We start from the raw sequence: 110,334 nt of genomic DNA, 5'->3' as shown, positions 1-110,334 counted from the left end.
AAAATGCTGGGATTACAGGCATGAGCTACCGCGCCTGGCCAGGACTTTAGTATTTCTGATGGCTGAATAAGACTCCAGGCAGGGCACCGTGGCTCACATCTGTAACCCCAGCACTTTGGGAGGCCAAGGCAGGTGGATTGCTTGAGGTCAGGGGTTCAAGACCAGCCCGGGCAACATGGTGAAAGCCCCATCTCTACTCAAAATACAAAAAGTAGCTGGGCATGGTGTCAGGTGTCTGTAATCCCAGCTATTCGGGAAACTGAGGCAGGAGAATCACTTGAACCTGGGAGGTAGAGGTTGCAGTGAGCCAAGATCCTGCCACTGCACTCCAGCCTGGGTGACAGAGCGAGACTCCGTCTCAAAAAAAAAAAAAAAAAAGACTCAAGATTCCACTGATGGACCACATGTTGTTTATCCATTCATCCACTGGACATTTGGGTGGGTTAGCTCCACCCAAACAGCTGAAAAGAGCATTGTGAATCATGCTATGAACTTGCCTATGCAAGCATTTGTTTGAACACCTGTTTTCAGTTCCTTTGGGTAGATACCTAAAAGGGCAATGGCGGGATCATAGGGTCATTCTAGTCCGTATTTGAACCCAGGCCCTCCACCACCAGAATTCACTCTATTGCATCCAGTGAACCCCAGAATCACCCGGTTTAAAAGGACTGGGGGCTCAGGTGTCTGCATGTCTTACACATGGGAAAAGGGTGGGAGCGTTCAGTTACCTAGGTGAGTGGGGCGGGGCTAGAACTCACATCCTTCCAGCACCCTCAATTCTGGAGAGCCAGCACCTGGTGGAGGACGGGATGGGCAGGGACCCTGTCACAGGAAGGTACTTTTTTTTTTTTTTTTGAGATGGAATCTTGCTCTGTCGCGCAGGCTGGAGTGTAGTGGTGCGATCTCTGCTCACTGCAACCTCCGCCTCCCAGGTTCAAGCGATTCTCCTGCCTCAGCCTCCTGAGCAGCTAGGATTACAGGCGCCCGCCACCACACCTGGCTAGGTTTTTTTTTTGTCCTTTTGTTTTTTATGAGACGGAGTCTCGCTCTATCTCCCAGACTGGAGTATAGTGGCATGATCTCTGCTCACTGCAACCTCTACCTCCCAGGTTCAAGTGATTCTCCTGCCTCAGCCTCCCCAGTAGCTAGGATTACACGTGCCCACCAGTAAGCCTGGCTAATTTTTGTATGTTTTAGTAGAGAAAGGGTTTCGTCATGTTGGCCAGGCTGGTCTTGAACTCCTGACCTCAGGTGACCCACCCACTTTGGCCTTGGCAGGTGCTGTGATTACCAGCATGATCTGCCCACCTCAGCCTTCCAAAATACTGGGATTACAAGGGTGAGGCACCCCGCCCAGGCAGCACGGGACTTTTGGTTCCGGCTCCGTTCCGGCTCCTTCCCGGCCAACAACTCCCTTCCTGGGGCCCATGACTTGGAGAACCCAGGGGCCCAATAGGCTGAGCATAGAGTCTGAATCAAAGTCCGAGGATTTATCACAGTAAGAGAGTGTGTGCACCTGGTACCACTGAGAACAGTAGTGCCACATTTGACACTATGACATTTCCGGTAATTGCCTTCCATACAGTTTTAATCATGCATTTGCTCTGAGGGTTCACTCCCCAGACCTCTCCCATCTAGAGGACCCAGGAGCTATTTCTTACATTTTATAGGTGAGGAAACTGAGGCACAGCCAGGCCACGTATACATCTCGGCTTCCTCCTCGGGAAGAAACAGGGATTAAGGAGAAAGGAGGGTCTTCCTCAAACCATAGCCCAGCTCACACACCTGGACTTCCCCAACCCCAGAGCTCCCAACGCGGGCTCCAGGCTAGAATATTCTAGAGATTCAGAGGCAGCATAGGGCAGGGTTTGAATCCTAGCCAACCCCAAACCTAAATATCTACAAATCTGAGGCCAGATGCAGTGGCTCACGTCTATAATTCAGCACTTTGGGGATCTGAGGCAGGCGGGTCACTTGAGGCCCACAGTTAAGACCAGCCTGGGCAATATGTCAAAACCCCATATCTAGAAAAATGACAAAAATTAGCCAGGCATGCTGGCCGGTGCCTGTAGTCCCAGCTACTCAGGAGGCTGAGGTAGGAGGATCGCTTGAACTGGGGAGGTCGACATTGTAGCGAGCCGAGATCACACCATTGCACTCTAGCCTGGGTGAAAAAACGAGATCCTATCTCTCAAAAAAAGAAAAAAAGAAAAGACTACAAATCTGTCTGATTTTCGACTTCCAGAACCTTTCCAAATGCCAGGGATGTCTGGGGGCACATCGTAGGTTTTTGGGTCCTGGAATTATTTAAAATATAGAGATGGAATCTCACTATGTTGCCCAGGCTGGTCTCAAACTCCTGGGTTCAAGCGATCCGCCCACCTCGGTCTCCCAAAGTACAGGAGTGAGCCACCGCGCCCCGCCCTGGGTTCAGGAATCTTTTTTTTTGGAGGGGGGGTTCAGGAATCTTTGAACCCCCTGCAGAGAGCAGAGGCGCCACAAGGTTTAACCTGCCTCCCTCCCTCCCCCACGGCCTTATCCAATCATTTCTTCACCGAACACACGTGGGCCATCGCCGACCGGGCTCTGTGCCAGGAACCCGCAAGGCGTTGCTTGTTCATCTCCAGCCACGGGGAGCTCATTCCTCAGGTTCCCTAGCAGCGGACACCCAGGGTGGGGTCGTGCGCCCCGAGAGGGGCGAGGGTGGCAAGAGGGGGATGGCAGAGGTGGGGGCCGCGCCCAGGGAGGGGAAGGGGCGTGGCCGGGGAGGGAGGAGCCGGCGGGGAACTCGCCTGGGCCACCAGGAAACTCAGCTCAGCTGGAAGAGGGGGCCTGGCAGGAGGCGAGGGCGGAGGGAGGCGGGAAGGCGTGAAGTCCGGTGGGAGGGAGGAATCGGGGGAGGGGCGGGAGCTCTGGCTCAGGTGAAAACTCTTCGGCTGGCGAGCGGAGAGGAGCAGGTAGAGGGGCAGAGGCGTGACTGTTGTCTGGGGGTGAGTGTCGGCAGCCCCCGGAGGATCTGGCGGACCCCAGTGGTGGGGATTTGGGGTTGGGGAAGTTGGGGCTCTGGAAGAGCCCCTGCCGGTCTCCACTGTGTATACCCTGCAGATGTGGGAACATTCAGGAGCCCCGAGTCTCAGGAACCCAGTTGCCCTCACCCATCCGTAATTGTCTCCGGCGTTCCCAAGGCCAGCTCGGACCTAGGTCGGGGAGGAAGCCTCTCCCACGGCTGGCGACCCGGGACCCCGGCGCCCCTCCCAGATTGGGTGGGATCATACCTCCGAGGCAGATGCCGCACAGTCAGCTTTGGCTGTTACTATTACTGTTGCCTGCGTTGTTGAGATTGTTGGCCCCTTGGGAGTAGCTGGGCAAGCCAGCACTGGGGTCCCCGGTTGGGTTTAGGAACTGCAGGTGACCCCCAGTCTCTCCCTGCGGCTCCGGTGCTGCAGGCCCTGCCAGGTGCTGGGCGGCATTCCAGGGGCTCTGGCTGTGTGGCATGGACACACTGCTCTTGTTCTCTGAACCGGTCTCAGTTTCCCCTCCGTGAGGTGGAACAGTGACTCAGCTGGGATGAGGATGCCCGAAGCGTTCAGTCAAAGTTTTTGTGAGGAGGTGTACTGCTGGCCACTGGGGCCCTTGCGTGAGTGGCGTTAGGTCTCTGAGCCTCAGTTTCCCTGTGTGTCAAGGGGGGGGGTCTCATAGCATGGGACCTTGGCGACGATGAGTTGAGTGGATAAGAGCTGTGGCCACTCAGTGGGTGCCCAGGGACAGTCAGCTGTCATCATAATTATGTTAATAATAATTATGTCTGTAGCCACTGTTCAGATTCATTCCTGTTCCAAGGATCCTACCTTTTCCTCTGGGTCAGATTTAAACTTTGTTTGTTTGTTTGTTTTATTTGTAGAGGTTGGGGGGTCTCACTTTGTCACCCAGGCTGGAGAGCAGTGGCTCCATCATAGCTCACTGCAGCCTCAACCTCCTGGGCTCAAGTGATCCACCTCAGCCTCCCCAGCAGCTGGGACCACAGGTGCACACCACACGCAGCTAATTTTAAAATTTTTGTGTGTGTGGAGACAGGGTCTCACTATGTTGTCCAGGCTGGTCTCAAACTCCTGGACCCAAGCAGTCCTCCTGCCTTGGCATCCCAAAGTGCTGAGATTTCAGGCATGAGCCACCATGCCTAGCCTTGATTTTTTTAAATGGACACTTCTCAAGAGGAAACTGAGGTCCCCCCTCAACTTGGGCCGGGGCCTCCTGCAGTCCAGATCTGGGATTCAGGACCCAGGGGCAGCCACCTGGCTGTCTAGGTCTGGCCAGCCCTGGGGGCCATCACTTCCTCCCACTGCCCTGTTCTCAAGGTGACACCAGGCAGGGCTGGTATCAGGGCCTGGAGTCAGGAGGAATTAGGTGTGGCCAGGTCAGGCAGCTGGGCCCCCACCTGGCCTAGGTTATCAGTTGGCTGTTTGCCCAGCCCAGTCTGGACACCTTCCCTGACCCTCACCCCTAGGGTGTGGCAGTTCCTGGCAGGTGCTCTGGGTGTGGGGGAACCAAAAGGGGGCCTTGGTGCTTCTGTGTTCCAGGCCAGAGTTCAGGGAATCCAGACAAGCCAGGTCGGCCCAGGAGGAGCAAGTAAGGGCTCACTGAGTGACATTTCCTCCTGCCACCAGCCTCTGAGGCCCAGAGCAAGGCAGGAATTTGCTCACTCCCCCAACCCCATGAGCCAAGGAGGATGCCTATTGTGGACCCTCTTCCTGGTGGGAATCTGGCTTGGCTTGATTGCTCCTCGTGATGGTGAGCTCACTAACAACATGGCAAACTAAGGGAAGTCTCATCAGCTGGGAGTTAAAGACAGGAACTAGGCTCCCACCCAACCTTTCTTAGATAGATTTCCAGACCTCTCTGTGCCTCAATTTTCCTATCCATAAACATGGGGCAAATACAGCCCTACTTCTCAGCACAGATATGGAGTTTAGATGGACAGATGGTGGCCAGGCTGCACACAGGACCTGGCATATTGATTCTAGCCCTGATTATGCAGCTCATTATGTTCTCATTTATAACATGTATCTTTGCACAACAGAAATAATATCATGAATATTTCTGGGCTCTAAGCACAAGACTTGGAGAAGAGCCCTGATCGGCCTGAGGGCATGGGGGTCCAGGAAGTCCCCAGAGGAGGGGCCCATGATACCTCAGTTCCCCCATCACTCATGGACTATGGGAAGGGCCTGAGGTTGAACTGCAATGCATGGCCTGGCTTCCCAGCCTCAGTTTCCCCATCTATGGAGTGATCCCAGAGATGTCCTTTAAGACTCCACTGGGCCAGGTCTGGGGTTTATTCGGCTCCTTTCCAGTCTCACACAGGTGCCCCAGGCAGTTCCTGCAACGGGGTAGGGCTGGCATGGGTGATGTACAATGAGTCATCCATGACAGAGCCTCGGGACCTAGAAACCCAGGACACCAAGGTCTAAAGTGCGTGTGTCATCTGTTATCCTGCCCCGCCCCACCCCTTTTTCCACATCCAGGCGTTCTCCGGTGTGCATATTGAGTGTATATTGATAGAACTCACTAGCACACATGGTTTCACTAAAGCAGGGTCCGGCCATTGTGAACCTAAAGAATCTACTGGGCTATTTCTTCTTCTTTTCTTCCCCTTCTGTTTGCAAAAGCAACTCCTGCTCCTTGTAAAAAGCGACCAGCCCATCATTATTGGGAAACCCAAACTGGTAAGAACAGGTGAGAAACCACCCTCAGGTCAGGGTTCAAATCCCACCAACCCGCCCTGGTGTCAGTCGGCTGTGTGATCTTGGACAGAGGTGCACCCTCTGCACAGATCGCCCACCCGGACCCTAGGCTCCCCTCTGGAAGGCTCGGTGAGACTCCTCGGGTTCCTCCACAGGCCAGGGGCTCACATCTTCTCCTGCAAGCATCCCCAACTTCCACCCTGGAGTTTCTTCACCCCCAGAGGTTGCACTCCTCTGGAAAATTGTCCTGTTTGCCACTTCTCTGTCCCCTGTTAGTGTATCAGCATCCTGTGCACACGAGTGTTTCTCTCCATCATCTTGGCTGTGTTCTTGGAACCTAGACCCAGATGTGGCACACACTAGGTGCTCAGCACTTGCTCAGAGCAGTAACAGTCACAACTATGCGAGTGATAAGGGTGGTGGCAGTTGCTATTAAATCTCACTGTGGCTGGGCGCAGTGGCTCACACCTGTATTCCAAGCACTTTGGGAGACCAAGGTGGGCAGATCACCTGAGGTCAGGAGTTTGAGACCAGCCTGGGCGATGTGGTGAAACCCCATCTCTACCAAAAATACAAAAATTAGCTGGGCATGGTAATGCACACCTGTAATCCCAGCTACTCTGGAGGCTGAGACAGGAGAATCTCTTGAACCCTGGAGGCAGAGGTTGTAGTGAGCCAAGATAGCACCACTGCACTCCAGCCTGAGCGACAGAGACTCTGTCTCAAAAAAAAAAAAAAAAAAAAAATCGTGACTGGGTGTGGTGGCTCACACCTGTAATCCCAGCACTTTGGGAGGCCAAGGTGGGAGGATCACTTGAACCCAGGAGTTGGAGACCATTCTGGGCAACATAGCGAGACCCATCTCTACAAAAATGAAATTAGGCCGGGCTCGGTGGCTCAAGCCTGTAATCCCAGCACTTTGGGAGGCCGAGACGGGCGGATCACGAGGTCAAGAGATCGAGACCATCCTGGATAATACGGTGAAACCCCGTCTCTACTAAAAAATACAAAAAAAACCTAGCCGGGCAAGGTGGCGGGCGCCTGTAGTCCCAGCTACTTGGGAGGCTGAGGCTGGAGAATGGCGTAAGCCCGGGAGGCGGAGCTTGCAGTGAGCTGAGATCTGGCCACTGCACTCCAGCCTGGGCTACAGAGCGAGACTCCATCTCAAAAAAAAAAAAAAAACAAAAAAACAAAAATGAAATTAGCCAGTGGTGGTGATACACGCCTGTGGTCCCAGCTACTCAGGAGGCTTAGGCAGGAGGATCAGTTGAGCCCTGGAGTTGGAGGCTGCAGTGAGCTATGATCGTTGCCACTGCACCACTCCAGCCTGGGTGACCCTGTCTCAAAAAGAAAAAAACCTCATTGTTGGCGCTTCACATATGTGCCACTTGGAGAAAAGGCCACTGCTTGGATCTGCCACTTGACCCTCTAGCCTTTCCCAGGACTCAAGTCCTTATGTGTTCAAACAGGATTCTTCCAGAAGCTTCTCTCACCCTCCACTCCTTGCCTTGCCTTTTGGTGGCCTCAGAATGTTCCACACCTCCATCCAAATCCCAATTTAGCATTGGTGAGAATTGGAGAAACAGCGGCCACAACAATGCTGATTGTCAGTTGGTGGCTCTGCCACCATCCCAGCTTTTTTTTTTTTTGAGACGGAGTCTCACTCTGTCACCCCGGCTGGAATGCAGTGGCGCGATCTCGGCTCACTGCAACCTCCGACCTCCTGGGTTCAAGCGATTCTCCTGCCTCAGCCTCCCAAGTAGCTGGGACTATAGGCACCTGCCAACACGCCCGGCCAATTTTTTTTATTTTTAGTAGATATGGAGTTTCATCATGTTGGCCAGGCTGGTCTCAAACTCCTGACCTCATGATTTGCCTGCCTCTGCCTCCCAAAGTGCCGGGATTACAGGTATGAGCCACCACACCCAGCTGACCATCCCAGCTTTGCAGAGGAGGATGCTAAGGTCTGGGTGGCCCCACCTACTCGGCCCACGTCCCATGGATGGTCAGTAGCTGGGTCAGAAGGTCCTTCCTCAAGGGCTGTCGGGGGTCCCCATGGCTGCTTCAAAGGCATCAGCTCACAGACCAGTCCTCCCAGCTGCAGGCAAGGCGGAGACCGAGAGCCAGCGACCGGGCCGATTAGGGGTATCCCCCTGTGCCACTCCCCGTCATCCGTGGTCTCCAAACAGTCCTGGGAGTGAGGGGGACAGATCTAGCCCTGGGTGGTACCAGCCGGGTCCTCGATGACTTTCACATGCCCCACATCTCTTAGATACAGTGACAAGAACAGGGTTGAGACTGGGCACAATGGCTCATGCCTATAATCCCAGCACTTTGGGAGGCCGAGGCGGACAGATCACTTGAAGTCAGGAGTTTGAGACCAGCTTGGCCAACATGATGAAACGCTGTCTCTACTAAACATACAAAAATTAGCCGGGTGTGGTGGTGCACACTTGTAATCTCAGCTGCTTGGGAGGCTGAGGCAGGAGGATCGCTTGAAACCAGGAGGCGGAAGTTGCAGTGAGCTAAGATCGTACCACTGCACTTCAGCCTGGGGAACAGAGTGAGCAAGACTGTCTCCAGAATTTAAAAAAAAAAAAAAAAAAAAAAAAAAAAAAAACAGGGCTGAGGATGACAGAGGTGCCTGGAGCCACTTGCATCTGGGGCAGGGGCCCAGGCTTGACTGCCTCCAGAGAGTGGCAGAGGACATGGGGCCAGGGTGCAGCCACCAATGCCCACGATTCTGCTGGGCAGACAACCCTTCTGCATATTTAGTGGTCGTTAATTTTCAATGAGTCATTAATACTTAGTATCATCTGTGCATTGAAGCATGAATATTCAGTGACCATGAATATGTGGTATCTGAAGACTGTTTATGGCTTGTTAATTCCTCATGATGCTATTAGGCTGGGTGCGGTAGCTCCCGCCTATAATCCCAGCACTTTGGGAGGCCAAGGCGGGTGGATCACCTGAGATCAGGAGTTCAAGACCAGCCTAGCCAACATGGCGAAACTCCGTCTCTACTAAAAATACAAAAATTAGCCGGGTGTGATGGTACATGCCTGTAATCCCTGCTACTTGGGAGGCTGAGGCAGGAGAATCAGTTGAACCCAGGAGGCGGAGGTTGCAGTGAGCTGAGATCCCGCCACTGCACTCCAGCCTGGGCGACAGAGGCTCTGTCTGAAAAAATATATATATATTCCTCATGATACTATTAATATTAATGTATCATGTATGTGAGTTGCAACTTTAAAAAAAATTCAGAATGTATATTTGGACACAACTTACAACTTTTAATTGTTGCTTTGCAACTATTTTGTATGTTACAAATACTAGGCACCTCCTCTATAGTTAATAGATTGTTAATATTCAGTACTTCACTAACACATAGCACTTTTTTTTTTTTTTTTTTTTAAGACAGGGTCTTGCTCTGTTCCTCAGGCTGGAGTACTGTGGCGAGATCATGGCTCACTGCAGCTTGACCTCCCGGGCTCAAACGATCCTCCTACCTCAGCCTCCTAAGTAGCTGGGACTACAGGCGCACACCACCATGCCTGGCTAATTTTTGTACTTTTTGTAGAGATGGGGGTTTTGCCATGTTGCCCAAACTCTTGGGCTCAGGTAATCCTTCCATCTCAGCCTCCCAAACTGCTGGGATTACAGGTGTGAGCCACCACACCCAGCTGTTTTTTTTGTTTGTTTGTTTTGAGACAGGGTCTTGCTCTGTTGCCCAGGTTGGAGAGCAGTGGTGCTATCATAGCTCACTGCAGCCTCGAACTCCTGGGCTCAAGTGATTCTCCTGCCTCAGCTTCCCAAGTAGCTGGGACTACAGGTGCATGCCACCACACCTGGCTAATTTTTAAATTTTTAGTAGAGACAGGGTTGTACCATGTTGCCCGGGCAGGTCTTGAACTCTTGGGCTCAAGTGATCCTCCCAACTCAGCCTCCTGAGTAGCTGGGACTACAGGCACTCACCACCACACCAGGCTAATTTAAAAAAGGTTTTTTTGGCCGGGCATGGTGGCTCACGCCTGTAATCCCAGCACTTTGGGAGGCCGAGGTGGGCGGATCACTTGAGGTCAGGAGTTCGAGACCAGCCTGCCCAACATGGTAAAACCCCGTCTCTACTAAAAATATCAAAATTAGCGAGGCATGGTGGCACGTGCCTGTAGTCCCAGCTATTCGGGAGGCTGAGGCAGGAGAATCACTTGAACCCGGGAAGCAGAGGTTGTAGTGAGTCGAGATCATGCCATTGCACTCCAGCCTGGGTGACCTAGCAAGACTCTGTCTCCAAAAAAAAAAAAAAAATTGTAGAGACAGGGTCTTGCTATGTTACCCACGCTGGTCTTGAGAACCTAAGCTCAAGTGATCCTCCTGCCTCAGCCTCGGCCTCCTAAAGCACTGGGATTACAGGTGACTTATCTCGACTGAATCATGGGTGACCAAGGCTTACTGGTCTCCCAAGCGATAAATCTGTTTGTCTTCTGAGGCAGAACCTGTGTGGCAGGGGACTGCGGCTGCTGCCTTGTGGAGTGGGGGCGAGGTTGCAGTGAGATAGGAGGTGATGGCTGTCATCTTCTTTGCCTTCTGCAACAAACTAGATAGCGTCCTGTGGGAGCACAGTTGCAGGAGGTAAGATGTGCAGCCCTTTGGGAGGCCGAGACGGGTGGATCACGAGGTCAGGAGATCGAGACCATCCTGGCTAACACGGTGAAACCCCGTCTCTACTAAAAAATACAAAAAACTAGCCGGGCGAGGTGGCGGCGCCTGTAGTCCCAGCTACTCGGGAGGCTGAGGCAGGAGAATGGCGGGAACCCGGGAGGCGGAGCTTGCAGTGAGCTGAGATCCGGCCACTGCACTCCAGCCCGGGCGACAGAGCGAGACTCCGTCTCAAAAAAAAAAAAAAAAAAAAAAAAAAAGATGTGCAGCCCTGGGGCTTCAGGCTGGCTGAGAGAAGCGAAGAGATTTCCCGTGTCTGATGGTGGTGAATGCTACAGACATCAGCAGTGCTAGGGCTAGATGTTTTAGCTGGGAGGTTGAAGCCTCTCAGAGGTGACATTTCAGGAGAAGCCTAAATATGAAGACTGTCGAAAGAGCTGGAAGGAAGGGGGTCTTAGGTGGAGGCAGTGACTGGTGCAAGGGCCCTCAGACAGGGCTGAGCTTGGATAGTTTTTGTTTGTTTTGAGACAGAGTCTCGCTTTCTCGCCAGGCTGGGGGTGCCGTCGCAGCTCCCTGCGGCCTTCACTTCCAGGGCTCAAGTGATCCTCCCACCTCAGCCTCCTGAGTAGCTGGGACTACAGGCATACACCACCACACTCAGCTAATTTTTTTCTTTTTCTTTTCTTTTTTATTTTTAGCACATACAGAGTCTCCCTTTGTTGCTCAGGCTGGTCTTGAACTCTTGGGCTCAAGCAATCCTCCTGCCTCAGCCTCCCAAAGTGCAAGGATTATAGGCATGAGCTACTGCATCCCGCCTGAGCCTGGGTGTTAAAGGATTTTTTTTTTTTTTTTGAGACAGAGTCTGGCTATGTTGCCCAGGCTGGAGTACAGTGGCACGATCTCAACTCACTGCAACCTCCACCTCCTGGATTCGAATGATTCTCCTGCCTCAGCCTCCTGAGTAGCTGGGATTACAGATGCATGCTACCATGCCTGGCTAATTTTTGTATTTATAGTAGAGACAGGATTTCACCATGTTGGGCAGGCTGGTCTCGAACTCCTGACCTCAGGTGATCTGCCCCCCTCGACCTCCCAAAGTGCCAGGATTACAGACATGAGCCACTGCGCCGGGCCATGTTTAAGGGGCTGGTACAGCTGGAGCAGATGAGTGAGGGCAGAGATTGTGCGGGAAAGATGGTAGCAGAGAGGACCCACATCCTGCAGCCACACCCCAGGCGGAGGCTTCTGGGTCTTGGCAGAGGAAATAAGTGGCTTTTCTGTGTGCATTTGAGGAAGTGTGTTGTGGAGAATGACAAAATCACCCTGGCACATGAAGGGCAAATAGCTCCAGGCAGGACCGACTGGTCTGGCAGCGGGCGGTCAGGCGAGGGTCCCCAGGAATCAGCCTGGACATCACTGCTGGACACTGGTGGCACCACGCCTGGCTTGGGGTGAAGTTTCTTCACCCACCTTGAACAAGAGTGCAGGAGAGGCACTGTTACCTGCAGGGAACATCTGATGTGCTCCTCCATCAATCACCTGTTGGCACCAGGGGTGGTGACTGGTGCCTGTGGTCCCAGCTGCTTGGGAGGATAAGGCAGGAGGATCACTTGAGCCCAGGAGCTGGAGGCTGCAGTGAGCTATATTGTCACTGCACTCCAGCCTGGGCAACAGAGCAAGTGAGATCCTATCGCTAAAAAAAAAGAAAAAAAATTAAAAAATTAGCTGGCAAGGTGGCTCATGTCTATAATCCCAGCACTTTGGGAAGCCAAGGCAAGAGGATCGTTTGAGGCCAGGAATTCAAGACCAGCCTGGACAACATAGTGAGACCCCATCTCTTAAAACACAGCACACACAATCAATACCTGTTGGGCCTTCTTGGCTTATAGGCCATCATGTGCCAATAGCTCTCACCTGGATACCAGACTGAGTCTCCCACCGCCCAGATGTTCCTCACATTCTGTTCCTTCTGGTCCTTCTTTTTCCACCCCCTTAACATCTCCTAACATCTGGGCTGTAATCAAAACATTGATGAGTTTCTTCATCTTATTTTTTCTCTCTCTTTTTTTTTTTTTTTTTTTTTGAGATAGAGTCTTGTTCTATTGCCCAGGCTGGAGTACAATGGCGGGATCTTGGCTCACTGCAACCTCCACCTCCCAGATTCAAGTGATTCTACTGTCTCAGCCTCCTGAGTAGCTGGGATTACAGACACCCACCACCACACCCGGATAATTTTTGTATTTTTAGTAGAGACTGGGTTTTGCTGTGTTGGTCAGGCTGATCTCGAACTCCTGAGCTCAAGTGATCCACCTTGGCCACCCCAAGTGCTGAGATTACACACGTGAGCCACTGCCTCCAACCTTTTTTTTTTTTTTTTTGGAGACATAGTCTTGCTCTGTCACCCAGGCTGGAGTGCAGTGGTGTGATCTTAGCTCACTGCAACCTCCGCCTCCTGGGTTCAAGCGATTCTCCTGCCTCAGCCTCCGGAGTAGCTGGGATTACAGTCATGAGCCACCATGCCCCGCTAATTTTTGTATCTAATTTTTTGTATTTAGTAGAGACAGAGGTTTCGCCATGTTGGCCAGACTGGTCTTGAACTCCTGACCTCAGATGATCCACCCACCTTGGCCTCCCAAAGTGCTGGTATGACAGCTGTGAGCCAATGAGCCTGCCCTTCACCTTATTTTCTAAACCTGCCTACTCTCCTATACCTCAGCAGCCAGCCTCTGTCTAGACCACCAAACTCTTCCATCTAGATGTTACCCAATCTCCCCCCACCTCAGCCTCCCGAGTAGCTGGGACTACAGGTGTACACCACCACACTCAGCTAATTTTGTTTCATTTTTTACTTTTAGCAGAGACAGGGTCTCCCTTTGTTGCCCTACCCGGATTGAAATATTCCTAATCCCTTAGTGACCACAGGGAACCTTTTTTTTTTTTTTTTTTTTTTTTTGAAATGACAGTCTCTCTCTGCTGCCCAGGCTGGAGTGGTGTGATTATAGCTCACTGCAGCCTCTAACTCATGGGATCATCCTCCCACCTGAACCTCCTGAATAGCTGGGACTACAAGCATGCATCACCACGCTGGCTAACTTTTGTACTTTGGGTAGAGACAGGGTTTCACCATGTTACGCAGGCTGGTCTCGAACTCCTAAACTCAAGTGATCCTCCCACTTCAGCCTCCCAGAGTGCTAGGATTATAGGCCTGAGCCACCTTGCCTAGCCCACAAGGGACTTCTTAAAGGCATAAGTCAATCTGATCCCTCCCCTGCTCACAGACCCTCCATGGCTCCCCATTGCTTCTCACCGGAAACGAGACTTTCTTCCTGGCCTGCCCATTCTATTCTGGTGCCCCAGCAGGGTCCCATAATTCCATCATCACCTCCTTTCTCTCCCCCTGTCCCAACCACATCAGCCTCCTTGCTCTGCCACCAACACCCTAAATTTATCTCCATCTCAATGCCTTTGCACGTGCTCCGCTCTGTCTGGAATGCCCTTCCCCACAGTCTGCCCAAGGGAATTCCCATCATCCTTTAGGACCTCCGTGATCCTGTGTTGCTCAGGTCCCCTGTGGACCTGCCTCAGTAGCAATTAATATGGCTGTCACTAATTGTTCATATCATTTACAATTTTTTTTTTTTTTTTTTTTTGAGACAATGTCTTGCTCTGTTGCCCAGGCTGGAGTGCAGTGGTGTGATCATAGCTCACTGTAGCCATGAAGTCCTGGGCTCAGGTAATCCTCCCACCTCAGCCTCCCGAGTAACTGAGACCACAAGCGCATGCTACCACAGCCTGCTCATTTTTTGTTTTGTTTTGAGACAGAGTCTTGCTCTGTCATCCAGGCTGGAGTGGAGTGGCGTGATCATAGCTCACTGCAGCCTCCACCTCCTGGGTTCAAGTGATTTTCCTGCCTCAGCCTCCTGAGTAGTTGGGACTACAGGCGCCCACCATACCTGGCTAATTTTTTTTTTTTTTGTAGAGAGTGAGTTTCCCCATGTTGGCCAGGCTGGTCTCGAACTCCTGACCTCAGGTAATCCACCTGCCTTGGCTTCCTAAAGTGCTGGGATTCTGGGTGTGAGCCACTGCGCCCAGCCTAATTTTTGTGTTTTTTGTACAGACGGGGTTTCACCATGTGCCTAAGGTGTTCTACTTGTTATAGTGAGGGCAGGGCTGGCTTGGTCACGGCTGCCTCCCCAGCATCTAGCGTACAGTAGGTGCTCAGTTAACACTCTAGGGCTGCTGAGTCACTGTGACAGTTAACAGGATTGGACTCATGCATATTCACAGATATTCACCTGTCTGTGCCCCACGTGGCTGAGAGTTGGCCAGGTTCTCTTTGAGGGATGTTTGGTGCCATCCATGACGCAGTCCCTTGTGATAGATTCTGGGAGGCCCTGAGGTCTGGGAAGGGAGTCTCCCAGTGACCCCGAGTTGAGGGACGTGTGAGGTGGGCGTACTGTACCTGTCAAAGTTCTGGGTTCTGGCCAGGCACGGTGGCTCATGCCTGTAATCCCAGCACTTTGGAAGGCTAAGGTGGGCAGATCATGAGATCAGGATATCGAGACCATCTTGGCCAACATGGTGAAACTTCATCTCTAAAAAATTAACCGGGTGTGGTGGCACGTGCCTGTGGTCCCAGCTACTCTGGAGGATGAGGCAGGAGAATCACTCGAACCAGGAGGCGGAGGTTGCAGTGAGCCGAGATTGCGCCACTGTACTCCAGCCTGGGCAACTCCATCTCAAAAAAAAAAAAAAAAAAAAAAGTCCTGGCCGGGCGCGGTGGCTCACGCCTGTAATCCCAGCACTTTGGGAGACCAGGGCCGGTGGATCACGAGGTCAGGAGATCGAGACCATCCTGGCTAACACGGTGAAACGCCATCTCTACTAAAAATGCAAAAACTTAGCCACGAGTGGCAGTGGGCGCCTGTAGTCCCAGCTACTTGGGAGGCTGAGGCAGGAGAATGGCGTGAACCTGGGAGGCGGAGCTTGCAGTGAGCTGAGATTGTGCTACTGCACTCCAGCCTGGGCGACTGAGCGAGACTCAGTCTCAAAAAAAAAAAAAAAAAAAAAAAGTCCTGGATTCTGATACTGCTCCATGCTGAGCCTCAATGTCTCTGTCTGTAAGTGGGGAATAGCTGGGGAATTAAGGTAGCCAGGGTGGTGGACTGACAGTCACTGAGGCGGTCACCACACAGCTAATATGTGTCAAGCCCTTTTTGCAGTCAGGGAGCAGTGGCCCCATTGTATGTGTGTGTGTGTGTACTGGAGCAGGGGATCTCCGCACCCCCATGTCCTAATAAGAAAACTAAGACTTCACATGGAAAGGCAGGGTACGGTGGCTCATGCCTGTCATCGCAGCCCTTCGGGAGGCCAAGGCAGGTGGATCACTTGAGGCCAGGAGTTCAAGACCAGCCTGGCCAACATGGTGACACCTCATCTCTACTAAAAATACAAAAAAATTAACCAGGCACGGTGGCACACACCTGTAATCCCAGCTACCCAGGAGGCTGAGGCAGGAGGATCGCTTGAACCCATGAGGTGGAGTCTGCAGTAAGCTGAAATTAAGACACTGCACTCCAGCCTGGGCAACAGAACGAGAGAGAGATGCTGTCTCAAAAAAAAAAAAAAAAAATTAATTCCCAGCAGGGAGGGCCAGGGCACCTGTCAGAGTCAACAGGGGTTGGAATGCCTTGAAGTGGATCTTGTAAGGGGTGGAGGAATTAAGTGGGGGGTGAATTTCAATATTTTGCCAACCTGAGCAACTGTACAGGTACAACCAGGTGTTGGGGGTCACAGGAAAAGCACTTTGCTCAAGGTGAGTGTTCAGTGAGTTTTGTTTTCCACAGGAGCCGCCCGGGGGGCTCCTCAGGCTGACCCCAAACCCTGGCTAGCCAGGATGAGGTATCTCCGGCACCTGCGGCGCAATGCCACCCTCATTCTGGCCATCGTCGCTTTGACTCTCCTCCTCCTCTTCAGTCTGCAACTGTCACCACCCACCCGCAAGGTCCAGGAGCAGCCACCGGCGACCCCCGAGGCCCTGGCCTGGCCCACTCCACCCACCCACCCAGCCCGGGCCCCGTGCCAGGCCAACACCTCTATGGCCAACCACTCGGACTTCGCCAAGCAGCCGAAGAATGTCCAGGACTTCCTGCTGTACAAACACTGCCGCGACTTTCCCCTGCTGCAGGATGTGCCCCCTTCTAAGTGCTCGCAGCCGGTTTTCCTGCTGCTGGTGATCAAGTCCTCCCCCACCAACTATGAGCGCCGCCAGCTGCTGCGGCGCACGTGGGGCCGCGAGCGCAAGGTGCAGGGTTTGCAGCTGCGCCTCCTCTTCCTGGTGGGCACAGCCTCCAACCCACACCAGGCCCGCAAGGTCAACCGGCTGCTGCAGCTGGAGGCACAGACTCACGGAGACATCCTGCAGTGGGACTTCCACGACTCCTTCTTCAACCTCACGCTCAAGCAGGTGCGCTGGGTTGGGGTCACCTGATCAGGGCCACCTATCCTTCTTGTCCAAATTGCCACCCACTCCTGAGGGACCCAGGGGACCAGAAGCCCTCATCAGTCCATCACAGCCCATTCTGCCCCTCCGCTGTCCTCACTAGCCTCGTGGTGACCCCAAATCGTCTTCTTCCCAGGGAGGCTGGGGGGAAGGGTAGAGGAGCTACGTTACTAGCACAGAGCTCAAGCCTGATGATGCGGGTTCGAATCCAAGTTCTGCCTCTTACTTGTTGTTCGACCTTGGAGGAGTCCATTCACCTCTCTGTGCCTCAGTTTTCTCACCTGGAAAATGGGATGTGAATGAGTCCCACCCACCTCTGAGGGCTGCTGTGAGGTTTACGGGAGATGGCATTTATAAGGCACCCAGACCAGTGCTGGATGTCCAGCTCATCTTGGCAATGACAGAGACACATCTCCTTGTTTATTTTTATGTTTATTTATTTATTTTTTTAATGGAGTCTTGCTCTGTTGCCCAGGCTGGAGTGCAGTGGTGTGATCTGGGTGCACTGCAACCTCCGCCTCCTGGTTTCAAACAATCCTCCTGCCTCAGCCTCCCAAGTAGCTGGGATTACAGGCACTCGCCACCACGCCCAGCTAATTTTTGTATTTTTAGTAGACTGGGTTTCACCATGTTGGCCAGGGTAATCTCGAACTTCTGACCTCAAGCGATCTTCCCACCTCAGCCTCCCGAAGTCCTGGGATTACAGGCGTGAGCCACTGCGCCCAGCCAACATCTCCTTGTTTATTTGTTCTGGTTCTGTCTCCCAATGAGGCTGGGGGCTGTGTCTGTTTCACTCACTGCTGTGTCCCTAGTGCCTAGAATAGATTCAGGTGAACAACAGGTGCTCAGTCGAGACCTTTTTGATGGACAAGAACCCATGAGAGGTAGCTGGGCATGGTGGCTCACGCCTGTAATCCCAGCACTGTCGGAGGCTGAGGAGGGAGGATTGCTTGAGCCCAAGAGTTTCAGGCCAGCCTGAGCTACATAGCAAGACTTCGTCTTTTTTTTTTTTAATTTTAATTAATTAATTTTTATGTTTTTAAATTAATTAATTATTATTTTTTTTTTTTGAGATGGAGTCTGGCTCTGTTGCCCAGGCTGGAGTGCAGTGGTGCGATCTCGGCTCACTGCAACCTCCACCTCCCAGGTTCAAGTGATTCTCCTGCCTCAGCCTCCTGAGTAGCTGGGATTACAGGTGCATGCCACTATGTCCAGCTAATTTTTTTGTACTTTTTAGCAGAGACGAGGTTTCATCATGTTGGCCAGGCTGGTCTGAAACTCCTGACCTAAGCTCATCCACACTGCATTGGCCTCCCAAAGTGCTGGGATTACAGGCATGACCCACCGTGCACAGCCTCGTCTCTTTCTTAATAAAAGAACCCAGGAGAGGTGAGAAAATCCCGCCCATCTGCAGATGAGGAAATGGAGGGACTCCAAGGACCCCTCCTAGGTCCTCGAGTAGAGCAAGACAAGTAGAGAAAACATTTGCAAGGAGGAACAGGGAACTCTGCAGGTTCCTGCTCGTAGGAGGTACAGGCAGGCCTGGGTTCAAGGCCTCTGGTAGCCGTTTCTCTGCGGGTGACCTTACTGTAGTTTTCTCTGGAGAGCCTCTGTTCCCTCGTCTGTAAATAAGATTGAGGACCACTTCTGCCTCCTAACGGTGAATTCAGGATTCAAGGTAGGTAAGCACTAAGCACAGCGCCCAGCAACAAGCAGATACCCAGCCCATGTAGGTTACCATAGGGGAAACTGAGGCTGAGGTGGGTAGGGGCCACAGCCTCTCAACGTGCTGTGTTCTGAAAACACAAAAGTGGCCGGGCACAGTGGCTCATGCCTATAATCCCAGTACTTTGGGAGGCCGAGGTGGGCGGATCACTTGAGGCCAGGAGTTCGAAACCAGCTTCTCGGGAGGCTGAGGCAGGAGGATTGCTTGAACCCTGGAGGCGGAGTTTGCAGTGAGCCAACATCCTACCACAGCACTCCAGCCTGGTTGACAGAGTGAGACTCTGTCTCAAAAAAACAACCCGCAAAAGTCTGTGATAAACGTCAACTTGACAAATATGAACCTAGCACCCGTGAAGCGCTGGCACTATGCTGGGTGCTGAGGGAGATGGCATGAATAGAAAGAAAGAGACACAGACCCAAGTAGGGAAGCGCAGTGTTTGCTGGGAGAGGTGGATGTTAACAATCACACGGGCAGGGCACGGTGGCTCACGCCTATAATCCCAGCACTTTGGGAGGCCAAGGCAGGTGGATCACCTGAGGTCAGGAGTTCAAGACCAGCCTGACCAACATGGTGAAACCCCATCTCTACTAAATACAAAAAGTCGGCCAGGCATGGTGGCGCATGCCTGTAATCCCAGCTGCTTGGGAGGCTGAGGCAAGAAAATTGCTTGAACCCAGAGGGTGGAGGTTGCGGTGAGCCGAGATTGTACCACTGCACTCCAGCCTGGGCAACAAGAGCGAAAACTCCATCTAAAAAAAAATAATAATAATAAATTAATTACACAAGGATGGTGGATCATGCTTGTAATCTCAGCACTTTGGGAGGCTGAAGTGGGAGGATCCTTTGAGGCCTGGAGTGTAAGATCAGCCTGGGCAGCATAGCAAGATCCCATCTCTAAAAAAATATATATTTTTTAATTAGCCAGGAGTAGTGGCATGTGTCTGTAGTCCCAGTTACTTGGGAGGCTGAGGTGGGAGGATCACTTCAGCCTAGAAATTCAAGGCTGCAATGAACTATGATCGTACCACTACACTCTAACCTGGGCAATAGAGTAAGACCCTGTCTCAGAAACAAACAAACAAAATTCACACAAATGATGATTTAACAACAGGGCTTGGCCAGGCAGAGTTGGAAGGAATAGCAATAAATGTAAATGTAACAGTTTTCCAGCATTTCTTGGTGCTTCATGGAGCATGGTCTCCACGGATTCCCCAACACTCCTAGAGGCACATGATAAGGCCTGTTTAGAGAGTTGGAAACTAAGGCACAGAGAGGGTTTCCCAAGTAACCCCACAGGGCAGGGCTTCAAACCCAGGCCAGATTGTGGACACTCTCTTTCCTGGGCTCACTGGACTGGAGTGGCCAACAGAGACCCAAGGCCAATTTCTCCAGCCCTCAAGCAAGCATGCCCTGCCCACCCTGCCTGCAGGTGCTGTTCTTACAGTGGCAGGAGACAAGGTGCACCAACGCCAGCTTCATGCTCAACGGGGATGATGACGTCTTTGCACACACAGACAACATGGTCTCCTACCTGCAGGACCATGACCCTGGCCGCCACCTCTTTGTGGGGCAACTGATCCAAAACGTGGGCCCCATCCGGGCTTTGTGGAGCAAGTACTATGTGCCGAAGGTGGTAACTCAGAATGAGTGGTACCCACCCTACTGTGCCGGTGGTGGCTTCCTGCTGTCCCGCTTCACTGCCGCTGCCGTGCGCCGTGCCGCTTCTGTCTTGGACCTCTTCCCTATTGATGATGTCTTCCTGGGTATGTGTCTGGAGCTCGAGGGACTGAAGCCTACCTCCCACAGCGGCATCCGCACGGTTGGTGTGCGTGCCCCATCGCAACACCTGTCCTCCTTTGACCCCTGCTTCTACCGAGACCTGCTGCTGGTGCACCGCTTCCTGCCTTATGAGATGCTGCTCATGTGGGATGCGCTGAACCAGCCCAACCTCACCTGCAGCAAACAGACACGGATCTACTGAGTCAGCATCAGGGTCCCCAGCCTCTGGGCTCCTATTTCCATAGGAAGGGGTGACACTTTCCTCCCAGGAAGCTGAGACCTTTGTGGTCTGAGCATAGGTGAGTGCCAGGGAATGTTTGATGAGTGAATATTCTGGCTGGTGAACTCCTATACATCCTTCAAAACCCACCTGGTACTGTTCAGCATCCTCTCTGGATGGCTGGAGGGACTCCAGAAAATATCCGTCTTCTTTTTATGGCAGCTAATGGCAGAATTGCCTCTGCTAGGGTTCCAACTGTGGATGCATCCATCCCATTTGAGTCAGAGTCCTACTTCCCTGCTCTGACCTAGTCACAGATGGGATGCTAAGCAGTGTACCTGCAGTGGTTTAATGGTGGATAAGCTCCATCTACAGTTCCAGGCCAGCCATAAACTCCTGTGTCCACATAGAGCTGATGTGAGAAATATCTTTCAGCCCAGGAGAGAGGGGTCCTGATCTCAACCCTTTCCTGGGTCTCAGACAACTCAGAAGATTTGGGGGATGCCAGAGAGGTGCTGAAATAGGACCACCCCCTGCTTACTTGTGGGATCAAATGCTGTAATGGTGGAGGTGTGGGCAGAGGAGGGAGGCAAGTGTCCTTTGAAGGTTTTGGGAGCTCAGAGTTTCTGGGGTCCCCATTGGGAGCCCCCATCCCTGTGTTCTCCAAGAATTCAGAGAAAAGCACTGGGGCTGGAAGGATCTTTAATGGGCCCAAGGCCAACAGGCACATGCCCCACTACTGCCTGGAGAATGGAGAGATTCAGGTCCTCCAGCGGCCCCCCTGCCCAGTATGTTTTACAGATTACAGGGGACGAGTGAGCCAGTGACCCCCTGGAGCCCCCAGCTTCAGGCCTCAGTGTCTGCCACTCAAGCTTCACAGGCATTGCGATGGAGCATCCTTGGGGAATTGTCGGGAAAAGAAAGAGAGATCAGACTGTTACTGTGTCTATATAGAAAGAAGTAGGCATAAGAGACTCCATCTTGTTCTGTATTTGAGATGCTATTAATCTGTGACCCTACCCCCAACCTTGTCCTTGCAAGAGACGTGCTGTGGTGACTCAAGGTTTAACGGATTTGGGGCTGTGCAGGGTGTGCTTTGTTAAACAAGTGCCTGAAGGCAGTATGCTTGTGAAAAGTCATCACCATTCTGTTAATCTCAAGTACCCAGGGACACATACACTGCAGAAGGTCGCAGGGACCTCTGCCTGGGAAAGCTAGGTATTGTCCAAGGTTTCTTCCCATGTGATAGTCTGAAATTGGCCTCGTGGGAAGGGAAAGACCTAATCGTCCCCCAGCCTGACACCCGTGAAGGGTCTGTGCTGAGGAGCACTAGTATAAGAGGAAAGAAGGCCTCTTGGCAGTTGAGATAGAGAAAAGCATCTGTCTCCTGCCCGTCCCTAGGCAATGGAACATCTCGGTGTAAAACCCAATTGTATGTTCTGTTTACTGAGAAAGGAGAAAACTGCCTTAGGGCAATGCTGCTCTTTATGCACTAAAAAGGTTTATGGAGATGTTTGCATATGCATATCAAGGCACAGCACTTTTCCTTAAACTTATTCATATGACAGAGATCTTTATTCACATGTCTTTTTTTTTTTTTTTGAGACGGAGTCTTGCTCTGTCGCCTAGGCTGGAGTGTAGTGGCCGGATCTCAGCTCACTGCAAGCTCCGCCTCCCGGGTTTACGCCATTCTCCTGCCTCAGCCTCCCGAGTAGCTGGGACTACAGGCGTCTGCCACCTTGCCCGGCTAGTTTTTTGTATTTTTTAGTAGAGACGGGGTTTCACTGGGTTAGCCAGGATGGTCTCGATCTCCTGACCTTGTGATCCGCCCGTCTCGGCCCCCCAAAGTGCTGGGATTACAGGCTTGAGCCACCGTGCCCGGCCATTCACATGTCTTACTGCTGACCTTCTCCCTACAATGATCCTATTATCCTGCCACTTCCCTTTTTCTAAGATGGTAAAGATAATGATCAATAAATACTGAGGGAACTCAGAGACCGGTGCCGGCGCGGGTCCCCTGGGCCCACTTTTTCTTTCTCTATACTTTGTCTCTGTGTCTCATTTCTTTTCTCAAGTCTCTTGTTCCACCTAATGAGAAACGCCCACAGGTGTGGAGGGGTAGGCCACCCCTTCAGGAAATAAAAAGTTTTGTGAAGACTTGGAGATTTTTTTTTTAAAGCAAATTTATAAGTTTCAACAGACAAGTCCACATTCATCCCTAAAAGTCTCGTTTTCCAGTGGAAAATATACACTGGTAAAAAACAGGGCATGGGGCTGTGGTTCAGGGCTGTAATTCTAGCACATTGGGAGACCAAAGTGGGAGGATCACTTGAGCCCAGGAGTTCCGGATCCTGTCTCTGCACAAAATAAAAAATTACTCGGGCGTGGTGGTGCTCACATGCCTGTAGTCCCAGCTATACTTGGGAGGCTCAGGTGAGAGGATCGCTTGAGCCCAGGAGTTGGAGGCTGCGGTGAGCCATGATTGCGCCCCTGTATTCCAACCTGGACAGCAACAAGAAAACAAAAACATAAAATGGGACGTGGGTGAGGCAAAAGCTGCAGCAATTTCTGTCAGGCAGATCTGACCTTATCCTACCCACCCCCTGCTCAGATACCCTTCATAGCTCCCTATTGCTTTCAACTCATATCCCCAAAGACAGATTCTTTTTTTTTTAATTTAAGATGGATTCTCGTTCTGTTGCCCAGGCTGGAGTGTAGTGGTATGATAGCTCACTGCAACCTCCGCCTCCCAGATTCAAGCAATTCTCCTGCCTCAGCCTCCCAAGTAGCTGAGATTACAGGTTACAGGCATATGCCACCATGCCCAGCTAATTTTTGTATTTTTGATAGAGATGGGGTTTCACCATGTTGCCCAGGCTGGTCTCAAACTCCTGACCTCAAGTGATCCACCTGCCTTGGCCTCCCAAAGGTGCTGGGATTACGGGCGTGAGCCACAGTGCCTGGCCAGCCAAAGATAGATTCTTGCTTCCAGCTTGTCAGCAGACTCAGGAGTGGGAGGTACAGGGAGAGCTGTTCTTAGCTGGATTGGACACTGGGTCCACCTTGGCCTCCCACTTCCAGCAAGGTCCCCTCTGAATCCCATCCCAGCCACCAGCAGTCTCCCTCTCCTTACCAGGCTTGCCTTCCCTGGTTGGAACCTCGGATCTACTGCCCTCTCTAGCTCATCCTTTCCTCCCCTCAAGTATTGATTGTGCACCTACTGTGTGCCACATGCCTTGCCCTGTACTCCTCCTCCCTCCTGTGGGAAGGGTCAGTGGACACAGACTCACCTTATAGCGAGGAAACAAACCTGAAAATGATCAAATGGGAAGTTCCTGGGAGCAATAAAAGCTTTGAGCAGAATATTTTTAAAATTTTACTTTTATTTTATTTTATTTTATTTTATTTATTTTTGAGACTGAATCTCGCTCTGTTGCCCAGGCTGGAGTGTAGCGGTGCAATCTCAGCTCACTGCAACCTCCGCCTCCTGAGTTCAAGCGATTCTCATGCCTCAGCCTCCCAAGTTGCTGGGATTACAAGCATGCACCACCACGCCTGGCTAATTTTTGTATTTGTAGTACAGACAGGGTTTCACCATGTTGTCCAAGCTGGTCTCGAACTCCTGGCCTCAAGGGATCCACCTGCCTCGGCCTCCCAAAGTGTTGGGATTACAGGCATAAGCCACTATACACCAGCCTGAGCAGAATTTAAATGGGGTGATAGGGCCAAACACAGTGACTCATGCCTATAATTCCAGGGCTTTGGGAGGCCGAGGTGGGAGGATCACCTGGGAGCCCAGGAGTTTGAGACCAGCCTGGGCAACATAGCAAGACCCTGTCTCTACAGAAAAAATTAGCCCAGTGTGGTAGTGCCCACCTATGGTCCCAGCTACTCGGAAAGCTGAGGTGGGAGGATCACTTGAGCCTGGGAGGTTGAGGTTGCAGTGAGCCAGGACCATGCCACTGCACTCCAGCCTGGGTGGGAGGGAGACCTTGTTTCAAAAATAAAATGAGGCTGGGCATGGTGGCTCACGCCTGTAATACCAGCAGTTTGGGAGGCTGAGGTGGGCGGGTCATCTGAAGTCAGGAGTTCAAGACCAGCCTAGACAACATAGCGAAACCCTGCCTCGACTAAAAATACAAAAATTAGCAGGGTGTGGTGGCTCATGCCTGTGATCCCAGCTACTTGAGAGGCTGAGGCAGGAGAATCGCTTGAACCTGGAAGACGGAGTTTTCAGTGAGCTGAGATTGAGCCACTACACTCCAGCCTGGGTGACAGAGTGAGACTCAATCTCAAAAAAATTAATAAGTAGGCTGGCCATGGTGGCTCACACCTGTAACCCCAGCACTTTGGGGGGCTAAGGCGGGTAGATCACGAGATCAAGAGATAGAGACCTTTCTGGCCAACATGGTGAAACCTCGTCTCTACTAAAACTAGGAAAATTAGCCGGGCGTAGTGGTGTGTGCTTATAGTCCCAGCTACTCAGGAGGCTGAAGGCAAAAGAATCACTTGAACCTGGGAGGCGGAGGTTGCAGTGAGCCAAGATCGTGCCACTGCACTCCAGCCTGGGTGACTGAGTTAGACTCAGTCTCAAAAAAAAAAAAAAAAAAAAAAAAAGATGGTTAAAAATGGCTGCTGTGGGGACTGGAGGGAATTGGAAGGCTGAGACATCATCCAAGCAGGACAATCAGGCCTGGATGAGATGGGGCTGCAGGTCTTTCTAACAGGCACATCTGACCTCATTCTGTCCCTGCTCAGACACCCTCTGTGGCTCCCTATTGCCCTCGGGGGAGAGTCCCAGCTCCTCTGCTCCACGGGATTGAGTAGTGTCTGGCAAGAATTCACGTCCACCCAGAACCTCAGAATATGGGCTTACTTGGAAATAGAGTCTTTGTAGACAGAGATGAGGTTATCATGGATTAGGGTGGACCCTGAATCCAATGACTGGGCCAGGTGCAGTGGCTCACGCCTGTAATCTCAACGCTTTGGGAGGCCGAGGTGGGTGGATCACCTGAGTTCAGGAGTTCAAGACCAGTCTGGCCAACATGGTGAGACCCCGTCTCTACTACAAATGCAAAAATTAGCCGGGTGTGGTGATGGGCGCCTGTAATCCCAGCTACCTTGGAGGCTGAAGTGGATCACTTGAGCCCAGGAGTTGGAGGCTTCAGTGAGCTATGATTGTGCCACTGCACTCCAACCTGGGCAACATAGTGAGACCCTGTCTGAAAAAAAAAAGACCAGTGTGTTTTGTGATGATCATTTTCAGACATTTGTTTTGTGTCTAATGTCTGCCATTCTAAGTCCTCAATGCTAAGGACTCCCATGGGCCTTGGTGGAGACCTCGGCTCAAGTCCTGCACCTAACCCTTCCCTCCCTGGGTGACCTTGGCAAGCAGCCCTCACCCTGGGCCTCAGTTTCCCCACTTTGCGTCGCAATGCCTCTCTAGTTATTAAGCTCCTGGAAGTGCCGGTGGGTCTGTGGCTGCTGGGGGACAAGCCCACACAGGGACTGACTGAGGCTTGTCCCTTTTTCTAGAGAAAATGCAGGAAGCTGCTTTGGGTGGTTTATTTACTAGGAGACAGCAAGAAGGGGTGTTACACATGCAGGGAGCGGAGCGTCTGGGGTGCCTCTGGAGTAAAGACATTTGGCTCTCAGCGTCCAGCATCTGTGAAAGTGGGGATCCTCCAAGCCCGGGCTAGGGTGTGATTTATTCTGTAGTTGACTCCACAGGCTGCAGGTGGCATTGGTCTGGGGTAGAGAGTGAGCACCCCATCCCAGGAGGTAATCAAAGGCTTGCAGACACGAGACTTTATGGTGCTGTGTGGCCTCAGGAGCTCACCAGACTAGACCCTCTGGGCCTCAGGCCACTCTGAGGCTGCACCCAAGGAGGAATCAGTAGGGACAGAGGGTCAGCAGGTCTTGTTGGGTACACCCACTGAGGCAACAGTAGCGTGCAGGGTTGGTGGCAGCTGCACGGTGGTGGCGGTGATGGTGAGAAGTCTGGGGCAGGGGCTGCAGGCCAGGTCCCAGCACAGGGTTACTGTCGGTCACCAGCCCATGGAGCAGATGTCGTCTCTCCAGCCACTGCAGCAACTCACCTGGGGACAGAGTGAAACTCAACTGGAACAGAAACGACAGAGGACACGCCACCCCGTGCTGCATGTGCACGAATGCACACATCCCACTGAGTGACCCACCAAACGTGCATCATGCATGCAAATAAAAAGTGAGTATTGGCCGGGCGCAGTGGTTTACACCTGTAATCCCAGCACTTTGGGAGGCCAAGGTGGGTGGATCACAAGGTCAGGAGTTCAAGACCATCCTGGCTAACATGGTAAAACCCCATCTCTACAAAAAAAAAAAAATACAAAAACTTAGCTGGTCGTGGTGGCAGGCGCCTGTAGTCCCAGCTACTCGGGAGGCTGAGGCAGGAGAATGGCATGAACCCAGGAGGAGGAGCTTGCAGTGAGCTGAGATCCCGCCACTGTACTCCAGCCTGGGCAACAGAGCGAGACTCCGTCTCAAAAAAAAAAAAAAAAAAGTGAGCACTGGCCGGGCGCAGTGGCTCACGCCTGTAATCCCAACACTTTGGGAGGCCGAGGTAGGCAGATCACTTGAAGTCAGGAGTTTGAGATCAGCCTGGCCAACATGGTGAAAACCTGTCTCTACTAAAAAATACAAAAATTAGTCAGGTGTGGTGGCGGGCGCCTGTAATCCCAGCTACTTGGGAGGCTGAGGTGGGAGAATCACTTGAACCCAGGAGGTGGAGGTTGCAGGGAGCTGGGATCGTGCCATTGCACTCCAGCCTAAGCGACAAGAATGAAACTCTGTCTCAAAAAAAAAAAGCACTTATTAAGCACCTACTGTACACCAGGCACCTGGTTAATCCTCTCATCCACTCAACTCATGTCCACACTCACATACCCAGCTGCGTGCGTCCCCATATGCCACCTGAGTGCTCCAAGCCCTGCCCAGGGAGTGTCGGGGGTCTTGGAGCTACAGATGGTGTCAGTTTCCCCAACAGGTCCGAGGGTCCATGAGGCACCCAGAGCAGGTCAGAGACCCACCCACAGACTCCTCATGGCACAGAGACGTGCAGGGGTGTGCATGTGTCTGTGGGTCCACCTCCTGGTCACCCACGCATGTGTGGTGGACCCACAGACACACACACACCCCTACGTGGACACACCCTTGCAGACCCCCTCTCCTGGATCCCTAACGCCCCAAGTGGAGTGGCACACAGAGGTATGTGGACACACGTTAACACATCTGCACAAACTCGTCTTCTATACCGGCACCAGGGCCAGGACTAGGGTACGGAGAGGGAAGCATGAAGCCATCAGGATATTTTTTTGAGGCCAGGCACCGTGGCTCACACCTGTCATCCCAGCATTTTGGGAAGCCTAGGTGGGTGCGTTGCTTGAGCCCAGGAGTTCATGACCATCCTGGGCAACACAGCGAAACCTCGTCTCTGCAGAAAATACAAAAATTAGCCAGGCGTGGTGGTGCGTGCCTGTAGTCCCAGCTACTTGGGAGGCTGAGGTGGGAGGATCACTTGAGCCTGGGAAGGCAAGGCTGCAGTGACCTGAGATCATGCCACTGCACTCCAGCTTGGGTGAGAGAGCAAGACTGTCTCAAAAGAAAAAGAAAAAAAAAAGGACTTATGAAAATTTAGAGGATTGTTTACCCCCTACCCAATCTGCGGTTTACAATGGACACCAGTGGTTCTCAAACCAGGGTGATTTTGTTTCCAGGGGATACTTGTCTGGAGACAGTTTTGGATGGCACAACTTGGGTGGGGTGTGAGGCTATTCATGGCATTAAGGGGCAGAAGACAAAAATGTTATCTAACACCCTACAATATACAGGACGGCCCCTCTACCATACACATCCCCAAATGTCAGCGTCAGCTTTTTTTTTTTTTTGAAATGGAGTCTTGCTCTAGCGCCAGGCTGGAGTGCAGTGGCATGATCTTGGCTCACTGCAACCTCCACCTCCCGGGTTCAAGTGATTGTCCTGCCTCAGCCTCCTGAGTAGCTGGGACTACAGGCACGTGCCACAATTCCCAGGTAATTTTTGTATTTTTAGCAGAGACGGAGTTTCACCATGTTGGCCAGGATGACCTCAATCTCTTGACCTCATGTTCTGCCCACCTGGGTCTCCCAAAATGCTGGGATTACAGGCGTGAGCCACTGCACCCAGCCAGCATTAGTTTTTTTTAAATAAAATAGAGATGGGGTCTCTTTTGAACCCCTGGGTTCAAGTGACTTCCCTGCCTCAGCCTTCCAAAGTGTTGGGATTACAGATGTGAGGTCGGGAGTTCAAGACCAGCCTGACCAACATGGAGAGACCCCTTCTCTACTAAAAGCACAAAATTAGCCAGGCGTGGTGGCACGTGCCTATATAATCCCTACTACTCGGGAGACTGAAGCAGGAGAATCGTTTGAACCCGGGAGGCAGAGGTTGTGGTGAGCCGAGATCGTGCCATTGCACTCCAGCCTGGGCAACAAGATCGAAATTCTGTCTCAGAAAAACAAAACAAAACAAAACAAAACAAACAAAAAGAACTTTGTGGCCAGGCCTTGTAATTCAAGCCTTTGGGAGGCTAAGGCGACCAGACTGCCTGAGCTCAGGAGTTTGAGACCAGCCTAGGCAACATGGTGAAACCCCTATCGCTACTAACAATAGAAAAATTAGCCAAACATGGTGACATGTGCCTATAGTCCCAGCTACTCAGGAGGCTGAGGTGGGTGGATTGCTTGAGCCTGGGAGGCAGAGGTTGCAGTGAGCCGAGATCACGCCACTACACTCCAGCCTGGGTGATAGAGCAAGACCCTGTCTCAAAATATAATAATAATAACAATAATAATAATAATAATAATTTTTCTTTTTTTGAGATAAGGGTCTCTGTCTCAGGCTGAGTCTCATATTGCCCAGGTTGGTCTCAAACTCCTGGCCTCAAGTGATCCTCCCTCCTCTGCCTCCTGAGTAGTGGGGATTACAGGTGTGAGCCACCATGTCCAGCAAGGTAAGTATTTTAATGCAATACTTTTAAAATCAAATTTAAAATACTTGTAAAAAGGCCAGGCACGGTGGCTCACTTTTGTAATCCCAACACTTTGGGAGGCCAAGGTAGGGCAGATCACTTAGGGTCAGGAGTTCAAGACCAGCCTGGCCATCAGAGTGAAACCTTGTCTCTACTAAAAATACAAAAACTAGGCCGGGTGCCGTGGCTCATGCCTATAATCCCAGCACTTTGGGAAGCTGAGGCAGGCAGATCACTTGAGGTCAGGAGTTCAAGACCAGCCTGGCCAACATGGTGAAACCTCATCTTTACTAAAAATACAAAAAAATCAGCGGGGCATGGTGGTGGGTGGCCTGGGCAGTGGTCTGTAATCCCAGCTACTCAGGAGGCTGAGGCAGGAGAATTGCTTGAACTCAGGAGGCGGAGGTTGCAGTGAGCTAAGATCATAGCACTGCACTCCAGCCCGGATCACAGAGCGAGATTCCATCTCAAACAAACAAACAAAATACAAAAATTAGCCCGGTGTGATGGTGCATACCTGCAGTCCCAGCTACTCAGGAGGCTGAGGCAGGAGAATGGCGTGAACCCGGGAGGCGGAGCTTGCAGTGAGCTGAGATCCGGCCACTGCACTCCAGCCTGGGCGACAGAGTCGAGACTCGGTCTCAAAAAATAAAAAATAAATTAAAAAAAAATAATAAAATAAAATAATTGTAAAAAGCAATACTTTAACAAAGCAATACTTTTAAATATCTTTAAGGCTGGACACAGTGACTCATGTCCCTAATCCCAACACTTTGGAAGGTCAAGGTGGGAGGATTATTTGAGCTCAGGAGTTTGAGACCAGCCTGGGCAACAGAGTGAGACTCCCTCTCTACAAAAAAGAAAAAAAAATTAGCTGGGCGTAGTGGCAGCATCTGTATCCCAGCTACTCCGAGGCTGAGGCAAGAAGATTGTTTGAGCCCAGGAGGTTGAGCCTGCAGTGAGCCAAGATCACACCACTGCACTCCAGCCTGGGCGACAGAGTGAGACCCTGTCTCGAAAAACAAACAAACAAAGCAAAATTAAGGCAAAAATTCATGAAGATCAAAATATAGAAATTTTAAGACAGGATCTCATCGTGTACTTGCAAGAGCCTACCTCTCCTGCCTCACATTGTTTCTGGCCCCTCAGGGGACTCATGCTCCAGGGACTTTCTTTCTTTCTTCTTCTTTTTTTTTTTTTTTTTTTTTTGAGATGGAGTTTCACCCTGTCGCCCAGGCTGGAGTGCAATGGCATGATCTCAGCCCACTGCAACCTCCGCCTTCCTGGTTCAAGCGATTCTCCTGCCTTGGCCTCCCAAGTAGCTGGGATTACAGATGTACACCATTACGCCCAGCTAATTTTTTTTTTTTCATTATTTTTAGTAGAGATGGGGTTTCACCATGTTGGCCAGGCTGGTCTGGAACTCCTGACCTCAGGGGATCCGCCTGCCTCAGCCTCCCAAAGTGGTGGGATTACAGGCACGAGCCACTGCGCCTGGCTAATGGCCCCGGGGACTTTCACACGCGGGTTCACACACACCGCAGTGGGGATCCATGACCTGTGCACGCAGCCAGCAGGTGAGCCCTGGGCACACGCATGCAAGCCTACCCACCTGCCCTGCACGTGTGCACCTGCGCCTGCGTGCACCTGCGCCTGCGTGCACCTGCCCCACCTCAGCTTCCCAGAGCGCTGCCCCTGCCCGTCCCCACTCACGGTCGCCTCCTGCTGCAGGCCTCCTGGCCTCCGTGGACCAGCGGGGGCCCCCGCACACGCGCACCAGCGCGCGCACGAAGTGGTGGCCGCACAACTTCTCAGGCATCTCTGGGGTGGGCGCGGGGCCCAACGCGAACACCAGGGCAGGGCCCAGCAGCACCAGCGCCCAGGCAGGCAGACGGGTGTCCATGGCGGTGGGTGGCGCCTAGGCCAAGCGGGGACCCCCTTTATAGGCGCCTGGGACGCCCCAGCTGGGGACCTTGGAGAAGGGACAGAACATTCTTCTGGACCGCCCAGGAAGAAGGTCAAGGGTGGGGTTAGTGCCAGGGCCTTTCTCCCAGGGCCAGGGCCTTGGATGTATTTCTCCCAGAGGGAGCACTGGGCAATGAGTCTTTCTTTTTTCTTTTTTTTTTTTTCTTCTTTTTTTTTTTTCTTCTGAGATGGAATCTGGCTCTGTTGCCCAAGTTGGAGTGCAGTGACTTGATCTCAGCTCACTGCAACTTCTGACACCCGGGTTCAAGAGATTCTCCTGCCTCAGCCTCCTAAATAGCTGGGATTACAGGTGCACACCACCATGCCCGGCTAATTTTTTTTTTTTTTTTTTTTTTTTTTTTTTAGTAGAGACTGGGGTTTGCCATGTTGTCCAGGCTGGTCTCCAACTCCTGACCTCAAGCAATCCGTCTGACTTGGCCTCCCAAAGTGCTGGGATTACAGGCATGAGCTGTGCCTGGATCATTATTACTTTTATTATTATTATTGAGACAAAGTCTTGCTCTGTCACCCAGGCTGGAGTGCAGTGACGTGGTTCAAGTGATTCTCCCACCTCAGCCTCCCAAGTAACTGGGGTGACAGGCGTGAGCCACCATGCCCAGGCGCCTATTTTTATTTTTTATTTTTGAGATGAGGTCTTGCTCTGTCACTCTGGCTGGAGTACAGTGGCGTGATATGGGCTCACTGCCACCTCCCTGTCCCTGACTCAAGCAATTCTCCTGCCTCAGCCTCCTGAGTAGCTGGGACTACAGGCCCATGCCACCACACCCGGCTAATTTTTTGTATTTTTTTGTAGAGATGGGGTTTCGCCATGTTACCCAGGCTGGTCTCAAACTCCTGGACTCAAGTCATCTTCCCGCCTCGGCCTCCCAAAGTCCTGGGAGAGGTGAGAGCCACCACACCAGGCTATTTATTCATTTTTGACATAAGGTCTCTCTGGGTTGGACTGTAATGGCAGGATCATAACTCACTGTAACCTCGTTCCCCTGGGCTCAAGCCATCCTTCAGCCTCTGCCTCCTGAGTAGTTGGGACTACAGGCCTGCAATACAATGCCCGGCTAATTGTTAAATTTTTTAATTTTTATTTTTATCTTTTTTTTTTTTTTTTTTTTTTTTTTAGACAGAGTCTCGCTCTGTTTCCCAGGCTGGAGTGCAGTGGCGTGATCTCAGCTCATTGCAAGCTCTGCCTCCCAGGTTCACACCATTCTCCTACCTCAGCCTCCTAAGTAACTGGGACTACAGGCACCTGCCACCACGCTCAGCTAACTTTTTTTTTTTTTTTTTTTTTGAGACGGAGTCTGGTTCTGTCGCCCAGGCTGGAGTGCAGTGGTGTAATCTCGGCTCACTGCAAGCTCCGCCTCCCGGGTTCACGCCATTCTCCTGACTCAGCCTCCTGAGTAGCTGGAATTACAGGCGCCCACCATCACGCCCAGCTAATTTTTCTATTTTTAGTAGAGACGGGGTTTCCCCGTGTTAGCCAGGATGGTCTCGATCTCCTGACCTTCTGATCCGTCCGCCTCGGCCTCCCAAAGTGCTGGGATTACAGGCGTGACCCACCGCGCCCCGCGCTTTTTTGTATTTTTAGTAGAGATGGGGTTTCACCGTGTTAGCCAGGATGGTCTGGATCTCCTGACCTCATGATCCGCCCACCTTGGCTGCCCACCTCGGCCTTCCAAAGTGCTGGGATTGCAAGTGTGAGCCACCGCGCCCGGTCTATTTTTACCTTTTTAGACAGAGTCTTGCTCTCCCAGGCTGCAGAGTCCAGCCACTCCCAGGCTGGAGAGCAGTGGTGCGATCTCGACTCACTGCAACCTTTGCCTCCTGGGTTCAAGCGATTCTCCTGCCTCAGCCTCCTGAGTAGCTGGAATTACAGGCACCCACCACCACTCCCGGCTAATTTTTGTATTTTTAGCAGAGACGGGGTTTCACCGTGTTGGCCAGGCTGGTCTCAAACTCCTGACCTCAAGTGATACACCCGCCTCAGCCTCCCAAAGTGCTGGGATTAAGGTGTGAACCACCACGCCCGGCCATTTTTAATTTTTTAATTGTAGAGGCAGGGGTCTTGCTATGTTGCCCAGGCTCATCTAGAACTCAAGTGGTCCTCCCTACTCAGCCATCCAAAATGCTGGGATTACAGGTGTGAGGCACCACACACAGCCAAGTCTTCGCTATTGTCTTAACCATTTTAAAGAGATGAAATAGATCTGAAAAGTAATAATCTTGCATTTTCTGGGGGGTAGGGGGGAAGACAGCGGGCATCTTCCAAGACCAGCAATGTTCAGAATTTTGTTTCTATTACTGTACAAATAAGAAAACTGAGGCACACAGGCCAGACACAGTGGCTCATACCTGTAATCCAAGCACTTTGGGAAGATGGGGCAAGTGGATCACTTGAGGTCAGGAGTTCGAGACCTGCCTGTCCAATATGGTGAAACCCTGTCTCTACTAAAAATAAAAAATTAAGGCCAGGCGCGGCGGCTCAAGCCTGTAATCCCAGCACTTTGGGAGGCCGAGACGGGCGGATCACAAGGTCAGGAGATCGAGACCATCCTGGCTAACATGGTGAAACCCCGTCTCTACTAAAAATACAAAAAAATTAGCCAGGCGTGATGGTGGGTGCCTGTAGTCCCAGCTACTCGGGAGGCTGAGGCAGGAGAATGGCGTAAACCCAGGAGGCGGAGCTTGCAGTGAGCTGAGATCCGGCCACTGCACTCCAGCCTGGGCGACAGAGTGAGACTCCGTCTCAAAAAAAAAAAAAAAAAAAAAAAAAAATAGGTGTGGTGGTGCATGCCTATAATCCCAGCTACTCGGGAGGCTGAGGCAGGAGAATCGCTTGAACCCAGGAGGCGGAGATTGCAGTGAGTCGAGATCGCACTGATACACACCAGCCTGGGGGACAGAGACTCTGTCTCTTCACTAGAAAAAAAGAAAGAGTCCGGGCGCGGTGGCTCACGCCTGTAATCCCAGCACTTTGGGAGGCTGAGGCAGGCGGATCACAGGGTCAGGAGATGGAGACCATCCTGACGAACACGGTGAAACCCCGTATCTACTAAAAATGCAAAAAAATTAGCCGGGCGTGATGGCGGTGCCTGTAGTCCCAGCTACCCGAGAGGCTGAGGCAGGAGAATGGTGTGAACCCGAGAAGGTGGAGGTTGCAGTGAGCCGATATCGCGCCACTGCACTCCAGCCTGGGTGACAGAGCCAGACTTTGTCTCAAAAAAAAAAAAAAAAAAAAAAAAAAAAAAAAAAAAAACCAGAAAGAAAAGAAAAAGAGAAAAAGAAAGAAAAGAAAAGAAAACTGAAGCACAGAGAAAGGACCCCAAACTTGCCCAAGGTCACAGGAGACCGAGCAGAGCCCAGGTCTTCTCAAGGCGCCTCACACGCAGGACTGGGGGTGTCTCATCCAAAACTCTGTCTCCCCAACACAGTGGTCCCCTCTGGGTGAGCAGGGGCTGGGGGAGCCGGAATAGAGCAGGATTTATTTGTTCAGCGGATGCTTGGCCCCAGCTTCCTGCCTAGGGGGTCTTATAGCTTTGTTTTACAGGAGGGAATCTGAAGCTGAGAGAGGGAAGGATGACCCGAGGCAGGAGAGAACCTGGGCTGGAACTCGGGTCTCACTTGACCACAGAGCAGCTCCCTCCCCATTTCTACCAAATTAGGGGACTCTCTGGGGCTAAGAGAGTAGGGACAGAGATCTCTCTCTCTCTCTCTCTCCGAGTCTCTCTCGGCCTTCATCTCTCAGTTTCCTTCTGTTTGTCTGTCTCTCCGCATCTTTCTTTTTATTGAAACGGAGTCGCTCTGTCGCCCAAGCTGGAGTGCAATGGCATGATCTCAGCTCACTGCAACCTCCATCTCCCAGTTTCAAGCAATTCTCCTGCCTCAGCCTCCTGAGTAGCTGGGATTACAGGCATGTGCCAGCACACCAGGCTCATTTTTGTATTTTTAGTAGAGACGGTTTCACCATGTTGGCCAGGCTGGTCTCAAATTCCTGACCTCAGTGATCCTCCTGCCTTGGCCTCCCAAAGTGCTGGGATTACAGACGTGAGCCACTGAACCTGGCCACTCTCCACATCTTTCTAGCAGTTATGAGGTACACATGACGGGGGCCGGTGTGGGGGAGGTGGCCTAGCCCCAGTGATGTTGGTTCCCTCTCCACAGCCTCGCTCCCCCAACCTAGCCTTGTCCTCTGACCACTGGGAGAGCAGCCTGTTCCTTCCCCACCCACAGAGAGCCTGTAATCAGCTCCCCCAGTCTGCAGCCAAGGCCAGCAGCTGGGCCTGGGAGTGAGGGGGCTCTGTCCTTGAGGGCTCCAGCCAAGCCCTACCCAGTGGTCCTTCTCCACCAGCCTGCCCTGGGGCCCCCACAGTGGCTCCCTGAGAGGTCTCTGGCCCACAGCCCTAACCACATCCCTCCCAGCTCACACACCCTCTGAGGCTCCCCATCGCCCCAAGTCCAGCACAAACCATTGTTTCCACTGAATTCCTTTATTCAGTCAACAAACACTCCCAGAGGTCCCTCTGCGTTGAGGCCTCAAGGAACCCTGAGGCTGACCTCAGGGAGACAGCTGGACACAGACACTTCCCCAACCCCAGGGTCACAGTGGGGCTGGAGGGAAGGACAGGGGTGCAATAGTGGTGGGGGTATATGAGGGAAGGCTGCAAGGATGTGGTAGCTGGAGTTTAGAGAGATGGATAAGAGTTTTCCAAGGAGCAAAAGTGGCAGAAAAGCTTTGCAGGTAGGTGAGGAGGAGCAGCAGGAATTTAACCTTCATGAGAATCCCTCTTACCAGTCAGAAAGTTGACCCTGCACAGCCAAGGGGTAAGCTCTGCCCATTTTGCAGGTGACGGAACTGAGACCCAGAGAGGGAAAGGAACTTGCCCACCGTCACACAGCGTGGAAGGGGCAAAACCATAGGCTCCAATACCTGGACTCTTAACCTCCTTACTCTGAATCTTCTCACACTTGGCATGCTGTTCCCTCTGCCAGGAATGCCTTTCCTTCCCTTGACTGCGTGAAAAGTTCCTGCCAGGTTTGGTGTCATCCCTTTGTGCCCCTTATAGGGTGAGGACAGAAGGGGTCCCATTGGACAGGTGGGAAAACTGAAGCCCTGGGATGCTCAGGTACCATTAGGGTGGACTGGGACTCCAGCCCCTCCTGCCCCCTTACAGGATACCAAAAAGATACACGGACTACCCCAAAAGACAGAGTCCCAGCCAGGGCAACTGCTCTTGTCCTTGGCTTTCTCCAGAGAAACAAGAGATCGGAAGTAGAAGTCAGATCATACATTTAAAGCTACATGAATGTCTCCATTGAAAATAAGACAGGAAACTCAAAACTGGGTGCCTGTAGTCCCAGCTATTTGGGAGGCTGAGGCAGAAGGATCACTGTAGTCCAGGAGTTCAAGACCAGCCTGGGCAACATAGCAAGATCCTGTCTCTTAATATCAATAATTATAAATTAAAAAAATAAAAGCCCGGGCGTGGTGGCTCACGCCTATTGTTCCAACACTTTGGGAGGCTGAGGTGGGAGGATCACTTGAGGTCAGGAGTTTGAGATCAGCCTGGCCATCATGGTGAAACCTCATCTCTATTGAAAATAAAAAAAAATTAGCTGGGTATGGTGGTGCACACCTGTAATCCCAGCTACTCAGGAGGCTGAGGCAGGAGAATCACTTGAACCTGGGAAGCAGAGGTTGCACCGAGCCGAGATTGCACCACTGCACTCCACTGTGGGTAACAGAGCTAGGCTCTGTCTCAAAAATAAAAATAAATATAAAAAGAGAGAGAGAGAGAAAAGGAAACTCAGGGGGCCAGGGCTTGAGGGGATAGGAAGATAGGAGGGTCTTAAATTTGGTTCCTTGCTTCTTTGGGCCAGGACTCAGAGAGTGTCACTGACACATCTGCCAATCTGTCTTGAATCGTAACAGATTGCAAAGGCCACAGCCTATTCCATAAGCCACGGGAGCCCCCCAAATGCAATGTCATGGGGGTGTTCCTGAAGTAGAGGACCCTTATAAAGCCTCTGAGGCCCAGAGAGGGGCAGCTCCCTGTCTAAGGTCACACAGCCAATCAACAGAGACCTAATCCAGAGGTCTGCGGGCAGGAGCTATAAAAAGGACAGGGAGTGTGGTTTGCCCTCTGGGTGAGCAGTGAAGGCGTGAGTCTCACACCCCCGGCTTCCGCTCCATAGCATGTCCAGCTGGGGGCCCAGGGTGCTGAATGATGGCCGGTCCTGTGGGCTAGGGGCCCAGCACCGCTTCATGAGCTCGTGAACCTGAGGGATGGGGGACAGAGAATGGGGTCATGCCTGAACAATCAGAAGGACACGACTCCCATTCAGTGTATTTGTTTTTGTTTTTTTGAGACGGAGTCTAGCTCTGTTGTCCAGTCTGGAGTGCAATGGCATGATCTTCGCTCACGGCCACCTCCACCTCCCGGGTTCAAGCAATTATCCCGCCTCAGCTTCCCAAGTAGCTGGGATTACAGGCACGTGCCACCACGTCCAGCTAATTTTGTATTTTTAGTAGAGATAGGGTTTCACCATGTTGGTCAGGTTGGTCTCAAACTCCTGACCTCAGGTGATCCACCTGTCTCGGCCTCCCAAAGTGCTTGGATTATAGGCATGAGCCACCACACCCAGCCCCATTCAATTTTAAAACACAAATTAAATTCCATCCCATCTCTGCTCCAAAACCTCCCATGGCTCCCTAGGGATCTTATTTATTTATTTATTTATTTGAGACAAAGTTTCGCTCTTGTTGCCCAGGCTGGACTGCATTGGCGCGATTTCGGCTTACTGCAACCTCTGCCTCCTGGGTTCAAGTGATTCTCCTGCCTCAGCCTCCCAAGTAGCTGGGATTACATGCACACACCACCATACCTGGCTAAGTTTGCATTTTTAGTAGAGACGGGGTTTCATCATGTTGGTCAGGCTGGTCTTGAACTCCTGACCTCATGTGATCCACTTGCCTGGGCCTCCCAAAGTGCTGGGATTACAGGCATGAGCCACCGCACCCAGCCCCTGTGGATCTTAGAACACACTTCTTTCAAGACCACCCTGACCAACATGGAGAAACCCCGTCTTAACTAAAAATAAAAAAATAAAAAAATTAGGCTGGGCATGGTGGCTCACGCCTGTAATCCCAGCACTTTGGGAGGCCGAGGCGGGTGGCTCATGAGGTCAGGAGATGTAGACCATCCTGGCTAACACGGTGAAACCCCGTCTCTACTAAAAAATACAAAAAACTAGCCGGGCGTGGTGGCGGGCGCCTGTAGTCCCAGCTACTCGGGAGGCTGAGGCAGGAGAATGGTGTAAACCCGGGAGGCGGAGCTTGCAGTGAGCCGAGATCGAGCCACTGCACTCCAGCCTGGGCGACAGAGACTCCGTCTCAAAAAAAAAAAAAAAAAAAACTTAGCCGGGCCTGGTGGCGGGCGCCTGTAATCCCAGCTACCCCGGAGTCTAAGGCAGGAGAATTGCTTGAACCTGGGAGGTAGAGGTTGCAGTGAGCCGAGATCGCGCCATTGCACTTCAGCCTGGGCAACAAGAGCGAAACCCCATTTCAAAAAACGAAAACCACCTCTCCCCTGATGCCCTCCTTCGCTCATCTCCATCCCTCCTTGCCTCATTTGTTCCAGGCAGTCACACCTGCCTCCATGGCACTGGTGCTTAAACGCACCCAGCTCATTCCCTCCCCAAGGCCTTTATCCCTTCCGTGTCTTCCACTGGAAATTTCTTCTCCTAGCTTTACTTGTGGGTAGACTTCTCCTCCTTCCAACATTGTCCCACTAAGAGGCTCTCTTTGACCACCCCCCACCATTTCCCTCTGTTCATCTCTTTCAAGGCACTTATCACTACCAGAATTTGTTTTGTTTTGTTTTGTTTTGTTTTGAGACAGGGTGTCACTCTGTTGTCCAGGCTGGAGTGCAGTGGCACAATAATGGCTCACTGCAGCCTTGAACTCCCGGGCTCAAGCAATCCTCCTGCCTCAACCTCCCTAGTAGCGGAAACCACAGGTGCATATCACCGCACCGGCTAATGCTTGTATTATTGTAGAGACAGGGTCTCACTATGTTGCCCAGGCTGGTTTGAACAGGAGGTGGAGGTTGTAGTGAGCTATAATTGTGCCCCTGGAGTCTCTAAAAAAAAAAAAAAAAAAAAAAACCAAGAACGTCACCAACATTTATGGAGCACCGACTGTGTGCTCGGCTTTGAGCTGAGCCCTCATAGGCACAGGTGTTCAGGAGTCTGATCTTCCCTCACGCTATAAGGCGTTACTGTTCTCATTTTGGAAAAGGGTAAACTGAGGCTCTGAAAGTGCTCTGACTTGCCTCACAGTGAGAGAGTAGCCAAGTAGGGGGTCAGGATCCTCATCAGCCTCACACTCTAGCCTCTCCTCTCAGTCCAGAGACTCAGGCGCCAGCTGGCTTGCCCGAGACCCCGGCCCAATCTACAGACTGGGAAACTGAGGCTGGCGCTCACCTCAGCAGGGCAGGCAGGAGGCGCCGGCAGCCTCTGGCCCTCCTCCAGCAGTTCCAGGAGGCGGCAGAGAGCGGGGACATCCCGCTCACATCCCATCATCCGCAGAAACTCCTGGAGTCAAGGAGGAGCGCATGTGGTGGGGGAGGGGCCTCCGTGGGTGGAGGGGGAGGGGCCACCCGTGGTGTGGTGTGGGTAGGGGCCACCTGTGATGGAGTGGGGAGGGGCTGCCTGCACCGTGAAGGGGTCAGAAAAGTGAGGTAGGGTCCTCCCCACTGAGGCCTATGATGCTGGGACTAGGTGACCCCATGCTAAAGAGGGACGCAGGCGCAGACAGGTTGGAGACTGGCCACGAGGGGCGTGGAGGGAGAAGGAGGCTGGGGCCCACGGGAGCCGACTCACGGCCGAGGGGCTGCAGCTTTTGTCGCAGTAGGTGAAGAGCTCGTACAGGACGACCCCGAAGCTCCAGACGTCTGACTGGCGAGAGAAGATGTTGTCCGAGAGGGATTCGGGGGCATACCTGGAGAGGGGACAGGGAGGTCTTGAGATGCGAGGGTGGAGAAAAGACAGGAAGAGGGGGGCAGCCTTGGAATGGGGAACTGGTCAGGGTAGGTGGGGACTGTGTGCCGGTCAGTCCCGTCCCCAGGTCTCGGTTTCCCTGGCTGTGGGATGGGCGGATTCTCCAGCCCTGGGAGGTGCCTGAGAAGAGCCAAGGGGAGGGGCGGGGCCAGCGTGGAGGGGCGGAGATTGGGCGGAGCCAGAGCCGAGGGAGGGGGAGGGGCCAGAACTGGGGGAAGGGCGGAACTAAGAGGGGCCAGCACTGAGGGGCGGAGCCAGGGTGTTGGAGGGGTGGGGCTCTTAAGTTTGGGCAGGGCGAGAGCTGAGAGAAGGGCGGGGCTAAGGCTGGGGGCAGCTGACAGCAGGGCAGCAGGAGACGGAGGAGCCAGTGCTGTTGAGGGGGCGGGGCTCTGGGGAGTGGGAGTGGCCAAAGCGGGAGCGGAGGAAGGGCGGGGCTAAGGCTGGGGAACAAAGCAGAGGCAGGGGGCGGGGCCATGGCTGGGGGAGGAGCCAGAGCCGTGAGGGGTAGGGGCGGAGTCTGGGCGCGGGTTCCCCACCAGAAAATGGGGCTCTGGCCCGGCTCGCGGACCACGTAGTAGTCTTTGTCAAGCGGCAGCAGCTTAGCTAGGCCGAAGTCAGCGATCTTGACGTGTGCCTCGCTCTCCACCAGGATGTTTCGGGCGGCCAGGTCGCGGTGCACGCAGCGGCGGGAACCCAGGTACTCCATGCCCTGTGGGCGGGCGGTGTGAGCGTGCAGAGAGGATCCCAGGATAATCCGGCAGGCACCCCAAGCCTGACCTGGATTCTAACCCTAACCCAGACCCCAACTCTAACCCTACCCTCGAGTCATCCTTCACTGAAGTTCTGATCCTGAGCCCTAAGCCAACCCCACCACCCCCGAGACCTGGACCCCAAACTTCACTCCTCAGCCTTCACCGCGACCTCCACGCAGACCCCTGCCCAGGCCGAGCCAGCTGAATCCCCACAAGTCCCGGAGCGCCCCCTCGCACCTTGCAGATCTGCGAGGAGTAGAGCAGGAGGCGGCTGGCATCGAGGCGCGCGCGGTGCCGCTGCAGGAAGTCGCGCAAGCAGCCGCTGGGCAGGTACTCCATGACCAGCCGCAGGCTCTGGCGGCCTGGAGAAGGCAGGAGCTGTCACAGCAGGGCCCAGCTGTGCTCCTCCCCTCATTCTTCCCCCGTTTCACAGTGGGACCTTGTGTCCCTCTCGCCCTCAGTTTTGCTGACTGTAATATGGGAACCGCGACAATTACACATGGCTAATATCTCTTGAGTACTTTCTACAACATACATTGATGTGTTTATATATCACGGCCAGGCGTAGTGGCTCACGCCTGTAATCTCAGCACTTTGGAAGCCTCACTTGAGGTCAGGAGATCAAGACCAGCCTGGCCAACATGGTGAAAACCCATCTCCACTAAAAACATAAAAATTAGCTGGGTGCAGTGGCACGCTCCTGTAATCCCAGCTACTCGGGAGGCTGAGGCAGGAGAATCACTTGAACCTGGGAAGCAGAGGTTGCAGTAAGCCGAGATTGAGCCACTGCATTCCAGCCTGGGTGACAGAGCGAGACTCCGTCTCAAAAAACAAACAAACAACAACAACAAAGTAAATATCACAATGACCCATTTTTCAGCTAGAGAAACTGAGGCTCAGAGAAGTTAAGATTGCACAACTGTTAAGGGGTAGAGTCAGGATTCAAACCTGTAACCCATGGGAATCTGGATCAATCAATAATCACATTCCCAGCCTACCTAAAGTGGCCTGGCAGGAAGGTAAGAATGTGCACTTTGAAAAGCACCCATATGTCTCAGTTCACTCATCCGGGACCTGGCTCACCCGGGCCGTAGCTGACACCACGATACTTGACAATGAAATCACTGTGCAGTGCTTTGAGGATCTGAATCTCCCGCTGGAAATCCCTCTGCTGGTCTGGCCCGCTGTGCTGCAGCTGTTTCACGGCCACCAGGGCACCTGTGTTGTCGCCTAGCGGGTCATAGCGGCACAGCTCCACACTGCCAAAGTTGCCCTGGGGGACAGCAGGACTGGTGTCCAGGCATCTAGATGCTGCTCTGCCCTCTCCAACCCATCCTGGCCCTGCCCACCTTACCTTGCCCAGCTGTGAGATGTACTTGAGGTGTCTCTCCTCGAAGATCGTGGGGTCTTGGCAGGCATAGAGCTGGGCACCATTCCACAGCCCATCACGAGGTGCCAGGGCACCAGGTGTGGGGTCTGAGAGGAGCTCATAGTCTGGGGTGGGGGCATGGGCAGTGGTAAGCAGGGCCTCTCATCCTGGGCCCCACTCCTGAGTTGACTTGCTGTGCAACCTCCATCTGCATATTGACCCTCTCTGTGCATTATGGCAGGGCCATTGCAAGCCAAAGGGTACCTTGTGGAGACTGGAAAAAGTTGTCTCCCACTCCATCCCAGGCAAAGGAAGCCTCCTTGTGCAGTGCACACCCTGTGCAACTCCACATGGCTACAAAGATGGAGGATATAATGAGAACTCATTTCCCCAGTTCCACTGCTATGAAATGTGGCCATGGCCAGGCACGGTGGCTCACGCCTGTAATCCCAGCACTTTGGGAGGCTGAGAGGGGCGGATCACGAGGTCAGGAGATCGAGACCACCCTGGCTAACACGGTGAAACCCTGCTCTACTGAAAATACAAAAATTAGCCGGGCACGGTGGCGGGCGCCTGTAGTCCCAGCTACTCGGGAGGCTGAGGCAGGAGAATGGTGTGAACCCGGGAGGCGGAGCTTGCAGTGAGTGGAGATCGCACCACTGCACTCCAGCCTGGGTGACAGAGCAAGACCCCGTCTCAAAAAAAAAAAAAAAGAAAAGAAAGAAATGTGGCCACATGACTGAGCTCAGGCTAATGGACAAGATATGCCGGGTGCCCCTCCAGTCCTGGCCCATGGAAACCTAGTATGGGGCCCTCCACACTCTCTCTTTTATCCGCAAAGGATCCAACAGAGACCCAACACCAGAGGTGAGTGCAGCCACAAGGTGAGAGGTTCCTGTGGGCCTGGACACCCTCATCGAATGAAGATTAAATATCACACTAGGCATGGTTGTGTGTGCCTGTAATCCCAGCTACTTGGGAGACTAAGGCAGGATGATTGTTTGAGCTGGTAATTCAAGACCAGCCTGGGGAACATAGCAAGACCCCATCACAAAAAAAAAAAAATCCAGCCAGGTGTGGTGGCTCACGCCTGTAATCCCAATACTGGAGGCTGAGGTGGATGGATCTTTTTGAGACTGGGAGTTTGAGACTAGCTCGGCCAACATGTCAAAACCCTGTCTTCACTAAAAAATACAAAAATGTAGCCATATTTGGTGGCACACCCCTATAATCCTAGCTACTTAGGAGTCTGAGGCACAAGAATTGCTTGAACCAGGGAGGTTGCAGTGAGCCAAGATCGTACCACTGCACTCCAGCCTAGGTGACAGAGGAAGATGGTGTCTCAAAAATATAAAATAAAATAAAATAAAAATGCATACAGGCATGCATCACCATGCCTGGCTAAATGATTTTTTTTTTTTTTTTGAGAGAGGGAGTTTTGCCATGTTGCCCAGGCTGGTCTGGAACTCCTGGGCTCAAGTGATACACCTACCTATAGCTGGAACTACAGGCATGAACCACTGCACCCAGCCAAACATTTTTTTAAAAGAATGAAATGGACCAGGTATGGTGGTTCATGCCTGTAATCCTAGCACTTTGGGAGGCCGAGGCGGGAGGATCACTTGAGGTCAGGAGTTCGAGACCAGCCTGACCAATATGGTGAAACCCCACATCTGCCAAAAATACAAAAATTAGCTGGGCATGGTGGCATGCACCTGTAATCCCAGCTACTTGGGAGTCTGAGGCAGGAGAATCCCTTGAACCAGAGGTTCAAGGAGGCAGAGGTTGCAGTGAGCCGAGATTGTGCCACTGCACTCCAGCCTGGGCAACAGAGCAAGACTCCGTCTCAAAAATAAATAAATACATACATACATAAGATATCATCATGTTGAAACTTGAACTGAGGGGACTGTTTGTTACAGCAGCCATTGAAGCTCACACTGACTGTCACAGTCACCAGCCCCTCCAACCTTGCCAGACACACAAGGTGTGACCTGCTGCAAACCACACTCCTTCTCCTGGGCCTAATATGACATCACCTTCCCACCCAACCCGGCCCAGCGGGCACCTGAAGAGATGAGGCTGTTGAGGTCACGAATGACGGCTCGGAAGGAGGGCCTCTGGACTGGCTCATAGGCCATGCACTGTTGAATCAGCAGGGCCAGCTCTGTCCACTTGGGGGCTGGCAGCTGCTGCCGGTCCTCATAAAATTGGAGTTTCTGAGGGTGAGAGGAGGAGTTGGTAATTCCCAACACACCAGATGCACCCCAATCTCCCCAAACTAGATATCAGTCTACCCTTCTGTCAAAGTAGGGGCTCGGAGACCGATGCCAGGTGAGGGACTCTGACCTTAGCAGGATCCAGGGCGCTGATGGGCATGGTGACGCCACTAAACACCTCCCAGACCGTGGCACCGAAGCCCCACTTGTCAGCTTCCAAGCTAAGTGTCTGGGCCTTCCGAAGACACTCGGGAGCCACCCAGGGGATCCTGTCGGTGAGCACTGAGGGAATGGAAGTGGGATCAGGCATCCACTTCCTTACCCTGTTCAGCCCCTCCCTCCTCCACCTCCAGGAACTTACTCTCCAGGCTTAACACAGCGGGGCTGACCCCAGGGTCACTTAGCTTGATGAAGGGCGGGCTCCCATCAGTGCCCTCCCGAGCCAGGAGCACCTTCCGGGCGGAGACATTGCCATGGGGGAGGCCTTTGTCCTCCTAAGGGGGCCAGGCATAGGGAAATGCCAGGGAGGGTTTAATGAATGAAGAGTCTGTTTGGCAAACTCCTATACATCCTTCAAAGCCCATTTGGTACTGCTCAGATGGGCTTTTCCCATCTGGAGCAGGGACATGTTCTAGCATCATCCCTGACTCTTGACATCCTGTCTTGCCCCTCTAGTTCACCCCCTACACTGACCTGGCTATGTCCCTCCCCTTCTCAAACACCACCCCATCCTGTGACTCCCCAGTGCCTTTGACACAAAGTGAAGCTTCTCAACCTGGCATTCAAGGCCCTTGCTCAAGCTTCCAATGGACTTCCCTTCCACACTTGCACCCTGGTCTCCTGCCAACAGAACTGCCTGATAGACCCCAGGGGATGCAACACACTATCTAGCCTGCAGGCCTTTGCCTAGGTTGTTCCCACAGCCTGACGTGCCTGCCTTCCTTTCTTCTCTTGATGAACTTCTACTCAACCTTCAAGGCCCCATCTCCAATGTTCCTTCTTCTAGGAAGTCTTTCTCCATGCCCAGCCTTATCATTCACTATAGCCCCTGACATCCATGAATGACTTGTTGTCTTCTAGTGTTCTCACAACCTCAACCTAAAATGCCCTCCCCTTGAACATTTACCAAACTCCTATGCATACTACAGAGCCCACTCTCAATTCCTGTTCCACCCAGAGAAAGCCTTTCCTGGGAATGGAGGGTGGAGCAGACAGAGGAGCACTCACCAGATAGTTGAGGGCGTAGGCCAGCTGTTTGACCACCTGCAGCTTCCAGCTGGCTGGCACCAGGTGGCCACGTTTTCGCAGATACGTGTCTATCGCCCCCAGGTGTACAAATTCTTGCACCATGGTGCCTGGTTGGCAGCAGGGAGAGGCAGGATTGGGTGTGTTGAGCAGGTTCTGCCAACACCCTGGCTCTCAGGGTCTCTCAAACTCTCATCTCTGTTCCCTCCTCTGCTACCTCTGTTCATACTGTACTCACCTCTCCTCCCACCTCCATTTCTGAATGATTTGTCTGGAATGCCTGGAAGGTGCTGAGCCCTCTCTGTATCTGTATCTCTCTTTTCTTTTCTTTTCTTTTCTTTTCTTTTCTTTTCTTTTCTTTTCTTTTCTTTTCTTTTCTTTCTCTCTCTCTCTCTCTCTCTCTCTCTCTCTCTTTCTTTCTTTCTCTTTCTCTCTCTCTCTCTTTCTTTTCTTTTCTTTCTCTTTCTTTTCTTTCTTTCTCTTTCTTTCACAGAGTCTCACTCTGTTGCCCAGGCTGGAGTGCAGTGGCGTGATCTCGGCTTACTACAACCTCCGCCTCCCGGATTCAACCTATCCTCCTGCCTCAGCCTCCCAAGTAGCTGGAACTACAGGCGCCCGCCACCACACCCAGCTGATTTTGTATGTTTAGTAGAGACAGGGTCTTGCCATGTTGACCAGGCTGGTCTTGAACTCCCGATCTCAGGTGATCCACCCGCCTCGGCTTTTCAATTACAGGCGTGAGCCACCATGCCCAGCCTTTGTATCTTACTTCTAACCCTTTGCATGTTCTGTGTCCTCTGCCTAGAACACCCCTCTTCCTTTACTAATTCACACTTGTCCTTATCTTTCCAGGTTAGAATGCATCTCTGTCTACCCACAAGCATTGCCTGACCCCCAGGCTGGCCCCGCAGCCTCTCTGATCATCCACAGTGCCCCATGCTGCCCTCCTCGCCCCTCATCACGCCCTGCCTGTCACATTCTAGCCTCTGTCCCCAGCTCTTGGCCCATCCTGGACTCCCAAACGATGAAACCAAGGCTCAGAAAGGTTATGTGACCCGTGCAAAGCTGCAGAGATTAGAAAGCCCGATTTGTCTGACTTCAGATCATTCTGGGGCTGAGTATGGGTGGGAACCTGGAGCCACTTTCCAAGCAGTGATGATGAAGAGACATAAATAAAGGGTTTCGAACACGGCCCCCATCCACGGAGGCCCAGTGTGTTGCCGGTGCTGTCATATAGAGGCTCAGAACAGAGGCGGGAAAAACAGCCTGGACTTGGGTGAGGCAGGGGTGGGGTGGGAGGGTGAGGGGCTCTCACTGTCTCCAGCCATGCACACGCCGTGGAGCAGCACGAGATGCCGGTACGACACTTGGCTCATCAAGCTCGCTGCTTCCAGGAATGACTGCGGAAGGTGGGAAGGGAGAGAAGATACGTGGGTTCCTTCCATGCCAACAATCCCAAATTTTGGGCTCACAAACCTGCCTTAGGTGAACATCTGGCCACAGTTCGCCTTTGGCCCTGGAGTCTGTCATTGGTGCACACAGCACTACCATGATTTTCTGATACAGGATGGAAGTTCCCACTATCATCTACCTTTTCTCTCTTTTTTTTTTTTTTTTGAGATGGAGTCTCCCTCTGTCACCCAGACTGGAGTGCAGTGGCGCGATCTTCGCTCAGTGCAACCTCCACTTCCCAGGCTCAAGCGATTCTCCTGCCTCAGCCTCCCGAGTAGCTGGGATTACAGGCATGCACCACCATGCTTGGCTGATTTTGTATTTTTAGTAGAGACGGGGTTTCTCCATGTTGGTCAGGCTGGTCTCCAACTCGCGACCTCAGATGGTCTGCCCACCTCACCCTCCCAAAGTGCTGGGATTATAGGCATAAGCCACTGTGCCCGGCCTAAAATTTGTAAAGATGAGATGTCGCTAGGTTGCCTAGGCTGTTCTTGAACTCCTGGCTTCAAACCATCCTCTTGCCTCAGCCTCCCAAAGTGCTGGGATTACAGGCATGAGCCACCACGCCCAGGCCCCTGTGTGTTTTTAAATTTCTCTATATCCACGACCCCCTCTCCAGCCAGCCCTGACTCCAAAAGTCTGGTCCCCACCACTCTCACCTCCATGCAGTTCTTGTGCTTAGCATCCATCACTTTTAGCAGCACCTCTGTCTTTCGGGACTCCCCATCCACCGCCTCGTGACGACAGCCCCGGTAAATCTTGGTGAAGGACCCATGGCCCAGGTTCTCATGCTGAATGGTGAGGGGACAGCAGAAGGGGCCAGTGAGGGGGTTCCTGCAGGATCCCAGCCCAAGTGATACATAGCTGCTAGCCTCATTTTACAGATGGGAAAACCGAAGCAAGGCAAAGTTATAGCATGTGCCTGCGGCCACACATCTGAGTCTCTGGTCCATAGACTGAGGTATCGCCCCATTTCCCAGGGCCCCTTACCCACTCTAGGCTGTCAGCGGGGATCTTGTGAAATATCATCTGACTCAGCTGGCATTGGGATTGGGGCTGAACCAGGGAGGACGTGGGTGGGCTGCGACCTCTCTGGACCACGATCAAGTTGGACTTTTCTATGGGGAGAGGATGAGGGACAAAAACCAGAAATCAGTGGTGAAAAGTCCCCAAGGGTTAGCTAACTCATGCCTTAGTTTGGGGTACCTCTAGAAGCTGCCCTTGATGAAGACTCCAGGGCACATGGTTTTCTGTTGTTGTTGTTTTTGTTTTGTTGTTGCTGCTGTTGTTGAGACGGAGTCTCACTCTGTCACCCAGGCTAGGGGGGCAGTGGTGAGATCTCAGCTCACTGCAACCTCCGTCTCCCGGGTTCAAGTGATTCTCCTGCCTCAGCCTCCCGAGTAGCTGGGACTACAGGTGTGTGCCACCACACCCGGCTAATTTTTGTATTTTTAGTAGAGATGGAGTTTCACCATGTTGGCCATGCTGGTCTCAAACTCCTGACCTCAAGTGATCCGTCTGCCTCAGCCCCTCAAAGTGCTGGGATTACAGACGTGAGCCATCGCGCCTGGCTGGCATATGGTTTACTTGAAAGGAGATCCAGAAAGCCCTCACAGGGATTTGGGATGAGAGACAAGGAAGGAAGGAGCCCTGCAGGGCGCTTTAATGAGCAAGTGGCACTGTGGACAACCAGGGCTCGGTTCTATTAGGGATTCTGGAGACTCTGAAGAACTCACATCTCAGAGTTGTCCCATCAGAGGGGTTTGTTGAAGAGTGAAATGCACCCAGAGCTGAGAGATGGAGAGAGACTAGGTGCAGGTGACATGGCTTACATCTAGCTGTGCCTAGATCAAGCCAGACCTAAAGGTTATATATCTCTAACTTCCTGAGCCAATAAATCACCTTTTCTTCCCTAACCCACCTTGATCTGCAGTTTCTGCCACTTGCCACCCACACAGGAGTTGTCACAGACATAGAAAGCCAGGGTCCCAGATCAGCCACTCATTTCAGGGGAGGAGGGGGCTCACCTTTGGGTCTGGGGATACAGCAGGAGGTGAGGGTCACTGCGACCCCATCTACGTGCAGCCCCCCATCCCAGCAGGCTGCCAGGAGCTCTCGAAGACTGCTGTGGGATCGGCTGAGGCCAACCAGAAAGAAGCTCCCTGTGGGGCTGCGCCGAATGAGGCAACCCTTATAATCAGGACCAAGGGGGGTCTGCAAAAGAGGAGTGAACCCTGAGTGGGAGTGAGCGACACTCTCCCTCTGAGTCCTTCTTCCTTTTTTTTCTTGGAGACGGAGTCTGGCTCTGTCGCCCAGGCTGGAGTGCAATGGTGCGATCTCGGCTCACTGCAACTGCCGCCTCCCGGGTTCAAGCGATTCTCCTGCCTCAGCCTCCCGAGTAGCTGGGACTACAGGTGTGTGCCACCACGCCCAGTTAAGTTTTATATTTTTAGTAGAGACAGGGTTTCACCATTCTGGCCAGGATTGTTTTGATCTTTTGACCTCGTGATCCGCCCGCCTTGGCCTCCCAAAGTGCTGAAATTACAGGTGTGAGCCACTGTGCCAGGCAGGCCTTTTTTTTTTTTTTTTTTTTTTTTTTTTTTTGAGACAGTCTCGCTCTGTTGCCCCAGGCTGGAGTGCAATGGCATGATCTCTGTTCACTGCAACCTCCATCTCCCAGATTCAAGCGACTCTCCTGCCTCAGCCTCCCGAGTAGCTGGGATTACAGGCTTGTGCCAACACGCACAGCTAATTTTTGTATTTTTAGTAGAGATGGGGTTTCACCATGTTGGCCAGGCTGGTCTCGAACACCTGGCCTCAGGTGATTTGCCTGCCTTGGCCTCCCAAAATGCTGGGATTACAGGCGTGAGCCACCGTGCCCAGTCTCAGTCCTTCCTCCTAAAGCACCACAAACTCATTCCAGTCTCTAGACCTTTGAATATGCTGTTCTGTTCACTGAGGGTATCTTTTCCCTCCTATTCTTCAGGAACCAAATACTGACTGATCTTTTAAATCTCAACTCAAATGTCACCTCCTCCAGAAAGCCCTCCACTACCCACCCTAGCCGTAGACCGACCTGTACACAGACAGTGAGGAGGAAGCTGTCAAAGTCCTGGGGGCTGCGGCGGAGAACATAGGAGCCAGGACGTGAGCCCCCAGTCTTAAGCTTGTTTATGGCAAAGTCCAGACTGTGGGGAAAGGTGAGAGGGAATAGGGAGGAGTCAGAGACAGAAGAAGACAGAGAGACCTGGGTTCAAATTCAGGTACCTCTGTAGCCCTGGGATCCTTGCCAGGTGACTCTCTCCCCCCATTTATAAAATCAGCCATGGGCAGGGAGTGGTGGCTGAAGCCTATAATCCCAGCACTTTGGGAGGCTGAGGCAGGCGGATCACAAGGTCAGGAGATCAACACCTTCCTGGCTAACACGGTGAAACTCCGTGTCTACTAATGATACAAAAAATTAGCCGGGTGTGATGGCAAGCACCTGTAGTCCCAGCTACGTGGGAGGCTGAGGCAGGAGAATGGTGTGAACCCAGGAAGCGGAGGCTGCAGTGAGCCGAGATCGCGCCACTGCACTCCAGCCTGGGCAACAGAGCCAGACTCCATCTCAAAAAAAAAAAAAAAAAAAAAATTCGGCCGTAAGTCTTCGCGTCTTCCCGAGAGATTGTTTATTTGTTTGTATTAATAGAGACAGGGTCTTGCTCGGTTTGGTTGCCCAGGCTGGAGTGCAATCTCAGCTCACTGCAGCCACCAACTCCTGGGCTCAAGTGATCCTCCTGCCTCAGCCTCCATAGTCGCTGGGACTACAGGTCAACCACCACAGCCAGCTGTTTTTTGTTTGTTTGTTTGTTTTGTTTTTGTTTTTGTTTTTGTTTTTTGTAGAGATGGGGTCTCTCTTGTTGCCTAGACTGGTCTCCAACTCCTGAGTTCAAACAATCCTCTCGCCTTGGCCCCTCAAAGTGCTGGGATTGCAGATGTGCACCACTATGCCTGGCCCTTCCTGGGAGATTAAACAAGAGGCTGTAGGTGAAGATGGGTGACTTATCCATCTCCAGGAAATGGCCCTAGGGTCAGAGAGAGAGAGAGAGTAGTGGTCGCCCTGTGCAGCAAACGGAATACTTCAGCTTCACTGAGCGCTGACTGTGGGGCAGGTGTGGTTTGAGCACTTGATCCCTGTCCAGGGCTCCTGGAAGGTGAGGACACTGAAGCATGGACAACCTGCGTGGCCGCAGAGGCCGCGAATGGGGGACAGGTTCTTACGTGATGGGGCCGTGGCACTGCTCTGCCACCTCCTCCAGCAGCCTCGGCGGTGCCACCTCCTTGCAGAAGAAGTGCTGGGAGTCCGTGGTCAGCCGGAAGTAGCCGTCCACGAGCGCCACGAAAGACAGAGCCTCGGGCAGCCCCGGGAACTCAGCCTCCTGCGAGGGACAAGCGTCAGAGCCCAGTGCAACCGGAGGGTGCCGGTCCCGCCCTCGAGGTAAGGCTGGAGGGGAGAGGGATCCTGCACCCACCAAAATCTGGTTGTCTGTCCTGGTGACAGTGACCAGGCGGTGCTCCCCGGCCGGGCCAACGCGCGGGGCCTGCTTGATGCTAATGTCTACGATTTCTGGAAAGTCGCAGAAGGGCTGGAGGACCTGGGAAGGAGGGGGATACCGAAGTGGGGGCCCTGCTGGACCCCACCAAACCATGCCCATGAGCCCCCCAAACCACGCCATCCCCTTCCTTACCCCTTTCCCACTCAACCCTTCCAAGCCGCGCCCCCTCCTATCAACTCCAAACCTCTCAACCCCTCCCCTGCCCATCCCCAAACATCTCCCACCCACTCTGCCAATCCCCGCCTCCTTCTCTCTGCTGGTACCCCGCTCCTTGATCCCTGCCCCACTTCGCAGCCTCCCAGGTTTCGGAGCCTCACTCCTTCTCTTAGTCCTGCTTCATTCCAGCGCCCACCCACCCACTCCCTCCTCAACCCCTCCCATTTTCATTCCGGCGTCGCTCAGCCCCACCCTTCACTCAGTTTGCCCCTCCCACTCCCGTAGTCTCCTCCCTTCCTAAGCCCCGCCCCTCCTTAAGCCTCGCCCACTTCCCCATCTGTTTCGCTTTGGCTCCGCCCCACATCCCCGCCCACTCTCCGGCCCCTCCCGAGCCCCACCCCACGTTGGTCCCGCCCAGCGGAGGGTCCGCCCTCACCTCCTGTTCTCCCTGGGTCCAGGCGATGCCTCCGTCACCAGCCACGCGGAGCATCCCCAGCCCGTCCTGGCCACCAGGGACCCCAGGGAGGCTCACGTGGAAGGTCTCGGCGGCCCCAGCCGGATCCAGCCGCTCCAGATCCATAATGTACTTGGCCATGAGCGAGTGCCGGTCGGCCTGGCAGGCGGCCACGCGGCGCAGGGCCCTGCGCACTGTCCTCCGAATACGCCTCCGCGTCACGAAGCTCAGGCCCTGGATCAGGTCGCGCAGGCTTGGGGGCAGGCAGGCCTTGTAGCTGCGGGGGTTGGAGGGGAGGGAGCTGGTCTTCAGCGTCGGGAGGAGTCACCGAGGGGACACACACAAACCCAGGCTTTAGGCCAGGGGCTGGGGTGCGGCCCCAGTTGGAGTAAGAGGCACATACAGACTCTCATTCAGGGTCAGGTATGGGGACAGGACCTCAGAGTAGGGGAGGGCCATTGGCGCCCACAGGTCGGACAGGGACCCCACAGGCCTTTTAGCTGGGGGAGGTCAGGTGTCTTTCAAGCTGGAGCCTGGAGGTGGAGAGGGCTGGGTTCGTGGGAGGCCCTGGGTCATGGGAACACCCTGAAAGCTTGCAGGGGAGCTCCATTTTGGGAGCCCGGCAAAGCCCCAGTGGAGCCCACGTTGTTCACTCCCAAGCAGAGGCCATCCCCACAGTCTGGTGGCTCTCACCTGACAGTCTTCAGCAGCTCTCCTGGCCGCTGGGCCTGCTCTCGCGCCATCCGGGCCAGGTCCAGCACGGCCAGGCTGAGACACTCACCCTGCTCCTTGAGGCTGAGGCCCACAGGGAGGCGCCCACTCACCAGGTCACTGCGGTGCTGGGGGGCCACCACAGGGAGCATCAACTGAGGCGGCCCAACTTCAAGCCCTGAAGACCCCCCAATCCTGGGCTGACCCCCACCCCTGGACTGCCACAGGGAGGGTCAGACGAGGCCCCACCTGATTGCAAGCCAGCCCTGATGTTGTCCCTCAGGCCTCCAACCCCTGGGTCAAACCCCAGGCAGAACCCCACCTGGGCAAAGAGGTGCTCCAGGACTGGCAGGTCAAGAATAGCGCTGGCCAAATCCTTGCGTAGCCCGAAGCGGTGGCACTTGTCCAGCCCAAACCAATTGGGGAAGTAAAAACTGTTAGGAGAGGAGAGAACCCTGGGATGAAAGTGCAACCCAGCCTCAGTAGGAGTGACAGTATAGTGGTGGGGCGGGGAGTGGGGGACAGATTCTGCAGAGGCCTCACAGAGCCCAGCTTGTACCTTTAATTTGCTGTGTGACCTTGGGCAAGTGACCCACCCTCTCTGTTCCGTTTCCTCATCTGAGAAATGGGTAGTGATCATATCCTCCCTGGGGCAGGGGTATGGGCACCTCGAAATGCAAGGAGATGATAAAATTGTACAATCCCTGGAGGCTGGGGGGGGCACTTCCTACCGAATCCTGTAGAGCAGGACTTGGGTGCTGGCATCCTCCACGGAGAAGATGTGGCTCGGGGGGAACCAGTAGGACAGGTCCTCCGTGGCCAGAGCAAAGAGGGAATGGTACACGGGCAGGATGCCTACAGGGGACGGTCCCATCAGCTCCCTCCTGAGTCACCCCATCGGTGGCTTCATGAGTGCCAGGATCATACCCAACCATCCAGATCCTTCCATACCTCAAGAGATGACCAGCTGTTCCCTTCATGTGCTGTCACACCTCTCAGTCTGCACAGGCCATTCCCTCTGCCTCAGAGGCTCACCCTGCACACCTTTCTCCATTACCAAACTCCTACTCATCCCCCAAAGCCCCAGCTCCAATGCTGACTTCTGCAGGCAACTATTCCAGCTCCCAATCTTGGCCCCACACAGCCCTATCCTTCCTTCTGGCCCGATCTACTAGGGATGCACTCACCGCTGGCCTTGGCAGCCTGCACGCACAGGTCCTCAGCCAAGTGGTCCCCAAAGGAGAAAGATAGGCGCTGGGGGGGCCCGGGGCCCCGAGCGGGCAGTAGCACGTGCAGGGCACCAGCCTCCGTGGACAAGAGGCTGCAGGAGCGCTGAGGGATCAGGGGTGTCTCCTCACTCGGAGGTGCCATGAGTGCAACTTGCCTGGGCCACAGAGAGAAAAAGCCCTTCAGTCCTGCTCAGAGAGGACTGGACTTCTGAGCGGGGAGGGCATGGAAAGGAGCAATGGAGGCCAGGCACGGCGGCTCATGCCTGTAATCACCGTATTTTGGGAGACCAAGGCAGGGGGATCACTTGAGGTCAGGAGTCTGACACCAGCCTGGCCAACATGGCAAAACCTTGTCTCTAAGAAGTGCAAAACTTAGCCGGGTGTGGTGGTGTGTCCGTGTAATCCCAGCAACTCAGGAGGCTGAGGCAGGACAGTCACTTGAACCCGGGAGGCGGAGCTTGTAGTGAGCCAAGATCATGCCATTGCACTCCAGCCTGGACAACAGTGAGCCTCTGTCTCAACAAAAAAAAAAAAAAAAAAAAAAGAAAGGAAAGGAAAGGAAAGGAGAAAGGAGAAAAGAGAAAGAAGGAGAAAGGAAAGGAAAGGAAAGGAGAAAGGAAAGGAAAGAAGGAAAGCCTCCCTGGGATGGGCCCAGGAGGAAACCGACCCCCTGCTTCCCAGCTCCCAACACCTCCCACCCTCTCACTCACTTGCCCTCGGAAACCTCAGCGCTCAGGGCCCCCAGCTGGGTGGGGTAAGTGGTGGGGCTTCGAGTCCCCTGAGAAAAATCGGGGAGAAAAAGCAGGTCACTCAAATTGACCTGAATGAAGAAGATCTGAAGAAAATATCGGGAAAAACAAACACAAACAAACAAAAACCTATGTTCCAGCAGGGCGCAGTGGCTCATACCTGTAACCCCATCACTTTGGGAGGCCAAATAGGAAGGATAGCTTGAGACCAGGAGTTTGTTTTATGCTTTTTTGAGACAGAGTCTCGCGCTGTCGCCCAGGCTGGAGTGCAGTGGTGTGATCTCAGCTCACTGCAACTTCTGCCTCCCAAGTTCAAGAGATTCTCATGCCTCAGCCACCCCAGTAGCTGGGATTACAGGTGTGCACCACCATGCCCAGCTAATTGTTTTGTATTTTTAGTAGAGATGGGGTTTCACTATGTTGTCCAGGCTGGTCTCAAACTCCTGACCTCAAGTGATCTGCCTGCCTCAGCCTCCCAAAATGCGGGATTACATGTGTGAGCCACCACGCCTGGCTGAGACCAGGAGTTTGAAACCAGCCTGGGCAATATAGTGAGACCGCCTCTCAAAAAGAAAAAAAAGCCTTGTAATCCCAGCACTTTGACAGGCGGAGTCGGGTGGATCACTTGAGGCTAGGAATTTGAGACCTCATCTCTAAAAAATTAGCAAGGCACGGTGGCACACCCCCATAGTCCCAGCTACTTGGGAGGCTGAGGCGGGAGGATACCTTCAGCTATGCAGGTTGAGGCTGCATTGAGCTATGATCACACCACTGCATTCCAGCCTGGGCGACAGAGCAAGACCTTATCTCCAGAAAAAACAACAACAACAACACGATATAAAACTATGATCCAAAATAATGCCCCAGGGCTGGGGTGGGGCGGCATTAATAAGGGTTTTTGTTGTTTCTGTTTTTGTTTTTTTTGTGAGACAGAGTCTAACTCTGTCTCCCAGGATGGAGTGCAGTGGCACAATCTCGGCTTACTCTGCATCCTGGGTTCAAGTGATTCTCCTGCCTCAGCCTCCCAAGTAGCTGGGATTACAGGGGCACGCCACCATGCCCGGCTAATTTTTGTACTTTTGGTAGAGACAGGGTTTCACCTTGTTGGCGAGGCTGGTCTGGAACTCCTGACCTCAAGTGATCCTCCCGCCTCGGCCTCCCAAAGTGCTGGGATTACCAGTGTGAGAAACTGCTGATGGCCTAATGAGGTTTAAGACAACCAGAGGACTAGGACCCCTAGGACTCAGCTTTCGCAGCTGTGAAATGGGCTGACTCCACAGCAGCCTCAGTGAGGCACTTTGCTGAGCCCAGTCCAGGCCTAAAGTGTCAACTCAATTAATCTGCATTAATTTGTATACTTCTTGATGATGTGCCGGTAAGCGATCAACAAAGCCTGTTAAACCAAACAGGAAGGGCAGTTTGCACAGCGGTGTGGTGGTTACCATGGGAAGGGAAGTCTTGTAGGGGAAAGAACCTTACCAAAGGGACACTTTGTTTTTTTGTTTTTTGTTTTTTTTTTTTTTTGAGACGGAGTCTGGTTCTGTGACCCAGGCTGGAGTGCAGTGGCGCGATCTCAGCTCACTACAAGCTCCACCTCTCGGGTTCACGCCATTCTTCTGACTCAGCCTCCCGAGTAGCTGGGACTACAGGTGCCTGCCACCACGCCTGGCTAATTTTTCTATTTTTAGTAGAGTCAGGGTTTCACCGTGTTAGCCAGGATGATCTCGATCTCCTGACCTTGTGATCCACCCACCTCGGCCTCCCAAAGTGCTGGGATTACAGGCGTGAGCCACCGCGCCCGGCCCAAAGGGATACTTTGATGTCACCAATGCCCAGACCAAGAAGGAGCACATTCCTAGTCCCAGGAACCTTGGAGAAGCCCCATGTCCCCCACAGAGAGATGATGCCTAGTTTTGCCCTTTATAGAAATAAAATCACACAGCGTGTCCTCTTTATCTTCCCCTCAACATCAGTCAATCAAGTTGTTTTGTTTTGTTTTGAGACGGAGTCTCGCACTGTCACCCAGGCTGGAGTACAGTCGCACGATCTTGGCTCACTGTAGCCTCTGCCTCCTGGGTTCAAGTTATTCAGTCTCAGCTTTCCGAGTAGCTGGGATTACAGGTGCGCACCACTGTGCCCGGCTAATTTCTGTATTTTTAGTAGAGACAGGGTTTCACCATGTTGGCCAGGCTGGTCTCAGACTCCTGACCTCAGGTGATCCGCCCGTCTCGGCCTCCCAAAGTGCTGGGATTACAGGCGTGAGCCACCTCGCCTGGCCTTTTTCTATTTTTTTTTTTTTGAGACGGATTCTCATTCTGTCTCCCAGGCTGGGGTGCAGTGGCATGATCTCGGCTCACTGCAAACTCCACCTCCCAGGTTCAAGCAATTCTCCTGCCTCAGCCTCCCGAGTAGCTGGAATTACAAGCACCCGCCACCATGCCTGGCTAATTTTTGTGTTTTTAGTAGAGATAGGGTTTCACCATGTTGACCAGGCTGATCTCAAACTCCTGACCTCCAGCGATCCACCTACCTCGGCCTCCCAAAGTATTGGGATTACAGGCGTGGGCCACTGTGCCCAGCCCCAATCAAGTTTAAAATAAAGCTTCAGTGGCAATGGCGCCCCGCTGCAATCCCAGCTACTCAGGAGGCTGAGGCAGAGGGATGGCTTGAGACCAGGAGTTAGAGACCTGCCTGAACAACATAGCAAGACCCCCTCTCCAAAACAAAAAAAAAAAACTTAACAACATATATTTTTTTAAATATTGAAAGAAAACAATGAAGTCAGAGGTGATGTTTGGGCCCAGAAAACGCCATGGGTTTTTTGTTTGTTTGTTTTTTAAAAATATTTGTAGAAATGGGGGTCTGGCTACGTTGCCCAGGCTGGTCTTGAACTCCTGGCCTCAAGCTCTCTTTTCGCCTCGGTATCCCGTTTATAATCCCCAGCGTTCTACATCCTGGCATGGTCGGGCACCCTGTGTCTGGACCGGGAAGGCTCGGAGGGTCGGGGATGGGAACTCCGCCCCCCAACCCCTCCTTCCCACCCCTCAACCTCACAGCCCCCATTGCGCATGCGCAGTGACCCCTCCAGGTCCGCAAGGCGGGCAACTCCGGGCCTTATTAAAAGCTGAGGTCCAGAGAAGCGAGCAATCGGAGGATGCGAGTCCCAGCTCGCGTCTGTCTGGCAGCTTTCCTCTGAGGCCTGGAAGGCGAGCTCACCTTTGCCCTGGCAGTACCCTGTGCCAGCCCAGCCATCCCCAGCCACCACCGTCCTCCCCAGTGTCTGGGCAGAGCCCTGCGGCATCACCAGCTCTTACCTAGCAGGCAGGGACCCTGGACCTTCGAAGGGAGAGCAGAGCCGGGAGGCAGCGAGAGGAAAGTCCCACTCGGCTCCTTCCTGTGTGGGCCCCTTGGTTTCCTGAGCCACTGTCATTTACCGAAAGTCAGGGCCCTGTGGGAGACGGGGGCGGGGAGGCGGCCAAGGAGGGGCAGAAAGTTCCGGAAGCCTCTGCAGCAGCCGCCCCGCTCAGACAGGCTGCTGGAGACCCCTAACCCAGAGGAACTGATGATAACACAGAGAAAGGTCTGAGTCACACCGGGGGCTCAGCCGACTCTAGACCCACTTGTTAAGTGGGGGCTCTGGCCCGGCCCTTGTTGCCTCGGTTAATCCATCTGTAGCATGTGTGAGTTGAGCACCCAGTGGAACTAATTTTGCACCCAGGGAAGGAAACCTGGCTGGATTTGCCCAGGAGGGAAGCAGGGAAGTTGCCCCAGAGGAAGATCAAGTTCTTCTTTGAGGTATTTCTCCCTTAAGACTCAGGGAGACACTGGACGCAGTGGCTCACGCCTGTAATCCCAGCACTCTGGGAGGCTGAGGCAGGCGGTCACTTGAGATCAGGAGTTTGAGACCCGCCTAGCCAACATGGCGAAACTCCATCTCTACTAAAAATACAAAAATTAGCCAGGCGTGGTAGCCTGTGGCAGCACTTTGGGAGGCTGAGGTGGGTGGATCACTAGAAGTCAGGAGTTTGAGACCAGCCTAGCCAATATGATGAAACCCCATCTCTACTAAAAATAGGAAAATTAGCCAGGCCTGGTGATGCCTGTAATCCCAGCTACTCGGGAGGCGGAGGTGGGAGGATTGCTTGAACCTAGCAGGCAGAGGTTGCAGTGAGATGAGATGGCACCACTGCACTCTAGCCTGGCAACAGAGCGGGACTCCGTTTCAAAAAAAAAAAAACAAGACTCAGGGAGAGATAATGACCCACTTCTGCCTGTGGTGCCCTGGGCCCAGTCCTAAAAAACCAGGTGGATCTGGCCCTGAGACAACCAGCAAATGAAGGAGCGAAATCATCGCAGATAACAAAGAAAGCCAGGGTGTCAGGACCGGCACGGACTGGAACTTGGACCCGAGGCAGGACAGGGAGCTGGCCAGGGAAAGGGCGCTGTAGGAGGAGGGCACAGGATGGGCAAAGACCTTGAGAGAGCAATGATCTTAGCAGCTTGAAGAGCAGTCAGGAGGCCAGGGGCGGGGGTGAGATGAGGGGGAAGGGGACTGCAGGGCGGTCAACAGGGGCAAGATCGTGTGGGGACAGGGGGATCAGGGTCTTTGGGAGAAGGGTGGGTTTTACCCGGATCATAATCTGGAGCCACAGGAGGGTTGGAAGGAGGAACTGTTATAAATGGAAGAAGCAAAAGGCCCGGGCAGCATCCAAATGCAGAGACTTGGGCCAGTGTTCGTAGGATAATAGGATTGGAGCCCCTGGCAGTAGAGCTTCAGGAATAAACTGACAAGTGGTGACTGCGTGCAGTCTGTAATTCCAGACTTTGGAAGGCCCAGGTGGGAAGATTGCTTGAGCCCAGGAGTTCAAGACCAGCCTAGCCAACATGGTGAAACCCCATCTCTACTAAAAATATAAAAATTAGCTGGGCGTAGTGGCATGTGCCTGTAATCCCAGCTACTCAGGAGGCTGAGGTAGGAGAATGGTGTGAACCCAGGAGGCAGAGGTTGCAGTGAGCTGAGATCATGCCACCACACTCCAGCAGCCTGGGTGACGGAGCAAGACTCTGTCTCAAAAAAAAAAAAAAAAAAAAAAAAGGAATAGATTTAAGAAGTTGTGACCAAGAGCAGTAACTCAAACCTGTAATCCCAGCACTTTGGGAGGCTGAGGCAGGAGGATGGCTTGAGCCTAGGTGCTTGAGACCAGCTTGGGCAACATGGTGAAACCCTGTCTCTACAAAAAAATACAACAACAGAAAATTATAATAAGCTGGGTGTGGTGGCATGTGCCTGTAGTCCCAGCTACTAGGGAGGCTGAGGTGGGAGGATCACCTGAGCCCAGGAAGTTGAGGCTGCAGTTAGCCGTGGTCATACCACTGCACTCCAGCCTGGGCAATGGGAGTGACACCCTGTCTCAAAAAAAAAAAAAGTCATCTTCATCTCTGTATCACCATCACAAGTCTTAACACAAAAATGATTTGGGAAGTATTTTGTTGACCTTAACTGTTCAATCACCTAGAGATGTTTATTGCACACAGCCTGTGTGCAGGGAGTCGGGGACAAAGCAGACCCAATCCCTGCCCAGGGGAGCTGAGAGTCCAGCAGGGGAGATGGCAATAAACAAGCTATTGCCCAATAATGATACCAGTTGCCCCTGGGACCAGGCTGCTAAGAGAGATGACTGGATCTGGGAGGGCTTCCTGGAAGAGGTGGCTTTGATACTGAAATCCAACAACAAGTGGGACTAGCCCGAGAGTGACCTGAGAGTGTGGGAGTGTGGGCAGTTCTGGCAGGCAGAACAGCCCAGGCAAAGGCCAGGAGGCTTCGCGAATTCACAGTGTTCCTGAGAAGAGCAGGATGTCAGGGCCACGGGGAGCTGAGACTCATTTGATGGCGTGGGTAGGGCCGCGTGGGTCAAGGGAAAGAGATAGAGATTATGTCCTCAGCTCAGTGGAGCCACAGCTGACCTGCGGCAGGAAGTGCCAAGCAGAAGCTTGGCCGTAGTGTTTTCTTTCACTTCCTGGGTGGCTTCAGCAGACAGGAATGCAACTTTATGTTCTCATCCTTGGCCTGAGACTGAAGCCTCCCCTTTCCGGAAGTAAAGTGAGTTTCTGGGTCTCTACTACCTCCAGTGTGATGGTTTCTGCAATATTTTGAGAATGAGTAAGAGGAGATTGGGGTGAGTACCTCAGCCCCAATCTGGTACCTTCAGCCCCAGAGAAGAGCATGTGAAAGCTCTAAAAGGAAGTTCTGGCGAGGCGCGGTGGCTCATGCCTGTAATCCCAGAACTTTGGGAGGCTGAGACGGGCAGATCACCTGAGGTCAGGAGTTCGAGACCGGCCTTGCCAACCTGGTGAAGCCCCATCTCTACTAAAAATACAAAACTCAGCCGGGTGTAGTGGTGGGCGCCTGTAGTCCCAGCTACTCAGGAGGCTGAGGCAGGAGAATCACTTGAACCTGGGAGGCGGACGTTACAGTCAACCGAGATTGCGCCACTGCACTCCAGCCTGGGAGACAGAGCGAGACTCCATCTCAAAAAATAAATAAGCAAAAAAAAATAAAAAATAAAAATAAATAAATAAATAAATAAATAAGCAGCCATAAAAAAGGATGAGTTCGTGTCCTTTGTAGGGACATGGATGCAGCTGGAAACCATCATTCTCAGCAAACTATCACAAGAACAGAAAACCAAATACCGCATGTTCTCAGTCATAGGTGGGAACTGAACAATGAGATCACTTGGACACAGGAAGGGGATCATCACACACCGGGGCCTATTGTCGGGGGGGGAGGGGGAGGGATGGCATTAGAAGATATACCTAATGCAAATGACGAGTTCATGGGTGCAGCACACCAACATGACACACGTATACATATGTAACAAACCTGCACATTGTGCACATGTACCCTAGAACTTAAAGTATAATAAAAAAATAAAATAAAATAAATAAAGAAATACAAATTTTTTAAAAAGGAAGTTCTGGAGACATAACCCAGAACTTGCCCGAGAAAAACAGGGCACATCAGTGATGCAAATACCCACATTTTTCTGCTGAGAAGAAGTCCATAAATACAATCAAAGAATAAAATATAATCAAAGTGTAACTGGAAACAAAGTTGAACTCATGGATAAAATATCCTCGTTATATAAGTAACATCTAGAAAGCAGTAAGAAAATGCCAACCACTTAGGCGGATATGAATCCAGAAGTCACAGAAAACGAAGGACAAATAGCTCTTAAACCCAGAAAAAGTTCCTCAGCTTCACTTGCCAAATGAAAATCAAGAGTACAGTGAGGCAGGGCCGGGCACAGTGGCTCATGCCTGTAATCTGAGCCCTTTGGGAAGCCAACGTGGGAGGGTCATTTGAGCTCAGGAGTTGGAGATTAGCTTGGGCAACGTAGTGAGATCCGTCTCTATAAAACATACAAAATTAGCCAGGCATGGTGGTGTGCACCTGTAGTCTCAGCTACTTGGAAGCCTGAAGTGGGAGGATGGCTTGAGCCCAGGAGGCAGAGGTTGCAGGGAGCCAAGATTGTGCCACTGTACTCCAGCCTGGGCAACAGAGCAAGATCCTGTCTCAAAAAAAAAGAAAAGAAAAGAAAAATAATACAGTGAAGCTACATGATCATTTCAACAAATGAGAGAAAGATATGACAAATTCAACACCTTTTCAGGATAATAATAAACAAAAAAACCTCTCAGAAACCTATGAATAAATGGGAATTTCCTCAAACTGATAGACAACATCTACAAAAGGCCATAGGTAATATTCTGCTTAATGGTAAAAGACTGAAGGCCGGGCACAGTGGCTCACACCTGTAATCCCAACATTTTGGGAGGCCGAGGAGGGCGGATCACAAGGTCAAGAGTTTGAGACCAGCCTGACCAACATGGTGAAACCCATCTCTACTAAAAATACAAAAATTAGCCAAGCATGGTGGTGTGTGCCTGTAGCCCCAGCTACTTAGGAGGCTGAGGCAGGAGAATTGCTTGAATCCAGGAGGTAGAGGTTGCAGTGAGCCGAGACGGCACCATTGCACTCCAGCCTGGGCAGCAGAGCAAGACTCCATCTCAAAAAACAAAAACAAAAACAAAAATGGTAAGAGACTGAATAACTTCCTCCTGAGATTGAGAACAAGGATGTCCATTCTCACCACCTCTATTCAACATTGTTCTGGTGATGCTAGCCACTGTAATAAGAAAAGAAAAAGCAGGCTGAGGCAGGAGAATGGCGTGAACCCAGGAGGCAGAGCTTGCAGTGAGCTGAAATTGCGCCACTGCACTCCAGCCTGGGCAACAGAGCAAGACTCTGTCAAAAAAAAAAAAGAAAAGAAAAAGCTGGGCATGGTGGCTCATGCCCGTAATCCCAGCACTTTAGGAGGCTGTGATGGGAGGATCACTTGACCCCAGGAGTTGGAGACCAGCCTGGGCAATATAATGAGACCTCATCTTTACAAAAAAATTTAAAAATTGCCGGGTGTGGTGGCTCATGCCTGTAATCCCAGCACTTTGGGAGGCTGAGGTGGGAGAATCACAAGGTCAGGAGTTTGAGACCAGCCTTACCAACATGATGAACCCCATCTCTACTAAAATTACAAAAATTAGCGGGACATGGTGATGTGTGCCTGTAATCCCAGTTACTCAGGAATCTGAGGCAGGAGAATCGCTTGAACCCGGGAGGCAAAGGTTGCAGTGAGCCAAGGTTGTGCCACTGCACTCTAGCCTAGGCAACAGAGGGACTCTGTCTCCAAAAAAAAAAAAAAAAAAAAAATTAAAAATTGGCAGGGTGTGATGGCTCACACCTGTCATCCCAGCTACTTGGGAGGCTGAGGATTGCTTGAGTCAGGGAAGTCAAGGCTGCAGTAAGCCATCATCACACCATTACACTCCAGTCTGGGCAACAGAGCGAGATCCTGTCTTAAAAAAAAAAATAGGCCAGGCACGGTGGCTCAAGCCTGTAATCCCAGCACTTTGGGAGGCCTTGACGGGCGGATCACGAGGTCAGGAGATCGAGACCATCCTGGCTAACCCAGTGAAACCCCTTCTCTACTAAAAAATACAAAAACTAGCTGGGCGAGGTGGCGGGCGCCTGTAGTCCCAGCTACTCGGGAGGCTGAGGCAGGAGAATGGCGTAAACCCGGGAGGCGGAGCTTGCAGTGAGCTGAGATCCGGCCACTGCACTCCAGCCTGGGTGACAGAGAGAGACTCTGTCTCAAAAAAGAAAAAAAAAAAAAAGATGAGAAAAATAAACAAGTCAGGTGTGACTGGGCATGGTGATACATGCCTGTAGCCCTAGCTACTGGAGAAGCTGAAATGAGAGCCCACGAATTTGAAGGCAACATAGCAAGATTCTGTATAAAGCAAAACAGAACAACGTAAGTAAATAAAATTGTTGCTATTTGCAGATGATATGATTGTATATGTCAAAAACCCAAGGGAATCTATAAGACAACTATGGAAACTAATACATAAATTCAGCAAGTTAGCAGGTTTAAAAAGTCCATTGAATTCAATACAAAAGTCAACTGAATTTTTATATACTAGCAGCAAACAATTGGAACATAAAAAAATCTTGAAAAATTTCCTTTGCAGCAGCACTGAAAAAGATAAAATACTGCGATAGTCTGAGAGTTTGTGTCTCCCCAAAATTAATACATTGAAATCCTAACCTCGAAGGCGATGGTATTCAGAAGCAGAACCTTTTAAGAGGTGATTAGATCATGAATCATAAACCTCTTGAATGGGATTCATGCCCTTATAAAAGAGGCTCCTAGGCTGGGTGTGGGAGCTCATCCCTGTAATCTCAGCGCCCTGGGAGAACTGCAGGCTGGTCTCCGACAAAGAACTTTTGTTTGAAATCAGCCTGGGCAACGTGGCGAAACACCACCTCTCCCAAAACAACCACAAAAATTAGCTGGGCATGGTGGTGCACACCTGTAGTCCCAGACACTTGGGAGGTTGAGGCGGGAGGATCACCTGAGCCCAGGAGGTCAAGGCTGCAGTGAACCAAAATTATGCCCCTGCACTTCAGCACAGGCAACAGAGTGAGACTGTTAGAAAGAGAGAAAAAGAGAAAGAGAGGAAAGAAAAGAAAAGAAAAGAAAACAAGTAAAAGAAAGAAAGAAAGAAAACAAGTAAAAGAGGCCCCAAGTGGCCGGGCGCGGTGGCTCAAGCCTGTAATCCCAGTACTTTGGGAGGCCGAGACGGGCGGATCACGAAGTCAGGAGATCGAGACCGTCCTGGCTAACACCTGAAACCCCGTCTCTACTAAAAAATACAAAAAACTAGCCGGGCGAGGTGGCGGGCGCCTGTAGTCCCAGCTACTCGGGAGGCTGAGGCAGGAGAATGGCGTGAACCCGGGAGGCGGAGCTTGCAGTGAGCGGCCACTGCACTCCAGCTTGGGCGACAGAGTGAGACTCCGTCTCAAAAAAAAAAAAAAAAAAAAGAGGCCCCAAGAAAGGAAGAAAGAAAGAAAAAGAAAGAGAGAGAGAGAGAGAGAAAGAAAGAAAGAAAGAAAGAAAGAAAGAAAGAAAGAAAGAAAGAAAGAAAGAAAGAAAGAGACAAGACAAGACAAGACAGACAAAAACAAGTTAAAAAGGCCCCAAAGAGATGCCTTGACCCTTCTACCATGTGAGGGCACAGTGAGAAGCCACCATCTATGAACTAGAATGTGGGACCTCAGCAGACACTGAATGTGCTTTGATCTTGGACTTCCCAGACTCCAGAACTGTGAGAAATAAATTTTTGTTGTTTGTAAATTTCTTTCTTCTTTTCTTTCTTTCTTTTTTTTTTTTTTTTTTTTTTTTTGAGACCGAGTCTCCCCTCCATTGTCCAGGCTGGAGTGCAGTGGCTCAATCTCGGCTCACTGCAACCTCCGCCTCCCGGGTTCCAGCAATTCTTCTGTCTCAGCCTCCTGAGTAGCTGGGACTACAGGTGCACGCCACCACACCTGGCTAATTTTTTGTATTTTTAGTAGAGACGGGGTTTCACTTCGTTGGTCAGGCCGGTCTTGAACTCCTGACCTTGGGTGATCTACCCATCTCTCCAGACCTGGCCAAAACTTTTTTTTTTAGAGATGGGATCTCACTATGTCACCCAGGCTAGTCTTGAACTCCTGGCCTGAAAGAATCTTCCCGTTTCAGCCTTCCGAGTCACTGGGATGACAAGTGAGAGCCACCATGCCTGGCTCATTTTTCTTATGTATCTTGTTTTTCCCGTTTCCCCCATCCTTTTCCCTTTCAACTCTCCCAGGTCTGGGATTTTTGCTTGTCCCAGTCACAGCTGTGTCCCCTGTGCCATGTGTCCACGCAGTAAGTACTCAATGAATGAATGAATGAAATGAATTCAGAGGAGGACTCTTGGGAGAGATGGGAGCAGGGATCAGGGACAACTGGAGGCAGAAGAGGACGGGGTGGAAGGTCAGTCAGGGCCTGGGCCGGGCACAGTGGCTCATTCCTGTAATTCCAGCACTTTGGGAGGTTGAGGCAGGCAGATCACTTGAGGTCAGGGGTTCCAGGCCAGACTGGCCAACATAGTGAAACCCAACCTCTACTAAAAATACAAAAACTGGGCCGGGCGCGGTGGCTCACACCTGTAATCCCAGCACTTTGGGAGGCTGCAGGCGGGTGGATCACGAGGTCAGGAGATCGAGACCATCCTGGCTAATGTGGTGAAACCCCGTCTCTACTAAAAATACAAAAAATTAGCCTGACGTAGTGGCGGGCGCCTGTAGTCCCAGCCACTCTGGAGGCTGAGGCAGGAGAATGGTGTGGACCTCGGAGGCGGAGCTTGCAGTGAGCGGAGATCGTGCCACTGCACTCCAGCCTGGGTGACAGAGCCGGACTCCGTCTCAAAAAAAAAAAACATAAAAAAACAAAAACTAGCCTGGTGTGGTGATGGGTACCTGTAATCCCAGGGACTCGGGATGCTGAGACACGAAAATTGCTGGAACCAGGGAGGCAGAGGTTGCAGTGAGCTGAGGTCACGCCACTACACTCCAGCCTGGGTGACAGTGAGACTCTGTATTTAAAAAAAAAAAAAAAAAAAAGTCTGGGCACTGTGGCTCACGCCTGTAATCCCAGCACTTTGGGAGGCCCAGGTGGGCAGATTACCTGAGGTCGAGAGTTCGAGGCCAGCCTGACCAACATGAAGAAACCCCATCTCTACTGAAAAAGCAAAATTAGCCGGATGTGGTGGTGCATACCTGTAATCCCAGCTACTCGGGAGGCTGAGGTAGGAGAATCCCTTGAACCCAGGAGGTGGAGGCTGCGGTAAGCCGAGATCACACCATTGCACTCCGGCCTGGGCAGGAAGAGCAAAACTCTGTCTCAAAAAACAAAAAAAAAAGGCCGGCTAATCGAGAGGGGGTTTCACCATGTTGACCAGGCTGGTCTTGACTCCTGACCTCAAGTGACCTGCCCGCTTCAGCCTCCCAAAGTGTTGGGGTTACAGATGTGAGCCACCGTGCATAGCCAAAAAGAAAAATAATAAAGCTTTGGGAGAGGCACGGTGGCTCACGCCTGTAATCCCAGCACTTTGGGAGGCCGAGGTGGGCGGATCATCTGAGGTCAGGAGTTCGAGACCAGCCTGGCCAACACAGTGAAACCCTGTCTCTACAAAAATTAGCCGGACATGGTGGTGGGTGCCTGTAATCCCAGCTACTCTGGAGGGTGAGGCAGGAGAATCGCTTGAACCTGGGAGGCAGAGGCTGTGGTGAGCCGAGATCATGCCATTGCATTCCAGCCTGGGGAACAGAGTGAAGCTCCATCTCAAAAAAAAAAAAAAAAAAAAAAAAAACTAAAGAAAAATAATAAAGCTTTGAAACAAACAGTCAGCACCTCACAACCCGTGCCCTTCCCCACCCTGGCATGCCCTCCCTCTGCTCCAACCCAGGCCTTGAAGGCAGAAACACCAGGCCCCAAGGCCAGGGCTGGGTCTGGAGGATCTCCCTCTCCTCTTCCTCCTCCCCATCCTCCCTAAATTCCTTTTCCTGCCCCTCTCCTGCTGTTCTAGGATCCAATTCATGCTCCAGGCTGCGCTCTGCCCTCTCCAGGTTCTCCTTCCACCTGCTTGTAGCCTAAGGCCAGAGTGGTGAGTTCCAGCACAGAGGGAGGGACAGGCTCCCCAGTCCAAACAATCATATGCCATTTAAATCTCACAACAACCCTAAAAGCTGGCGACTATTATTGGTCTGTGTGGAAGGGGAAACTGAGGCCCAGAGCGGCGACGTGGCCAGCGAACCATCGGTGGGATTTGAACCTGGTTGTATATCATTCCACAGTCTCCCGCTTGGCCTCAGCTGGGCCACCGCAGACGGGACGTGGTTCTGCTGCCACCTGGTGGACACTTGCGGCAGCGCTGTTCAGATAGAGTCGCCTCTCACCTGACGTCCTGCCCAGAAGACCCCGGCCAGAGGAGGGCTGACGTGCTCCTCTGGCCTCCCTGTCCCCCATCATACCCATCAGTTTTCCGAATTTCCACAGTCTAAGTGTCCATCAGGAAGGGACTGGGTAACTAGCCACCTGTGTTACAGTTGGGCTAAAGATTTTAGTGCAAAAGTTAATTTGCCCACCTTACAAGAAATACCAATCTTTTTTTTTTTTTGAGACAGAGTCTCACTCTATTGCCCAGGCTGGAGTGCAGTGGCGTGATCTCGGCTCACCGCAACCTCTGCCTCTCAGGCTCAAGCGATTCTCATGCCTCAGTCTCTCAAGTAGCTGGGACTACAGGCGCCCGCCACCACACCCAGCTAATTTTTGTATTTTTTAACAGAAGCGGGGTTTCACCATGTTGGCCAGGCTGATCTCAAGCTCCTGACCTCAGGTGACCCATTCACCTGGGCCTCGAAAAGACCTGGGATTACAGGTGAGAGCCACCGCACCCGCCCAAAAGAAATTCTTTAGGCTGAAAACAAGGGACCCCAGACATTTATTCCAATCCATGCGAAAATCTGAAGAACACATATAAAGGTAATGTATGTAATTTTAAAAGATTGCATAAGGCCAGGTGCTTTGGCTCACACCTGTAATCCCAACACTTCGGGAGGCTGAGGTGGGCAGATCAACTGAGTTTAAGACCAGCCTGGGCAACATAGAGAGACCTTGTCTCTACAAAAACTACAAAACTTGGCCGGGCATGGTGGCTCGTGCCTGTAATCCCAGCACTTTGGGAGGTGGAGGCAGGTGGATCCCGAGGTCAGGAGTTCGAGAAAAGAAATACAAAACTTAGCTGGGTTTCATGGCACACATCCTAACTACTCGGGAAGTCTGAGGTGGGAGAATCTCTTGAGCCTGGGAGTTTGAGGCTGCAGTGAACAGAGATCTCGCCACTGCACTCCAGCCTGGGCAACAGAGTGAGATCCTGTATTAAAAAAAATAAAAATAAAATCTGCCAGCTACAGTGGCTCATGCCTGTAATCCCAGTACGTTGGGAGGCCATGATGGGCAGACCACTTGAAGTCAGGAGTTCGAGACCAGCCATAGCCAACATGGCGAAACCCTGTCTCTACTAAAAATTAAAAATAAAATTAACCAGGCATGGTGGCACACACCTGTAATTTCAGCTACTTGGGAGGCTGAGGCAGGAGAATCATTTGATCCTGGCAGGCAGAGGTTGCAGTTAGCCAATATTGTGCCACTGCCCTCCAGCCTGGGTAGCAGAGCGAGACCCTGTCTCAAAATAAATAAAAATAAAATATAGCATAAATGCAGATTTCTTCTATCTTTGCTTCTTAACACATTTAAAAAGCAATTGTACAAAACTATATATTGGCCAGGCCTGGTGGCTCATGTCTGTAATCCCAGCACTTTGGGAGGCCGAGGGGGTGGTTCACCTGAGGTCAGGAATTCGAGACCAGCCTGGCCAACATAGTAAAACCTGTCTCTACTAAAAATACAAAAAATTAGCCAAGCGTGGTGGTGCACGCCTGTAGTCCCAGCTACTCGGGAGGCTGAGGCAGGAGAATTGCTTGAACCTGGGAGGTGGAGGTTGCAGTGCAACTCGCGCCACTGCACTCACTCCAGCCTGGGCGACAGAGTTAGACTCCATCTCAAAACAACAACAACAAAAACTATATATTAATTGTATTGTTGGGTCTATAATATAGAGAAAGGTAATATGTTTGACATTAACAGCACAAAGGAGGTGAAGGGAGCCAAGCCATACAGGAATAAGAAAATCATTGGGCTGGGCGCGGTGGCTCGCGCCTGTAATCCCAACACTTTGGGAGGCCACGGCAGGCGAATTACCTGAGGTCAGGAGTTCGAGACCAGCCTAACCAACATAGTGAAACCCCGTCTCTACTAAAAATACAAAAATTAGCCGGGCATGGTGGTGGGCACCTGTAATCCCAGCTACTCGGGAGGCTGAAGCGGGAGAATCGCTTGAACCCAGGAGGCAGAGGTTGTAGTAAGCCGAGATCTCACCACTGCACTGCAGCCTGAGGAACACGGTAAGACTCCGTCTCAAAAAAAAAAAAAAAAAGTAAAGAAAAGAAAATCACACCCAGTAGTGACTTGAATCCACAAAACCAGATTCAGAGAACCTGAAATGCAAAATAAGAAAATGAAAATAAAAAATTGCATTCTTGCTGTCCTTTTTCTTTCTTTTTTTCTTTTTGTTTTTTTCCGAGTCGGAGTCTCACCCTGTCTCCCAGGCTGGAGTGCAATGGTGTGATCTCGGCTCACTGCAACCTCCACCTCCCAGGTTCAAGCGATTCTCCTCCCTCAGCCTCCTGAGTAGCTATAATTACAGGCACCGGCCACCACGCCTGGCTGATTTTTGTATTTTTAGTAGAGACGGGGTTTCGCCATGTTGGCCAGGCTGGTCTTGAACTCCTGACCTCGTGATCCACCCACCTCGGCTTCCGAAAGTGCTGGGATTACAGGCGTGAGCCACCGCACCTACCTGGCTTTTTTTTTTTTTTTTTTTTTGATACAGAGTCTTACTCTGTCGCCCAGGCTGGAGTGCAAAGGCGCGATCTCTGCTCACTGCAACCTCTGGCTCCTGAGTACAAACGATTCTCATGCCTCAGCCTCCTGCCTCTTTCCTCTTAATTTTACTTCACAGCCTTGTCATCAGGGAGTTGTTGGCGGCTGTTTCTTTTTTCATATCTGGTCTCCGCCCTCATCCCCAGGAGGGCTTCTTTCTGTCCGAGCCCCTCAAAGTGGGCGGCTGGATCTTGATCCATTCTCGCGCTCTCCGCGCTCTCCCCCAACCCCCGCTCCCCCAGGTTCTTTATGAACTGGAGGCAGGCAGACAGGGTTTGAATCCCACCTACTACGAAACACAAATCGGACCCCAAATAAAAACGGCATTCCAGCGCTTACTCAATATTCGTGCTGCAACATCGCTAGGAGAAAAACATATAATTTGTATTCCAGTTTTACAGATGAGAACCCTCAGGTATCTGGCTGGAGACCTCCGTAACACACCTCCCCGGAGGACGAGGCCAAGAGTGTGAAGCATCGGCATCTCATCGTAAACACCGCAGCCACCCGAGGTCCAGTTCAATGCTTAGGCATCCTGCAGGCGGCGCGCGCCGCCGCCCCTAGTTGCAGCCGGGACTGGCGGAGTGCCTACAACTCCCGGCGTGCCGCGCGCGCCGACGCTCCGTCACGGTCGTGGTGGAACAGGTGGTGCTTGCCTCGTTGCCTTCTGGGAAACGAAGTCTCGCTGTGAAGAGAGGACGAGCTTTGAGTGGTGGGTGGATCCGTAGCCAATGAAGACGCGGGTCGCGTTGAGTGCGGGGCAGAGAAGCCAATGGGCGTGCGGCATTGAGAGGGCGGGTTTTCCGGTAATGAAGGCCTGGTGAACGGCTGCGCGAAAGAGGGCACTTCCTTTTGCTGGTGGCTGCGAGAGGGGAGAGGACGCCATGAAGGCTTCTGGCACAGTAAGGCGAGCGCGACGCGGAAGGAGGCCAAGAGATGGGTCACGGGCCCCATCGGGGGTCTGCAGAGGTGGCGTGGGTCGGGTTGGTGGCGCGCGCTCCTGTCGGTCCTGCTTGGCCGCGGGCCGCGTTCTCTTGTTGCAGTCAACATGGCGGCCATCGTGGGCGCCGCGTGGAGAGAGCGATGCGTGGCCTGGGCCAGCTCAGGGATCGCGGGGGCCCGAGGACTCCGGGTCTTCTTCCCGGGGGAAGGAATAAGTCGCGCAGCGTGGAAGCCCGAGCCCCGGCACCTCGTCAAGCCGCCAAGTTTCTGTTTTCTTGTCTGCAATGTGAACGTGGCGGTGGAGCAGTAGTATTTTCTTTTCCCCGGAATGGCTGTGAGAAGCAGATGAAAATTGCTGACAGTGAGCCGAAATGGGGAGCGTGAGGCTTAACGCCGTGACACATACTGGATAGAACCAAACGGCGTTATGGTGCAGAGATAGGAGAACCCGGACTCCCATGGAGTGGGTGTGTTATGTCCAGATCTCCAGCCTCAGTTTCCTTGCTGTTAAAGGGGCGGGCCCCATTGCCAAGGGCAAATGCCAGAGGCTACCAGGGCAGGAGAGTCTCAGAGCTGGTGGTGGGGCACAGGAAGACGAGAGGATGCCCCGGGCCCCAGATGCTTCCTGAACGTGTGGTGCCGAGGCCGGTGGGTCAGGTTCACAGTAAAAGTAGGAACTGAGTCTGCGATAATTTGTGACTGTTTTTGATTGATACTAGTAAAAAGCTGACGAGTCAGTTTCAGAGGTGGTTTCTTTGTGCCATATCACAGAGCCTGGACTTGACCAAAGATTCTCACCTCTGCATCTGTAAACCGGGAGCTTTCCCTGGGCCAAACGTTTGGATTGCAGTTGGGAAAACGGAGGCAGCCGCAGCTCGCATGGCGACAGTGCAGGGATCCCAGGACTGGGGAGAGACCTGAGGTCTTGTCTTAGTTCTGCCTGGAATGGGCTGTGAGATCCCGTACTGGTCACTGCCTGTGGGCCTCAGGGTGAAAGAAGATGTTGGCTGGATGTTATTAGGTGCAGAGTGGCTGTTTGACAGGGACTGCAAAGCAGTTCAGGACTGCAGCATGAAGAAAGGAGACTGTGGATCTAACTAAGCCTCAGCTTTCCTGGTCTGAAACCTTTAGCCCAGGCAAGGGAGAAGCAGGCAACTTACTTAATCCTCCCTGGAGACCTCTCTCTCCTCAGTTCATTTTGTAGATAAAGCTGTGTTGGGGAGTGTGACCCACAGTCACCAGGAATCCACATGGAGGCCCTGGGGTGGCCCTGCCTCCTGCTGCCCGAATCTGTGGTCATCGGTTGCAGGCAAGGGAGTGAGGTGAATCTCCACAGTTGCCGGGTGTGCTGGCCTTAACCTCAGTCCTGTTTCCTTTCAGCTACGAGAGTACAAGGTGGTGGGTCGCTGCCTGCCCACCCCCAAATGCCACACACCACCCCTCTACCGCATGCGAATCTTTGCGCCTAATCATGTCGTCGCCAAGTCCCGCTTCTGGTACTTCGTATCTCAGTTAAAGAAGATGAAGAAGTCTTCAGGGGAGATTGTCTACTGTGGGCAGGTATGGGGAGGCCGGGGCCATGTGGGTCTGGAGTGGATTTGCGCCTCATGGGGCATAATGCATCTCAACAATTAATCAGACATGGACCGGGCACGGTGGCTCACGCCTGTAATCCCAGCACATCAGACATCAGAGCCACGGGTCGTGTTTCTTTCTGGGTCATGGGACTGGAGCAGAGAGCTTATGTGCCATTTCCCTGATTAGAAAGCCAGGGATGCAGGGAGCGGGTGGGTGGCATGGTGGGATACCTTGGTTGGTGCTGTCTTCTCTGGGCCCTGTTTTATCAAGTGAGGAGAGGCGATGGCTGTCCAGTCAGTGGTGGTAGCTAACTTGGCCCAGACAGGTCCCAGGAGACCTGAGTTCAGGGACTGCATCTGGGGTGGGTTGGTCTCCGTGGAGGAAGCCTGGACTTCAGGCTGTTGGCATGGAAAGTTCCCTTACCTGACAGGCTCCCCAAGGGTTCCTGAAGGTGGATGGGGCTGGGAAACTGAGGCACAACAGTCTGGCCATAGAGTAAGCCTAGAGGCTGGGGTGTGCTTTAGAGGCCGAGGGTTCAGTGGGGATGGGGCTAGGGCGGATCTGGCTCACCTCTCCCTGTGGCCTCTCCTCGGCAGGTGTTTGAGAAGTCCCCACTGCGGGTGAAGAACTTCGGAATCTGGCTGCGCTATGACTCCCGGAGCGGCACCCACAACATGTACCGGGAATACCGGGACCTGACCACTGCGGGCGCTGTCACCCAGTGCTGTAAGCTGTGCTTCCCGCCTCTGGCTTTAGATGCTCCTTGATTCCCTCACACTGAGGCAGGGCAAATGCCAGAGGCTACCAGGGCAGGAGAGACTCAGAGCTGGTGGCGGGGCACAGGAAGACGAGAGAATGCCCCGGGCCCCAGATGCCCTTTTCTGAGAGCCCTACCAGGCTCAGTTGTAAATCACATCGCATCCGGAAACTCCCATTTTGGGTCTGCACCTTGTTTAGACTCAGGTCCACTTCACCACTGTCTTCTGGGACCCACTTACAGCCGAGTTCAACCCCTGCCCACTGTTGGGAGCTGGCACCTTTTCCTTGACTCACCCGCCAGGGTCTGTGAGACCCCCACACCTCCCTGATTGCACCTAAACCCAAGAATCACTGTTTCTTATAGCGGTGGTTTAAACAGAGGTGCAAACAGCAAGCGGATCTCGTCGCCTTTGGGGGGCTGTGGCTGTGCCCCTCAAAGTGAATTTGGAGATTCTACAACACTAGTGGCCAGTGCCTGCTGGGACCCAGGCGTTGGGCTATCTCGCTTCCTCCCTACCACCTTCCCGTGAGCTCTGAGCCCTCAGGCAGTTGCTGTGACCAACAGGATGTGCTAGGTAGTTGGGCAGGCACTGAGCAGGAGGTTTGCTGAATGCCCAGAGCCCAGGCAACACCGTGACACTGCCCTTCCTCCTTTCCACAGACCGAGACATGGGTGCCCGGCACCGTGCCCGGGCCCACTCCATTCAGATCATGAAGGTGGAGGAGATCGCAGCCAGCAAGTGCCGTCGGCCGGCTGTCAAGCAGTTCCATGTAAGTGCCCTGGGGGACTCCCCTGGAGGGAAGCACCTGCTCTGACGCAGGAGCCCAGTGGGGGGCGGCTACACCTCAGTGACCCCACAGGATGGAGTGTTAAGAGACTTCCAACCTCTTCAACCTGCCTCCCCTTCTCACAGGACTCCAAGATCAAGTTCCCGCTGCCCCACCGGGTCCTGCGCCGTCAGCACAAGCCACGCTTCACCACCAAGAGGCCCAACACCTTCTTTTAGGTGCAGGGCTTTCGCCTGGGTATGCCCCAAATAAACTCAGGAATGCCCTGGTGCTCACCGCATGTTTTCTTTGCATACACTGCAGAGCTCAAAGGGATGCTATGAGAGGCCGGCTCAGTCACCTCCTGGGGCGCAGCTGAGCTGCTGTTTCTCTGTCCTAGGAGGGGTTTTCAGTGCAAACAAACCCTTACATTCTCCTCTCCTGGAGTGGGCCCTCCAGGAGCCCCCACCCCTGAGCTCCCTCTTGCTTGGTCAGTTCTTAGCCCTGCTCATCCCCGGGCTATTAGCTGCAGGGGTACTGTCTGTCCTGGGCCCCTAAATCTGTCCCAACTGCCTTGTCAGACACAGGCCTCTGAGGCTTCCCTCCTGAGTCTGGACCAGGGAGAGTCTCCCTAGATAGTGGGATTGGGGGTCGCTCCCTGGGGATTCTCCTAAGTCCCCAAAGTTCTCAGAGTAGACACAAGAGGGCACCCAAGGGGCGCGCTCTGCTGCTTGGAGGCTGTTTTTCTCTTTCGCTGGTTGGGGGCCTCTTAGATGACACCCTAACCTTGCCCAAGGAGGTCAAGGACTCACCACAGGTACTTGTCTCCAGGAAACCGCTTCAGGCCTGGAAAATTCCAGGCATGACACTAATCCCATCCTGGCTGAGTCCGTCTTGTCAGGTGGAGGCTAAGCTGGCGTTGGAGAAGCTTGAGACACAGCCAAGAGCTCAGGCCCCCACCCATCCTTTGTTGTGTGACCTTGGGCAACCCTGTTCTGGGCCAGTCTTGATCTGGGACTTGCCGTCTTGATCTGAACATGAGGTTCCGCATTGATGTGGGAGGTGCTGCTGTGCAGTTGCTGGGGGCAGCCTGTGGGGCCCTCCTTTGTCCCAGGGAGCGCAGGATCAGGAGGAAGCCAGGACTAGGTAGCAGTTACGGCTTTTTGAAAGAGGGTCTTGCTCTGTCACCCTGACTGGAGTGCAGTGGAGAGATCATGGCCCACTGTAGCCTTGACCTCCTGGGCTCAAGTGATCCTCCTGCCTCAGCCTCTCAAGTAGCTGGGACTACAGGGGCACCACCACACTCTTCCACATGTGGAGTTGCCGTGTGGTTTCCAGGAAACCAGGCCTTTTTCAGCCTCACCTGAGAGGCGCCCAGAGCCTGGGCAGGGCCAGCACGCAAGCAACCATCTGGGTAAGACCCAGGCCTGGGGACAGCCCTGTAGACCGTAGAACCCCATGGGTCCCCAACAGCTGGCTCCTTCCCACGTTAGGGCCTTTGTACTTGCCTGGAATACCACGGATTCCCCCAGGCTGGCCTCACTCGAGTTTGTGAAACTGTTCATGGGTTCCCGGGACTGGGCTATATTTGATTTCTATCCCCCACTAGTTCTGAGAGGGCAGGGGCCATGTGTGTCACCCAGTGTATCCAGGAGGGACTCAACTTTCCTATGGTGTCCTTTTTTATTTTGTAAAAGTTCTTTACACATGCGGGCAAAAGCTTGGGGAAAATCATGTTTTTCCAGAATTACTTTTGTTTTTGAGATGGACTCTCGCCGTGTTGCCCAGGCTGGAGTGCCGTGGCACGGTCTCGGCTCACTGCAACCTCTGCCTCCCAGGTTCAAGGGATTCTCCTGCCTCAGCCTCCAGAGTAGCTAGAATTACAGGTGCCTACCACCATGCCTGACTAATTTTTTGTATTTTTAGCACAGATGGGGTTTCACCATGTGGGCCAGGCTAGTCTGGAACTCCTGACTTTGTGATCTACCCGCCACGGCCTCCAAAGTGTTGGGATTACAGGCATGAGCCACCCTGCCTGGCCCAGGATATCTTTTGATGTTCCTCAGAGTATATTTGGGGGGGGGGGGTGATAACTGGAAATTTCAAAATTTTGCCTGAATTTCATCTTTTGTGGTTTCTAGTACAAAGTCTCCTTTCTCCGTAAGGGAATCTTCATACTTAAGTGCCACCCACAAAAGAAAATACATTTCCTGGTCTCCATAGCAGTGGCCAGGTGTGCCTCATGACTGTCAGCACTTTGGAAGGCTGAGGTAGGAGGATCACTTGAGGCCAGGAGTTTGAGACCAGACTGGTAGACTTGCGAGACCCTGTCTTTACCAAGTAACATTAGCTGGCCGTAGTGCACACCTGTAGTCCCAGCTACTTGGGGGCCTGAGGTGTGAGAACTGCTTGAGCCTGGAGGTTGAGGCTGCAGTGAGCCACCATCGTGCCACTGTACTCCAGCCTGGCAACAGGGCGAGACCAAACAAAAAAAAATACAGCAGTGATGGGCCATTTCCAAGAAAGAACGCGTCTGGCTGGTGTGTGGGCATGATGGCCAGTGCTCCAGCAGTCATTTTGGACCATGAAGAAGCAACGCAGGAGCAGCGAGGGAGAAGGACCTCGGGTACCAGACCCTGTGCAATGCTGCCCTCCTCCCTAAGGCTTGACCCTTCTACCCCCTTGATTAGAACACGGGGAGGAAACGAGTCCTGCTTAGGCTGTAATGGAGCTGCTCTGGTAGATGTGACCTTATCTTGAGCTGGGCCTGAAGCGGAGCGTGGCACTGTGAACTCGGGCCATAACTGCCTGGAAGTCCCTGCCCACTCTGAGCCATTTCTTCCTGTATACAGTGAGGGTGGTGATCCCTCTAGGCTGCGGGGCAGGCGAGGTGATATTGAGTGAGTTGGAGGATGAGAGATCAGGAGAGTGGAAGGCACGGAAGGCTCAGGGCCCCACCAAAGCTCACTGCACACCCGCGTCTCCACCTCAGTCCCCTCCCTGTGCCTTGGAGCCCCTCCAGGGCTTCAACCACATGGCAGCAGCCTGGGAACCAGTTGGGAGAGCTCTTACCCAACCAGCTGAGACATGGAGGCCAATCCCATTGTTGAGGAGCCATTGACAGGATGAATGCACTTACAGAACACCAACCTGCCATCTACTCAGCCTCTCGTAAATGTGCCCAGAAGCTCTACCACCGAATTCCCCCACCCCCAGTGAATCACCATCCTTCCATTCAGTCACATTCCTCCACCATCCAACCAGCTACCTGTCCATCCATTCGTCCACTCAATCCACCCACCCCATTCATTCATCCATCCATCCATCCACCCATCCACCGACCCACCCATCCATCCATCTATCCATCCATCCATCCACCCACCCACCTGCCCGTCAACCCACCCACCCATCCATCCATCCATCCACCCGCCCATCCATCCATCCACCCATTCACTCATTCACCCATCCAGCCACGCACTAGTCCATACATACATACATCTATCCATCCATTCATCCATCCATTTACCCATCTACCCATCTGTCATCCAATCTACCCAAACTCCACGTGCCCACCCTCACCCCACACACACCATCCCTTTGTTGCAGCCTCAATCGTCCTTGAGCCCCTACTTTGTGCAGGGGCCTGTGTTAATTCCAGTGTGGGTGCTTGAAGGAATAGACAGCCCCTGGTTCGTTCTCAGGAGGGAAAAGAGAGTCACAATCCCATGCAGAGGCTGGGTGTGGTGGTGCGCCCGTAGGCCCAGCTACTTGGGAGTCCGAGGCAGGAGGATCACTTGAGCCCACAAGACTGAGGTTGCAGTGAGCCCTAACCTCTCCGCTGCACTCCAGCCTGGGCAACGGAGTGAGCCCCTGCCTCAGAAAAACAGATACAAAAATAAACAAGAACTGCTCCTGGCTGTTGAGGAGAGGAGATACAACACCAACCAGAGCGAAAGCCCTCGGGCTGGGCAGCAATGGGTCATTTCGTGTGGCCGTGAGCGGGGCCGATAAGGCAGAGGCTGGCCAGGGAGAGCCTGGATGTCTGCTGGGGTCTGGAGCGGGACAGGTCCTATCCAGGCTCATCCAGTTAACCCAAGGATAAGCAAGGGCAGGAATCCAGGAACTCCTCCCACCTCCTCAGGTGCCGAGGCGCTCCTGGGTCTTATTCCTGGGCTTGTCAAGGTGCCAGGTGTCACCTCGGTAGGGCTGTGATCCGTGGGGGAGCGACATTCAAAGCCTCCCCTCCCTGTGTCGCCCTGCACCTCTACTCCTGAGTCAGAACCAATGGGGACGGGGACAAGGGCAGTGCCAAAGCAGGACGGATGAGTAGGGACCCCAAGAGACCCCAGCCCCAGTTCCTGCAACCAAGAGAGACTATGTAAGAATCACAGAATCTGAGACTCACAGTTGAGTATCAGGACTTAGAATTATGGATTTTTTTTTTTTTTTTTTGAGATGGAGTTTCACTCTTGCTGCCCAGGCTGGAGTGCAATGGCACGATCTCGGCTCACTGCAATCTCTGCCTCTCGGGTTCAAGCAATTCTCCTACTTCAGCCTTCTGAGTAGCTGGGATCACATGTGCCCGCCACCATGCCTGGCTAGTTTTTTGTGTTTTTAGTAGACACGGGGTTTCATCATGTTGGCCAGGATCAGCTTGAACGCCTGACCTCAGGTGATCCACCTGCCTGGGCCTCCCAAAGTGTTGGGATTACAAGCATGAGTCACTGTGGCCATTTGAATTATGGAATCTTACAGACAGCAGCAGCAACAAGGAAAAATAGTTTGCATTTATTTATTTTTTTAGAGAGAGGGTCTCCCTCTGTCGCCCAGGCTAAAGTGCAGTGGCGCAATCACCGTTCACTGCAGCCTCAACCTCCCCAGCTCAAGCAATCCTTCTGCTTAAGCCTCCTAAGTAGCTGGGACCACAGGGGCACACCACCAAACTCAGCTAATTTTTAAAAATTTTTGGCTGGGCACAGTGGCTCACACCTGTAATCCTAGCACTTTGGGAGGCAGAGGCGGGTGGATCACGTGAAGTCAGGAGTTCAAGACCAGCCTGGCCAACATGGTGAAACCCCTTCTCTACTAAAAATACAATATATATATATATAGAGAGAGTACCGTTGGGGTCTCACTATATTGCCCAGGCTGGTCTCCAACTCCTAGCCTCCAGCCTTCTTCCTGGCTTGGCCTCCCAAAGTGCTGAGATTACAGGCATGAGCCACTGAAACTGGCCTTGTTGCACTTGTTGAGTGCAGAGTTGAAGTTCAAGGACAGATTCTGGCTCCCCATGGCATGGGTTCAAGTCCCACTGTGGCTCCTAGCTCGCAGAAGGAGAATTGATATCCAGGGCCACCCAGCAGGTCATGCTGCAGTCACAGCAGCTCACAACTTCTCACCCCAACCCCTGCTGCATCTCCCAGGGAACCAAGGGGCGGTGTACAGCTCCCCGACACTGCCGCCATTCTCCCATTCCTGCACATTCTGCTCACATTGTCTGCTGCGGCCTTGGGCCCTTCCCAACTCACATCCTGGGGTCCTACTGCCCGCTCCTATGATTGGAATCACAGTCAAGGAAGGTGTGACGTGATTCTCCCCACTCTGCTGCTTTTCCTCTCCAGGTTCACAATTCCCTCCCCTAGGTCAGGAGATGGTCCCGCCCACTCTGCAGGGGCCCTCACTCCAGTCCTCCTTAGGCATTCCAAAGTGTGTTCCAAATGCACCCTCCTCTCCCCACCCGGCAGCCACCCCACTCCTGCCACTTGGATATGACCCATTTTTCAGAATCTAGAAATCTCATCAGACTCCTCACCTGCTCCAAACTCTCCTAGAGTTCCCCAGCACCCCCAGAATAAAATCCACACCCCTTACGAAGGCCCAGAAGATACCCCGTGATTGTCTGTCTCTGCTCGCCCCGTATCCAGGCTGGAATTCAGTGGTGTGATCACTGCTCACTGCAGCCTCCACCTCCCGGGCTCTGGTGATCCTCCCACCTCAACCTCCCAAAGTGCTGGGATTTCAGGTGTGAGCCACAGCGCTGGACTGAAATTAGTATTTATCTGCCGTGAGGGTAGGGCCATCACCACCGTGGGGTGGATCCACCTGGATCATGCTGTGTCCCCAGCACCTGGGGGAGGGCCCTGCACACAGTACGCACTCAATGAACGGGCCTCAGCCCAGGCCTCTGGCCGCAGCCTGGACCCCCACGGTGGGAAGAAGAGAAGCTATGCCTTCCCAGAACTTCCCTGGAGAGAAGGGGTCTATTTGCATGTATTTGCACAATTTGCATATGTTCACATTGGTCGGCAGGGCTTTGCAAGTAGGGGATCCCGCTGGGATCTCTCATTGATTGATTGATTGATTAATTGATTGAGTCACAGTCTTGCTCTGTCGCCAGGCTGGAGTGCAGTGGCACGATCTTGGCTCACTGCAACCTCTGCCTCCCAGGCTCAAGCGATTCTCCCGCCTCAGCCTCCTAGATTACAGGCGCCCTCCACCACGCCTGGCTAATTTTTGTATTTTTAGTAGAGACGGGGTTTCACCATGCTGGCCAGACTGGTCTTGAATGGATCTCAAGAGATCCCTCCGCCTCAGCCCAAAGTGCTGGGATTACAGGCGGGAGCCACCGTGCCCGGCCAGATCTCCCCTTTTCCAATCGGGTTTCCAGGAGGATGCCTGACCAGGGTGGAAGGAGAACTTGGTGCCCAACGCACTCTCCTGGTGAGGGCAGGAGGTATGCGTCAGCTGGCAACAGGTGCCCGTGTAGCAGCCTCAGTGTCACAGCCCCGGGAGGAGGGACAGGCCCACCTTGCACAGCGGAGAGGGAGCAAGAGGACTGTCCGAGGTTAGGTGGGAACGCGTGGAGAAACGCTGGACCCAGCTGGAGCGGCCAGTGCAGGGTAGGCCAGAGGAGGCCACCAGGGGGCAACAGAGGATGGCGAGAAGCACTCGAACACAGCTTTTTTTTTTTTCTTTTTTTTTTTTTTTTTTGAGACAGGGTCTTGCTGTACTGCCCAGGCTGGAGTGCAGTGCAGTTCTCGACCACAGCTCATTGCAGCCTCGGCCTCCCACGCTCAAGCGATCCTCCCTTGGATAAGTGACTCCCACCTCAGCCTCCTGAGTAGCTGGGATTACAGGCACGTGCCACCACGCCTTGCTAATTTTTGTATTTTTCATACAGACAGGGTCTCACTATGTTGCTCAGGGTAGTCTCGAACTCTGGGACTCAAATGATCCTCCCACTTCAGCCTTCCAAAGTGCTGGGATTACAGACATAAGCCATCATGCCCAGCCTCTAATGCTGTTTCATTCAACCCCCAGGATTTCAGATTCCACCAGCTTATGGAGAAGGGAACCAAGTTTGAGATGCATGGTCACCCAGAAAGTTGGAGGCTGAGCTGAGACTTGAACCCAGAGACCAGAACCTCCAGAGGCCAAAGTCCTCCTGGGTCCCCCAGAGAAGGGCCCTGAGATGACAGCTCCTTGGTCCTCATGGTAGCATGACCCCCCTCAGTAGACTTTCTCCCACACCCAACCTTGGTTTATGAATGAAGCGGTAAATGAATAAAGGAATAAATGAATGAGGCACTTATCATGTACCCAGCTTTTGTTACCAGGTCCCATTTATTCCTCTGAGGCAGGGTCTATTTTATCCTTGTTTACAGATGGGGAAACTGAGGCCCAGGGAGGAGCAAAATCTTCCCCAAGTATGTACCCACTCAGGACTTGAGCTCTGAATGTCTCCCACCCAGCTCAGCCCAAGAGTGGGGTTCAGTGGTGCCCACCCCCTAAGGCTCTAGAGAAAGGGGGTAGGCCCGTATGCCAGTTCAGGGTTGGTAAAGCCGGATAAGTTTTCTTTACGGGTCCCCTGAAGCCCTGAAAGCGAACCCCAGTCCTGCATGAAAGTGAGCTCCCCATAGCTCAATGTATTCAAGCACAATGTGGCTTTGAGTGCTGAAGCAGGCTGTGCAGCCTTGGATAAGTGACATGCCCTCTCTAAGCCTCAATTTCTCCACCTGTCAACAGCAGTGACAGCTGTGATCAGGGGATCACAGTGCATGGGGATGGCTGAGTGCATGGGGATGGGGAGGCATTTGGGAGCTCTCCCCAATACCACCCCCTGCAGCCACCCAGGTAGCCTGTCCCGGCCTGTCTGTCCCAGTCCAGGGCGGAAAGGGTGTGGGTCCTGCCCGCCCCTAGGTCTGGAGGCGGAGTCGCGGTGACCTGGGAGCCCAATAAATCTGCAGTCCACAATCACGAGCTGCTCCCTAAGCCCCAAGGCGACCTCCAGCTGTCAGCGCTGAGCACAGCACCCAGGGAGAGGGACAGACAGCTGGCTGCATGGGACAGCGGAACCCAGAGTGAGAGGCGAGGTGGCCAGACAGACAGCAGGGGCAGACGCGGAGATAGAGCGGGGATAGGGAGGCGGACACGGACATTGACAACCCATAGATTCTTAACCCAGGGAGCCCCGGCCCCTCTCGCCGCTTTCCACCCCAGACGGAGCAGGGACAGGCTGCCCAGCATCCTCCTACCCGTCCGCCCGGTCCTGCCTCCTCGGCTTCTGCCAGCTTCCCCGGCTTGAACACACAGGGCGTCCGAGGACGCGCTGGGCCTCCGCACCCGCCCTCATGAAGGCCGTGGAGACCGGGGAACGGCCCACCTTCGGAGCCTGGGACTATGGGGTCTTTGCCCTCATGCTCCTGGTGTCCACTGGCATTGGGCTGTGGGTCGGGCTGGCTCGGGGCGGGCAGCGCAGCGCTGAGGACTTCTTCACCGGGGGCCGGCGCCTGGCGGCCCTGCCCGTGGGCCTGTCGTTGTCCGCCAGCTTCATGTCGGCGGTGCAGGTGCTAGGCGTGCCGTCGGAGGCCTATCGCTACGGCCTCAAGTTCCTCTGGATGTGCCTGGGCCAGCTTCTGAACTCGGTCCTCACCGCGCTGCTCTTCATGCCTGTCTTCTACCGCCTGGGCCTCACCAGCACCTACGAGGTACCGGACAGAGGCCCAGGGGCAGGACCCGCCCCACTGGCAGTGCTGGGACCCGGTGCGGGGGAGGCGCTGGGGCTTTGAGCCACTGTGCAGGAGGAAGCGAATGGCACCTCGGTGCTTTAACGGAAGGGGCCCCTAGGCAGACACGTGGGGAGGTTTCTAGGAAAAGGCCCCAGGCGCCCGGAGAGGGGCAGGAGGGAGGAAGAGAGAGCCTGGCGTCCTGCTTCTTCGGTGGAAGCGCGCGAGGGGCGGGGCCCGGCTCCACCAGGTGTGTACTTATGTGTGGACACACACCTGCCTCCCACCTGCCCGGGCGTGGAGACCCACGTTTGCGCGATAGAGGGAACTGCTGACGGCTCCGGGTTCGAAACCCGGCTTCACTGCTTTCTTCTATCTTGGGCAAGGGGCGTGCCTCTGTTTGGGTTTCCCAGCTGTCAAATGGGCGAATTACAGGACCTCCCTTCAGGGGAGAGGGTAAAGCGATTAAAATCGTGGCTCACGCCTGTAATCCCAGCACTTTGGGAGGCCAAGGCCGGCGGATCATTTGAGGTCAGGAGTTCGAGACCAGCCTGGCCAACATGGTGAAACCCCGTCCCTACTAAAAATACAAAAATTAGCCGGATGTGGTGGTGGGCACCTGTAATCCCAGCCACTTGGGAGGCTGAGACAGGAGAACTGCTTGAACCCGGGAGGTTGCAGTGAGCCGATATCGCTCCATGCACTCCAGCCTGGGCGACAGAGCTAGACTCTTCTCTCAAAGGAAAAAAAAAAAATTGTGGCAGGGCGCGGTGGCTCACGCCTGTAATCCCAGCACTTTGGGAGGCCGAGGTGGGTGGATCACGAGGTCAGGAGTTCAAGACCAGCCTGGCTAACATGGTGAAACCCCGTCTCTACTAAAAAGACAAAAATGAGCCGAGCGTGGTTGCGCGCGCCTGTAATCGTAGCTACTCAGGAGGCTGGGGCAGGAGAATTGCTTGAACCTGGGAGGTGGAAGTTGCAGTGAGCCGAGATCGTGCCACTGCACCCCAGCCTGGGCGACAGAGCGAGACTTCGTCTCAAAAAAAAAAAAAAAAAAAAAAAAAAAAAAAAATCGTGACAGGTGTATCCTAGGCGGCCAACACCATTGGCCCCGGGCACTGTCTACACTGTGCGCTTGCGGGCCACGTTGGTGTCTGCTGAGCGGTGGCTGTTCCAGGAGCCCGCGCCCGTCAGGCGCAAGTGGGAGGGCGCGTGCACACGCATGGACCAGTCCTCCAGGTCCACGGGGTACGCACAGGCATGGGATGGCACCTGTAAACGGGTGTGTGCGTGCGACGGAGCCCCCACGTGCAAGAATCTGGCGAGCGCCGTTGGCTTCCAGAGGAATGGGCCCACCTAGAGAGCAGGCGAGGGACCCCAGAGGCCTCAGCTCCCGGGTAGGGACTGTCCAGGTGACCTCGAGTCCCTCCTTGCAGTATCTGGAGATGCGCTTCAGCCGCGCGGTGCGGCTCTGCGGGACGTTGCAGTACATTGTAGCCACGGTGAGTGGCCTCAGCCCCGCCCTCCGCGCAGGGTCCCGCGAGCGCCAGCCTTCACTAGCCCCGCCTCAACCATTCAAGACCCCGCGCAGACCCCGCCCCACGCTCCCGTTCTGACTCCGCCCCCACCAGTCCCGTCCCATCCACACCTAGCCTGACCCCGCCTCCACTCTGCGAGACACGGCTTATCTGCCCCGCCCATATGCTGGGACCACCCTTCTCCCCTCTCTCCCCATCCCCAACTCGCCCAGACGCCCTCCCAGTTCACCCGCTCCACACTTTGTCTACAGATGCTGTACACTGGCATCGTGATCTACGCACCGGCCCTCATCCTGAACCAAGGTGTGACTCTGGGAGATCAGTGGAGGGTGTCTGGGAGGAGAAAGGGAGGGAGAGGAGGACCCAAGACGCTGGGAACTAAGTTTGCGCCCCGCCCAGGGGCCTAACAGAGGGACCTCTTTTTGCATAGTGACCGGGCTGGACATCTGGGCGTCACTCCTGTCCACCGGAATTATCTGTACCTTCTACACGGCTGTGGTGAGTGGCCCTGGGAACCTACTCCATACGGGGGATCAGGCCCACTGTGTCACTTGTGGGGAGACTCTGGGCTTGCCCCTTTCTCCCAAGGAAGCCTCTGTCCCAGCTGGGACCCAGTGTCCTCATCTTTATAGTGAAAAGTGAGCTGAAAAGCTTATTGCTGAGAATGTAGAGGTATAGTAGCTTCAGGCGTGGCTGGATCGAGGCACTCTGACCTCGTCCTCTCGGTCCCTCTCCCAGGCCCCATCAGCTCCAGGCTTCCACCTCTTCTGGCTTCCTGTCCAGCAGGAAGTGAGCTCCTGCTTCATCCTGGGGCTGGCTGAGGTCCCAGGGAGGGTTACCTTTGGCTGGCTCAGGTCTGACCTTGATAGTGATATTACCATTATAGTGATAATAATAGTAATGGCAGCAGGGCACAATGGCTCACGTCTGTAATCCCAGCACTTTGGGAAGCAGAGGCAGGCCGATCACCTGAGGTCAGGAGTTCAAGACCAGCCTGGCCAACACAGTGTAGTAGCACTTCTACTAAAAATACAAAAATTAGGTGGGCGCAGTGGCACATGCCTGTAATCCTAGCCTCTCAGAAGGCTGAGGCAGGAAAATCACTTGAACCCGGGAGGCGGAGGTTGCGGTTCGCGGAGATTGCACCATTGTGCTCCACCCTGGGCAACAGAGCAAGACTCCGTCTCAAAAAAGTAAAATAATAATAATAGTAATGGCAGCAGTCACTCACTGACGCTCATATATATTATGTCATGTTCCAAATCTTTTTCACTTATTAACTTGTTTAATTCCACTGAGCATAGTGGCTCATACCTGTAATCCTAGCACTTTGAGATGCCAAGGTGGGAGGATCACTTGAGGCCAAGGGCTCGAGACCCTTAGGCAACATAGTGAGACCCCCCCATCTCTACAAAAAAATTTTTTTAAATTAATCGGGCATGTGGTGGTACCTGCTGTAGTTCCAGCTACTCCGCAGGCTGAGGCAGGAGGATCACTTGAGCCTAAGAGTTTCAGGCTGCAGTGAGCTGTGATCACACCACTGCACTCCAGCCTGGGCAATAGAGAGAAACCCTTTCTTTAAAAATAAAATAACTTAATTCTTACAACAACACAGTAAGAAGGTATTCTTGTTAATCCCACTTTAGAGATGAGGAAACTGAGGCATAGAAGGGCATTAGTCCCAGGCACCACTGAAGGCCAGGTAGGGTTAGCCACGGCCAGGTCCCCCATCTAACTGCCCCTCTCCCTCTCTCTGTCCCATGCTGCAGGGCGGCATGAAGGCTGTGGTCTGGACTGATGTGTTCCAGGTCGTGGTGATGCTAAGTGGTTTCTGGGTTGTCCTGGCCCGCGGTGTCATGCTTGTGGGTGGACCCCGCCAGGTGCTCACCCTGGCCCAGAACCACTCCCGGATCAACATGATGGAGTGAGTGAAAATGCAGAGGATACTGCGGCAGGGTGGGGCTGGGACCAGCGTGGTGGCTCACGCTTGTAATCCCAGCACTTTGGGAGGCCGAGGTGGGCAAATCACTTGAGCTCAGGAGCTCGAGACCAGCCTGGGCAACATGGTGAAACCCCATCTCTACAAAAATACAAATATTAGCTGTGTGTGGTGGTGTGCACCTGTGGTCCCAGGTAGTTGGGAGGCTAAGGCTGGAGGGTTGCTTGAGCCCAGTGGCCGAGGCTGCCGCGAGCTGAGATCACACTACCGCACTCCAGCGTGGATGACGGAGCTAGACTCTGTCTCAAAAAAAAAAAAAAAAAAAAAAAGCAGGGGGGTGGCTGGGCACGGTGGCTCACGCCTGTAATCCCAGCACTTTGGGAGGCCAAGGTGGGGGGATCACCTGAGGTCAGGAGTTTGAGACCAGCATGACCGACATGGAGAAACCCCGTCTCTACTAAAAAATACAAAATTAAGCTGGGCGCGGTGGCTCACATCTGTAATCCCAGCACTTTGGAAGGCCAAGGTGGGCAGATCACGAGGTCAAGAGATCAAGACCATCCTGGCCAACCTGGTGAAACTCCATTTCTAAAAATACAAAAATTAGCTGGGCATGCTGGCGGGCGCCTGTAATCCCAGCTACTCAGGAGGCTGAAGCAGGACAATTGCTTGAACCTGGGAGACGGAGGTTGCAGTGAGCTGAGATGGTGCCACTGCACTCCAGCCTGGTGACAGAGAGAGACTCGGTCTCAAAAAAAAAAAAAAAAAATTAGCGGGGCATGGTGGTGCATGCCTGTAATTCCAGCCGCTTGGGAGGCTGAGGCAGGAGAATCACTTGAACCCAGGAGGTGGAGGTTGCGGTGAGCTGAGATCACGCCATTGCACTCCAGCCTGGGTGACAAGAGTGAAACTCCATCTTAAAAAAAAAAAAAAAAAAAGAGAAGAATGCAGCTGGGCTCCCTTTGTGCCCTGGGATGGTAGAAATCAGTCAGTGCCTCCTGCTCCAGGAGGTCCTTGCTGCTCTCTGCTCCTCCCCTCAGATCAGACTGGGAGCTAAAGCAGCTCTGAACTCTCAGCTGGGCAAAGAAAGAATGGTTTTTGAGTGCATAGATAGATGACTCAGTAAACAAATACATGAGGCCGGGCGCGGTGGCTCAAGCCTGTAATTTCAGCACTTTGGGAGGCCGAGACGGGCGGATCACGAGGTCAGGAGATTGAGACCATCCTGGCTAACACTGCGAAACCCTGTCTCTACTAAAAAATACAAAAAACTAGCTAGGCGAGGTGGAGGGCGCCTGTAGTCCCAGCTACTTGCGAGGCTGAGGCAGGAGAATGGCGTAAACCCCGGAGGCGGAGCTTGCAGTGAGCTGAGATCCAGCCACTGCACTCCAGCCTGGGCGACAGAGCGAGACTCTGTCTCAAAAAAACAAAAAACAAACAAAAAAAACCAACCAAAAAAACAAATACATGAATTTTCAATCTAGCAAATTCCTATGCATACGTCAAACCCACTCCATTTATTTTTTATTTATTTTTAATATAATTAATTAAATTTTTCGTTGTTTTGAGATGGAGTCTTGCTCCAGGCTGGAGTGCAGTGGCGCGATCTCAGCTCACTGCAACCTCCACCTCCTGGGTTGAAGTGATTCTCCTGCCTCAGCCTCTCAAGTAGCTGGGATTACAGGCGCCCGCCATTATTCTCAGGTGATCCATCCGCCTTGGCCTCCCAAAGTGCTGGGATTACAGGCATGAGCCACCGCGCCTGGCCAACAAAACCCACTACAAGTATCCCCTATAAGGTCCAGAAGTGCTGTCTGGGGCCCTTGGGAGGGTGAAGTCAGCGTGACATCTCCACATGACTAACTTGCCCTGTCCCCACCCAGCTTTAACCCTGACCCGAGGAGCCGCTATACATTCTGGACTTTCATGGTGGGTGGCACGTTGGTGTGGCTCTCCATGTATGGTGTGAACCAGGCGCAGGTACAGCGCTACGTGGCTTGTCGCACAGAGAAGCAGGCCAAGCTGTAAGTGTTTGGTGGAGCAAGGTGGGGGTTTCTGGGACATGCTGTCCCCCTCCACCAGCTTGAGGCTGTCCCCTAAGCCTTAGGCCACCTCTTCCCCCAGGGCCCTGCTCATCAACCAGGTGGGCCTGTTCCTGATCGTGTCCAGCGCTGCCTGCTGTGGCATTGTCATGTTTGTGTTCTACACTGACTGCGACCCTCTCCTACTGGGGCGCATCTCTGCCCCAGACCAGGTGAGTCCCACCCAGGCTCCTGGTTGGCTCTGCACTCCCTCGCTACCTTGGTGGTACTGAGGTCAAAGAGCATTTCTAGCAGAATGAATGGCCTGTGCAAAGGCCAAGAAGCAGGAAAGAACTCAGAGGAGGCCAGGCGCAGCGGTTCACGCCTGTAATCCCAACACTTTGGGAGGCCGAGGCAGGTGGATCACCGGAGGTCAGGAGTTTGAGACCAGTCTGGCCAACATGGTAAAACCCCATCTCTATTAAAAATATAAAAATTAGCTGGGCGTGGTGGCACACACCTGTAGTCCCAGCTACTCAGGAGGCTGAGGCAGAAGAATCGTTTGAACTCAGGAGGCGGAGGTTGCAATAAGGGGAGATTGCACCACTGCACTCCAGCTTGGGTGACAAAGTGAGACTCTGTCTCAAAAAAAAAAAAAAAAAAAAAAAAAAGGAGCTCAGAGGAGGATCTGTGAGGAGTGGGGAAGGTGAGTCTGGGAGGCAATGGACCGCCCTCAGTGGGTGTGAGCAGGAGAGGGCCACATTCAGATCCAGAGTTCCAGAGAGTTCCAGAGATCCCCTGCGAGATGCTCAGGAGGAGATGAAACCATGATGCAGGCTGGGCGTGGTGGCTCACGCCTGTAATCCTAGCACTTTTGGAGGCCAAGATGGGCAGATCACTTGAGGTTAGGAGTTCTAAACCAACCTGGCCAACATGGTGAAACCCCCTCTCCACTAATACAAAAAGTAACCAGACCTGGTTAATTTTTGCCTGTAATCCCAGCTACTCGGGAGGCTGAGGCAGGAGAATAGTTTGAACTCAGGAGGTAGAGGTTGCAGTGAGCAGAGATCACACCATTGCACTCCAGCCTGGGTGACAGAGAGAGACTCCATCTCAAACAACAACAACAACAAAAACAAAAACAAAACAAAAGAAGGCCGGGTGCGGTGGCTCACGCCTATAATCTCAGCACTTTGAGAGGCTGAGGCAGGGGGATCACCTGAGGTCGGGAGTTGGAGACCAGCCTGACCAACATGGAAAAACCCTGTCCCTACTGAAAAATACAAAATTAGCAGGGCGTGGTGGCGCATACCTGTGATCCCGGCTACTCAGAAGGCTGAGGCGGGAGAATCGCTTGAATCCGGGAGGCGGAGGTTGTGGTGAACCGAGATGGCGCCATTGCACTCCAGCCTGGGCAACAAGAAAGAAACTCCATCTCAAACAAAACAAAACAAACCCACAAAAACAAAAACTGTTATCCAGCAGGAACGAATCATGTTGGTTATAATAATAAGAATGGCCAGCTCTGGTCTCCCGTGTCCCAAGTGTCTACTCTGTGTCTCTTGCTGTTCCCTTCACCAGCAGTTAGTTTCCCATCTAATCTTTCTTCTGAGAAAGGCAGGGCGGTCATGGCTCCCACTTTACAGATGAGGAAACTGAGGCTCGGGGGGGAAGTGACTGCCTGAGGTCAATGGGCAAGTCGGTGGGGGAAGTGCCAGGACCCATGCCTAGGTCACACCCCAAGTAGAGTTTTGATCATGGGGTTCAGAGTTAGCAGAGGGTACCGGGGACCACCCCATCTGCACTCCTCCCTGGAGATCAGATCCGGGACTGCTGGACTGTGTAACTTCAGGGAGGGACTGTGCCTCTCGGCCTCACAGTCTTCATCAGTAAAACAGGGATGACACAGGTCCCTGCTTCACAGGGATCCCAGGGCTCAGCACACAGTGGGGCTCAGGGACAATTCTCAGGTTCATGCAGTTGATCAATAAACACACATTACAGCCTGAGGAACATAGGAAGACCCCATCTTTAAACAATTTTTTTTTTTTTTTTTTTTTTTTTTTTTTTTTGAGAGTCTAGCTCTGTTGTGCAGGCTGGAGTGCAGTGTCACGATCTCCGCTCACCTCTGCCTCTCGGATTCAGGCGATTCTTCTGCCTCAGTCTCCCAAGTAGCTGGGACTACAGGTGTGAACCACCACACCAGCTCCACCACACCCAGCTAATTTCTGTGTTTTGGGTAGAGATGAGGTTTCACCATGTTGGCCAGGCTGGTCTTGAACTCCTGAGCTCAAGTGATCCACCTACCTCAGCCTCCCAAAGTGTTGGGATTACAGGCGTGAGCCACTGTGCCCAGCCAGACCCCCATCTTTACACAAAAATTTTAAAAAATTAGCCAGGCATGGTGGCGCGCACCTGTGGTCTCAGCTACTGGGTGACTGAGGCAGCAGGATCGCTGGAGCCCAGGAGTTCTAGGCTGCAGTGAGCCACAATCGTGGCACTGCACTCCAGCCTGGGCGACAGAGCAAGATCTTGTCTCAAAACAAAACAAAAACCACAAACAAAAACTAAATGCATATTAAATGCCGACTGTGAACCCCATCTGTCCTGGGTGCTGGGGACGTGCAGCATCAGGACAGATAGAAGCCCCTGCCCTCGGGGTGCTGCTGTCTGGGAGGCTGACCCCCAGTTCTCCCCAGTACATGCCTCTGCTGGTGCTGGACATCTTCGAAGATCTGCCTGGAGTCCCTGGGCTCTTCCTGGCCTGTGCTTATAGTGGCACCCTCAGGTGAGCACCCCCGCTTGTTCATGGAGTGTTATTTCAGCCCCTGGGAGCCTCCTCATCCCGACCTGCCATCCCCCTGGGGCATGGAATGGTCTGGACCTGTCCATCATTCCCAGTTCCTGCTTGATCCCTAGAAGACAGCTCAGGGAGGCGCTGGCAGAGAGCATGCCCTGGGCACAGGGACCCCAACTGCAGGGGTTTACCTTCTTATCACCCGTCATGGCCACGCCTGACTCTCCTCTCTTCTTCTTCCTTCTTTCCTTCCTTCCTCCCCCAGACAAATATTTATTGAACATCTACCATGTGGCAAGCACTGTTGTTCTTTTTTTTTTTTTTTTCCAGATGGAGTCTTGCTTTGTTACCTAGGCTGGAGTGCAGTGGCGCGATCTTGGCTCACTGCAAACTCCACCTTCTGGGTTCAAGCGATTCTCCTGCCTCAGCCTCCCAAGTAGCTGGGATTACAGGGGCACGTCACCATGGCTGGCTAATTTTTGTATTTTTAGTAGAGATGAGGTTTCGCCATTTTGGCCAGGCTGGTCTTGAACTCCTGAGCTCAGGTGATCCGCATGCCTCGGCCTCCCAAAGTGCTGGAATTGAAAGCGTGAGCCACCATGCCCAGCCCAGGTACTGTTGTTCCAAACCCTGGGGCACAGCCATGACCAAGCAGTCCCCTACTCCTGCCTTCCAAGGCCACACACTCAGGTGGTTTCCACTCTTCCGGGACTTCTGGTCACATGCTCTCACTGTCCCTTTTGCAAATCTCCCACATGTGACTATAGTCCCTCTAGAACCAGAACCTGCCTGTCTGTCCCACCTGCCCTTGGTCACAGGTGTCCTTGCTCCTGTGGGGATGTCTCAGGTCTTTGGGGAGGGGAGGGGTGGATATCTCCTTCACTTTTGCAGGACTGGGTTACCCCCACCTCTGCCCTCAGGCTGGGTGAGGTCTGGCAGGCCAGATGGTGTGGATGGTCTCTCCATATGGCCTGAGGAACCCCCACCGCCTTCCTCACACAGCACAGCATCCACCAGCATCAATGCCATGGCTGCAGTCACTGTGGAAGACCTCATCAAACCTCGGCTACAGAACCTGGCACCCAGGAAACTCGTGATTATATCCAAGGGGCTCTGTGAGTTTCAGGGAGACCTGGGTGGGAGGCCAGGGCAGTCCCTCGCCATTGACCATGCCACCCCCATTCACTACAGCACTCATCTACGGATTGGCCTGTCTCACTGTGGCAGCTCTGTCCTCGCTGCTTGGAGGAGGTGTCCTCCAGGTGAGACCCCACCTGCCCCCTGCCCTGGTCTCCCTGAGAGGTGGAGGCATCTTTCCCATTGAACTGAGGCTCAGAGAGGTCACATGTGTCCGTGGCAGAACTCCTTTTTTTTTTTTTTTTTTTTTTTAGGCGGAGTCTCGATCTGTTGCTCCGGCTGGAGTGCAGTGGTGCCATCTCAGCTTACTGCAAGCTCTGCCTCCTGGGTTCATGCCATTCTCTTGCCTCAGCCTCCTGAGTAGCTGGGACTACAGGCGCCCGCCACCACGCTGGCATTTTTTTGTATTTTTAGTAGAGACGGGGTTTCACCGTGTTAGCCAGGATGGTCTCGATCTCCTGACCTCAAGTGATCCACCCGCCTCTACCTCCCAAAGTGCTGGGATTACAGGTGTGAGCCACCATGACTGGTCTGGCTAATTTTTTTTTTTTTTTTTGAGATGGAGTTTCACTCTTGTTGCCCAGGCTGGAGTGCAATGGCACAATCTCGGCTCATTACAACCTCCACCTCCTGGATTCAAGCAATTCTCCTGCCTCAGCCTCCCTAGTAGCTGGGATTACAAGCATGCACCACCACGCCCGGCTATTTTGTATTTTTAGTAGAGATGGGGCTTCTCCATGTTAGTCAGGCTGGTCTTGAACTCCCTACCCAAGGTGATCTGCCCGCCTCGGCCTCCCGAAGTGCTGGGATTACAAGCGTGAGCCACTGCGCCCAGTCTGGCTTGGCTAATTTTAAAACTTTTTTTAGAGACAGGGTCTCGCTTCGTGCCTAGGCTGGTCTTGAACTCCTGGCCTCAAGCAACCACCCGCCTCACCTTTCCAAGTCGCTGAGATTAAGAACTAGGTTCTATTTGATGCCAGAGGCCATCACGGGACTTTTTTGCAGCTGGCTGGCTTGGGGCGGAGGAATTGGGAAGTGGGGGGTGGCGACCTTAGGGAGGTTGCAATGAGCCGAGATCGTGCCACTGCACTCCAACCTGGGTGGCAAAGTGAGACTCTGTCTAAAAAACAAAAAGAAGAAGAAAGGGCCTCCCTGGCTTGAGGAGAAAATCAGTATCTTTGCCTCCAACCCAGGGGAGAGAGGCAGGAACGGGGGGGGTAGGGGGGTCCTCTTCCCTTTAGGGAAACTGAGACACAGAGGAGTCCTTGAGCCCCACAGTGGCGTTCCTGAGGTCTCGCTTTCCCAGCGGGTAAACTGAGGCCCGGAGGGGTGGGAGGGCTCCGCCTTCAGCCCCACTTCCACCTACTCTCCCAGGGCTCCTTCACAGTCATGGGAGTCATCAGCGGCCCCCTCCTTGGAGCCTTCATCTTGGGAATGTTCCTGCCAGCCTGCAACACCCCGGTGAGTGGGGTCGGTGGCGAGGGGCGGGGCGGTGGCAGGGCCAGACAGGCCCCTCCCCTTCCCTGACTCCGGCTCTGCCCCCAGGGAGTCCTCTCGGGACTGGGCGCCGGCTTGGCGCTGTCGTTGTGGGTGGCCTTGGGCGCCACACTGTACCCACCCAGCGAGCAGACCATGAGGGTCCTGCCGTCGTCGGCTGCCCGCTGCTTGGCTCTCTCAGTCAACACCTCTGGCCTGCTGAACATGGCTCTCCTCCCTGCTAACGACTCCAGCAGGGCCCCCAGGTGAGCCGACTTGGGGTGGGAGGGAACCGATCCCGGGGTGGTGTGATCTTGAAGGGAAACTTGCTTGCCCTGAACTCTGCCTAAGAAGACTGATTAGTAAAATGCATTCCTGGTGGAGGGAATGGTAGGTGCAAAGGCCCTGAGGCCACAATCAGGCTAGTCCCAGTCCAACTGCACTGAGGTTAGGGTGCATTTAATAGGAGGAGAGATGGGTGGGAGATATGGTGCAGCCAGAGGAAGCTAGTACTTTTTTTGTTTTGTTTTTCTGAGACAGAGTCTCGCTCTGTTGTCCAGGCTGGAGTGCAGTGGTGCAGTCTCAGCTCACTGCAGCTTCAGACTGTCAGGCTAAAGCAGTCCTCCCAGCTTGAGGGAGGCCCAGAATTTGGTTTGATTCTAATTTTTATTGAGATAAATTAGCCATATAAAAGTGGCATTTAGGCCAGGTGGGCGCAGTGGCTCTCACACCTGTAATCCCAGCACTTTGGGAGGTCGAGGCAGGTGGATCACGTGAGGTCAGGAGTTCAAGACCAGCTTGTTCAACATGGGAAAACCCTGTCTCTACTAAAAATACAAAACTTAGCCAAGCATGGTGGCAGGCGCCTGTAATCCCAGCTACTCAGGAGGCTGAGGAAGGAGAATTGCTTGAACCCAGGAGGTGGAGATTGCAGTGAACTGAGATCATACCACTGCATTCCAGCCTGGGCAACAAAAATGAAACTCCATCTCAAATAAATAAATAAATAAAAGTGGCATTTAGTATATTTGTGCAACCATCACCACTATCTAACTCAAGAACGTTTTCTTTTTTTTTCTAATTTTGTATTTTTAGTAGAGACGGGATTTCACCATGTTGGCCAGGCTGGTCTCGAACTCCTGACCTCAGGTGATCCCCCCACCTCAGCCTCCCAAAGTGCTGGGATTACAGGTGTGAGCCACCGTGCGTGGCCCCAAAAACATTTTCTTTTCTTTTCTTTCTTTCTTTCTTTTTTTTTTTCTGAGACAGGGTCTTGCTCTGTTGCCCAGGCTGCAGTCCAGTGGCGCGATCATAGCTCACTGCCGCCTCAACCTCCTGGGCTCAAGGAATCTTCCTACCTCAGCCCCTCCTAGTTTCTGGGACCACAGGCACACACCGTCATGTCCTACTAGTTTTTATTTTTATTTTTTGTAGAGACAGGATCTGACTATGTTGCCCACGCTGGTCTGGAATTCCTGGGCTCAAGTGATCTGCCCGCCTAAGCCTGGCAAAGTGCTGGGATTACAGGTGTGAGCACCCAGCCAACCAAGAACATTTTCTGTTTTGTTTCTTTTCTTTTTTTTTTTTTTTTTGGTTTTTGGGTGGGTTTTTTTGCTTTTTGGTTTTTTGGAGACAGGGTCTCACTCTAACACCCAGGCTGGAGTGCAATGGCACCATCACAGCTCACTGCCCCTTTGACCCCCAGACTCCAGTGATCCTCCAGCCTCAGCCTCCCAAGCAGCTGGGACTACAGGCATGCACCACCATGCCAGGCTAAATTTTTTGTATTTTTTATAGAGATGAGTTTTTGCCATGTTGCCCAGTCTCAAACTACTGGGCTCAAGTTATCTGCCTGCCTCTGCCTCCCAAAGTGCTGGGATTACAGGTGTGAGGTACTGTGCCCGGCCACAAGAACATTTTTTTATCATTCCAGAAACAAGCCCTGTCTCCATCAGCAGTCACTTCCCACTTCCCCCGTTTCCCCAGCTCCTGGCAAGCACGAATCCACTTTCTGTTTCTATGAATTTGCCTGTTCTGGGCATTTCATGTAAATGGAATCATAAAATATGTGACCTTTTGTGTCTTAGCATAATACATATATATTTTTTGAGACAGTTTCACTTTGTCGCCCAGGCTGGAGTGCAGTGGCGTGATCTCGGCTCACTGCAACCTCCTCCCAGGTTCAAGCAATTCTCCTGTCTTGGCCTCCTGAGTAGCTGGGGTCACAGGTGTATGCCACCATGCTTGGGTAATTTTTGTATTTTTAGTAGAGATGGAGTTTCACCATATTGATCAGGCTGGTCTTGAACTCCTGACCTCAGGAGATCCACACAGCTTGACCTTCCAAAGTGCTGGGATTACAGCAGAGTACAGTGGAGCCACTGCACTCCAGTCTGGGTAAGAGAGTTGAGACTCCACCAAAAACAAACAAACAAGCAAACAAAAAAACCCAAAAACATTTGTGAACAAGTTTTGGTATGGACATATGTTTTAATTTCTCTCGGTATATACCTATGAGTGGAATTGCTGGGTCATGTTGTAATTCTTTATTTAACTTTTTTTTTTTTTTTTTTTTTTTTTTTTTTTTTTGAGATGGAGTCTTGCTCTGTCACCTAGGTTGGAGTGCAGTGGTGTGATCTTGGCTCACCGCAACCTCCGCCTCCTGGGTTCAAGCGATTCTCCTGCTTCAGCCTCCCAAGTAGCCGGGATTACAGGTGTGCGCCACCACGCCTGGCTAATTTTTATATTTTTAGTAGAGAAGGGGTTTCACCATGTTGGTCAGGGTGGTCTCAAACCCCTGACCTCAGATGATCCGCCTGCCTCAACCTCCCAGAGTGTTAGGATTACAGGCCTGAGCCACCACGCCCGGCCTATGTTTAACTTTTTGAGGAGCTACCAGACTGTTTTCCACAGCGGCCACATCATTTTACATTCCCACCAGCAACATATGAGGATTCTAACTTCTCCACGTCCTCGCCAATACTCATTATTCTCCATCCTAGTGGGTGTGAAGTGATGCCTCACTGTGGTTTTGATTTGCATTTCCCTGATGAATAATGATATTGAGCATGTTTTCATGTGCTTATTGGCCATTTGTGTATCTTCTTTGGAGAAATGTCTATTCAAACCCTTTGCCCATCCAGCCTGGGTAACATAGAAAGACCCCATCTCTATAAAAATAAAAATGAAAACAGCTGGGCATGGTGGTGCACACTTGTAGTCCCAGCTACTTGGGAGGTTGAGGCAAAGAGGATTGCTTGAGCCTGGGAGGCCAAGGCTGCATTGAGGCATGATCCCACCACTGCACTCCATCCTGGGCCACAGAGCAAGTCCCTGTCCCAAATTAAAAAAAAACAAAAACAAAAACACCCTTTGCCCATTTTTAAATTGGGTGATTTGTCTTTTTATTGTTGAGTTATAATTTACATATTTTTATATCTTTATATATTCTGGGTACAAGCCCCTGATCAGATGTATAATTTGCATGTGATATTTTCTCCCATTCTGTAGGTTGTCTTCATTCTCTCGATGGCATCCTTTGATGCACGGAAGTTTTTAATTCTTTTTTTGGGGGGTGGGGATGGAGTCTCACTCTGTCACCCAGGCTGGAGTGCAGTGGTGCGATTTCAGCTCACTGCAAACTCCACCTCCCAGGTTCAAGGGATTCTCCCACCTCAGCCTCCTGCGTAGCTGTGACTACAGGTGCACACCACCATGCCAGGCTAATTTTTGTGTTTTTAGTGGAGATGGGGTTTCACCAAGTTAGCCAGCCTGGTTTCAAACTCCTGACCTCAGCCTGCCTCAGCCTCCCCAAGTGCTAGGATTACAGGCATGAGCCACCATGCCTGGCCAGAAGTTTTTAATTTTTGATGAAGTCCATTTGATTTATTTTTTCTCTGGTGGCTTTTGCTTTTGGGGTCATATCTAAGAAACAATTACTGTCACGAAGATTCCCACCTATGTTTTCTTTTCTTTTTTTTTTTTTTTTTTTTTTTTTTTGAGACGGAGTCTCGCTCTGTCGCCCAGGCTGGAGTGCAGTGGCCGGATCTCAGCTCACTGCAAGCTCCGCCTCCCGGGTTTACGCCATTCTCCTGCCTCAGCCTCCCGAGTAGCTGGGACGACAGGCGCCCGCCACCTCGCCCGGCTAGTTTTTTGTATTTTTTTTTAGTAGAGACGGGGTTTCACCGTGTTTGCCAGGATGGTCTCGATCTCCTGACCTCGTGATCCGCCCGTCTCGGCCTCCCAAAGTGCTGGGATTACAGGCTTGAGCCACCGCGCCCGGCCCCCACCTATGTTTTCTTCTGAGAGTTTAATTTGGTTTGATTTTGAGGGTGACAGGGAGCCACAGACAGTGATGGGCAGCAGCAGGTGATCTGAGCTACATTTTAGTAATGCGCCCTCTGACTGCATGTGGAGGATGTCCAGGGTGGGCATAGGATACCTGGAGGGAAGGAGCGTTGCCTACTGCAAGGTCTGGACAGACAGTAGTGGAGGTCTGTGCTAGGTCATGGCAGTTGGGGGAAGGAAGTAAGGAGTGAGGTGGGAACAGCTTTTGAGCACAGGCAGGGGATAAAAGAGGAGGTTCAAGTCTGTCTGTCCCAACCTGCAGCTCAGGAATGGACGCCAGCCGACCCGCCTTAGCTGACAGCTTCTATGCCATTTCCTATCTCTATTATGGTGCCCTGGGCACGCTGACCACTGTGCTGTGCGGAGCCCTCATCAGCTGCCTGACAGGTAGGTAAACAGAGCCTGTGGCCTTAGAGGTCACCCCATTCATCTCTCTGTGTCAAGACTCCACCCAGCAGGGAGGGGAGAAAGGACGCTCCCATTGGCCGAGCTACCACTGCCTGTTGGACACATTTGCACATAATTATTATTATTATAATCATCATCATTTTTGAGATAGAGTCTCACTCTGTCACCCAGGCTGGAGTGCAGTGGTGTGATCTCAGTTCACCGCAACCACCACCTCCCAGATTCAAGTGATTCTCATGTCTCAGCCTCCCGAGTAGCTGGGATTACAAGGGTGCGCCACCATGCCTGGCTAATTTTGCATTTTTAGTAGAGATGGAGTTTCACCATGTGTCTTGAACTCGTGGGCTCAAGTGATCCACCCACCTTGGCCTTCCAAAGTTCTGGGATTACAGGTGTGAGCCACTGCACCTGGGCTGTACCTATTTTTTTAAAAGGAAAAAAAAAGTTTGTGAGGAAAAAAGAAGGGTGTATGTGTATATACACACACACACACACACACTTTTATGTATATGTATACATAAAAGAAATTATGAATTTATATAAAAATTATGAATATATATATATACATAAAATAAAGTGTGTGTATATATATATGTGTGTGTGTGTGTATATATAGTTCCTTTTAAAGAGACTGGGTCAGCTGGGTGTGGTGGCTCACGCCTGTAATCCCAGCACTTTGGGAGGCTGAGGTGGGTGGATCACCTGAGGTCAGGAGTTCGAGACCAGCCCAGCCAACATGGTGAAACCCAGTCTCTACTAAAAATACAAAAAAAAATTAGCTGGGCGTGGTGGCAGGAGCCTGTAATCCCAGTTACTTGGGAGGCTGAGGTAAGGGAATTGCTTGATCCGGGGAGGTGGAGGTTGCAGTGAGCCAAGATTGCATCACTGCACTCCAGCCTGGGTGAGAGAATGAGACTCCATCTAAGAAAGAGAGAAAGAGAGAAAGAAAGAAAGAGAGAAAGAGAGAAAGAGAGAAAGAGAGAAAGAAAGAAAGAAAGAAAGAAAGAAAGAAAGAAAGAGAGAGAGAGAGAAAGGAAGGAAGGAAGGAAGAAAGAAAGAAAAAGAAAAGAAAAAGAAAGAAAGAGAGAGAAAAGGAAGGAAGGAAGAAAGAAAGAAAGAAAGAAAAAGAAAGAAGAAAGAAAGAAAGAGAGAGAGAGAAAAGGAAGGAAGGAAGAAAGAAAGAAAAAGAAAGAAAAGAAAAAGAAAGAAAGAGAGAGAGAAAAGGAAGGAAGGAAGGAAGGAAGGAAGGAAGGAAGAAAGAAAGAAAGAAAGAAAGAAAGAAAGAAAGAAAGAAAGAAAGAAAGAAAAGAAAAAAAAAGAAAAGAAAAGAGACGGGTCTCACTCTGTTACCCAGGCTGGAGTGCAGTGGCACGATCATGGCTCACTGCAACCTTGAACTCCTGAGCTGAAACAATCCTCCCACTTCATCCTCCCAAGTAGCTGAGACTACAGGTGTGCGCCAACGTAACCAGCTCACATTTACACCCTTTAAAGCTATGTCGCTTTCTTGACAACCCTGCACCTCTCAGAGCTTGCCCTATTTTGCAGAGACAGAAACTGAGGCATTGCCTGCAACTCCTCTCCCCCGTAAGATTAAGTCCTCAGTAGAGGATATGGGATGGGGCGGGTGGCGCTATCCCTGGTGCTGAAATATCTTTTAAAGCTGCCGGTGACTCTGCACTTGTTAGAGAATTCTAAATTCCACGGAAAACTAGAAGGAGATAAAGAGGGGAAAATCAGTAGTGATAACAGTACCTGCTCACACTTCTTGAGTCTCAGACTTCACATTCATCAGACCTTTATCGAGTCCTCCTGTGTGCTGGGCGCTATTTTAGGCACTGGGGATGCAGCAGTGAATGGAACCGTGTGCTGAACCCTCCCAGCCATCTATTAATGTCTTTGTTTTGTTTTGTTTTGTTTTTTGAAATGGAGTTTCACTCTGGTCACCCAGGCTGGAGTGCAATGGTGCAATGTTGGCTCACTGCAACCTCTGACTCCCAGGTTCAAGCAATTCTCCTACCTCAGTCTCCTGAGTAGCTGGGATTACAGGCACCCACCCCTACGCCTGACTAATTTTAGTATTTTTAGTAGAAATGGGGTTTCACCATGTTGGCCAGGCTAGTCTCGAACTCCTGCCTTCCAAAGTGCTGGGATTACAGGTGTGAGCCACCATACCCAACCTCCATTGATGTTTTTGTTTTGTTTTGTTTTGTTTTAGAAACAGGGTCTTGCTCTGTCACCAAGCTGGAGTGCAGTGGCACAATGACGGCTCACTGCAGCCTTGACCTCTTGGGCTCAAACGATCCTCCTGCCTGAGCCTCCCAAGTAGCTGAGACTAGAGGCACGCGCCACCATGCCTGGCTAATTTTGTAATATTTTGTAGAGATGGGGTCCCACTATGTTGCCTAGGCTGGTCTCCAACTACTGGGCAACTCCAAGCAATCCTATCGCCTTAGACTCCCAAAGTGCGATTATAAGCATGAGCCACCATGCCTGGCCTCACTGATGTTTTATTACAACGTCACTGAATAGATGAGGAAACTGAGGCTCAGAGACTTGCCAGGGTCCCTCAGTGAGACTGGAGCCTGTTAGACTTCATAGTCCAGGGATCTTCTTTCTCTTTCCCAGGGCCTGGTCTCCAACCCCCATGACCCCTTCATTAAATACCTGGATTTCTCCATTTCTTCCCGCCTCTCAGGCCCCACCAAACGCAGCACGCTGGCCCCGGGATTGTTGTGGTGGGACCTCGCACGGCAGACAGCATCAGTGGCCCCCAAGGAAGAAGTGGCCATCCTGGATGACAACTTGGTCAAGGTCAGTCTTAGGCTGGATTCCCAGATCTAGAGGCAACCAAGTGGCTTTGGGACATGACCATAGCTCAGGGGAGGGACATGGTACATCAGCACCTTTCTCCATCTCTTGTTATATCCAGTCAAAACACTCTGTTGGGAGCTGATTCATCCTCAACTGTTTTTATTATCTCCCTTCACAAGGACTGAACGGAGTTTAATACTATTCCTTTTTGTTTGTTTGCTTGTTTTTTGAGACAGAGTCTCACTCTGTTGCCCAGGCTGGAGTGCAGTAGTGCAATCTTGGCTCACTGCAACCTCCACATCCCGAGTTCAAGCGATTCTCCTACCTCAGCCTCCTGAGTAGCTGGTACTACAAGCACATGCTACCGCGCCCAGCTAATTTTTGTGTTTTTAGTAGAGACGGGGTTTCACCATGTTGCCCAGGCTGGTCTTGAACTCCTGACCTCAAATGATCCACCCACCTTGGACTCCCAAAGTGCTGGGATGACAGGCGTGAGCCACCGAGCCCAGCCTCATCTTCAAGTTTTTATTATCTCCCTTCATAAGGACTGAACAAAGTTGAATACTATTCCTTTTTGTCGTTATCTGTTCTTACAGTGACTTCCAATCTTTGGCAGGTGAAACTGGTGTGCCGTTAGGGTATTGATGTAAAGTCTCTTCTTAAAATAAAATTACTTAATTCAAAAGTGAGTCAACTTGGGGGAAAACTCTTACATAAGAAACACAACAGATGGTAGACCGATTTTGGCTAAAACCGCGTGGTTGCTTTGTGAATTCCCAGAGTTTGGAAAATGCTGTCCCTGGGGGACCTGATCCCATGCCTACCCCTGTTTTGGGATCCCTGTTACATTCTCTCATTTACTGAGAACCTGCTGTGTACCCAGTCCTGCTCTGGGCTATGATCTGAGGCCCCCACCCCACCCTCATCTAGCAGGGGCAGGTGAAAACTAAAAAGAGAAACATGTAGGGTCTGTCTCAGCATGTGATAAGCATTCAAAAGATAATACAACCAGATGCTGTCAGGCTGGGCACGATAGCTCACGCCTGTAATCCAAGCACTTTGGGAGGTTGAGGTGGGAAGATTGCTTGAGGCCAGGAGTTCAAGACCAGCCTGTCGAACATGGCTAAACCCGGTCTCTACTAAAAACACAAAAATTAGCCGGGCATGGTGGCGTGTGCCTGTAATCCCAGCTACTTGGGAGACTGAGGCAGGAGAACTGAGCACTTGAACCCGGGAGGTAGAGCTTGTAGTGAGCTGAGATTGTGCCACTGTATTCCAGCCTGGGTGACAGAGCAAGACTTTGTCAAAAAAGAAGGAAAGAAGGGAGGGAGGGAGGAAGGGAGGGAGGGAGGGAGGAAGGAAGGAAGGAAGGAAGGAAGGAAGGAAGGAAGGAAAAAGAAGGAAGGAAAGGAAAGAAAGAGCCCGGTGTGGCGCCTCACCTCTGTAATCCCAGCACTTTGGGAGGCCAAGGCAGGTGGATCACCTGAGGTCAGGAGTTTGAGACCAGCCTGGCCAACATGGTGAAACCCCATCTCTACTAAAAATACAGAAAAATTAGCCGGGTTTGGTGTTAGGTGCCTGTGATTCCAGCTACTCGGAAGGCTGAGGCAGGAGAATCGATTGAACCCAGGAGGCGGAGGTTGCAGTGAGCAGAGATCGTGCCATTGCACTCCAGCCTGGGCAACAAGAGCCGGACACTGTCAGAAAGAAAGAAAAGACAGATGAGAGAGAGAGAGAGAGAGAGAGAGAGAGAGAGAGAGAGAGAGAACGTAAGAGAGCAAGCAAGCAAACAAAAAAAGAAAAACATGTAGGGTCTCAGCATGATAAACATTCAAAGGATAATAAAACCGGATGCTGTGATGGGGAGCAACTTTAGCCAGGGAAGTCGGGGGTGGCCTCTTGGGAGAGATGACATTGATTAACCCTGAGTTAGGAGAAGGAACCAGCCACAAACAGGAACAGCTTTGACTGAGAAGGGGATTGGGAGGGGAGGGGTTCAGCTGAAGGGGTTTAAAACTCCCTCCAGCTGCCCTAGAGAAGTATTTATCTTTTCTTTATTCCTCTTTTCTTTTCTCTTCTTTCCTTTCTTTTCTTTCTCTCTCTTTTTCTTTTAGTTTTTGTTCTTTATTATTTTCTTTTTCTTTTTTTGTTGTCTTTGTTTTATTTGTGTTTTTTTTTTCTTTTTTTGAGAGAGGGTCTTACTCTATTGCCCAGGCTGGAGCGCAGTGGAATGGCCACGGCTCACTGCAGCCCCAACCCCCATGGCCTGAAAAATTCTCCTGTCTTTCAACCTCCTGAGTAGCTGGGATTACGGGCGTGCACCACCAAGCCTGGTTAATTTTTTTTATTTTTGGTAGAGATGGGGTTTTGCCATGTTGGCCAGGCTGGTCTTAAACTCCTGGGTTCAAGTGATCTGCCCGCCTCGGCCTCCCAAAATGCTAGGATTACAGGGGTGAGCCACTGTGCCCGGCCAGAAATGTTTATTTTTTTGAAGGTGAATGAGCAGAGAAGCAGAGAGAGGAGGGAGGAACTATTGCAGGCATCTGAGAAAGCGTTGATGGCCTGGGCTGTAGGTGACATGGGAGTGGGAAAGAGAAGCACATGGAAATTTTGGAGGCAGAGGGGGCAGGACTAGCCTGTGCACCGAGCAAGGGGATAGTGTGCAATTCTGCGCATGCCCCGTCCCGCCAGGTCCTCAGTGGCCCCATCTGGGAGGTGAGCTGACATGTAACAGGGTGGGGACAGGGTCTCTGATAGGGTCTCTCTTTTTTTTTTTTTTTTTTTTTTTTTTTTTTTGAGACGGAGTCTCGCTCTGTCGCCCAGGCTGGAGTGCAGTGGCCGGATCTCAGCTCACTGCAAGCTCCGCCTCCCGGGTTCCGGTCATTCTCCTGCCTCAGCCTCCCGAGTAGCTGGGACTACAGGCGCCCACCACCTCGCCCGGCTAGTTTTTTGTATTTTTTTAGTAGAGACGGGGTTTCACCCTGTTAGCCAGGATGGTCTCGATCTCCTGACCTCGTGATCCGCCCGCCTCGGCCTCCCAAAGTGCTGGGATTACAGGCTTGAGCCACCGCGCCCGGCCTGATAGGGTCTCTTTACCCCATTTTTCCCCAGGGTCCTGAAGAAGTCCCTGCTGGAACCAAGAAGGCTCCTGGCTTCCTGCCCACCAATGAGGACCGTCTGTTTTTCCTGGGGCAGAAAGAGCTGGAGGGAGCTGGCTCCTGGACCCCCTGTAGTAGACATGATGGTGGTCGAGACCAGCGGGAGACAAACCTCTGAGGATAGAGCCAGCTGCTGACTGATACCCTGGGATGGAACCTCAGGATGGGTCAATCCCAGACCATGGGCCCACGGCCTCAGGCTGCGATTGGCTGGATTGCCTTGTATGCAAATGAGTTCAGGACTACAAGACCCTACCCCATGGGGAGGCCCTGCCTCCAGGAGGTCATTTTTTAAATCCAGCCCCTTGCTTCAACCGTTCCTAGTATTAGATGCTGCAGCCCCGACGGCTCCCCCAAAATAAGGCTGGGTTTTTCTCTCTTTCTCTTTTTATTTTTATTTTTTTATTTTTTTTATTTTTTTATTTTATTTTATTTTATTTTTTTTATTTTTTTGACACGGAGTCTCGCTGTCTCCCAGGCTGGAGTGCAGTGGCGCAATCTCGGCTCACTGCAAGCTCCGCCTCCCGGGTTCACGCCATTCTCCTGCCTCAGCCTCCCGAGAGCTGGGACTACAGGCGCCCGCCACTGCGCCCGGCTAATTTTTTGTATTTTTTAGTAGAGACGGGGTTTCACAGTGTTAGCCAGGATGGTCTCGATCTCCTGACCTCGTGATCCGCCCGTCTCGGCCTCCCAAAGTGCTGGGATTACAGGCTTGAGCCACCGCGCCCGGCCTTTTTTTTTTTTTTTTTTGAGATGGAGTTCCACTCTGTCGCCTAGGCTGGAGTACAGTGGTGTGATCTCGGCTCACGGCAACCTCTGCCTCCCAGGCTCAAGTGATTTTCCTGCCTCAGCCTCTTGAGTAGCTGGGATTACAGGTGCCCCCCACCATGCCCAGCTAACTTTTTGTATTTTTAGTAGAGATGGGGTTTCACCATATCGCCCAGACTGGTCTCGAACTCCTGACCTCAAGTGATCCACCCGCCTTGGCCTCTCAAAGTGCTGGGATTACAGGCGTGAGCCACCATGCCCGGCCTACCGTTTTTCTCAGTCTATTATAGAAAGATGTTGGAATCCCCTCTGGACAACACAGGAAACTCCCAGATCTGACATCAGGATCTGAGAAAGACCCCAGCTCTTACCTGAAACGTGTTTAACCTTATTATTATTTTTGAGACAGAGTTTAGCTCTTGTCGCCCAGGCTGTAGTGCAATGATATGATCTCGGCTCACTGCAACCTCTCCCTGCCGGGTTCAAGCGATTCTCCTGCCTCAGCCTCCCAAGTAGCTGAGATTATAGGTGCCTGCCACCACACCCACCTAATTTTCGTAGTTTTAGTAGAGACAGGGTTTCATCGTATTGGTCAGGCTGGTCTCGAACTCCTGACCTCAGGTGATCCACCTGCCTTTGCCTCCCAAAGTGCTGGGATTACAGGCGTGAGCCACCAGGCCCAGCCAGAGCCACTGTGCCTGGCCTACGTTTAACCTTAGCAAGCATTTTGCAAGTCTTCAGGCCCAACTTCCTGTGCCCCATTTCAAAGGCAGAGAAACTGAGGCTTGGAGAGGAGGGCAATGACTTGGCCAAGGATACAATAGTAATCCAGGCATTCACCAAGAGTTGAACACCAACTCTCTCTCCTTTCTTTGTTCTTTCTTTTTTTTTTTTTTTTTTTTTTTTTTTTTTGAGACGGAGTCTCGCTCTGTCGCCCAGGCTGGAGTGCGGTGGCGCAATCTCCACTCACTGCAAGCTCCGCCTCCCGGGTTCACGCCATTCTCCTGCCTCAGCCTCCCGTGTGGCTGGGACTACAGACGCCCGCCACCACGCCCGGCTAATTTTTGTATTTTTAGTAGAGACGGGGTTTCACCGTGTTAGTCAGGATGGTCTCGATCTCCTGACCTCGTGATCCGCCCATCTCGGCCTCCCAAAGTGCTGGGATTACAGGCGTGAGCCACCGCGCCCGGCCTTCTTTGTTCTTTCTTTTCTTTTTTTGAGACAGAGTCTCGCTCTGTCACCCAGGCTGGATGCAGTGGCACAATCTCTGCTCACTGCAACCTCCACCTCACGGGTTCGAGTGATTCTCCTGCCTCAGCAACCTGAGTACCTGGGATTACAGTGAGCGCCACCACGCCTGGGTAATTTTTGTAATTTTGTGTTTTTGTAGAGACGGGGTTTTGCCATGTTAGCCAGGCTGGTCTCAAACTCCTGATCTCAGGTGATCCTCCTGTCTTGGCCTCCCAAAGGGCTGGGATTACAGGGGTGAGCCACTGTGCCCCGCCTCTTTCTTCTTTATTTTCTTCCTGGGATTGGAGAGGGGATAATTCAGACCCCACATGGCCTCCAACCTTGGCCCACACACCTGCCATGGCTCCCATCACCCTGAGCCTGCTGGCGTCCCCTCCTCACCTGACAATGGAGGCCCTCGAATCAGGTTGTGTCCCCTCAAAAGTCATGTCCACCCAGAACCTCAGACCATGAGCTTACTTGGAAATAGGGTCTTTGCAGGTGTAACTGGTTAAATTAAAAGAGGTCTTACTGGAGGAGGATGGATGAATCCAGTGACTGGTTCCTCATATGAAGTAGAGAAGAGATGCAGAGAAACACCTGGGGAAGATTCCATGTGGAGACAGAGGCAGAGGTTGGATCAATGCGTCCATGAGTCAGAGAACCCAAGGATTACCAGCAACAACCAGAAATCAGGAGATGGGGCATGGGATGCATTATTTCTTAGAGCCTTTAGAGGGAACATAGCCCTACTGACACCTTGATATCAGACTTCTGGCTGCCAGAACTGTCAGAGAATAAATTTCTGTTGTTTGATGCCACCAGGCCTATAGCGATTTGTTACAGCAGCCACAGGAGCTCATACACACCTTTTTTTTTTTTTTTTTTTTTTGAGACACAGTCTCACTCTGCTGCCCAGACTGGAGTGCAGTGCCGCGATCTTGGCTCACTACAACCTCTGCCTCCCGGGTTCTCCTTCTTCAGCTTCCCGAGGAGCTGGGATTACAGGCATGCGCCACCATGCCCGGCTGACTTTTGTATTTTTAGTAGAGACGGGGTTTCACCATGTTGGTCAGACTGGTCTCGAACTCCTGACCTCAAGTGATCTGCCTGCCTCGGCTTCCCAAAGTGCTGGGATTACAGGCGTGAGCCACCGCACCTGGCCTCATACTCACCTTCTGATCCCGCTTCTGTCTACCCCTTGGAGGCCTGGTCCTCTGTGCCTGTTGTTGGGATTGGACACCTTTAGATTTGAAGTTAAAACGGGCCATTACAACTTTAAAATCAATGACTGGACGGGGGTGGTATCTCACACCTGTAATCCCAGCACTTTGGGAGGCTGAGGCAGGAGGATTGCTCAAGACCAGGAGTTTGAGACCAGCCTGGGCAATATAGCGAGACCCCATCTCTATAGAAAAATTTCAAAATTAGCCAGGTGAGGTGGCGCATGCCTAGAGTCCCAGCTACTTGCTAGGCTGAGGTGAGAGGATTGCTTGAGCCCAAGACGTTGAGGGTGCCGTGAGCTGTGATCGCACCCCTGCACTCCAGCCTGGGGGACAGCAAGATCCTGTCAGTACTTTTGAAAAGTATTTGTGGGGATATATGCAGATGCTCCTCTAGGTGGTTATGTCCAAGTAAACCCATCATAAGGTGAAAATATCGCACACCATAAAAGTATTTAACACACCTAACCTAGTGAACACGGTAGCTCAGCCTAACCTACCTTAAACATGCCAGGAACACTTACCTTAAGCCCAGCGCGGTGGCTCACACCTGTAATCCCAGCACTTTGGGAGGCCGAGGCTCTCAGATTGCTTGAGCCCAGGAGTTTGACACCAGCCTTGGCAATGTGGTGAGACACTGGCTCTACAAAAAACACAAAAATACAAAAAAAAAAAAAAAAAAAAAAAAAGCTGGGCATGGAGGTATGCGTCGGTGGTCCCAGCTACTTGGGAGGCTGAGGTGGGAGGATTGCTTAGGCCTATGAGGGCAGAGGTTGCAGTGAGCCGAGACCTCGCCACT

At 52.5% G+C, this 110,334-nt stretch overlaps 5 protein-coding genes and 1 non-coding gene across 9 annotated transcripts; 4 read left to right on the top strand and 2 right to left on the bottom strand.

Moving 5' to 3' along the window:
• Window positions 1-16,051: 16,051 nt before the first annotated feature.
• Window positions 16,052-22,744, top strand: B3GNT3 (UDP-GlcNAc:betaGal beta-1,3-N-acetylglucosaminyltransferase 3). The gene is made up of 2 exons (XM_007995747.3): window positions 16,052-16,866; window positions 20,058-22,744. The coding sequence occupies exons 1-2, from the start codon at window positions 16,297-16,299 to the stop codon at window positions 20,607-20,609; spliced, it is 1,122 nt and encodes a 373-aa protein (XP_007993938.3). The 5' UTR covers window positions 16,052-16,296; the 3' UTR covers window positions 20,610-22,744.
• Window positions 22,745-26,176: 3,432 nt separating this feature from the next.
• Window positions 26,177-31,901, bottom strand: INSL3 (insulin like 3). Its single transcript, XM_007995748.3, has 2 exons — window positions 31,387-31,901; window positions 26,177-26,725 (listed from the first exon to the last, which is right to left on the bottom strand). The coding sequence occupies exons 1-2, from the start codon at window positions 31,574-31,576 to the stop codon at window positions 26,520-26,522; spliced, it is 396 nt and encodes a 131-aa protein (XP_007993939.1). The 5' UTR covers window positions 31,577-31,901; the 3' UTR covers window positions 26,177-26,519.
• Window positions 31,902-36,121: 4,220 nt separating this feature from the next.
• Window positions 36,122-59,153, bottom strand: JAK3 (Janus kinase 3). 2 transcript variants are annotated; one of them, XM_007995751.3, is made up of 25 exons: window positions 58,956-59,058; window positions 55,603-55,670; window positions 54,851-55,047; window positions 54,395-54,518; window positions 53,986-54,097; window positions 53,646-53,791; window positions 52,935-53,229; window positions 52,259-52,381; window positions 52,008-52,165; window positions 50,824-50,935; window positions 49,775-49,961; window positions 48,738-48,865; window positions 48,407-48,538; window positions 47,611-47,695; window positions 46,278-46,405; window positions 45,412-45,544; window positions 45,181-45,332; window positions 44,900-45,050; window positions 42,817-42,956; window positions 42,546-42,735; window positions 41,700-41,824; window positions 41,247-41,419; window positions 40,534-40,651; window positions 40,135-40,245; window positions 36,122-37,929 (listed from the first exon to the last, which is right to left on the bottom strand). In XM_007995751.3, the coding sequence occupies exons 3-25, from the start codon at window positions 55,032-55,034 to the stop codon at window positions 37,762-37,764; spliced, it is 3,375 nt and encodes a 1,124-aa protein (XP_007993942.3). In that variant the 5' UTR covers window positions 55,035-55,047; window positions 55,603-55,670; window positions 58,956-59,058; the 3' UTR covers window positions 36,122-37,761. The 2 variants fall into 2 exon arrangements, with proteins under 2 accessions (XP_007993942.3, XP_007993941.3); XM_007995750.3 differs by lacking the exon at window positions 55,603-55,670 and having other exon boundaries at window positions 58,956-59,153.
• Window positions 59,154-72,414: 13,261 nt separating this feature from the next.
• On the top strand, window positions 72,415-75,965 carry RPL18A (ribosomal protein L18a). Of its 3 annotated transcripts, none has more exons than XM_007995753.3 (5): window positions 72,415-72,529; window positions 73,950-74,129; window positions 74,744-74,873; window positions 75,568-75,677; window positions 75,821-75,965. In XM_007995753.3, exons 1-5 carry the CDS (start codon window positions 72,512-72,514, stop codon window positions 75,911-75,913), a joined length of 531 nt encoding a protein of 176 aa, XP_007993944.1. In that variant the 5' UTR covers window positions 72,415-72,511; the 3' UTR covers window positions 75,914-75,965. The 3 variants fall into 3 exon arrangements, with proteins under 3 accessions (XP_007993944.1, XP_072872911.1, XP_072872910.1); XM_073016810.1 differs by having other exon boundaries at window positions 72,478-73,032; XM_073016809.1 differs by lacking the exon at window positions 72,415-72,529 and adding an exon at window positions 72,549-72,596.
• Window positions 75,235-75,367, top strand: LOC119621878 (small nucleolar RNA SNORA68). The gene has a single exon (XR_005238493.1). It is a non-coding gene; the product is annotated as a small nucleolar RNA SNORA68 (small nucleolar RNA).
• Window positions 75,966-84,009: 8,044 nt separating the features above from the next.
• SLC5A5 (solute carrier family 5 member 5) lies at window positions 84,010-109,120 on the top strand. The gene is made up of 15 exons (XM_037992176.2): window positions 84,010-84,661; window positions 86,116-86,181; window positions 86,469-86,520; window positions 86,648-86,715; window positions 87,987-88,141; window positions 90,040-90,180; window positions 90,281-90,410; window positions 92,877-92,965; window positions 93,977-94,089; window positions 94,166-94,236; window positions 95,486-95,572; window positions 95,657-95,853; window positions 100,197-100,321; window positions 103,041-103,156; window positions 106,268-109,120. Exons 1-15 carry the CDS (start codon window positions 84,305-84,307, stop codon window positions 106,430-106,432), a joined length of 1,932 nt encoding a protein of 643 aa, XP_037848104.1. The 5' UTR covers window positions 84,010-84,304; the 3' UTR covers window positions 106,433-109,120.
• Window positions 109,121-110,334: the final 1,214 nt, after the last annotated feature.

This window comes from Chlorocebus sabaeus, chromosome 6 (genome assembly GCF_047675955.1).
Source record: "Chlorocebus sabaeus isolate Y175 chromosome 6, mChlSab1.0.hap1, whole genome shotgun sequence".
Classification (NCBI taxonomy): Eukaryota; Metazoa; Chordata; class Mammalia; order Primates; family Cercopithecidae; genus Chlorocebus; species Chlorocebus sabaeus.
The sequence above is the reverse complement of the archived record's forward strand: the minus strand, read 5'-3'. Positions and strand labels throughout refer to the sequence as shown.

Coding starts and splice junctions, on each gene's coding strand:
- B3GNT3 (XM_007995747.3), top strand. CDS start 16,297: ATGAGGTATCTCCGGCACCTGCGGCGCAATGCCACCCTCATTCTGGCC. Junction 16,867..20,057: donor TCAACCTCACGCTCAAGCAG/GTGCGCTGGGTT, acceptor CCCTGCCTGCAG/GTGCTGTTCTTACAGTGGCA.
- INSL3 (XM_007995748.3), bottom strand. CDS start 31,576: ATGGACACCCGTCTGCCTGCCTGGGCGCTGGTGCTGCTGGGCCCTGCC. Junction 26,726..31,386: donor GCCTGCAGCAGGAGGCGACC/GTGAGTGGGGAC, acceptor CTCTGTCCCCAG/GTGAGTTGCTGCAGTGGCTG.
- JAK3 (XM_007995750.3), bottom strand. CDS start 59,071: ATGACAGTGGCTCAGGAAACCAAGGGGCCCACACAGGAAGGAGCCGAG. Junction 49,962..50,823: donor TCCTCACTGTCTGTGTACAG/GTCGGTCTACGG, acceptor CCTCTTTTGCAG/ACCCCCCTTGGTCCTGATTA. Junction 42,957..44,899: donor CAACAGCCTCATCTCTTCAG/GTGCCCGCTGGG, acceptor CCCCCACCCCAG/ACTATGAGCTCCTCTCAGAC.
- RPL18A (XM_073016809.1), top strand. CDS start 72,564: ATGGGTCACGGGCCCCATCGGGGGTCTGCAGAG. Junction 74,130..74,743: donor AGATTGTCTACTGTGGGCAG/GTATGGGGAGGC, acceptor TCTCCTCGGCAG/GTGTTTGAGAAGTCCCCACT. Junction 75,678..75,820: donor CGGCTGTCAAGCAGTTCCAT/GTAAGTGCCCTG, acceptor CCCTTCTCACAG/GACTCCAAGATCAAGTTCCC.
- SLC5A5 (XM_037992176.2), top strand. CDS start 84,305: ATGAAGGCCGTGGAGACCGGGGAACGGCCCACCTTCGGAGCCTGGGAC. Junction 94,090..94,165: donor GATTATATCCAAGGGGCTCT/GTGAGTTTCAGG, acceptor CATTCACTACAG/CACTCATCTACGGATTGGCC. Junction 94,237..95,485: donor TTGGAGGAGGTGTCCTCCAG/GTGAGACCCCAC, acceptor CTACTCTCCCAG/GGCTCCTTCACAGTCATGGG.